The 138,997-nt window shown below is 41.7% G+C and overlaps 3 protein-coding genes and 1 long non-coding RNA gene across 6 annotated transcripts in view; 2 read left to right on the top strand and 2 right to left on the bottom strand.

The window, feature by feature from the left end:
• The window catches only part of CAP2 (cyclase associated actin cytoskeleton regulatory protein 2), a 91,701-nt gene extending 56,471 nt beyond the window's left edge, over nt 1–35,230 (top strand). For both annotated transcript variants that reach the window (XM_032764351.2, XM_032764352.2), the window contains exons 5-13: nt 6,136–6,279; nt 6,782–6,867; nt 8,525–8,630; nt 25,484–25,664; nt 26,669–26,844; nt 28,254–28,377; nt 28,604–28,686; nt 31,336–31,476; nt 33,401–35,230. In XM_032764351.2, coding sequence (XP_032620242.1) covers nt 6,136–6,279; nt 6,782–6,867; nt 8,525–8,630; nt 25,484–25,664; nt 26,669–26,844; nt 28,254–28,377; nt 28,604–28,686; nt 31,336–31,476; nt 33,401–33,484 — 1,125 coding nt within the window. In that variant the 3' untranslated portion in view covers nt 33,485–35,230. The remainder of the gene's footprint in view (nt 1–6,135; nt 6,280–6,781; nt 6,868–8,524; nt 8,631–25,483; nt 25,665–26,668; nt 26,845–28,253; nt 28,378–28,603; nt 28,687–31,335; nt 31,477–33,400) is intronic.
• An 8,181-nt stretch (nt 35,231–43,411) lies between these two features.
• Nucleotides 43,412–59,330, top strand: FAM8A1 (family with sequence similarity 8 member A1). Its single transcript, XM_075062847.1, is given in 7 exon segments — nt 43,412–43,741; nt 43,744–43,785; nt 43,788–43,826; nt 46,354–46,474; nt 55,808–55,931; nt 56,989–57,128; nt 57,663–59,330. Coding segments are annotated over 7 exon segments (900 nt in total). The 5' UTR covers nt 43,412–43,452; the 3' UTR covers nt 57,808–59,330.
• A 5,449-nt stretch (nt 59,331–64,779) lies between these two features.
• NUP153 (nucleoporin 153) lies at nt 64,780–132,740 on the bottom strand. Of its 2 annotated transcripts, none has more exons than XM_032764404.2 (22): nt 132,483–132,740; nt 111,684–111,900; nt 108,636–108,884; nt 106,574–106,713; nt 106,363–106,491; nt 104,024–104,140; nt 103,850–103,894; nt 103,704–103,757; nt 98,214–98,360; nt 92,235–92,287; nt 87,483–87,615; nt 85,320–85,460; nt 84,175–84,267; nt 83,836–83,923; nt 81,176–81,295; nt 80,161–80,784; nt 76,142–76,336; nt 74,768–75,613; nt 72,331–72,699; nt 69,601–69,891; nt 66,741–66,903; nt 64,780–66,155 (listed from the first exon to the last, which is right to left on the bottom strand). In XM_032764404.2, the coding sequence occupies exons 1-22, from the start codon at nt 132,579–132,581 to the stop codon at nt 66,071–66,073; spliced, it is 4,398 nt and encodes a 1,465-aa protein (XP_032620295.1). In that variant the 5' UTR covers nt 132,582–132,740; the 3' UTR covers nt 64,780–66,070. The 2 variants fall into 2 exon arrangements, with proteins under 2 accessions (XP_032620295.1, XP_032620296.1); XM_032764405.2 differs by having other exon boundaries at nt 111,684–111,897; nt 132,483–132,612.
• LOC142046223 (uncharacterized) lies at nt 110,654–111,600 on the bottom strand. The gene is made up of 2 exons (XR_012655117.1): nt 110,769–111,600; nt 110,654–110,727 (listed from the first exon to the last, which is right to left on the bottom strand). It is a non-coding gene; the product is annotated as an uncharacterized LOC142046223 (long non-coding RNA).
• Nucleotides 132,741–138,997: the final 6,257 nt, after the last annotated feature.

Here is a 138,997-nt window from a genome sequence, read left to right as displayed (position 1 = left end):
GCTACGGAAGAGCTACCCACAATGCAACGCTTCAGAAATCGACGTTAGCCTCGGACCATGGACGCACAACGTCGAATTACTGTGCCTAGTGTGGCCGCATGAAATCGAATTTATAATATCAGTTTTATAAAACCGATTTTAGCTAATTTGATATTATCCCGTAGTGTAGACGTGGCCTCAGGTTACAACTCATCAGATGCTAATCCAATCACTCTGTGTATCTCCAGCATTGTTTCGCAGCATGACCACTCTCTGCTCTCACTCGAAAGTCAGGTAACCTGGATACTGTAACTGGAATGTACTAACTCAAGCTAACTGTTGCTCCAAGCACAGGTATATAGACACACGCTAGCTCTGCTGGAGCTAGTGTGCTAAAAAAAATAACAGTGTCCCTTAGCAGCACGGGCAGTGGCTCAGACTTCCGCCTGAATACAATCACACCCAGCCCCACGGGTATATAGTTGGGTGGCTAGCCTGACCCGCCTCCTGTGCTACCACTGGCTACGAGGTTATTTTTAGTGTACTAGCTCAAGCAGAGCTAGCACGTGTCTGTTGATCCATGCTGGGGGACGCCCTCCCAGTTGCTGGGTAGATATACCCTAAGTATTGTCAACCCCAAGCATTTTTTTTTAAAAAATGAGTCAAGCCCCAAAACACTATGACATTGGCTTAAAGTTATGAGACTAAAAGTAATACATTGGCTTCTTTTTATTTGCCTTGTGGTTTACGATTCACATTTTCAAGCTTTGCTCCACAACTACTGCAGGGGAGGGAGGGGGCAGAGGTGGAAACTTACTTTTGTTTTTAAGTTAAAGCTAAAATTTTCAAATTTTCAAAGCAGGACTGAGTCCCTTGCCCCCAGGGTCGGCTCCTGGCACCAGCCCAGCAAGCAGCTGCTTGGGGCAGCCAACAGTGAGGGGCGGCACGTCCGGGTCTTCGGCAGCAATTCGGCAGCGGGTCCCTCGGTCCCTCTTGGAGCGAAGGACCAGCCGCCGAATTGCCACCGAAAACTGAAGCAGCAGCGGTAGAGCTGCAGATCATGATAACGGCTTTTTTTCCCTTTCTTTTTTTCTTTTTGCTGCTTAGGGCGGCAAAAACCCTGGAGTGGGCCCTGGCTGCCCGCAGTAATAATACTTATCTCTTATTTAGGGCTTTTTATCCTTGGCTCTCAAAGCATTTTACAAATGATGATAAGCATCATTAGCCCCATTTTACATATAGGGAACTGAGGCACAGAGAACTGAAATGACTTTCCAAAAGTCACACAATAAGTCAGTGGCAGAGCCTGGAAGAGAACTGAAGTTTCCTAACTAACAATCCTGTGCCCTATCTCCATAACCATGCTGCCTCGATATGCAAGGCCTTTCTGGAGCTACATGTTCTACTCCTGACATTCTCTTGGGTTGTTTGGATCTGGTCCATGAAGGTTCCTGATGAGCTAGAGACTGTAAACATTCCTTATACTCTAGGAACAAATTAGCACAACACAAAAGCAGGGCAAATACTTTTTTTTTTTTAATTTCATTTTTGCTAACCACTATTATACTCAGATTCCTGAGTGTTATATGAAAAAATAAAAATTGTAAATAAACAAAACCAAAACAAGAACTGTCCCAAACTTGATAATATTATGGTCACACAACCAGTTTTTAAGAGATCGCAGGGTCTTTTCAGACTTAATAACTCATAGTTGGGGAGTCAGAGATAAACAAGAATCCTTTCTGATCCAGTTAATACTGTAAATATCATATTTTTTCCCTTTGTGGAGGCAGGCCAGATATCACCAACTTTCCACATGCACTGGTCTTCCTCAATGTCACAGTAATAATGTTTGAGACTGACTCCTTTAAAATTTTTGAAACCCTGATCTTTCCCCTGTTGCTGGGAAAGCCTTTTGACCACGTGTTGACTTATGGTAACTTTGATGCATTTATTTTAAGTAGGGGGAATATTTTAAGAAGCTTAGGTCATGTGGAATGTCTTGAAACACATGTTAAGGCGGGGGGGAATAAACAAGCAAAGCTTACTGCTGTGTTATTTTTTTTTTTTACAGCCATCAGAAGTCATGAGATATTGTTACCCAATCAGAAGTCATGAGATATTTTAATGGCAAGGGAGGAAGAAGGTCATCCTGTAAAGGTTTTCCCCACTGATCTGGGGAACATTTGAACTCTCTGTTACAACTCTCTTCCAACACAGAAAAGAAGAATGTGTAGCTCTCAAGAGGCCATTTAGGAGCTTTCACCTTTTCCACTCATCCCACTTTTGGATACATCTTTTGCAAATGAAGCCACTTACAATCAGTCTTTCTTTGCTGACTGGAAAGTCTTTCTGATAATTAATCTTTCTGTTACACTACCTACTTATTTTAGGAATTGTATAGCATCCATCACTGTAGTACTTAAGCACTCTGATATACCAATTTCTTATTACAGAATGGACCTGCACCTTGACTGGGCAGGTAATTGTACAATAATGTGGCATGGTAATGCTGGTCCTCAAAGTATTCTGAAAAATGACTTTTCTCCAATAAACAGTTAAGTCAGTCAAACAGTTACACTCTTAGGAAAAGTGAAAAGAAATATCCGTCTCAGACAACTTTGTCTGTAAATACTAGTGCCAACTTCTCCCCCTGCATGCATCTGACGAAGTGAGTATTCACCCACGAAAGCTCATGCTCCAAAATGTCTGTTAGTCTATAAGGTGCCACAGGATTCTTTGCTGCTTTTACTTCTCCCTCCGGTTATATGTGAGGAAAAAGCGTGGGCGCTGAGGAATGGTGCTCTCTCAAGTCGGTCACATATCAGTGTGTGGCATGGGTAAGGTGACTGAACTTTCAAGATCAAAAACTGGGCCACTTTTGTGGCAACATATTTTAGGGTCACAAGATAGTTTATATTACAGACAAGATGCTGTTGATAGATTCTCACTGTGCAGCAACATGTGTATATTACTGAATGTGGTAAATTTTCCAACAATTTAATGTTCTTAATGAATTTATCTGATACACTGGACAAGTGTGATTAATATTCACACTGAATAAAAGAATAGCTTAAATGAAGTCCGTGCTCGTCCAGCTTTTCTCTTCATTCCAAACGCTGTTCATCGCACCGAGTACTCATTCTCTTGGACTGTTTGATGCTGGTAAACACAGAGCAAATTCTCCTTGGTATAGCAATACATCAAAACAAATATTTTGTAATTTTAAAAAACAAAATCAGACATAAAATACATTTTGATAGATAAAATGAAAACCCAGAGCATTCCAAATGTCCTAAAGAAGTTTCTGGAATATCATATGAAAAACTAACTGTCACAGTAACTCCAAGATGTATAGTCATTTTAGGAGTGGGGTCCTGTGACCCAAGAATCACTTAATGCCAGCTGATAAGGTTATGGGCATATCCTGATTCTAGTATGTACATTTTGGTTCACCAAAGAATGTCACTTGAGGTCTCAAGTTAAAGTCAGTGTCACACTGCTCATTATTATCATAGTCAAATGTATGAAGAAGTTATGTATATATACACTGAAAATACGTTTAAGTCTGTATCAAGATATTTGTCAACAGCAAAGGTGAAAAACAGGTTTTCCTCCAAACGAGAGGTAAGAAATATGTCTCTCTCTCTGTCAGGATGTAAATTAAGGATTGTAAACACATATGACGTCAAATATTAATGAAGAGATGTGATGCAAACATGGAAGGGGAACACAGGAAAAAAGACAACCTGTGGGAGGTTATACTGTCTGTGAGTAAAGACCATGAACTTCAGGGGTATATCTAGAAGACAAAGAAGATACCCCTGTGATGGGTTTGGCCACAGAGACCCCCCTTGGGACTGTCACTTGTTGCGCTGAAATTACCCTGAGTCTGTTTTCTCTGCCAGCTTGAGACTCCAGTACCCTGTCTTGTTGAGCCAGACACGCTAGCTGCTGCAACACAGACCCAGGTCTGGTCCATGACCCCAAAGCTGCAGACTTGAATCAAAAACTGCTCAGCAGGTTCTCTCTCCAGCACCCAGACACCCAGTTCCCAATGGGATCCAAACCCCAAATAAATCAGTTTTCCTCTGTATAAAGCTTATGCAGTTTATACAGAAATTGTCTGCTGTCTATAACACTGATAGAGAGAGATGCACAGCTGTTTGCTCCCCCAGGTATTAATCACTTACTCTGGATTTATTAATAAACCAAAGTGATTTTATTAAGTACAAAAAGTAGGATTTAAGTGGTTTCGAGTAATAACAGACAGAACAAAGTAAGTCACCAAGCAAAATAAAGCAAAACATGCAAGTCTAAACCTAATACATTAAGAAACTGATTACAGGTAATATCTCACCTGCAGAGATGTTCCAATAAGCTTCTTTCACAGACGAGACTCCTTCTGAGTCTGGGCCCAATCCTTTCCTCTGGCACAGTCTTTGTTAGTTCCAGCAGACATCTCAGGTGGTAAAAGCAGGGGCTCTCTCATGACTAGCAGCCCCCTTTGCCTTGCTCCACCCTCTTTTATAGCTTTGGCACAAGGCGGAGATCTTTTGTCTGTGCTTGATCCCCACTCCTCCTTCTAAATGGAAAAGTACAAGATTTAAGATGGATTTCGGTATCAGGTGACATGGTCTCATGTCCTGTGAGACCTCATTCTTCATTACCCACGGGCTGGCCCACACGTACACAGGAGGGCTTGCAGGTAAATAAACCCATTCACAGTTCATTGATTCTGAAGCACCCTTAATGGCTTCCACTTAATATGTTTACATCAGTAATACAAGTTTATATCTTATTCTCCTAACTCCAGACATAGAAATAATACATGCAAACAACTAGGATGAACACACTCGGTAGATTACAAGCTTTCTAATGATACCATACAAGAGACCTTTTGCATAAAGCATATTCCAGTTACATCATATTCAGATTCATAAGCATATTTCCATAAAACATATGGAGTGCAACATCATAACCCCTTCATCTTGTACCTAGGAAGTAAATGGATGTGTTTATATTCATGAAAATGGGATCTCAGCTAGCTTTGGTTGAAAATGCTGAAAAGCTTTAGACAGGAGGTTAATCTGTCTCTAGAAAGTATGTTATATTGTTTCATACGTAACCATGTTTCCAGTATCCTTACTCACTATCTCCTGAATATCTACTATATGATAACAAACTTATTCTTGTTTTCACTATAAATATATCTCAATGCACTGATGTTAAGCAAATGCTGGTCCTGAGCTGAATCTTATAAGCTGGTGTATGCTCATGTGTATGTTTTCTCTGTATGTGTTTTCCCAAGTGCGAGTGTTCTTTGTGTCCTGGTATTTCTCTGAGTGTTTAGTGCATACGAGGCTGGACAAAACAGAGAATGCTCAGAGAGAGCTTGGCCGCTGGTGTGTGCCAACCTGCTCAGAGGGAGTGAAGCCTACAGAGGCCTGGAAGTAATGCTTGTACTGCCAGAGGCCATTGGTTTCAGGGAGCTGATCCACAGTATGATGGAGTCTTGTCTGTGTCTGCTAAGGGCAGGTAGTGGTGAGGTGCCTCACAACCCTGGGTACCCTTGTGGAGCATCACAGGTCTCAGGAAGCACAGGTCCCTGTTTAACTATGTAGTGGAGTGGCCAAACTTACTGGCCCTGTGAGCCACATACAAAAATCTTCAGAAGTTCAAGAGCTGGAGCATACCTGGCAGGAGCTGGGGCTTGGGGCGTCAGCCTCATTCTTGCTGAAGCCCCGCCCTACAGGGGTGAAGCCCCAAGACCCCTCCCTTCCTGCTGGACAGAAGCCCCTACCCCACCACCCCACTGCAGGGCAGAGGTCCTGAGCTCCCTCCCAGTCTGGTAAGCAGAGAATGGGGGAGGATATGGGCTCGCAAGCCACAGTTTGGCCAGTCCTGCTATATAGGTTGCACATATCTCAGACACTGCCGGTGCTGGCTGTAATTTACGTTGCAATGCACATCAGTATTTAATGGGTGGATGTTTTGCTGTTGTAATTGGAGTAGGGCAAATGAAGTTGTGTGGTGAGCTTACAAGTGATACGAGACTTTGACCTTTATTCCTTCCCTAAATCGATGGCACTACGCAGAGAAGTACTGAGCACAGAGTGCTTCCAGTGGTAACAATAGTTTCATGTTTTACTGCAGAGTGAGATGGCCGTGCTACTCAAACCAATATCTGACAAGATCCAGGAAATCCAGACCTTCAGAGAGAGAAACCGAGGAAGTAAAATGTTCAACCACCTTTCAGCTGTCAGCGAAAGCATTCCTGCACTTGGGTGGATAACAGTGGTGAGTTACACACAGACTAGGGCATTTTTAGACACACTTCTTAATGGTACTCCATAAACAAATAATCAGATCAGAGCAGTCCCTAATATTATTTAACTCTGCATTCCCATCTCCTTATCTCTACACTCAGGCCTTGTCTACACTAGGGGAGTAAGTCGACCTAAGTTACGCTATTCCAGCTACGTGAATAATGTAGCTTAGGTCGACTTACCCCAGTATGTTCACTGCACTGTGTCGATGGGAGATGCTCACCAGTCGACTTCCCTTACTCTTCTTGGAGAGCTGGGGTACCAGAGTCGACTGAAGAGCGCTCTGTCATCGATTTAGCGGGTCTTCACTAAACTGTTCCCCTGCTGCATCGCTCGCAGCCCCGTTGATCTCCCCTGTAGTGAAGTCAAGCCCTTAGTCTAAAATACTGGTGGGCGGTTTTGACTAATGTTTTAAATCTTCTCTTCTTTTATTTTTTTCTTGCTATACTTGGGTGATGGTGCTGTTCTCTTAGTCTCCTAAACCAGGCCCTTATGTCAAGGAGATGAATGATGCTGCTACCTTTTATACTAACAGGGTGTTAAAGGACTACAAAAACAGGTATGTTGCCTGGTGTTAATGTCCACACTTTCTCTATTGATAGCGTAGAACTACCTTTACTGAGGTGCTAGAGAGTACTGTATTATTTGCAAAAACATCACAAGAAAGTGTTTTGAAAATTAAAAAGCATTCAACTCATGAACTTATTCCCCCTCACCCACACACACAGAGGCAACTACAGCACTACCCTGTCTGACTGATACACTGCTGCAGAGATGGAATTCCCTGACTGCTCATCTTGCTTTTCTGCTTGAAAAATTGCACTTTGGCTCGGTCACCTGGAGTCCGGCTCCATGCAGTTGAGACTTTACTGCCCCTTGATGCTGTGTTTCCAAAGGGACTTTCTTTGCACCATTGCATGGGGTCTTAAGGGTGTGGGCACAGGGAGGCATGTGGTTGCAGCAGCAGATACGGTGCAGTGATACTGGTGTTCTGTGGCCAGAGATAGGGAGAGGATTACTCCTTTTCCGAGCATCTTTGGAGAACCCTGGCACAAATCCTATTCTCTTGGCCTTTGCAGAGGGGTCAGTTTTTAGCCGTTAGTACCATATTTTTACTAAAATACAATACCTGCAAATTTGTCTTTTTTCCCCCTTAGCCATCATCTTCCATGACAAATTAGGCTGATTCAAAACCCATTTTTGTTCTTTTATAGAGCATACCTGATTTAAGTCCTTATATCAGGGCTGTTGATACACATTTTCATCCACACTGGTCAGTAGAAGTAAAGCAGCTCTCAAGTAATTTAATCTTTTACCCAAGTAAAAATTAATCTGCAGATCTGAATTTTTGTGAAAGTTCTTTTAATTATAGTTATGAATTGCTTGCTGGAGCCCCAAATTATCTACTCTGGGTAATTCTTTGCTGCATTTTAGAATGTACTTTTTGAAGGGGCATAAGCACCAGTTGGGAAAGTGCGCCTTTTTAAAAGGACTAACCTATGTGCATGATTTTTAAGGGTGATGTTTGTTTAGTATTTCACACCAAGATAGTTCTTAGTATTGGAGCTGGAAAAGTTATTTGAAAATCTTGGCTTATAAATATGAGTCTAACAGAAATTATAATGTGACACCATATTATCTAGCCTAAAGATACATATAACCTTTGCTTCCTGACCAGCCTTAATTTATGACTGCTCCTCCTTTTCTTTTGAGATTAATATTTTGGTTGTGTTTAAGAGTTTATAAGGTGCTGGTTAAAAAGTTCCAAGGGGAAAGGGTAGCAAAGCACATGCTGGGTTGAGAGGTGTAAAGGAGAGTGACAAGCTACCTTTGGACTCGGAAGCCAGGACATTTTACAAAATATGCTGATCTTTAATTTTCTAAAAATCAAAACACTGAGGGGAACCAGGTTTGAATTCCTGGCACAGGGCCCCATCTTGCTTTATTACTGCCCTGGTTCACTTTGAGCCTGGGCAGGAAGCATTCTGTCCTGGAGCCCTCTTGTTCCCTCATCTCTCCTCTGCAAGGCTCATCAGTCTGCTCGGCCTCACCATTTGCTGGGCTGCCTGTCTGTCAGCAATCTTCTGACTTAATGGTCTGTGGCCAGTGACAGATGCAGTATCTAGTCCGCTTTAAATACAGGGTAGCAAGTATCTATATTTAAACACTATAAATCATACATAGGAATATTTCCCTTTTTTTTTTTTCCCTTACAGCGACTTACGTCATGTTGATTGGGTGAAATCATACTTGAACATCTGGACTGAGCTTCAAGCTTACATCAAAGAGCATCATACCACAGGCCTCACCTGGAGTAAAACCGTGAGTGCTTCTCCCCTTTTCCTGTTCTAACAGTGAAACAACACGGGCTGATTCTGCTTTTACCAGATTCTGGCATTACTGCAGCAAGCCCAAACATTATCTCTGTGAGAGGAAAGGATAAACAAAACAAGACAAGACAAGATATTTCTGTATTTAAAATTCTCAAAATATTTTAAGAAGGGGATAAGACAATGTGACACAGGAAGAAGATTCAAAACAAAAACTGACAGTGCAAAGCAGTGAATGTTGTAGTAAAGTAGCTTTTTAGGTTATGTCTACGGTACAGACCTTACAGCGGCACAGCTGTACCATGCAGCTGTAAGGTCTCCTCTATAGCTGCTCTGAGCCGGCAGGAGAGGGCTTTCCTGCTAGCATAATTAAACCATCCCCAATGAGCAGTGGTAGCTATGTTGGCAAGAGAGCGTCTCCCACCAACATAGCATTATCTACATTGGCGCTTTTGTCGATGGAACTGATGTTGGTCAGGGGTGTGTTTTTTCACACCCCTAACTGACAAAAGTTTTGCTGACAAAAGTGCTGGTGTAGACAAAGCCTTAGTCTCCTAGTATGAAAGATCTAAAGTGGGTTGGGTGCATTGATAAAATAAAATGGAGACCTCAGCGGGCAGAGGTGGACATCCTAATCAAATAGTCATCAGACATGAACAAACTAGGCTCAATGCATGCTGGCTGCAGGACTTTTCTTTCTTTACTCTGCATTTGTGGGTAGTGCCATCTCGACCCTCATCTTTCCTTTCACTTTGCCAAAGCTTCATGACTGATGGGCCCCAGGGAAGTTAAGCCTCCCCAGAAATTTTATATCTTACAGAAATCAGAGACAAAATAGTACTGGCTGTATTGCTGCACAACTGAGCTTCTCCAGGGCAGAGCAGGCAACAGTCACAGCTCACTGTTCTTAGCCAGTATCAGAAGTGACATTCTTTTTGCTCTCTGCTGAGAACAGCTGAAACGTGTGAAAGATGGATGGAATGATGCTTCAGGACAATTGTGGCTTGGACATTTGGGGAGGTGGAGAAATTCTTTGGGCTCCTAGTTCTCAGCAGCAATGAGGGAGGAGTAGGAAAATTAGATTCTCCAGGTCCGGTGCGCCATTGCTGGGGGGGATAGAGAGCAGAAGAAAGATTAAGAAGGGGATAAAAATTAAGGAGAGATTGAAAGGTGAAAGAATGGGAGGGGAAGACAGAGAAGAGGGAGGTTTAATAATGAGAAAAAGAAATACAAGGGACACGTACCACATTATAGTATAGATAATTTTATTTTATTATGTTATACAAATATAAATAATTATTGAGCTCCATGCTGTGTGTATATATTGTGTGTACATATATACAATATAAGTACATTTTCATTGTGTTACAGCTATGATGTGATGTGATGAGAGGATCATCTGGCAATCTGTTGTCTATTCTTCTCTTAAATAAGGTTAAACTTTATTCTTAAAGGATTTGCTGTGTTTGACAGACATGCAAGGATTTTGATCCCCTGTCAATATAAAAATGTAAGAGTCTAAGATTCTTCTTGGGATTCTAAAGAATGTACTCACATACTTACTATCTAGTTAGAGGAATTCTTGATGTGAGTCAAAATGTCTTAGGCCCTGAAATATCATTAACAGTTTTTTGGTTTTGGAGTGTCCAAATTTTTTTTTAAAAAAGCACACACATACAATATTGTTCATAGTTTCTTTTGTGTAAGCAAATAAAGACAGTTTTAAACTTTGTAATTAAGTGGGAAGGGACAACTCACCAGAATGTTACAGTTCCAGGCCAAAACAGTTTTCCAATCCAAAGACATAGAGGAGCTAAAATAGTGTTTTATAATGGAAACTAGCTTTAACTTCAACTGTGAAGAGGATACCTCTCTCCCCCGCCCCCAATATATATGACACATATGTAGAGGTGAGATCCGTGTGGTAAACTGCATTTATTTCTAACCACTGATGCCTGCGTCCTAACCACTAAGCCACCTCTTCTGAGACTTATTCCAATATTACAAACCCATGGTTGCCAAATCACTACAGCCTAATAGTAGGAGTCAGGATAAAGGTCCTGATGCAACTATTATTGTAGTCAATGGGAGTCTTTCCACTGACTTTAATAGGAGTTACGTTGGCCCAGAGAAAGAAACACGTATTAGCATGCCAAGGATCACACTTGACATGTCTCTTTAGACACATACATTCACTGCACATGCTTTGCACTCAAGGGGTTTGCAACTTACTTCTGTTCAGGGAAAACAAGTGTGCCTAGTACATCATGTTACTTGTGCCCAGTGATAGCCTTTGCTCAGATTTGCACTGGACTACAATTTTGCACTCTTCCCTGAGCACCATGCAAGACCTTGCAGCATAGCAAGTGCAAATGCAAGTTCAAGTTCAAAGAAGAAACTAGCATTTGCTGAAATGTGTGTACTTTTTAGTCTGAACCAAAGTAAAATATTAAACTTTTTTGAGCTGTCTGAGAAATTAGCTGCTTTTTGTGGGGTTCTTTATTTAGCAAAGGCTTAAAATATTAAACTTCAGTTTCTTTCTCAGTGTTTAGTATAAAATTACGCTCTTGCTGCATCCTATTCTATTTTAATCCAGTCAGTGGGTGTGAGAAGAATTACCTGTTTTGAAATGATTATAAGACAGGGCTAAGGAACTCTATTACCCTGTTAGCAGAATGAGCATTAGAATAAGGGCCAATTTTATATCAGCTAATATATAAAAGAAATAATTTTATTTTACATAATGGAACTTTACAGGTATGGAACTAATATTATAAGACAAAGCTATCTCATTTGCATTTTGTCAAATAGGAGTCATTTTTAGCTTTGTGGGCACTTACAATCTTTCTCAGAATAGTAGCTATTGCAGGATACATTTGACTGGTTGTAAGACAGCATCTCAACCTCTCACCTAGGGTCTCTTTGTTTCCTTTGGTTTAATTGTCAATCAGAGTGCTGTACGCAAACAGACCGAGACCCACTATTTGTTCATATCAAATATAACTTCTCCACAGACAGTACTCAATCCATCACAGTTGGTTAAAGATGATTTACTTCATCCACAGTATTACACCTGTACCCCAATATAACGCTGTGTTGTAGGTGAAACTGTGTTATATCGAACTTGCTTTGGCCCCTTCCATTCCTTGTTCCCTGAGCGCCCTCTCCAGAGACCCCTGTCCCTAATAATCCCCAGGACCCCACCCCCTACCCAACCCCCTTGCTCCCTGACCCCTGACTGCTCCAACTCCCTATCCACACACCCCGCCCCCGACAGGCACTCCCTAGCAGCGGCGGGAAGTGGAGCAATGTGGCCCCAGCCCACTCCACTCTGCCAGCTCCCGGCTGTGGTGCTCCGCTTCCCGCTGCTGGTGAGTGCGAGGAGGTTGGGGAAAAGATGCTCCCCATACTCACCGACGACGGGAAGCAGAGCACTGCGGCTGGGAGCCCCAGGAAGCCACCATGTCGCTGTGGTGGCGGGGGGGTTGAGGAAAGGTCCTGCACTCACCTGTGGCGGGAAGCAGAGCGCGGCGGCTGGGAGCTGGCAGAGTACAGCGGGCTGGGGATGGGCTGCTCCGCTTCCGCCACTGCTGGTGAGTGTGAGGGGATCCCTTCCACCAAGCCCCCTCCCCCGAGCGACACGGCTGGGGCTGGGGTGAGGGAAGCAGAGCGGGCTGCTCCCAGCCCCCCACTAATGCTCTGGGCCACTCTGGGACTGCGGTGCCCCCAAAATTGCCCCCCCTCAGCTCCTGCCTCCTAGACCCTGGGGTGGAGGAGCCTCTGACCGCCCCTGAAACCCTCTGCCCCAGCCTGGCACCCTTAACACACTGCTCAGAGCAGCGTGTCAGAGCTGTATCGCGTTGTATGCGAACCTGTGTTATATCAGGTCACGTTATATCGGGGTAGAGGTGTATTAGTTTCACTCACTTGAAGTATGTCCTCATACCTGAAGTGGGTTATCCTGAAAGTATGGTTCAATTAAATGTCAGATGACCTGGGACTGAGATGTCAAATTCAAAACATATTTTCATATTGATATGATAGGTAATTCTTTTGACATACCATCAAGTGAACCTTACAAAGTCAGAAGTTTAATAAATTAGCATGTATCTTCTCTGTTTAGATATTTTCTACCAGACACCTGTAACAAATCCATGAGTTATTAAAATGGTAATTTGATTTTTCTTTTATTTTTTAAAGTCAGAATTAAACAGTCACATATCAATGTTTTTGGATAGTTTTCAGTGAATACCTGAGTATATACTCAGGCTTTCAAAATTGATACACCTAAGAGTTTCGGCCAGGCATAAAGTAACTGTATCATAAAGATACTGCATTTAAAAGGGAACTTTTGACCAATTTAGCACAGGTGTAACTCCAAGTGAAATCAGTGGAACTATTCACCAGGAAGCCACCCTGTCTGAGCAATGACACAGACTGCCTGCTTGCTTCTGCTCCAGACCTTACCTTGCTCTGGACCCTAGACTCCGATTCCTGACCCTGGTTTGTCCCCGTCTCCATTATTTACCTGCTGTCTGTAACTTGGTCCCTGATTCCTTGGTATCTCAACCCAGCTTGACTCAGACCCTGCTAGTTGCCTGGTGCCTGACCCGGACGTCTTGGTATCCTGACATGGCTTGACCCCAACCCTGCTACCCTTCTCCTGCCTGCAGTTTAATAACTGACCATGCACACAGGCTACCCACAGCCCAGCCCTGACAGTTTGCTCAGATCACCGTCACCTCCTGAGCCCATCCAACCCCTCCTCAGATGATGTAGCTCCCCGAAGGCCCGGGACCTGCAAGACCAAGTCACCAACCTGCAGGCGGAGAACCTCATACTACAGACCCGAGCAATGCAGCTCACTGCCAAAGTACAAACCTACACGAACAGCTGGCATGCTTACAGGTGAAGCAGCTACACTATGTGCCTGACAGATCACCCATCGCCTGAACCAACACCTGCGGTGCCACTGCCCAAACAGTTTGACAGGGATTGTTGGAAATTTCAGGGGTTCCTGAACCAAGGCAGGCTTCTCTTCCTGCTGTGCCCCCAATGTACCCCACAGACCAGACAAAAGTGGAGCTAATAGTCCTGTGAAGTATTCAATTGGGCTTCCCTCCTGTTGGAGCAGAGCAGGCCCATGGTCTCTGACTGGGACTCCTTCTTGCAAGCCTTCTCAACCATCTTGGCAGGGAGGGATAGCTCAGTGGTTTGAGCATTGGCCTGCTAAACCCAGGGTTGTGAGTTCAATCCTTGAGGGGGCCGTTTGGGGGTTAGCCCTGCTTTGAGCAGGGGGTTGGACTAGATGATCTTCTGAGGTCCCTTCCAACCCTAATAATGTATGATCTTTGATGACCCACATTGCGGTTGCTCTGCAGAGGCTGCCCTCTGGAAGCTTCCCCAGGAGCAAGGGCCAGCCACTACGTTGGCATTTCCATCAGTGTGCAGCAGATGTCCAATGGAATGATGCTGCCCAACTACATCAATTCCAGTGGCACTCAATGAGTATATAAAAGATGAGCAAGCCTGCCCCACCTGCCTACAGGCCTCTATTGAACTCACATCAACTCTCAGCTGTGTGAGTAACAGGAGGAAGTGAGGGGTGGCTGGATTCCACCATCTACACCAAAGCCTGTAGAACCCAGTCCTGAATCCATATAGGTCAACAAGGGTCACCAACACCTGACCTCAGGAGAAAACAGACAGCAGTGAAGCTCTGTTTTTACTGTGTGGCACCAGAACACCCCCTTGCCTCCTCTCCAGCTCAGGAAATGAGCCAGACCAGGCCCAGTAGTGGGGTACAGCCTGGGCACCACCACACCTCATGCTCTGGAACCACCCCCAACACTCAAGTAGAACCCAACCCAGAATTGGTGTGGGGGGAGTGGGGACTAGAACCTGGACCATGAGAATTCTAGGCTGCTAACAATTCAACATCATCATCGGAAGCTTAAGCCAGGTTTTCACTGGAGTGCCCTGTGAAGCTAGGCATTGCAGGAAATACTGCCTAACAGGGTCTGAGTGGCAGCCTCTCGTAGCCCACTGATTATCTCATGCTGGTATATAAACCAGGAAGCCATCATGAGGAATTGTCTGAGCAATGATATAGACTGCCTGCTTCCTTCTTCTCCAGACCTTACCTTGCTGTGGACCCTAGACTCTGGCTTCTGACCCTGGTTTGTCCCAGACTCTGCTCTTTGCCTGCTGGCTGTAACTTGGTGCCTGATCCTGACTCCCTGGTATCCTTACACAGTTTGACCCCAATTCATATCCTGACTGCAACTTGGTAATTGACCAGAGCATACAGGCCGCCCACCGCTCAGCCCCATTGACACCCATGGAATTAAATATAGAATTATCTTTTCATCATGATATGCAAGCATAAACTTCAATGAATGTTAACAGAACTGTGTTTGTGCAACTCAAAGAGGCTGTTCTTGCTAGTATGATCCAAAATAATTAAATCTGAAGTCATTTCTCTAAAGTAAAGTTTCTGGGATTCATTGAATTGATTGGAATGTGTGAAGTTTCAGAAATCACGTGAAAGGGTGGGAGTCATGATACCTGGTTCTACTACACACTTCCTATGTGACCTTAGGTTAGTCACTAAGTGTTGTGCCTCAATATACCTCTCTGTATAATGGGGATAATAATATTTACTTACCTAATAGGGCTCTGTAAAATTTAATTAATTAATGTTTGGACATTTTCAGATGTCAGAAGAGACTGTTGAAAATGATCAGCATAGCATTTCCCCCACACAACAACTGCTCTGTTTTGTGACAGTTGCAACCATGTTTCCTTGTTACCAATTTTTGAACTCTAGACGAAATCTACAGCTGTAGTAATAAAATGTTTCTTTCAGTTGTCACTAGGGAAATGCAAGAGACTACTGAACTATCTTTCTCTCCCTCCCCCTGCCCCACTTTCCCCCCCTCTTTTTTGAGAAAAGGACTGAACAGCTGTAGTATAAGCTATCAGGAATGTCTCATAAAAGTTTTAGTTTGCTGGAAGGGTTGAGTGTGTTGGGAGGGACCAGGGAAACACTTCTGCTCCTATTCAGCCAGGTTTACTTTATGACCTGAAAACAACTGGCAATAAGGTAAGTTTGCTGTAGCTAACTGTACCTCAGATCAGTGCTAACAAACAAATACTGCTTGAGGATTATTTACCAAAACATTCATCTCAAGTTACTTGTGCAGAGCTGGGATAAATTATTTTCTGTAGACCGTGGTCATTTGCGACAAAATTGGCCAGTTTTCAATCTGATGAAATCGTCTCAAAATAGTAGTGAATTTAGTGATAATGTTCTCTTTAAACACAATCTCAAGGAAACACTGAACATTTTCCCCGTTTTTAAATCAAACACAGATACCTAGGAGAAAATCTTCAATTTACCAACAGTTTCAAAATTGAGATTTATTTACAGTGGCCCAATTCTACTCCACTGAAGCCAATGAGAGTTTTATCCATGTCTGCAAGTCTTACCTCCTAACACATATTTTTCTAAAATATTAATAATGGAATACATAATATTTTAAATGTTCTTTAAAAAACTGAAATGTTGATTCAAACTTCCATAAGCATCTTCTGCGAGAACCAGAGATAGATCAAACAGTGGTAAGTACTGCAGCCCATAAATTAGCATGCCAGTCTGCCCGTATATTAGTCCCAATAAAATAATTTGGCATTTCATTCCCAGCTATGTAAACCTTCTCTAGACATTCTCTCACAGAATCTCCGCCATTTCTTTTAACACCTCAACATTTTCCCATAGAACTTTGTCTCGTGCCTACCATCTGCATGCTCAGATGAGGAGGCTGCAAAGGCTGATTTTTGCAACCAGCAACCTCATGCTATCTTTATAGTATATCTGTCATGCTATGTTTAGTTTGACCCCTTTATCAAGAATCCACATAGCCACGTCTGGGAGGAATTATAAGTCTTGCATTCTTATGTAGAGTACAGTTCGTATTTCTTTTCTGACCATCCACTCAAAAGAAGAGACATTGGAAAGGTATAAACACACACCTGATGCAATTCCATATTTCCAACAAGAACTTTAGAAAATAAACGATGCACCCACCATTGCCAGCGACATTCATCTTTCATAAAACAAGGGCTTAACATGATCAGGCTAAATTCCACCCCGAGTTATAGCAGTGCAACTCCACTCACCTCAACGGGACTGCACAAATATAAGTAAGGGCAGAGTCTGGACATAGTGTTTTAATTCTCTAGGTCTTGGTAAGAGAACATAGCTTGCCCTGCCCTTCCCCCCGGCCTCTGCCCTGCAGACACAAAAAAAAAAAAAAAAAATCTTTTCTGGGACACCCTTCTGCCTCATGTTGTATTTCCCTCTCACTCATTTTGCTGACCAGCTTGTATCACTTTAATGTTAGCCACTTCCATTTCACAGAACACGCTGTGCTCCGACACTGTTGCTGGTGCAGTGTCAAGCTGAAGATTGCTTGGCAGAGGTTCCTGCAGAAAGCTTCAGCTGTTACCTTTCCCTTGTAAGACAGAGTCTCAACACTGAGACACTAATGTTATAGAAACTGCCATGCTGGACATTCAATGTAAATATGCAGGGGCGGCTCCAGGCATCAGCACGCCAAGTGCGTGCTTGGGGTGGCAAGCCACGGGGGGCGCTCTGCCGGTCACCACGAGGGCAGCAGGCAGGCTGCCTTTGGTGGCTTGCCTGAAGAGGGTCTGCTAGTCCTGTGGCTTGCGGGAGGTCCGCCGAAGGCAACCTGCCTGCCATGCTTGGGGTGGCAAAATGCCTAGAGCCGCCCCTGCAAATATGGCAGAACACCACCCAGTGCTGAAATCAGTTTCCCCACTGGTGTAGATAGGGTCGGTTATATCCAACACACTTACTAAGAAAGTGTCCTTGCTCCCTGCTTCTAGCAGAGGTTGGCAACACTGTATACTAATTTGACCCTATCCACACCAGTGGCCGAACGTTATTCAGCCCTGGTTAAGGAGAACCCTGGGATGGCTTGTTTGACACCAACCATCAAGTGCAGCTTGAGCTGTGGTATAAACACAGCCATAGGTTCCGGAAGCAGGGGGATGGAATGGGAGGACTGAACATACATAGAGGGAAAAGGAGAGAAAGATGTCTACTAATCTATTCATTAGATTACAAAAAATTTCCACATTTTCTTACTTTTAAAAAAGAAGCAGCTTAAATAGGCCCATTAAACAAATTACTTAATGATAGTACATCACCATTCAGCTCCAGGGTGATTTAGAGAACCCAGACGTTGTAAAGCATCTCTGATTCCATGATTGAATGGTACCATTGCTCCGTGGCGACATAGGCCTATGTTAAATCCCGAACAGGTGATAAATGGCACAAATGCATAAAAGCAGCTTCAGAGCTGGAGAGCCAGACAGATAAATAATGCTGCCGAGAACCAGAAAAAGAGGATTTTTTTTTTTAATTCACAAAGACTGCAGCCCCTGCACATCAGCTGTTTCATCTTATAACTTCCAGATCATTGGGCAGCATGAATGCTTGCAGACAGGTGGCCTAACATTGTAGTTAATAGGGCCATAACATTAAGCCACTTTTACAGAAGAAACACCTTAACAAAAGATCTATGTTTCTGTGTCACAGTCCACCTGTTCCCAGAGACGGTTACATGATATTTTGAGCTCTACGATCCTCATCTTTGTGCCTGCATGTGTATGAAGAGAACAACACAGAGCAGTAATCATTTCAGGCATGTATCTAGGATTATAAAAAGAGGAGTGGGGTATCTTTTTATGAGGAGAAAGTGAACCTCCCCATTGGGAGTCCTATTCATCTGTTGCCTGGAAAAAGAAAGTGTTCAATGAATTTCAGGGGGTTATGCCCCCCAAAACCACTTGTCTCATCCTCAGGTAGATACTTGCACTATGAAATAGATATACAGGGATACATTTTATTTCTAACTTATGTCAGTTAGTTATATAGAATATAATTGTATGTATCATTTAGAAATGTCTAATTATACCCAATGTCTTTCCTCACTAAAGCAATCAGTAGACTACAAAATGAGATGTGTTCCCATTTAAATGTTCCGCAGCAATCTCACACAACACTGGAACCCTCATCCTCCCATCTTTCTTGTTATTACACATAAAACCCTGCAGTAGATCACCAAAAGCTTGAACAAAAAGAGAGGCATACCCATGTCTTTCTGTGTGTTTGTATAACACCTAGCACAGTAAGGCCTCACTCCTCATTGTGGCATCTGGATGATACCTAAGGACAGATACCTTTCTGTGACTCACTCAGTTTGAACTCAGTGAGTGACAGAAGTGAATCGTTTCTGCTTCAAGCCCTATAGAAACTTCCTAGGAACTTAACCTTGGGAAGTAGCAGCAAGAGTGACTGGGTAGGTTGTAATGCCTGTGCTGGGACATAAAAATAAAAAAATAAAAAAGATGAGACATGATTTCGCTCTAAAGAGGTCATAACTAACACCTGGAATTGCCTGTAGCAACACACAGGTAGTGCCAGGGCAGCACATGGAGCACTGATGGTATGTGCATACAGCATTCAACGTGACTCAAGAGATGGGCTGTTGCTTTGTGTTCTAGATGAAGCTATAGGTACTTTCCCCCAAGTAGAGAAAGTTCTCATAATCAAGACCCAGACTCCTACAGGCACTGGGCCAAATTCATCTTTCATGTCATTTCACTGAATCAAAGGAGCTGCCGCAGGAATAAATTTGGCCCTCTGTGCCTGATGCCATTGTACTTGGAATGGCCAGGTTATCTCAAGCACATTACTTGACTTAAATTACGCTCCAAGAGCTACCATATAGAAGCTACTCAGAATAAAGAGCTTTGGGTCCAAACACCCCTTCCCACTGATCTTCACATTTGATATCACCCCTCCAGCATGATGTGGGGGTATCAGCTTCTTCCATGCAACATTCTACTCCTTCACCTTCCTGGCCCATCCAGTGAGGGAAAAGAGGTAGGTCAGGAGGAACATGTCGTATCTCTGTGGAGCTAGCTTGGAGAAATAATACAACCACAGTCTGTATTACATTCGTACACCCCTTCCACAGCAGCATTCCCCTTTTACAGAGACTCCTGGGGCATGCACAAGCTGCTGGAGCTTTATAAGTATGACTCCACTGGAACACTGTCACTGAGGTACAGGGGGCTGCTGGGGAGCCAGAGTCAGTATGGAGGCACAGGGTCTCTGTGCAGATGACTCTGACCTACATGGGGTCAAACCCGGACCCCAATGGAAGGCTGCAGAGGAAACACCATGAAGATAATCCTGTGGAGTTTACTGTCCCCTACACAGCTATTTCCACTTAGAGCTAGATTCTAGCCTTTCCAATGTTCATAGGATCTTACTCAGACAGCTACAAAGAATTCCTTGTCCAGTTATATAAATCTTCAGTAAAGCAAGCTTTTAAACCACATTGAGATTGCTAGTACTGTATGATGAAACATATATGGATTTAAAGTTATTGATACATTCCCTTCTTCTCAGATGTCTTCCTATATTTGTATAAAATTGTCATTTTAGCTAGCTAGTGCTGAAGTCAGTCACTTCCCTAATATTTCTTACAAGGGGCACGTTTGCAAGTGATGACACCATTTCAACAAGAAGATCTTAATTACAAATGGAAAATGACCACCCAAAGATGCAAGTGGGAACAGACATCCCTGAGCATAACTTGAGTGGATGTATGTAAACCAGAGAACTGAGGAGAGCAGCTGTTACCAAGGAGAACAGCTGAAATGAAAATAGAAGACAGGGGCTTGCAGATAACAGCACTCGCTACTCAAATGGCTCTTAAATACCCTTTGTGTAAAGATCCATTGTTGTGGACATCTGCTCAAAGTTAATGTAAAGAGTTGTTTGCAAATAGCAAGCCTTTTAAGCACCTGCTGTACTAGAAAAGATGAATTTTTGTGAGCGTATAATGTGCTGTTTTTCCTATTCCCAGGGGCTCACGCATACACACACCATGCAATACAAAGCACAAATAAATGGGCTTTGTGAAGGGAACTCAGTGGAAATTGGACAGGAATGGAATTCACCCCAATTCAGGGACAGGTCACCCAACCGTAAAATACCCCTTACATAGCTACTACTCCAGCTTGTATGATGATTCCTGCACCACTGTCATCCCTATGCAGCCATTCCTAAGTACTAGAGCAATTTATGGATCCAGTGGACCCCCTAACCCAGCCCACTCCAAAACTGCCCTTCATACCAGCGTATTCGGAAGCAGCACAAAACCCATTGCCCTGGCAGGCTAGGGATGCAGAGACTTTCCTGCACATCCAGTCTGCTTGCTTGCTTCCTGTCCCCCTGCCAAGAGGTATCTCAGGGATTCCACAGCGTGAGGGCCTTTCATGGTGTGATGGTTCTCCGGGTACCCAGGACTGTGAGTCATCTCTCTTACCCCTGCCTCCAGCAAAAGGGAGTCTTCCTTCTGGTAACTAGGCTGGTGGTGTGAAGGAGGTGACACCCATCAGCCACTCAAGCACTCTCCTCTGGGCTATGCCAGCCCTGTCTTCACTTTGCAGGTTAACAATAGGTGCACCCCAAGCCCTGAGTCCCTTTAAATCATTCCCTTGTGACATCTAGCCCCAGACACTAGCTACTCACAGAAATTCCAGATTCTCAGCACCCAGAGGTACAGTGTACCCCAGTTTACAAGTTTTACCTTAAACCACCACTCCTGTAAACCACACAGCACTTGTGAACACTTACAAAAAACCAAAAGTAGGTTATTTAAGAAAGAATAAAGATTTAAGTAGAAGTTAACTAGAGAGAAAGGGATGGAAACAACTGGTTACAAACACAAAACAATTGTAAAACACAAACCTGGGTCTATGTTTACCAATAGTTACCTTTCCTATACAATAAAGTAGGCTTCCCCCAAAGTTCAGCTTGTTGCAGAGCTGACTGGTTTCCCAAGAACCGGGATCCAAACATTCATGAAAGCCCCCTTGTTAACGGGTTTCCTCAGTGAATGGGTCCACAGCGCCTTTCCCTACACTCTGTTATACTGAAACAATGTTTTGTTTTTATTCATAGCCAGGGTAATCTCCTGCCTGCTAAAATGTTCTTTTCCACCTCCAAGTGGTTTTGATTGTTGGCATTTGTCTTTGATGGTTTTCCATTGACTGTTCTGCAATGTGGCAATGGTAGACAAAAGAATCTTGCATTACCTCACCAGCTGACTAGGGAGGGGTGACAATGCCTGCTCGAATTGGTCATCACCAAGACTACTCTGGTGACTAATATTTGCTCCAAGTTGATAAAGCCTAATTTCAATATAAAATACATTATTCCTTAAATATTAGCCATATATATCTTGCAAAGATTATGAGTCTTGACAAGTTAGAAGCACAGTTGCCAACTTTCATGTAGTAAATAAGCACCCTGACTTTCACAATAAGCCAAAAATCAAGCTAATCCCATTTCAAAACAAGCCCAAAACAACCAATCCCTAAGAACCCCAATGCTCTGTGACTAGATCCCCCCAGAGTGCAGTGGGGGACTGTGGTGGGGCTGCTGTGCACCCCTCTCTCCCCCTTTTGCCCCAGTTTGCCAGGAGCCAATCAAAAAAATAGAAGCAACAAGCCACAACAAGCTACAAGCCAAAAAACTAGTCAACAAGCAACTCACAAGCCAATTAAGCCAAAAACAAGCCAAATTTCTGCGTCCCCGTCCCCCCCCACAGGTTTTGGCATGTCTAGTTATAAGCTTTCGGTAGATACCTTACATGTGGCTCTTTATGGCTAAATATCCGGTAAGATATGTACGTGGTGTAGTGAGATTGTCAGGTTTGGGTGAGATTTGTTTTAAAAGAACAGGAGACTCTTGGCCAAGGAGCCTCTGTGCTACACATGGGTCCTCCTCCATGGAATGAACTTCATGCAGCATGAATATTTACTTGATCTCAATTGGTCAACTCAATATTGCACAGGTTAAAAGAAAGAGACACACAGTAAGCACAGAAATAGACAGTTGACAACAGCAGCACCAGTGTTTGCAGTATGTTTCTGTATGCCTCCTAATTCTTTAAATTTGTCTGTGTTTTCTCTTGTCATTCTATCCCAGATGTGCTTATTGGTTGTGTTTGGTAACTTCATCTGAGTCCCTCATGCCTTGAGATGTGTACGTACACTGGAGCAAACTCAGTCCTGAGTTATAGCTCAGCAATCTTATTACTTTAGATTTGTTTTTAGATGTCTCAGTGGCCTAAATTATGACTGAAACTCATGACAAGTTAAAAAGTGGGACTAGGTTTTGAGAATCTCTTCCTATGCATAAATACAGGGTCAAATTCTGCTCTCACATACACCCATGTTATTCTGTTGATTTTTATAAGATTACTTGGCTGTAACTCTTCTTCTTTCTAGACCAGTGGTTTTTACCTGGGGTCCACAGACTGTTTAAGATTTCCAAAAGGATCTGCACCTCCATTTTTAGGGGCCCACAAATGAGAAAAGGTTGAAAACCACTGTTCTAGACACTTTCCTATTTGATGTCAGCAACTTTTATAGCCTTCTTTCAAAACCTATGATTGTACACCAGGCTGTTGTGCAGATTGATTTATCTGCGGTCTGCTGATATTCTATGTTGCTTGGCTGTAATTGAGAAGAGAATTTGACGCACAGGGAAAAAAGTTTGCAACAGAAGTTCAACTTAACTCTTGAACTTCCTTGATTTCTGTTACAAAATTGATTGTTATTTTCTTTTCTCCCCTTCCCAAGCCACCTAAATGTGCATAAAAGTAAGAAACAAGAGAAAAATGCAGCTTGTTTACCATTCAATCTTTGATGGCTAAGTGAGAGCTGCTATGAATTCTAGGAGAATAGTGGAAGTATAATGATTTTTGTAACCTCTATTGTTTATTTAGCCCACAGAGCAGGAGGAATACAAAACACTGGTGGTTTTACAGTGTTTAGAGTTCTGATCCTTTACTCACTACATGAGTCATAACTTGTATGCAACGATCTTACCCCAGACTGAAACGGTGGGAAAATACATTACAGAGGTACTGTTGGTTGAATATATTATTAGCATATTTTTGTCAGTTACTGCCATGCTTTTTACTTATAGATAGATTCATAGACTCTAGGACTGGAAGGGACCTCGAGAGGTCATCGAGTCCAGTCCCCTGCCTTCATGGCAGGACCAAATACTGTCCAGACCATCCCTGATAGACATTTATCTAACCTACTCTTAAATATCTCCAGAGATGGAGATTCCACAACCTCCCTAGGCAATTTATTCCAGTGTTTAACTACCCTGACAGTTAGGAACTTTTTCCTAGTGTCCAACCTAAATCTCCCTTGCTGCAGTTTAAGCCCAACTTCTGACACAATTGCCAGAATGCTTCCTTATTGTTATAGAGCCTGATCCAAAGCCTGCTGAACTCAAATGAAAGACTCCTATTGACTGCAATAGGCTTTTGACCAGGCCCATAATAGGATGTGACGCAATTGGGCAGCATGGGGGGAAAATGATCCCAAAACCACACAAAAAGTTCTCTTTTCTCTAAGGGAGAAATTTACCCATCTCACATAAGGCTCAAGTATCTGTGCTCTATGGGAGTGGAGTGGCTCTGGAGGTAAAATCCACCTTCCCATCTCAGGTTTTGTGAACCCAACCTAGCCTTCACCCTCTTGACTGCTATTCTAGTCTATGGGGTGGAATAATTCAGGGATTCTGCTTACATGTGAACCTGTGGCCTTTCCTGCAGCCTCATTCCATAGTCGCCTTCCCCATTGGATTGTGCTGGACCCACACAGATGCCAGGCACTCTTATGCATCCGTTCTCCTAGCAACCCGCCTGTGCAGCCCCCATGCAGGATATAATTGGGGCAGAGGGCCTCATGCTACTTCCAGGCTGGACTGCTGCTTCTAGGTGGTAGTTATGCCTGAAACAATGAGGTTTTCAGGTATAGACTCCAAATGTCTGATCTTCCATAATGGATCCTATCAAATATAGTCATTGTCCTCCTCCGCAGAGGTGCTGTCCAGATGAGGGATTCTTGGAATTAAAGTGACACTCAGTGAGTGGTTAGACAGAAAAAAGAATCACAATTCCTTTGATCCTTCCTGACTTTCCTGTGAGTCAGGCAAATTAGAAATCTAAGATCTGAATCTGATTTTTAAAATAAAAAACCGTTCTGTTTCTTTTCATAGCGCACTGGCATAGACATATAATTCAGACAGACCAATACTGTGTACTGCTGATTATACAAATCAATTGCTAGAAAGATTAGTTTATTCACACTATATCCATGTCCCTCATTACAGTATGTGTCTAACTTGTATTATGAATGTACCTGGAGCTATGGTGTTAGAAACACAGAAATTAAAAAAAATAAAAAAGCAGTCAAATCAGAATTCTGAAATATAGTACTGAATTTAACAGCCTGAGTCACCACAGTCTTACACCATGTTGCAAAGTATATGCAAAATCTGAATGGTAGCATTTTATACCCACTTTGCATGTGTATAGCTGGCTGGCCAAGTTCCACCCTGTTATTTATTGTGTTATCACTGGAAATTAAAGTGAAATGCTTTTTTATTTGTCTGGCCTATATTGAATGTGCATCATTTTGGGCTTTATTTTATCTGGATATTTGGGGAAAGAAGAAACCTTCTTCCTTACACTATGAATCTTTCTTAATATGCAAGTTCATTCATTGGTACCATCAATTTTTTCCAAGTCCACTGCTGGCTGAAGTCCAGCTCCCAGCAGCATTCAAGGATGAAAAGTAGTATGAGATTCCGTAATAGAGGGTTTTCTGAAAACCTGTATTAAACATATTTTCCATCTCTCTCACACATAGGGTCCAACTGCATCAACAGCATCTGTGTTGTCCACTCTAACAAGTGGGCAGTGCTTCCCACCTCCACCGCTGCCCCCAGGACCTCCTCCTGTCTTCAATACAGAAAGTGGAAAGGATGAAGCAACCACATCTCGCTCAGCCTTGTTTGCCCAGCTTAACCAGGGAGAAGCAATTACCAAAGGTTAGAGGGAAATAGTTCAGCTTGTCACTCTTCAGCCAACTGATAGTAGCTACTGCTAAACCTACTTAGCCAAATTCTCCCTTCAGTCACATCCATACAGCCCAAAGCCAGTATATTTTTAAGCTTGGAAGCCTAAATTTGGCATCTAAATTCATATTGAGGAACCCAAATAAATAGCCTGATTTTCAGAGATATTGAGCACTGGCCGCTCCCATTGCATAAGTAGGATCTCATAGGTGCTCAGCACCTTTGAAATTCAGGCCACTTATTTAGATCCCTCGGTGTGAACTTGGGCACCTTATTATAGACCCCCAAGTTTGACACTTTGGGTCCTGTTGACTTCACTGGCAGTGCCCAAATGTCACTGAGACCAGAATTTGTCCACTCTGCATTTTCACATCCAGTACACTGATTTGTACTGAGACATTGGTTTAGATAAGCAGGTACCGATTGCTATACCACTGTATAACGTTGTTGTAAGTATACCTAGATAAAGCTATTAAGCTTTTCTCAGGAAGACTGGACAGTCTTAATTAGTGTACACAGCTTTGAGTTGAAATATACTCAGTACAGTAAAGTTCAGTCTTTGGCCCTAGGTATTCTGAGGATGGGTGCATTACAATCAGATTAGATAGAGAATCTAATTTTCACAGACGAACCTATAAAATTAATGGAGTGGCAGCATGCACAGATCATGACAAATATAGTGAACCTTTAGATCTATGTACAGAGAGATGCCAATAGACATTGCTGAGCTTATCTGTGAAGACATAATGCCAGCCCATTCACAGTAAAAGAACTTTTAAATAAAAGTATGAAGCCAGACCATTCCTTTTTGGCTAAATACCTAAAGAAGCATAAAAGCATGTTGAACATTTGAATACAATTGTAATCAAACTAGCTATGGTATTCTCTTCTCTGTTTTAATATTAACCTCCCTAGGGGCCTAATGCTGTGAGAGAGACTGTTAGGCATATTAACACCTCTTTGTTTATTTTTTTTAGGGCTACGACATGTCTCAGATGACCAGAAGACTCATAAGAATCCCAATCTACGTGCTCAGGGTCCTCCAGTTCATTCTCCTACAAAAAGCCATACTCCAAGCCCCACTTCTCCCAAAAATTCTCCTCAGCAGATTCATTCTCCTTTGTTAGAACTAGAGGGAAAGAAATGGAGAGTGGTAAGTTCAGCTCACATCTCACATACACGTATACTTGTGCCTGGAATATCCCCAGAGGAATTGTACCTGCCTGAAGCACAATCTTTCCAGTGCTTCTCTGGGGGCACAGTGGCTCTGCACTGTCCCATCTAGCCACAGCTTAGTCCTTAATATTCTTGTGGGATTTATAGCTTGTTTCATTTGTTGGTGAGATTAGTATAATAATTTACCTGAACTGGAAAATACTGTTATAAGGTTCAGAACCAATACTTTAGTTCTTAGCTTAGTCAAAAAGTCCCTCAGCAGGAAACCCAGAGGGAGCTCCAATTGAGTAAGGTCCCATCGTGGAAGCCACTCTTACATATGAGAGATATAGTTGTTGTGACGCAATGGAAGTTCTCCTCATTTATTAGCCAGTGGAAGCACCAGTCTAGTTACTCATATCATCACAATATCATAGTATTTACAAATAGAGAGAAGGATTGTGCTCTATCTTCTTTCCCAGCCCATAGAATGAATAGATTAAACTAATCAAAGGTGGGCTTTTTGTTTGTTTGGGGGATGGGGTGGGGGGGAACGGGTGTTGCATATGCATGCAAAGAACTTATTAAATGGAAAGTTACGTTGTTTATAAGAGTGGGGAAAGACAAGACATGATTTAGTCAGTTGGTAGCTTCCATAGGCCCTTGTTTGCATGAGTCACAGTGTGCATGAGGGACAGCCATTGTTTACATGGGTTGTGCTATGCTAGTGATAGAGTACCTGGAATATTCTCGCCGAGACAGGAAAGTGCAGTAAAGGCAAAACATGGGAGATCCCTGTGTACATGCTAAGTAGACCAGCATTTTGCTATGAATTCTGTTTTACCATGCTGGGACAGGCAGTGTGTAGCTTACGTACCTCAAGTCTCCCATTGAAATCAATTGGAAGTCTTGAGCACAAAATGGTCCCTCAGTGTCTTACAGATAGAAGGGAAGGTCTTCATGTGCTACCCCTTGTTGGATACTGCCTTGCTCACACCTAACCCTAAAGAATTATATAATAGTATGCACCAACAACTTGTTCTATTCCTGAAGGAGCCTTCTTGTTCTAAAAATGAGTGGTAACCAAGCAACAACTTCACTGGAATAGTTTTAAATAATTGAGTATAAGAACCTAGTACCAAAATAAACATTTTTTGTCTTGGTCAGTGTTAAGATCTTCACAGCACAGACATTTCAGCTCTAAATCATGCATGCACAACACTGAATATGTGCCCTCATAAACCCAATCAGTTAGACTTATCACAGGCTGAGATAAGTGAGAATCTTTTTTTCCCCCCTTCTCTTTCTATGTGAAGATGCAGTGACTGGAATAAGTTGTGCTTAAAGTCGACCTTATTGCTGCCTTATTAAAGATAATGAAACCACTGTATGCCTTTTTTAAAACAGGAATACCAAGAGGATAAGAACGACCTTGTTATTACTGATACTGAACTCAAGCAAGTGGCTTACATTTTTAAATGCAACAAATCTACACTACAAATGAAAGGAAAAATAAATTCCATTACAATTGGTGAGTGAATAGTCTCACGTATGAGCTTTGGGGCAGTAAGTCCTGGAAAGATTGCACATGCAGTTAACTTTATGGACCTGAGTAGTCCTGTGTAAAGGTACTCACACATGTAAGTCATTGAAGGGTTGAAGCATTTTAGTTTTTAATGTGGTCATGTAATTTTTTTTTTTTTAAAAAGACATCTTTTTATTTTGCCTTCATTTGTTTGGGGTTTGTTTGTTTGTAGACAACTGCAGAAAGTTTGGCCTTGTGTTTGACAACGTCGTGGGTATCGTGGAAGTGATCAATTCCAGGGATATTCAGATTCAGGTAAACATCCAATTAGAAAAGAACCAACAACTTCAAAGTGGTATTCAGCTGCTTGAGATGATTGCAGCTTCCCTGGAGTATACAAAAAAATTCTATATTTCCAAAAGTTAGCTTTTAGATGCACTAAATTCTTCTAACTTGTCTAGAAAAAGATAGAAAGTTACTATTGTTTTTGCCTTTGAGTTTTGAAGTGCCACTGATTAAGGCTCCCTTTCAAGAACACCTTTCCTTAATGTTCTGGTGCCGTAGTTGAGATCAGCAGAGGTATTTTCTGATAGTCTGGGAACTGTCACTTCTGGGGAATGATGGTCAGGTTCTCTCAATGAATGGCCCCCAGCTTTGGACTCCATGCATCCTGGTCCATCAGTGATGGAGTTTGGCAAAGCTTCATGGCATAGTGCCACTCGTTTGCCTAATTGGTGCTAAAGTCAAGAAGGTGGTTGTGAGGCTCAGCTAATTTTCTCCATTTGCCCACTGAGGATGTTGGGGTAGATTTTCAAATGGCACCTAACTCTCAATTCCTTCAATTAAGAGCTAGGTGCTGCGCCCTTGAAAGTCTACCCTGTTAGCAACAGAATGGAATCGAAATGGCTTCTCCAGCTTCATTGGAGAAGGGCAGACAATGGCTTTTCTTTAAAATAACAATAAAAAATAAAACCCTTGAAACATTCGTCAGCTCATATCCTGCTGTTGGTCTCAAGGTTCACCTTCCTCACTGAAATCAGTGGGGTCTTCTATTTACATGTCGATGGGCTGATACAGCAGAGTGTGTGACATTAATAAAGAGGAATAGTGTACCATGCTTCAGAAATGTGGGTCAAAGCCATCACAGGGAGAGGAACAGCAAGATGTTTTGTATCTTTTAAATGTTAAACAAGTGGATGCCATTACTACTAGCTACGTGTCTACTTCTGAACATTAACCAGTAACTTTATAGGTAATTACTACATTTCCTTTTGTGGGAAAGAGGCAGTTGGGAGAGAGAAAAGGGCATGATTATTTAGGACACAGTGATCTCTTTTTCAATAAACAGAAGATTTTGATTGTTAGCACTAGATCTATTCACAAAAGCTGAAAAATCTATACATAATTAATAGGAATGCCACATCTTGTTAAAATTCAAGTAAGAGGGAAATATATTTGCTAAAATCAAAATGCCTTTGATGATTCAGGCTTCATGAATGTTGCATAAGATTTCAGTGTATTATAGCATGGCTGGTCTTGCACTTAAAGAAAAGTATGAGTCAGGCTGAATAACACCTGTTTCAAGCAGGCTGCTGTCTTCTTTTTAAGGGTTTGATCCTGCAAGGTGCTGAGCACCTGAATTCTGTCAGCACTTTGCAGGTTTGGTCATATGAATGATATGTTAATGTAACAGATCACTGGAATTCATAAGCAGATCTTGCCATAAAGAGCAATAGTAGTGCAATGCTCTTAGCCCTTCACCTCCACCAGTATAACTATTTACTGATTTTTTTTCCTGGTGGGTTAATATTTAATCAAATAAAATATCCCCAGTCATACCATATGATCCATATAGGAGCATACTTTCGCCTCAGTGGAGCTCCATTAAAATCAGCCTAGACACAGTGTTCCACTTGCACAGACTAGCCATAGAATCAAGGCCATGATCACTTAACACTCTGTGTTTATCAGCATGTTGTTCGGGAACTGAATCTGAAATGTATTAACATGAATGATGTGAGCAAACACTCCTTTTTATTTACATTTGAAGATTATATATCCCCCTGCTGCTGCTGTTTTATGACCCTAACTAACCTCTGTCCTTTTGATACCTTGGCGAGCATATATCCTGTGGCTCTAGTTACTGCTTGGGGAGGGGGGGGGGAGTGAGGCGGAGCAGAGAAGGGGATTCTTACTGACAAACAGTGACTCAGCTACTTTGTCCTGTGGAGTTGTTTACAACCCCACAGATGCAAAGAGGAGTTGGCTTGTTTCCTCTTCTCGCCTCAAATAAATCTTGCACTTGCTTTCAAACTGACTTAAAGAAATGTCTGTTTAATTTAAATTGTAATCAATTTCAATACACTTTTAGAACTGTACCATAGCTGGCAGGGGAAGAAAAAAATTCTTTCTTACTATGTGCTGCAATACCTCAGAGACCCTTCAGGCTGCAGAATGTTTTATGCAGAAACTTATAGAGCATCTCTCCAATGAAGGAATATTTGCAGTCAGTCACTTTGTATGTGTGTGGGGAAGGTGGGGGGGATCTGTTTCCCTATAAGTCCCACTGACTTACATGCAAGTTATGCACTAGTACTGGTGGGAGTGTGTGCGTGTGGATCCCATGATCTTATCCCCTTTGGTAAAGAATGCCAAGGGGTGGAGACTTTGTGTGTGTGTGAGAGAGAGAGAGAGAGGAGTAGAAACTTGTTGTTTAAAAGTTGATATTTTAGAACTTCTGGGCTAGAGAATAACATTTAATACAGTTAAACAGTAGCAGCCTTCCCACCATCTATTAATTGGTCAATGCTAGTCTGTTTAAATCCCCAAATGTAAATACAGCTGCCATACATCAGAGGTTGGTGGCCAAAGTTAGGATCAGAAGGTGGATGCGAGTTTTGTTATTAACTGTTACTTTCACTGTCACAGTGGCATTTGGTATTAGGTGCATTTATTGTTCTTCAGGTAATGGGGAGAGTGCCAACCATTTCGATTAACAAGACAGAAGGCTGCCACATATACCTCAGTGAAGATTCGTTAGACTGTGAGATTGTGAGTGCCAAGTCATCTGAAATGAACATTCTCATCCCCCTAAATGGAGATTATGTAAGTGGAATATTTTTAAAAAGACTCAATTTTTCTCCCTCTTTTAATCTGTGCAGTGATTAGCCTTTCATATTACTAGGCAAGTAGAAGTTATAAAGTGCCACAATTTCCCCCCCAGCAAGGTGTGATTGAAATCATAAAAATAAACCCTCTTTCATATACCAATAGTCTCAGCTACAGTCCATCAAAAAACACCTTTTCCTGGGGTGCAAGGAAATTTCGTACATTAAAAAAGCCTTTATCTCCTGCCATTGTGATGGAAAATAATTCAGCGTCTCCTATGTCAATTTAGTCTCTAGCCAGTGTGAAACAGATTTCTAACTATAATTTCCTGACACATATTATAAAAACATTAACTCAAAAGACAGGAAATGATAGTGTTAAGGTCAACATAATCACATATTAATTCTCAAATAATACAATGTATTTTTAAATACAAGCTTTTTGTACACGTATAGTATCTTGTACTACTTTCTGCGCATGCCAGATAGAGTCTAGGAAAGCTATTCATACAGAAGGTGCACATTACCTGAAGCAAGGGCTCTGACTCCTCTACTGAGGTTCTCATACTACACTTAGGACTGCAGTATCTCAGCACCTCCTATGGAGCTGTGCCTCATTCACTGCATGCAGTACAGCAGCAGGTTATCATATGGTTAGACTGTGTTGTAATACATACACACAAAGGGGCAGGGTTAAAGTTGTGTATGCAACTTTACTGAGGGCTTAACCAGGCTACCTTAACGTTATCTTAATATTTTTGTGCTCCAATTCGATTGGAGAGCTTTTTGTTAATTAAAAAAAAAAAAAGCTAGACACTATACCCTAAATGTTCAGCAGTGGCTAGTGGTCCTGGGTCCCCAACTTCAGACACCTTAAAAGGGCCTCATTTTCTGTAAATCAGGCCCCTTTAAACATGTCTCAAGCTGGGTACCCAAAATCACTAGTCATTTAAGAAAATGTAAATCTACTGAAATGCCTTTGCAGGGTATGAAGAAAGGAGCCCTCTCTTCCACATCTTAGGAGCATCACACAATTTTTACCATACAGGGTGTGCAGAACCTGAGGCCAGGGCTCCAACAGAGTCCCTGGGCACCTTCACAGGTGCACACTGAATGAGCTAAGGACTCCTGTGAAGTCCTGCATCATTGACTGTACATATTGTGTCTTTTGGAATGCTTCACTGTTAAAGTGGTAACGTGACAGTGTTTTTGTTACATGCACCTTTGTTCATCCACCTAAGACTGGTGAACAGTTATCTTGAGATCTGAGATTAAATCTGCCACTGAATTCTGGGGATTGACCATGGGTTTTGCTCTGTAGGATATGGATATCACTTTTCTCTTTAAAATTCCTGTTAGTCTTGTCACTACCTTACCAGGTTTAAGTCCTTCTTTTCTACATTCCCATCCAGTTAGCTTGGCTGCCTGCTAATGGAATCCATAGTCTTTTTTGAAAGAAGGTACACATCTACCTCGGTATAACGCTGTCCTCGGGAGCCAAAAAAGCTTACTGTGTTATAGGTGAAACCGCATTATATTGAACTTGCTTTGATCCACCAGAGTGCGCAGCCCTGCACCCCAGAGCACTGCTTCACCTCGTTATATCCAAATTTGTGTTATATCGGGTTGCGTTATATCAGGGTAGAGGTGTACATTGACGTAATTTGCCCAAATAATGAGGAAAGGAGACTGTTACAAACTAGCACATGAACAAAACTATGTGAATTATGGTAGTAATGAGCTTGTTTTCTGTGTGGCATTGAAACAGTTTCCTGCACGCAATGAAGAAGGCCTCTTTGTAATCCAGGCATGTCTGAGTTATAAATGCCTTGTCAATCATGCAGCACTAATAGTACTTCATCAGTTTTTATAAGATAGCCACTGTTTATCTAACACTCGTTGTTGCTCTTTCCATTTCCCAGAAAGAATTTCCTGTTCCTGAACAGTTCAAGACAGCATGGGATGGATCTAAGTTGGTCACTGAACCTGCAGAGATTGTAGGTTAACTTCCTAATGCCATACAGCACCTGCTGACCACAATCTCAGACCAAGGTCAGCCTAAATAAAACAGCAACATAAAGAACTAGAAGTAACAGTAGCTCATACTTCTGTAGTCGGTCTTCAAACAGCAGCTCTGTACACTAGAAACAATGACATGTCTGGCACGCTTTTATTAGGCATTCTGATATTTTTAAAGTTTCCACACAGTTTGCCGTCATTTACGGTTTTGATTCTACATGATGTCATGTGAACGTAATGGATTAAAAAAAAAAATCCATTCACATTATTGGCTATTACACTGCACACAATAAGCCAAAAATATTGCATGATATACTTTGTTACAATCATGTTTCAGTGCATTCCTTTTTACGTTTCTGCTAGTCAAAAATAATCTTAAAACAGTTAAGATGTTTATTTTACCTTTTAGACAATTCACGTATGATGTGGTGAACATGTACCCCGAGGAATTGTGTGATTCTTGTAGTTCTGTTCTAGTCAGCATGGGGGTTTTTAAGACGCAAAAGTACAATTTTCAGCAATACATTTTGCCAGTGGAATATAAAAACAGGATATTTTAATCAAACATTTTTCTAATATGTATATGTAGAGTATCCCTCATCTTTCAGTTTACACAGATCTGTTGTACCCCTTTTGGTTGTAAATTATTAATCTTAATATCTTCTAGAAAACATTACTTAATGTTCAGCATATCATCTGAAGGTTTTTCACTTCTCTAATTTCTCTTGTGTTCCTTTATTTGGGGCTGGGAGGGGAGGGGAATTTTTTTTCTTCACACAGTACCTCACAGCCTGCTCTGAAAACTGAGGGCAGGTCTACACTACAGCCAGGATCAATGCTCTGAGATCAATCCACTGGCGGTCGATTTAGCAGGTCTAATGAAGACCCACCAAATCAACAGCAGATCATTCTCCAGTTGACCCCTGTACTCTATCCCCAACAAGAAGAGTAAGGTAAGTCGATGGGACTGTTTCTTCCATCGACCCCCCCGTGGTGTAGACCCCGCGGTAACTCGACCAAAGTACATTGACTCCAGCTACGTGTAGCTGGAGTTGCATAATGTAGGTCGACTTTCCATGGTAGTGTAGACGTAGCTTGAGATAGTAGGTGCCCCAAATCATAAAACAACCCTAAGTGTCAGATGCCCTATACCTGGTTTCCTTGCTGATTTTGTTTCTCTAAAGTATTCTATTGTATAAGTGGTCTGTTGGGGATGTAGTCCCAGGAGTTTTTTTAGCCACTTGCAAGATTAGTATGCAAATCTTCAAATATGTCCATAAATAAAAGCCATAGATGTATTCCATCTGAATTCTGAACCCAAATTAAAGGGACTATTTCTTGTTTAAGACCCTTGATTCTACGTTACAGTTCTTATTTACATGCTTTTTTAACACTAAGGTAGAGCGTGCTATACATTTTACAATTTCAGCATGTAGTAGTCAAAATTCAGCATACATTTTTGATCACTTGTAATATTTTGTAAGAGTGAAATCATGGTTATATGCTTGCAAAGCTAGTTACAGGATATACATTGTGCCTACTGCACCTTTTCAGAGTACATAAATTCCTTCAGTTTTAAAGTATCTGATTGTACCACAACCAACAGTGCTCAAATAACAAGGTTTTATTATCTGATGTTTTATCTGTATGTATAATGTTGTGGCTTTAGTACATACCATTTTTGAACAGTAAACCTATTCTGAAATAAAAAAGGAGTCTGTACTTGGTTTAAATACAGTGAGTTCAAAGTGTCCTTCATTTAAGTGTTTTCATCCATTTTCCTAAATGCCATTTCAAAAGGTTTGAATGAGGAGAGGCAGCTCTGACTCCCTGCTGTTGACCAAGTGTCTCTTGTACATCATATCCAACCCTTCCCTCTCCCAGCTTGGATATAATGTATAGTGATAATGGGCAGACTTATAGTTTCAAAATTAAAGCCTCAGTAGCAACCACAGAACTTCAGAGGCCCTCGCTTTAAATAATTGCATTGTACAACTTCACTCGTTTTGGTGCACCTGTATGTGCTATAGGGTATGTCCTGGAAATGACCATGTTCAAGTTGGAGTCGCTGAAACTTTGTTACTAGTCTCAGCTCTGCCAATAACTCAATGTGGGCCCTTGGGCTTGTCCCTTTTGGGCTGATTGTCAGAGATGCACAGCATAGCATCATCCACTAGTTGTGCAATATATTTCACTTGGATGTAGAGCACATACCTAAAGAAAACAGGCGGCTGGTGTACATCATGACAGAACAGTTTATTAACATTAACAACACTAATCATTTCTGCCAAAGAACAATCACACAAAGAACATTCTAAACCTGAGCCACTGACTTCTCTTCTAATCCTGCATCTGATATTGATACTATGTATGTCATCACTCAGCAATATGATGCCAACCAAACCTTTGGACTGCTGAAGCAAAACATTTAAATATTGGAAATAATGCAGAGAACAGGCTCTTTTGAAGTTTAAAGCCTTTATTCTCAATGTTGTTATTGTCTGTATATTTTTGTTTGTTAATGGAAAGAGATGGGAGTTATGAGGTGGCCAAAATGGCAGCTTCTAGTTTCAGTGGGTGAAGAGTTGTAGCTTTTGGAGTGAAGAGTCAACCTTGTATCCAAGGTAATAAATACAGGACACAAGGCTGTATCTTCTAAGCACATCTCCACTTCTTTTCATCAGTGTAATTATAGATAAATGTGATTATCATCATTGTACTAAGAGAGACAATATCCAGACTCTGGAACCACAGGTTAAAATCCTTCTGGCATCAATTCCACCCTTTATCCTTCCAAGGTGTATAAATAGCACCATAAGTTGTTTACTGTGTACATCCTTTTTTATTATTATCATACCTTCCCTGAGGGCCTGTTTGCTTGGATGATAGAGATCCTATGACACTTTCCATGAAGTAGGGGGTTGCTTCATGGTTCTTAGCGAAAAGTGTCACTTCTCCCAGGGCCATCCCTAGCTATTCTGGGGCCCGGAGCAGCCCCCCCACAGGGTTTGTGTGTGGGGCCATAGGCCTCCACAGGTTGTGTGGGGCTGGGCCCAGGCCTCCGCTGGGGGGAGGCTGGCTTGGGGTGAACCACTCCCCAGCACTCACCAGTGGCGCAGCTGTGGCCGGGTCCCTGCACTTCCCACCACCAGTGAGTGTAGGCCCAGCCCTGCTGCAGTTCTCAGGGGCAGGAAGAGGCAGGGCTGAGGCGGAGCAGGGCAGGGGCTTTGGGGAAGGGGTGGAGTGGAGGCAGGGCTGGGGGTCATGGGGAAGAGGCAGGGCAGGGACTGGAGCAACACTCAGCTGTGCAGGGCACCAGGAAATTTGGTGCCCCAAGTTTCCTGGTGCCCTATGCAGCTGCATACTTTGTGCATGGGTAAGTACAGCCCTGCTTTCTCCACACTGTTGTGCCATTTGTTGGCTGGCTGGCCTCTGCCGTCCACTCCAGAGGTTACTGCATATCAGTGATACTGTAAGTATGTGGCCAAAAAGACACAGGCAATGTGTGTTGCCAAATCATGAAAATAATTACTGCATAATACAAAGTTTGCATATAATAGTGTTAGAATGATCAAGTTTGTAGAAAGCCACAAAATAAAGGTTTCATTGCTTGATACTGTGGGGCAACATTCCATATGAAGTTCATCACCCTTTGTTGACTCTTAGCCTTTGTCTCTACTGCCTTGCATTTTTGTGTAGTATTTGGGCCTAGAGAACCTGCTCTTGCCAAATTAAAAACATGAGTTTTGCCATGGAGTTTAATGGCATCAGGATCAGACCTTAAGTACTTTAAGGGATATGCAATTCTAGAAATAACCCCAACATTATATAATAGAATCTAGGCCAATTTTTGATACAGACTGATGACAGGGCATATCCCTGAAAGCAGAAACTCAGGTAGTAAATACAATAATGCCCTAATTGTTATCAAGAAATGGTGAACTGCCCCTTTGTTTCATATTATCTTAAAAAGGAAACTCTGTAAAAATCCTGATTTAATTAATCATAACTTGTCATTAAAAATATAGGAAAACAAAGCGATTGTAAGTATTGAGGTACTGACCCTATATATCCACCGGGTGGCAGAAAACTATTATGGTGCAAGCAATTCCAAGCTTTCTTGGCAATCAGACAATGTAGGAACTATACTATTTACACAGAATGCATGTATTAATTTAAAATTGCAGCTAATCCAGGAATTAGGAAAGTTTACACTCCAAAAACAAGGCAAAATTAACATAGTTAAAAACAAGAAAAGATTGATTCTGAAAACAATCATTTGAGTAAAGCCAGAGTTATAAAAGGATTTTTTTTTTTTTTTAAGAAATTGCCGGGTGGGTGGGAGTGGGGAGAGAGAACATCCAATTCTAGGTATCAGTGAATAATTCAGCTCATCCATTTTCAGCTAACCTTCTATAAATAACCATTTTTAAGAAGACATGCAACAGGAAATACCTAGTTGGCTTAGAACACTGATGTCTAGTGAGCAGGGTTATTAAAGAAGGTGACAGGGGAAATCATTTCCAGTTTGCATTTGAAATACAGAAATCTTTCCAGTGTGTTCAACCAAAGCATTCATGTTATTATTAATTGTAAGTGTGGTTAGGGTGCTTGGCTTTGTACAAGTCACATGCCCTGTAGACCTTGCATTCAGTATTTAATTTAGTGCCATTGTAATATATACATATCCCAGAAATACCTACACCTGAAACCCCAAATTCTACTCCCAAATATCAGTCGATATGAAGTCAACGGAGATCTCCAGCCTAAGAGCTAAATGGCCTACATGGGTGAAATGCTGGTACCATTGACTTCAATGGGGACAGGATTTCTCCCCCATATTCCTTGCACCTGCAGAGGATGGGGATGAATGGAAGATCCACATGGTGGTAGAAAGACTCTGTGACTATTACTCCAGCCTCTAATGCCCTCTGATTACTCAGCAGGGTGCGGGGAGAAGGTGTAGAGGATTCAGAGAGCAAGGGGTTCTCTGGTCTGGCCCAGGCTATCCACAAACAGCTACTATGTTCAGCCACTCAGCTCAATCCAAAGTTCTCTGCACCCACATAATAAAAGAGAGATATTGGAGTAGATAGTAGCATTTGTTATTTGGTCTATATAGTAATGATTAATAAGCTGATGTCTGTTAAGTATTTTGACCATATAAAACATAGAAGTCACAGATACCATTATTTATAGCAGAGCCAAACTAGCACTATGTACTCAGCCATCTTTCTACACAGACACTACCACTCCTTTCTACGTTGGAGTTCTTCCACTGACTAAAAAAATTAGTCTGTCATAAAAGGAAATGAAAGCATTTAAAATGTTTTTCTTACCTTGTCCTTAACTGCATTCAAGTGGTATTTTATGTGCCTCAAGTGCCATCCCAGATGAGTTACTACAGATCTCTAGGGAAAGAGTCCATTCTTGATGCCTCAGCTCCCCTATCTGTACAATGGGGATAATTATACTGCCCAGCCTCACAGGGATGTTGTGAGGAGAAATATATTAAAGAAGTGCTCAGATACTATAGTAATGAGGATCGTATAAGTATTTAAGATAGGTAGAACCTAGTGTGAGAGACTTCCACTCCTTAGCTATTGCTGCCCTGAGGAAGACAGAGACAGAGTTTTCCTCTAGGTCTCAGCTCTAGAGAAGAAAATAATAAGCTGTTAAAGGCCATCCCCTCCTATTTCTCTTCAAATGGCAGGTTGGGCTACCAGAGACCATTTCCTCCTTTTGATTTTCCTTCACAAGAGAGTATAGCTAACCCTTAGACAATGGATTTACTCTGTTATTTATGGATAAGGGGTTGGGTCCCAATCCTGCATATGTGTTTAACTTTAGTATCGTGAATAGTGATTTCAATCAGTATTCACAGTACTAAGCACCCAAGTTTGCAGGATTGGTGCCTGAGAATCCAAACACCAAGCTGAGCACTACAAAAGTGTTCCAGGGGAATAAAATTACTTCATATTAATAACTCACAACACTCAGAGTGCACCTGATTGCGTGCACCCCACACTGCAGGTGCTTTCACCAAGCTCCATTAACTTCGCAAGGAATTAGTGCAGTACTATTCTGAAAAGTGACTATGTAAAAATAGCACCTTCTTATACAACAGATCTGTTCTCTGTGTGTATTCACAATCCTGTTTGATCACTTACATAACAAGAGGATGTTTGTAGCTGCTTTTTCAATAAAATTTGTCAGCCCCAGAATCAACACAGCTGTGGGAAAGTGAGCTGGATTCTCTTTCATGTTGTGCCTCAAGAGCAGAATTACATACTAAATTCCAACCAGTTACTCCTGTGTAAAACCCCTGGGGACAATGGGATTGCACAGGTATCACTGAGGGCATACCTGAAGCCTGGGAGGTTGCACAGATGTAACTAGAGGTCTAATTTGGCCTTCAGAACTCTGTATACAAGTGGTAATGCCCAGGAAGGAAAGAACTAAGTTGGACTTCTGGAGGCTAGTTGAATTTGCAGGGCTGGAAGTTAGAAAACCTATTTAAAGCAAAATTTAAAAAAAGTACAGTTAATATAAAAATCAGTGAAAAATAATGAACAAGGAGCCCCATGATACCAGTTTTACAGTCCCTTTCCAGAATAGATCTCCATTTAAGGATTAATAATCCACTTCAGGATCTCTTTAAAAAAATCCCTGGGCTTGCCATAGTCATTCAGCAGCACAGCAGCTCTCTACTGTAAGAGTTCCTGATCTCACGGCCTTTCATCCAAAAGGTTACCTTACATGAATCACACAGTCCAGTTCTTGTCTTCTTTACCGCCTTTCTTATCTTTTCTCCTTTCCGTCTCTCAGTGATTAAAGTGCACTGGGTTAGAGGCCCAGAAATAAAATTTCTAAAACTCAAGCAGGGTGACATTTCAGCCCTGCCTGGGGAGGGCGGGGGAGGGAAAGAGGGGGAATATGCCCTGTTTTCCTCTCTTACCCATTTCCTGGGGCCACTCAATCAGAGCTGCTGCAGGAAACAAGCCATTTTCTGTCCCCTTCCTTTCAGGAGCCAAAGCCCTTCTCACTGGAGGGAGCACAAAAAACGCAGGGTAGCTCCACTCCCTCTTTCCCTCCTGTGAATCATGGGATGGTTCATGGACCTCCTCCCCACCCCGCAACAAATGGGTTTCAAATGGAAAGTGTATGGGAGTGAAGAGCCCCTAGAGCTGCCTCCCCCCAGCTTGGAAAGGGGAGAGGGGACCCCAGTGCAGCCCCTGAGCCTGGGAGAGACAGGCAAAGAACCCCAAGAGTAGGGTGACCAGACGACCAGAAAATATTAGACCCACACGAACACTTTTTCCAGACCACTTTATGCATTACCCTCTTCTCCTCTTATCTTTCCCCATTATGCCAAACTTTGCAGTATAAGAAGGTCTCAATTCATCTACCTAATCTGATCTTTACTTTTCATCTGGGCTATGTTAGAAAACATGCACTAGTGTGGATCTTCCAACTACAGATGTGCTTAAACTCATTTAGCTAATATGTCTGTCCTACTCAGTTAAATCAGTTTAAGCATGATTTAAATGTGTTTCAATCCATCTGTATTGGGGCTTGCAACAAAGTAACTAGATTGATTTTAAAATCAATATGGTTTAATCCCTGTGAGGTTTGTAGGTAATATAGACAGCTGCTTCTCCAATGTTGCTGAGCACCATAACTTGGGCAGCGTGAAGATGTGGTTTTTCTTTGATGTACTGCTGCCAGCTCTGTTGAAGGTGGCTCTTCAGAGGAAAGCCATCACTAGATACCAAGGTGACAAGTGCCTTGGAAACAACTAGGATATATAGAAAAATGGCAACGTTTAGCTACCTCTCATCCTCCTGCACCTTGATCCCTCTAGCTAATTCTGTGGCCTCTAGCTAATTTCAGTTTCGAAAATGCAACTGCAAACCTAATTCAGTTTTCAGAACAGAAAGTGATTTGAAAGTAGCCAGAGGCCACAAAAAAGCTGAAAGCAGATGGGCAATAGCAAGAACAGAGAAAATTCAATTTATCCAGCTACATCTGCTCAGAAATGTAGTGGTAGGGTGAAAGTACATTTTAATCATTTCAGTAGCTTTATTGGCATGACAAGGTAGCTGTTGGTAAGACTGATTCATCAGTGATGCCGACCAAATTCAGAGGTAAGTTTATGGAAAACTGAAGTGGTAACTTATGCCCTGCCCCCTTAGCACATCTGTTATACCATCTTAAACTCAGTTCTGAATTTCCACATGGTAATGGGGTTTGTACAAAAGACCCACTATCTTTTACACCCCATGTAACACCATTGACTTCAGTAGAATTGCATGAGTGTGATGGAGGACAGCACTGGGATGGAAATCCCTTAAATTATAGGAATAATGAAACAAAGTCATGCTTGCTTATCAACAGCGGAGCCCCAAATGTCTCTCATTGACTAAAGAAACTTATTAACTAAGGAATAAAGCTGAAGGCCTTTGTGAATGGAGGGTCTGTCTACACGTGTTTCAACAAGAGGTTAATGTTCTCACATTAAAAAAAAAATCTTTGTGCACATGGTCTCTGTGGCTTGCAATGCAGGAGGTCATTTGAGAAGATATTAAAGGAGCTTAAAGTGTGAAGTTGTCTCTCTCAGAAACTCTGAATACTAAGACTTCTGATAAAGAAATCAGTACTCAGCTACACAGATTTCTGTTGAGAAACCTTTCAGCAACACTCTCACCATCACATTTGCTGCACTCTGGGTTCTCACCAATATTAGTGGCATTATTTTGTTTTCTTAAATGATTTACAGTGGAAATTCCTGTGGTCATTTCCCCGCACCTTTAGCTGCTAGACTACTGATCCCAGACACAAAACTACCTTACACTGCAGTGAAATGTGTTAAGACTCACGTGAACGCTAACTGAGTGACCATAACCTAGAGGCAGAAAGAAGGAGGCACAAACAGTCTAAACCTAGTGGGGAGCAGACAAACACTTTTTACTGAAGGAGGATAGGTCCATCAATGGCTATGAGCCAAGATGGTCAGAGACAGAATCTTACGCTCTGAGCGTCCCTAACCTCTGACTGCCAGAAGCTGGGAGTGGACAGGATCAATCACTGGATTGTTGCCCTTTTCTGTTCATTGTCTCTAAAGCACCTGTCACTGGCCACTGTCAGAAGACAGGATACCGGGCTAGATGGACCATTGATCTGACCCACTATGGCCATTCTCGTGTACTCACTATGAGGAAGCACAAGAAGGGTATTTTTCTCAAATCAGCGGACATCATTAAAGAATTCTCAAAAAGCAATGAGGCCAAACTGGAAAAAGGAGAGAGAAAGCTGAGGGGACCATGTGCACCTCCCTCTGGACCACAAAGAGTCAGCAATGACAGAAAGATACAGGTGACAAAACCCACTGACACGCAGGTCCGACCCACCTCTGAGAGCAGTGGCGGGGGACTTTAGGGGCGTAGGAGGTGCGGGGAATCTCTCTTCTTTCTCTCACCAGATGGGGAGGGCAGGGAAGTCTCCTGGGGACTCTCCATGAATTGGGTAACGCATTTTGGGGGGGTTCCCTAGCCCCGCCCACCCCTGGTGACACTGAAAGGCTCAGAATTAGGGACCATCCTCCCAGCCCCAGCTGTGTCACCTGCTTTAGGGGTCTCCCCATTGCACTAAACCTGGGAGGACGGAAAGGGTGCGCGTGCCGTGCCGTGCCGTGCCGTGCCGTGCCGTGCCGTGCCGTGCCGTGCCATTCCCGGTTCTGCAAAGTCCCAGATTCCAGCCCCAGGAGCTCCTGCTTTATCCGCTCAGCCCTGGACGATACCATCTCACCGCGGTGGGGGGGGGAGGAGAGAGCTCTTCAGTTCACCACCCCCACGGCGGGTGGATTGGTGGAGCGGCTCCCCGCACCTGCGCAGTGAGGGAGGGCTGTCAGGGAGCGTGTGTGCGTCACAGGGGAGGTAGAGGAGGGGACGGGGCTATGGCGGAGGTCGCGGCAGCCCCGGGCGAGCCCGCGGCGGTGGCGGCCGAGGGCCCCGAGGCCAAGGCGCTGAGCGCGGGGGAGTACGCGCGGCGCGTGCACCAGTGGCTCTGGGACTCGTACTGCGGCTACTGGAGCTGGCAGAGCGGCCTCCCCGCGCTCCTGGCCGCCGCCGCCCGCCTACGGCAAGCCCGGGCCCGCCCGCCGCCAGCTGCCCCCGCCGCCCGCTACTACGCCCCCTCTACCTCCTGGCCGCCGCCCGCCGCGCCACCGCCCCGCGCGCCGCCCACCTGCCGGGAGCCGCCCGCCTGGCCGCGGTGCCCCGGCCCGGCCCGCCGCGAGCAGCGCCCCGAGGGAGAGCGGCCGGCCGGCAGGTGAGACCGAGGGGCGTGGCTGACGAGAGACCCGGGCCGAGGTGGAGGCTCAGGGGCAGCGGGGGAAGGAGCCTCCTGACTCGTGTTCTGGCTCGAGCGGGTGGCCCCGGCGGGATCTGGGAGCTGCCTGGCCGGGGCGTCCTGGGATTCATGTCTCTCCAGTGCTGTGAACGCGCAACGTGCTGCCCGCGCCGCCCATCCCATGCCTGGTCGCCAGGCTTGTCAGTGGTGGGGCTTTGCTGCTATGGATTGGGTGGGGGAGGTGGTATTTTCTATTGGCCTGACGGCTGTTGGGGAAAGAGACAAGCTACACCCAGCACTTCTTCGGCTCTGATATTTAGCATTTTATATTTTCGACGCGTAGCGTTGTGGTTGGCCTGGGAATGGGAGCATCTGTATTTCATTCCAGGCCCTGCCACTGGCTTATGGTGTGTAGGCAAACTTAATCTCTGTGCTTCAATTCCTTCATTTTACTACAGGGAACTATGACTGATGAGCTTTAGATGTTAAGTTTGCCATGCTTCTCAAACTCCTCAAAGGGCTTTCTTTGTAGAAGCACAAATATTATTGGGATTGTTTAGTGCCTCTGAACTTGGGTGCATGACAACCCCTTTAGCTGCCTAATGAAAGAAATGGTGGTGATCCAAATACTAAATACAATCCAAATTTTATTCTTGAATCAACAATTTTATCCTTGTCTTCAGAAATTAGCACACTAATCTGCTGTGCCAGGGGACAAAATGTGGAATGAGGGATACTTGGTACTTTGTGTTCTTCTGGCATCTGAAAGTGATTTTGAATATCAAGGATAATTGTGACCACAGTCAGAATTTCATAGAAGCAATAATTCTTATTAATGCAGCATAGACAGTTATCCTCAAAGAATAGCATATGCAGTATTATATTAGTAGCACCATCCATGGTAATAGATTTAAGAATTCGGCACTTTAACAAGTGTGTCATATTTAAGTCCTGACTTTCATGGTCTTAACACTTACCTTTCATCTTAACCAGTTGTTACTGCATTTAATATATTAGCGTGGCCATGAAAGAATAAAATCAGAGGTTCCATATCATCAACTTTCATATTAAACATGCTCATTTTAGAGAGTTCATTTGATTTCTATCTTCTGGTATTGCGTGCTCAACTTGGTGTGAGGAAGTTAAGCTGTGTTCTTCACATTCTTGTGTCATCTTTGGTTAAAGGTTGTACAATTAGAATTTGGCAACTATGACAATGCAAGAATGGGAATTGAATCTGTTTTGCTATTCTTTAGCATTAATGAGAGTGACTCTGTCTGTGAGATAAGCAGATGTAAAAGGAAGATGCACAGAAGCAAATATTAAGAAGGTGCCCTTCTTTCCTAACCATTCTTCTAACTGTATTTGCCATTTAAAAGCAAGAACACAAAGGCTGAGAGCTTTGTGCTGCTCTCAAGCAACTTGTTGAGGCTAGTATTCAGAGTGCCATTTGTGCAGCTTCTGTGGATGCCTTGTGAAGATGGCTTTTTAGGTAGGAGAGGTTATTGTGGTGAAGTTTTTTGTGGGGGAAGAAGTGGAATAGTAAAGAGTTCCTTCTCCCTTCCAAAATATACTTGTGTGAATTTTAACAAAAATGGTTATATTAAGTCAGGTGGATGAATATTTTAAATTGTAGTTGTTAGAATGTAAGTTTCATACAGGCGCGCCTGTAAGTGCTGCTGAGGAAATACAATGTGGAGAATCAGCCTAGCTACAATTCTTTTATATGACACCTATCTTTTTGGTTTTTTTTTTTTTTTTTTAAACTTTCTCTTATTACTATCACCAGCTGTCTATTTTTTAAACTTCAGGAGAAATAGACAATTTCTTGGTCTTTGGTTCTATTATTTTTTTTATTTTTATTTTTAAATTGATGCTAAAAGTGGTTAGGCATTTAGAATGCCTGATTTTCAGGAACCTGACTTGAGATATCTAAAAGGACCCTGCCTGATTTTCACAGGGCTGGTGCTCAGCTCTTTCTGAAGTCTTCTGCTAAGGTAGAATGAGTGAGTGGTGGGAAGGAGGCAGTTTTAATCCCAGATAAAAAATTAAACTGCAGGAAAACATTCTGTATCAAGTTCCTTGTAAATATAATAAACTGCAAAAATGGTACACTACAAAAAGTAAGCTCTTCAAGGGTGAGACCATGTCTAGTTACTTAGGTGTAATATGTGACTCAAAGGGGGGAGCAGGGAGGGGATGGGATGGGATGAGGAAGAGCAACAGCAAAAATATGTTAACTTGGTTTAGATACATGCTTAGTTAACTTGTCATCCAATTCCCATTGTATCAAAGTACATTTTAAGGAGGTAATTGAATAAAAAGAATATGGGCTTCCATGGGTCAGAATAAGGATTTTAAAATGTTCCCTGCAGTGGGACAATGTGGAATACGATTTTAATATTGCCTCTTATTCTGTATAGCGCAAACTAATGTATGTTCAAGTTTAAGTTATAAATTGCTTTAGCACAGTAAAATTTTGGGTAATTAACTGTTTTTGTTACAGGTCGGGAATACATTATCCCATCCTTGGCACATAGGTTTATAGCAGAGATGGTGGATTTCTTTATTCTTTTCTTTATAAAGGCAACCATTGTCTTAAGTATTATGCATCTCAGTGGAATAAAGTAAGTTAAACCATTTAAGGCATTATTATATAAAGCTTTTCACTCTTGTGATTAAAGAAAATATATATAATATATGTGTGTGTGTGCATTTTGGAGTAGCTAGGGTTGCACATGACAGAACCCTAACTGTTAAGAGGCTCCTTTCAAGCATACTTTGTCTTTTAAAAATAGATCTTTATTAAAATGATACATTATACAGGTGTGTGTATTATAAAAAGTTACTGTACATGCCTAGAAATGCTCTCAAATGTTTACTTTTTTTGGTTAAGCTTAGTAGTTGGCACTCACAATTTGTATAAAAATGAAATTTCTGAGTATGAGCAGTTGGGAAAACACTTTAAACTAGCTTGTGCTTTTAAAAGATGCTATTAGGGTTTTTCAAAAATCTCACGTGCCCTGTTTGGAAAAACTTTGAAAGCTGATATATTTGAGGGTTTTATCCTCCATCAGTTGTTCTACACAAATTACATGGTTGGTGTGGAATTTTTATTTATTTTAAAGAAAAGGGCTAAGTAGCATTTACTAAACAAAACACTTGTTTGCCATTCTTTAGTATGGGTAGGGGATATGATAAGTCAAATATGGAACCTGTCAACCTTGACTGTTCTTTTCTCCTTGTATAAAATGTAATTTTAAATGCTACTTGAGAACATTCATAGATTATAAAGTCGGAAGAGACCACTGGGATCATCTAGCATGACCTCCTGAATTAATTTGTGTTTGAACTAGAAAAATTAGAAAAAACATCAAATCTTGATTTAAAAATTGTCAGTGATGGAGAATCCACTGCGGCCCTTGGAAGTGCCAATGCTTATTACCTTTGCTGTTTAAAAACCTGTCCCTTGTGCCTTCTAGTCTGAATTGTCTAGCTTCAGATCTTGTTATACCTTTGCTAGATTGAAGAGCCCTCTATAGATTTTTTTTTTCTTCAGAGTAGCAGCCGTGTTAATCTATATCCGCAAAAAGAACAGGAGTACTTGTGGCACCTTAGAGACTAACAAATTTATCTCAGCATGAGCTTTTCATGTTCTCTGTATGTATAAATGTCTTCTGTCTGTGTGTTCCATTCTATGCATCCGAAGAAGTGAGCGGTAGCCCATGAAAGCTTATGCTGAAATAAATTTGTTAATCTTTAAGGTGCCACAAGTACTCCTGTTCTTTCTGTTGAATTTGTTTCCCATGCAGGCAGTTATAGACTGATCAAGTCACCCCTTAACCTTCTCTTGTTTAAGCTAAAAGATTGAGCTCCTTGAGCGTTTCACTATAAGGCATGTTTTCCAATCATTTAATCATTCTTGTGGTTCTTCTCTGAACCCTCTCCAATTTATCAACATCCTTCCTGAATTGTGGGTATCAGAACTGAAAATAGTATTCCAGTGGGTGTTGCACCAGTGCCAAATAGAGATAATGCATTCTCCCTAATCCTACTAGATATTCCTATGTCTATACATCCAAGGATTGCTTTAGCCCTTTTGGCCACAGCATCTCACCTGGATCTCATGTTCAGCTGATCATCCATCAAGATCCCCAAATACTGGTTCATAATAAAAAGGAGAAAAGGGATGACTCTGCCCTTCTTGTGGAAAGATCTACTTTCTTTTCCCTGACGGGCATCTGCGTGGACTTGCAGCATCACTGCAAAGGTACTGGCACTGGAAGATAGGTCCAAAGTTGGTGCCAGATGAGGAGTAGGCACTGAGATGAGTTTTTCCTGCCTAGTCACCAAGACTTTTAGAGCCTCAGTAGACATTGATGGTTTGATCTTCCGTGCCACTTCTGATTTAGCTGCTGCTAATAATGCTGGATAAGGGATTTGCTCCTGGTATAAGGCTGAAGACATTCCAGTTTTTGGACCTAAGGCCAGAATGGCAATATCTGTCTTGGGTCCTGTGTCAGAGGACCTTGGCACAGAGGCTAGTCTCGGTTCCCTCAATGGCCCCATCTGAATATCAGGCTGCAGCCATGGAAAAACCAGATGAGTCTTGAGCCTCAAGTGTCTCCCCCTTCTAGTGATGTTGAGAGGGAGTGAAAGTGTGGCAGGCTGTGCGAGACCCACTTGATAATCCAGACATGGAAGGTACTGGATGTGTAAAGTATGATCAGTCAGGAGGTGCACATCTTGAAGAGCTTGGGACTTGGTTACAGCGGAGAGTCAATTGTTCCCCAGGACAAGGGCAGTCAGTGTACTCAAAACTATCCTGTACTGTGCACTGACTCATTATATGAAAATAATCTAGAGTAAGGGAAGATCTAGCCTTAGGACAAGAAGGCAAGTACCATTTGCTGTCTGTAGCAGCAGAGAAGGAGCTGAGGTAGTTGAGGCTCCCCTCCCTTATACAGAGTTGGGTGATGAAGCTTCCTTCCTGTAAAATCTCTTGTGCACCCCTCAAAGGGTATTGCTTTTCAAGACAGCGCCTCAACTCAACACCTAGGGCACCAGATCCTGCAAGTGAGTATACAGAGGAAGGATCTACTCTAATAAAACTAAGAGGTAATCTAGAATAATGAAGGAGGCATAATGAACCTAGTGCAGTAGCCTATAAGTGGCCTGTTAAGAGGTCAAAGTGGTTCTGTTCCTTGGGGTATGGCTACACTTGGAAATGTGCAGCGCTGGGAGTTACAGCTGTGGTCGTACAGCTGTGTAGGAACAGCACTGCAGTGTGGCCACACTGACAGCTACCAGCGCTGCAGTGTGGCCACATTTGCATCATTTGCAGCGCTGTTGGGAGTGGTGCATTGTGGGCAGCTATCCCAGCGTTCAAGTGGCTGCAACGTGCATTTCAAAAGAGGGGGGTGGGGTGGAGTGTGACAGGGAGCGTCCGGGAGACAGAGAGAGCGGATTTTTGGAGCAGACACTGTGACAGCTCCCTGCCTTGCAAGTTCAAAAGGGTGGGGTGGGGTGGAGTGTGACAGGGAGCGTCGGGGAGACAGAGAGAGCGGATTTTTGGAGCAGACACTGTGAGCTCCCTGCCTTGCAAATTCTGGCCATTTCCCCCACCCCTCTCTCAATCACTCTTAAATGTAAAAAGGCTTCAGACCAGATAAGCAGCTTCTCCGACGGACTCTCTCCCCCCCGCCGTGCTGTTTGTCTCCTCAAGCAAACAGCTGTGAACATTCCAAAGCCTCGGCTCGGCTCGCTCGCTGGAGCAAAGAGCTGCTGTGTTTGGTAGCTCCGGGGAGTACCTTCCGGTTTGTTGTAGACAGGAATTCTGGGATACCTCTTAATACCCTGGAGGCCAGTAACAGCGCTGGTGAGTGTCCACACCTGATGAGCAGCGCTGCATCACCAGCACTGGATTCGCTACACCCGTAGCAGACCAGGAGTGCAGCCAGCTCTGCAGCCAGGGAGTTGCAGCGCTGGCTGAGCTTTGTAAGTGTGGACACGGAGTAAGTTGCAGCGCTGTAACCCCCTCACCAGCGCTGCAACTTGCAAGTGTAGCCAAGCCCTTAGTTGAAAAGAGGGAATCTGCAACAGATGACTGCTTTTTCTCAACTTCAAAGCCCTTTCTAACTCAGTTTGTTCCCCTATCTACTCCACAAATGATGCAGATTTTTAAGGCTGATTTGTCTGCTTTTGCAAACATCTCCATTCTTTCTATGCGTACCCTTATGCTTGGAACGCTGAATTAACCCATAAGATTACTGCTCTCTACAGATTCATTTCTGCCGTGATACTAAAAAGAGAGCCAACCAATGATGTCTGTGTGTGTAGCAGTTATGGGAAAGGTGAGTTAATTTGAAATAGAATAATTGGAATCAGAAGGCTGCAACATAGCTAACCTGTGTAACCACATGATCCAGTTTTTTACTCTTGTCCTCTTCTTGCCTCTTTGAAATTTTTCTCAAAGTAAACTGTTCAGGGCAGAGGCTTTCTAGCTACATATTTGCACAGCATGTAGCACAATAGGGTTTGATCTTGATTAGGAGCTGTAGGGACTACTGCTATCCTAATCATGGAAAAACTTTTTTCTACTCTGCAATCAGGGTATGGCTACAGTTGCAGCTATAGCGCTTTAAGTTAAAGTGGCCTTCGCAGAGCGCACTAGGGAAATCGCTCCAGTCTGTCCACACTGAGAGCTGAAAGTGCACTGGGGTGGCCACATTTGTAGGGCTTGCAGCTGCATTGGGAGCGGTGCATTATGGGCAGCTATCCCAGCATTCAAGGGGCAGCAACGTGCTTTTCAAAATGGGGTGGGGTGGAGTGTGACAAGGAGTACAGGGGAGGAGGGAGTGGGTTTTTGGGGTGCTGAGTGTCAGAATGCTATCTTGTAAGTTCAGATCCCCCCTAACTCCCCCACCTCTCTCTCACTCACTCAAAGCAAACAGTAGCTGATTTTTTTTTCTCTCGGTCCAAACGGAGCCCCCTGCTTCTATCTCACATACTCAAAGGCAAACATGACCTGTTTGGTTTTTTTCTCATACCAGATAAGCAGCCCATCTCAGAACCGGAGCTTTGAAAGGGCACTTCCATGTCCCAAGTTCACAACAAAGACAAGAGAGACCACTTCAGTTAAGAGGATTATGGCGCATTTCTGGAGGTCAATCAGTGTGTGATAACGTTACTCCTCATTTACACTGGCACTGCAGCATCTTACCCAACATGCAACAACTGTTAATCCTCTTGGGGAGGTGGAGGACCAAGACCGCTCTAGGCAAGGAGTCAGAGTGCTCTCCGTGCCTTGCCAGTGTGGACGGGGAGTAAGGTAGAGCGCTCTGGGAGGCTTTATTGCGCTATAAAGTGCAAATGTAGCCAAGCCCTCAGTCTGCATGGGAAGTTGGGATCAGTGTTGTTTGAACCACCTACTCTTGATGACCTAATTTAAGCTGTCTTTGGGGAAGAAATGCTTTTTTATAATGCCTTGTAATTTAAATTATTAGACTTTACAACACAGCTGTATATTAGATACATGTGACTGAAGTATGGAAGTTTGACAGTTAGGCATGTATGACTATTTCATTTAGGGGTGTGGCTTCTTTTAAATGGTTAAACCAGTGTAAATGTGCCCTATACTGGTATAGCTTAGGGCATGGCTACACTTGCAGATGTAGAGCGCTTTGAGTTAAACCAGCCATTGTAGAGTACAGTAGGGAAGGCCCTGCAGTCTGTCCACACTGACAGCTTCAGGTGCACTGGCGTGACCACATTTGCGGCACTTGCAGTAGTATTGGGAGCAGTGCATTATGGGCAGCTATCCCAGCATGCAAGTGACTGCAATATGCTTTTCAAATGGAGGGGAGGGTGGACTGTGTCAGGGAGTGTGTTGTGTGTACATGGGGGGAGAGAGTGGGGTTTTGAGGGGCTGAGAGCATGTCAGCATGCTTTCTTGTAAGTTCAGACAGCAGCAGACCCCTCTCCTCTCCCCCCTGCTTCTCTCTCTCTCTCTCTCAGCATTCCACAGTAATGGTGGTTTGTCTTGGAGCAGATAAGCAGCTGGCTGTCAGAAACGGAGCTTTCAAAGGGCACATCCACATTTCTGCTGCGATTCAAAACAAAGACAAGAGTGGCCACTTGACGTAAGGGGATTATGGGATGTTTCTGGAGGCCAATCAGAGTGCAGTAATGCAACACCTTGTTCACACTGGTGCTGCGGCGCTCCAGCAGAGGCGCAGCAAATGTTATTCTACTTGCCGGGGTCGAGTACCAGGAGCGCTCTAGCCACTGAGTCAGAACGCTCTACGTGCCTTGCCAGTGTGAACAGGTAGTGAGCTAGTGCGCCTAGGGCTCCTGTAATGCGCTGTAACTTGCAAGTGTAGTCAAGCCCTTATTCTCCTTCCTGTATGGGAATAGCTATATCAGTATATTGCATCTTTACATTGCTGTAACTGTGTCCCTGCTAGGAGTTGTACCACTTAACTATATGTTGCCGTAACTCTTCACTTAATGTCGTCCAGGTTAACGTTGTTTCGTTGCTAATCTATTAAAGAACGTGCTTGTTTAAAGTTGCGCAGTGCTCCCTTATAATGTTGTTTGGCAGCTGCTTGCTTTGTCTACTGCTTGCAGGAAGAGCAGCCTGTTGGAGCTAGCTGGTGGAGGCTTGGAACCAGAGTGGGCCGGCAGCCCCCATATCAGCTCCCCTAACATCCCTGTGTGGCAGCCGGCCAACGGGCTGTCAATTGCCAGGCAGTTTAGGTGTCCCTTCTCCCACTGTCGTGTGCTGCTTCTGCCCTCTGTGTTGGAGCTGTTCCCGGGAGCCTCCTGCTTGCTGAGCTGGGGGGAAGAGAGGTGCTGATGTCAGGGTGTCCCCCTGCTCCTTGTACCCTATCTCCACAGAGCAGGGGATGGACACAACAGGGCTTAGGACGGCGGTAGCTTGCTGGCAGCAGCTGCTGCCTCAACTTGCTGATCTACTTAAAAAGGCAGTGTCCTTAGTGTGGTCAGCATACTTAAAGGGGCAATGCATCTCTCTCTCTTGCGCGTGGCACTTTGGAAAGTGGAGGGAGTGGTGCGCTCCAGTGAGATAGCATGGCTTCTTCATCATGTTCAGTTTCCGCAGGGAATGTTTGCAGCCACAGTCATGCGTCTGTTATCTTCTTCCTCCATTCCTGCTCCCTTGTACAGTGTGAGGCTACATTAACAACGTGTTAACCCTTGAGGGCTCAGCTGAGTGCTAGTTCATCATTTAGCAGTAAGGCATTCCCTGGGAAATATCCCACCCTCTGACTGCACTACCTCAACCAAGCTTCCCAATCATCATTGCTGTGTATAGTACTAAATTGTTTGTTAAAAACTTATATTGTGTGTGTGTATGTATAGATAATATAGTCTTTTGTCTGGTGAAAAAAATTCCCTGGAATCTACCCCCACCCCCATGTACATTAATTCTTATGGGGAAATTGGATTCACTTAACATCATTTTGCTTTAAGTAGCATTTTTCAGGAACATAAGTACAATGTTAAGCGAGAAGTCACCGTAGTACTTATTTTTAAGGAAGAATAAAAATGATCCAGGAAACTACAGGCCTGTTAGTTTGACCTCAGTTGTATGCAAGTTTTCGGAACAGATTTTGAAAGAGAAAGTAGTTAAGGACAGAGGTGAAAAGGTAATTGAGATAAAATGCAGCATGGTTTTACAAAAGGTAGATCGTGCCAGACCAACCTGATTTTTCTTTGAAAAGATAACTGATCTTTTTAGACACAGGAAATGAAATAGATCTGATCTACCTAGTTTCAGTAAGGCATTTGATACATTTCCAGATGGGGAAAATTATTAAATTGGAGAAGATGGGAATTAATGAGAACTGAAAGATGGATAAAGAACTGGTTAAATGGAAGACTACAGGCAGTCATATTGAATAGTGAATTGTCAGACTGGAGGGAGATTATTAGTGAAATTCCTGAGGGATCGGTCTTGGAACCAATCTAATTTAACATTTGTATTAATGACTGACAAGAAGTGGGAGTGTGCTAATAAAATTTGTAGATGACAAAAAGATGAGAGCTATTTCAGTCCTCCTCCATATTGAGATTATCATACAAGAATCATAGAATATCAGGGTTGAAAGGGACCTCAGGAGATCATCTAGTCCAACCCCTGGGTTTAGCAGGCCAGTGCTCAAACCACTGAGCTAGATCTGGATAACTTTGAAAACTGGAGTAATGGAAATGGGATGAAATTTAGTAGTGCAAGGACATGCAGGAGAGACAAACAAAAGAATTTTTGCTATAAGCTGGGGACTTATCAGTGTGAAATGACAGAGGAGGAGAAAGACCTGGGTGCACTGATTGGTTACAGGATGACTGTGAACTGCCAATGTGAGGCAGCTGTGAAAAAGGCTGTTGCAGTCCTAGAATGCATTAGGTGAGGTATTTCGAGTAGAGGGGGGGAGGTGTTAGTACCATTATACAAGGCACTGATGAGACCTTATCTGGAATACTGTGTGCAATTCTGGTCTCCCAGATTCAAGAAAGATGAATTCAAACTGGAGAAGGTGCAGAAAAGGGCTGCTAGGATGTTGAGAGGAATGGAAAACCTACCTTATGCAAGGGCGACTCAGAGCTTGGCTTGTTTAGCATAACCAAACAAAAGCTGAGGGGAGATATGCTTGCTCTCTATAAATATATCAGAGGGATAAATACCAGGGAGGGAGAGAAGTTATTTAAGTTAGGTGCCAATGTTGACACAAGAACAAATGGGTATAAACTGGCCATCAACAAGTTTAGGCTTGAAATTAGACAAAGGTTTTTAACCATTGGAGTGAATTTCCAAAACAACTTCCCAAGGGGAGCAATGAAGGCATAAAACCTAGCTGGCATCAAGACTGAGCTTGATACGTTTATGGAGGGGATGATATGGTGAGACTGTTAACAATGGCATGTAGCCAAGCTGCGACTGCTAGTAGCAAATATCCTCAGTGGCTGGTGATGAGACATTAGCTGTGGAGTTACTACAAGGAATTCTTACCAAGGTGTCTGAGTCTTGCTGACATGCTCAGGGTCCAATTGACCACCATATTTGGGGTTGGGAAGGAATTTTCCCTTAGGTCAAATTGGCAGAGACCTTGGGTTTTTTTTGCCTTCCTCTGCAGCATGGGGCATTGGTCACTTGCAGCTTTAAACAAGAGTAAATGGTGGATTGTTTGTAACTTGAAGTCTTTAAATCATGATTTGAGGACTTCAGTAACCCAACCAGAGGTTAGGGGCCTATTCTGGGAGTGGATGGATGAGGTTCTGTGGCCTGCAACATGCAGGAGGTCAGACTAGATGATCATGATGGTCCCTTCTAGCCTTGAAGCCTGTGGCCTGGTCTGTCCTAGTTAGGTCCTATGTAGCCTTGCATTGACCTAGCTGTGGAATTGTCTTCACTTAAATTTGGCTCCCACCAATGTGCTTCTCTGTGTCGCTTTCCCCCAAGCGGCATTGTTATGGTCAATGTAATTAGGTCGATGCAGTGTCAGTGTAGACGCTGCATTGCTTGTTGACTGTTGCTAACCTCCAGGAGCCGCCCCACAGTGTCCCACCCTGACAATGTAGTCCATGCACTCCTGGTAAGAATGTGCACTGCTGATGCAAGGAGCCAAATGTGTGCACACGATTGCAGTGGCTGCATGTCCACGTAAATTAGGTCGACATAATTTGTAGTGTAGAATTGGGCTATGAGGCTGAGTCAGCAAGCTGCATCTGCACTAGGGATTATGCTGGCATAGCTACGTCTGTCAAGGGAGTGTGTTTTTCACATCTCTGATGGACATAGCTATGCCAATATAACCTTTCAGTGTAGGCCAGGCCTAGATTCCAAAGGGGTGGCTGCAGGTATGTCAATACCATAATGAAGGTCAAATGCAGTAGCCTTGTGGAATGGCTCACTTGTTAAAGTGAAGTCTTCTTTTGTACAGGGACATTTCCAAGTTTGCTATGCATTATATAATAGAAGAAATAGATGAAGACACATCCATGGAAGACTTGCAGAAAATGATGATAGTGGCCCTTATCTACAGGTTGTTAGTCTGCTTCTATGAGGTAACTAGTCATGAATATTAAATCCTAACTATCAACTGGATATCCAAGTCAAATGTTGTTCCATGACTATCAGAAGTATTTGAAAACTGATTCATTAACTTGTTAAGAAATCTAACACTAGTACACCAACTGGTGTCTGATCCATGAAGTTGTTGGAATTACTAAGATAGGATACTACTAGAAATTCATTTAACCATAAATTCCTTTATTAAATCCAAAGGCCAAATTATACAGTTGCTCTGAAAACCTAAATAACAATAAGCTATCAATACATCTATACAGCAGCAAACATAAGTTGATCAGTACATTTTCAAAAGGCCCATCCTAGGGACATCTCTCTCATCCTGACTGCCATCAGCTTGATCAGATAGGAATGACAACTACCCTTAGCAAATATGGGGTTTTTTTATACAGTATAACAAACAAGTGATGTCATTGCCCATTGCTTACTTCAGCTAAGAACCAATTTTTGGCTGTCTGGGACAGCTGTTGTCTTGGCTTTCCATCGACCTTGGCTAAAACCAGATAGGGCAGTCTGGGCCTTTTTCTTTGAATGTATCAATGTCAAAGCTGGTCTTTTATCTCTTTACAAGGGCCCATATTTTAAGATATATGAAATATAAATATAAATTCATCACAACCCTTTTGTCTGTAAGAACCAGGGTTTTTTTGGAGGGTTCTCTTAGCCATATTTCAAGAATAGCCTTCTCCCAAAACTTGTCTTGTTAGATGTTGCATTTTTTTAGCATTTGAACCAATTATTTTTCAAGATTTGGTTACATTTGATTTAGCTCTTTACACAGTTTACTAAACACACATGTAATTCTTATCCAAGATAAACTAACTTTAAACCTTTTAATTTTAAAACTATAAATGTAAACTTACTGCATGAGAATAAATGTAAATTAAATATTCAATGTATTAGGATTATTAAGACATATACTTCTGTGCCATTTGGATTGCTCTTATTTATAGATCAGACTGATTAAAATTACATATGTTTTGGGCAACCAACAGTGATGGATTGCAGAAATAAAATAGTTGATTTCTCTTGCAGATTATCTGTATTTGGGGAGCTGGTGGGGCAACCCCAGGGAAGTTTCTGCTTGGACTTCGAGTTGTGACGTGTGATACATCTGTACTTATTGCACCAAATCGTGTGTTAGTGATTCCATCCTCTAATGTTAGCATAACAACGTAAGTATTTTTCACGTAATTGTATCACTCGCAAATTAATAGGGTTGAAAGTACATGATTTGAAATAAGATTACTTTGTCAGCATTTTGCTAATTTGTTTTCTTATTAAAACTGTCATGTACAATGAGATCTCTCAGTGCATACTTTGTAGCAAGGGGTCTGTCTTTTAACACTAAAGAATTGAGGGGATCTATTTCTTCTGAAATATGGGTCTAATATAGGAGTGGGTGGGCAAGGTTCTGTAGTCTGCAATGTGCAGGAAGTCAGCCTAAAGGATCATGATGGTCCTTTCTGGCTTTAAAGTTTGTCTCTCTTTGGCACTGAGTCTTATCAGACAGAATCCTGCAGTGACCCAAGAATCATGTCCTGACTATTTAAACAGAAAGGCATATTTTAGCTTTGCATGTTAAAATACTTGATTTCTAAATCCACGTTTCACTTTATGCTGCATAAATTTGAGGTACTGGATCAGTGGCAAAACTTCTCTGGGCAGTAACTGAAAATTAAAACAAACTGATTTCCTTCTCATTCTAGGTCTACAATACGAGCCTTGATCAAGAATTTTTCTATTGCTTCCTTTTTTCCTGCATTCATTACGCTGCTATTTTTTCAGCATAACAGAACAGCCTATGACATTGTAGCAGGAACTATTGTGGTAAGAAGAAATGTAGTCAGATGATACCAAAAGAAGCCCAGATTACCAAACTTTTTTTGAACTCCTAAAAAACAAAGTAAAGACCATCAGTATTGGTTGCCCAAATTAACTGGAGACAGATTCAGATGTTAAACAATGAGTCATTCCAGTATGGTGCCAGTGATTATCTTGAAAGTATTGATTTTTCTTAAATGCCAAAGACATTTCAGAGAAATAGTACCTATTCAATTTGGAAGTACTAACATTAGATTGACAGGAAGGAAACTGGTTATATTTCTCCATAAGACAGTTTCTCTCCATCTCCAGAAAGGAGATACCTGGAAATATTGCCATCCTAAGAAGTATTAGTTCTACAACTTGATTATTTTATGGGAAAAATAAATTGGAGAATGCAGTTGTGGTCTACGTTGGTGTTTACGAAACACATTACAGAAACTATCCCTTAGAAAGGATTGCAGTGTTTCTTGGGGGGGATGGAGGCAAAAATAATGTGTTTCTATTAAACTGATGCATTGTGTGGTGGTTAGGTATTATCAACCCCTTAAAGGCTTAGTGAACGCCTTCACTTCAAGAATTGTATTCCTTTACCACTTTTTAAATGTATTATCTAAACATGTATTGTGGCAGGTTTTTTGCATGATTGTGTTAAGCATTAAGTCACTTACTATTTGTCTATCCTAATGAAGAAGTAAATTAGTTTCCTACTTCTTTGTGGGAAGAATAAATCACTGTGGTATTTGTGAAATAGGTTTGTGTAAATAACTTCTGAGCTATAAAATTAACAGTATACAGGGCCATCCAGAGGATTCAGGGGGCCTGAGGTCTTTGGCAGCGGGGGCCCCTGCCCCTGAATTGCCGCCGAAGACCCGGCACTTTGGTGGCGGGTCCCGGGGTGGAAGGACCCCTCGCCATGGGTCTTAGGGGCACTTTGGCGGCGGGTCCTGGGGCGGAAGGACCCCGCGCTGCCAAAGACCCAGAGTGGAGGAAGCTGTGGGGGCCTGGGCCCCACAAGAGTTTTCTGGGGCCCCCGGAGTGAGTGAAGGACCCCACTCCAGGGGCCCCCAAAAACTCTTGTGGGGGTCCCTGCAGGGCCCCGGGGCAAATTGCCCCACTTGCATCCCACCCCCCACGGTCGGCCCTGACAGTATAGATCATGGTAACAAAAGGTGAATATGGTTGCTTCTGTTTGTTGGGGAAGGAAAGGTTTTACTTCCCTCAAATTGTTGCATATAGACTATGTGAACTGATAGATGGAGTTTATATGCAGCATGTAGAAAATATCAGCCAGAACACAAATTATGGCTAACTTTATAGATAAGTTCAAAAATTGTTTTTCACTTTATATTTTAAAATTCTGCGTAATCACTGCTATATGCAGAATAACTTGGATACCTACTGATGAGTAAAGAAAACTAATATTTTGCATGATTACATAACTTTGATCACTTATATTTATTCTTCATGTAATATTGACTGTGAAAGAGCTTCTGAAGAACAGTGCCAACTCTTTGTTAAAACCTGATTAAATGTGTCAAGTTTTTTTTAAATGAATTGGAATTCCACGTTACTGTCTGTAGTTGGCTTAGGACTAAATACTGACAAGTGGTTGCAGCAGTTACTCTTGACTGTCATCTACTTTGTGCAAGGGGGTGTTGTGGGAGGGTATTCTAAAATGTGCAGTTTAAACCTAGAACAAGCATTTCTACTGATAGTTCCTAAATTATTTCACTTTCCCAATAATTTAGCATTTTAGCAAGTGGTGTATCATTAGGGCTAAGTATTGAAGTGTTCCTGAGGGAGTATTCTGATCTAAGGAAGCATGAAGCTAAACTGATTTTCACTACAATGGTGTTTAATCTGTTTTTTTGGTTACTACTTGCAAAAGGTTGAATGTCTGCTTTAGAGAGATGTACCATTTGCATGATTAGATGTCCCCCCCCCCACTCTCTCTCTCTCTCCCCGTCCCTCCTCTCCCATTTCCCCCCACCCCTGGCAGGAGTGAGCTCACTGCTTCTTGTAAACTTGTTTTCCACTTACACATGGTGATTTTAAAGTATTGCCTACTAACTGCAGATCAGATTAGAAGCTAACTTCTTAAACTGCAAAATAAAATTTGAACCTCAGCTAATACTCGTTCCTAGAGCTAATGAAGTGGATAAACACTGTGTTCAGCCGCAGTATAAAGACCACCATATTTTGCTTTCCTTTCTGGCTTCACTGTGTGGTAGGGCAGCAGGTTTCACCAACACAGGGTGTGTGGTGTGCCTCCCTCCCCTTCCCTTCATAAGGAGTTCCTGTTCTGCACATGCTGCAAGTACAGACATTTAGATACAATACTAGCGTGAATAGGTTAGACAACAAAGGTGAGCCTATACCACAAACTCAAATAGCTGAGGTAGTCATACTAGTAAATTAAATGGTTTTGGGAGAATGACAAGTTTGCATACAGTAACAGTGAATATGAACTACTGCTAGATAGAGATGATGGACTAAGTTTGCTTAGGCCATTGCTTTTCAGTACAGATATGGCAGGGGAGGGCAAAGTATGGTCTGCGGGCAGGATCCGGTGTGTCAGGGCTTTCAGTCTGGCCCTTGGGATTGCCAGCGCCATGGGGCAGCAGGGCTAAGGCAGCCTCCTTGTCTGCCCTGGCCCTGTGCGACTCCCAGAAGCAGCCAGCACCAGGTCCCTGTAGGGCAGAAGGCTCTGTGCACTGTGGGCACCGCCCCCTGCAGCTCCCATTGGCTGGGAACAGGGAACTGCAGCCAATGAGAGCTTTGGGGGAGGTACCCACAGGTCTGAGCCCTCTACCCCCCTATGTTGAGCCCCCTCTGCACCCCAACCCCTTGCCCTGAGCCCCTTCCTGCACACCCCAACCCCTCCTGCCCCAGCTCTATGTTCATGGCCCTGCATACAATTTCCCCACTCAGATGTGGCTCTCAGGCCAAAGAGTTTGCCCATCCCTGAGATATGGGGTGGCTATTTGACTTGACAGCCAGGCTTCTGCCTGTATCTAATCAGGACGCTGACCAAACCTTTTTCAGCTGGCGACCCAGCTTCCAAACCTCAACCCATCAAAAGAGCAGCTCTCCTCCTGCCCCCCAAATTATGATGGCACTGTACAAATAGTCCAATGATCCCTGTCCAAAGAAATTACAATCTAAGACGACAAGATTTAAAATAATAGGTTTATCTTACACTATAGTCATTGCAAACAAATGGTGATAGGCTTGCTATTTTAGGGGAAAAATCATTAGCATTAAAAGGTGTATTTTGCACATGCTTTTCCTTCAAAAATGAATTTTACCTTAACTACACTGTTTAAATCATTCCACGGGCTAGGTAGAATATAACTTCCCATTTAATCTTTATTCACTAAAGCTGTAATGTCTAACACCCCAAACTCTTGGGGGAATGTCTAATGGGTGTGGATCAAGTTTAATTGTACCAGCGTAAAATTGTTCTAATGATGTATGGTCTTCTCCCTAAGATGTGCATTTTTGAACTCTTAAGATTAGTTATAACCTTTAAAACTAACACCCAAATCAAGATTTCTGAAAGGCTCATAGCATTCTAAACAGGAATCTAGTTTCCTCTATATAAATGAATTCATTCTGTGTGTCACAGAAGGGTGCATGTTACCTTATCAGTTGCCTATAGATAGTATGGTGCAACAGACTGCAAAGTAGAGAGGCTGTGCTAGAGTAAAACTTCAAAATAGATTGTAGAATCAAGAGAAAGAAACTTGACCTCTCATGTTAAGGCTCTGCTCTTAAGTGCTCAAGATGTCAATCATATGACCAGATTTATGGTGAATTGCTGCAGTTAATGGTGTACTTTCTCTTGTTTATATATTTAATCTTATCTCAAATAGAAGTTTGTTTTTACAAAGTACTTGAATTCAGCTGTCACTGCCTCTGGCTTCAGTCTGTTTCTCACACTCAAATGGGTGCTTGCAGGTGCCACTTTGTTTAGAATTGATCAGAGCACTCAGTTGTCTGATACATCAAAGACAATTTATACCATTCAGTTCCTCAATAAAAATCTAAGCCCTGAAGTGTCCTTTTATTTGAAGAGTGACATTACCACAAACATTTGAGTTTTGAAATTAATTCCTTCATCATAGCTGCAGTTTGTTAGCAAGTACATGTTTGGCTTCCCTGCTCTGCCTTTCATAAAAAAGTCCATTCACAGCTGTTTGCCTATTTAGAACATCAGCTTTAAGAATTCACTTTTGAAGTGCCTTTAGACTTTTGCCTGTCAATTAAATGTGCCCAAGTTCTGCTCTGGTTATCACAAAACTGGATAGCTCAGCTGTGCTTGTGGAAAATGAATGGAAATAGCACAACTGACAACCCTCAGTGAACTGTAGGCTGGTCTGTATAAAATACAAATACCTTTTTGTATTCCTGCTTCAGCTAAAGCATTAGGTATGAAAGATGCAAGATAAAAACAGTGATAGGGAAAAAGGACAAGCTAATCATGGACTGAAGTCTCTCTCCACTTTTGGAGAAGTGTTGAGTGGGAAGCTGCAGTTGAATGCTGAGGAGTGATTAAAATCAGCCTCCATATTACCATTCAGAGTTCTGTGAACGAGACTACCTAAAGGTAGTAGGTTGAAAAGTTCTCTTTGCAATAAGCAGGTCCTGTTTCAGTCTTTACGCATATTTCAGAAGAAATTACCTATTAGGGAGTGTATGCTTTGCTTTATAACAAGGTTAACTCAGTCATGATGCAGAATCCTTGCAGCAATGGGCTGAGCTGCAGCTCTGAAAGTCGGTAGTATTGTAACTGGAGTCTTGCCACCTGTTGACATTTTCTTCCTGTAGAGCATCAGTAGCTCTTCACTGCAAGTATGGCTTGGCTAAGATAAAAGGGATGTTTATTTTAAAAGTTTAGCTAACACTTAGGCATACTCTAGGAACCACTACAATTTCCTTCCTGTACAGAGGCCATTTTCTGCCCACAGTGAGAGAGAATGAAAATAATTCCTTAGTATTACACTATAACTTTGAGGGCTTGTCTTTACTGATGTTAACTCAACCTACACCTTGTATTGCCTTAACCCAACTCCTGTCCATACCTGTCTCTAGTTTGAATGAGGTGCTTTAAACCTGAGTTAGCCCACCCATCATCTGCTGTGAACTGAAGCTCAAAAAAGCCCCTCAAACAGATGCACTTATACCAGCAAAACAGTGCTTTTGCTAGTATAATCTGTTTCTCTCATGGGAGGCCAGGGATGTGGGAAACACCCCAGCAGCTGGTATTAGTTATTCCAGCAAAAGTGCACCTTTGCTGGAAAACTCCACAGTAGGAGTGCTTTGCCAGTGTGGTATGCTGATAGCTATTCCAGCAAAGCCTTCCAACTGTAGACCCGGCTTTAATAAAGTAGTGGGACCTTGCTGCTAATCCAATCACTTTGTGCATCCTCAGTGTTGTTTTGTAGTTTGGCCAAAGTCGCTTGAGGTTAGCTTATGTGTGGCAATAGCTCAAGTGTAGCCGGTGTAAACTAACTGCACTGAAAGCAGCTGAACCCTTGAAATAGGTAATTACTGCTTTCAAAGGTGTGCAGTACAGTAGTAGTGCAGTAGGTGATCTGCCCCTTCCAAGTTTCCAACTGTTCCCATCACCTGTACAGCTCCACCAAGGGGAGCCCTACTGGAAATAGACCAGTGTCTTCTTTTTTTTTTTTTTTAAGTCTTCTGATGTTGCTTAGTGCAACAGAGCTACGTGAGACTACTCCAGCCCTATACCTTGTCTCCACTAGGCTTTTACAGCAAGCTAAGATAGCTAGACATCTCTGTCAAAAAAACCAACCACCTATTTTGGAAGTGAAGAGAAACTTGAGGTTCCAGCACCATCAAACGTCTGAAAAGAAGCAGCTAAGAGTATGACTAAGTTCCCTGTTTTCAGAGATGACTAGCACATTTAACTACAAAGCTGTTTTCAGTTTTAAAAATATAATTTGATAAGTGATTAAGGCCACAAATATCTTAGCTATCAAAACACCTAACTTTTAAAAATTATTACAAGCTTGTGCTTTAGTAATTCTAATAGGCTAGAACATTATGTAAAATGTTTAATGCTTTGAGGAAAGTTAAGTGAGGAGTCATCCTTGGAGTAGGCTTTGGATTTGTCTACACCAGGAAAGTTTGAAGTGTTAACTACATGTAGCTCCTGAGCCCATGTAACATAACTTAACACAGTAGAATGGATACCTGGGTTCCAGCAAATCCATGTTTCTGAAAGTCCAGTTGGATTAACCTCTAAATGGATGTGTGGCAGATGCTGCTGCATACCATGCAACCTCTAAACCACCCTCAGCCTGACAGACCAGTAACAATCTGAGGAAGCTTGTTTCCTCAGGGAAATGGATGCTCTTGTCAAGGTACACACAGTTCCAGGAATGCCTCCTTACTTATGTAATGCAACCACTGGAGTTTGTCACACCAGTCTGTTTCTGGACCATAAACAATTAGCACTCCCTGGGGTGAATATTGGCAGCAGAGGTGGGTGTCTGACCATTCCCCCAGTGAGCTCTGAGATCAGCTTGTCTTACACCAACTCACTGCAGGTACTGCTACAACACTTACTGCTGCCTCAGAAGTTCTAATCAATACACTGGAAGCCACCAGAATAGATCACCTGGTAGAGGGATTTTAGAATTTCCCTAAAATTATTCTACATTCAGAGGCTTTCTAACATCTTCACTAGAGTCTCATGGACCCCCATCTCTTCCTATTTGCAATCACTTAGGAGCCCCAGGACAATTACACTTGCTTTCATGGAATACTAGGAAAATATTTAACAGCTGGAAACCATGATAAGGAGCCAGGTCACCAGCAAGTGCTTTGCAGTTTGAGACACTCTAGGCCTCAGTCCCATATGCTACAGCTCTCTGAATGCCTTGGCTTTTTTTGTTGGTTTTCAGTGCTGTTGAATTCCAAGCAGCAGCACTTTTAATTAAATCAAGTAAAATACAAGTACAAGCAAATATAATGGTTATGTGCATTTATTTTGATTTTTAAAAGTATGTAAATGTATATGCAAGTTAGGTGCAGCCCTCAGGCTCCAAGTAAGTAGCCAGTTACAGCCCCTCAGGGTTGAGAAGTTTGGACATCCCCTCGTTTAGAGGAGCCATTAAATCACAGAGCACACCATTTATACCAATCTCAGTATTTCTGTTGAAAGCAGAAATGTTGCAGGGAGGTCTGACCTCTATTCTGATGGACACAATGCTTAATCTTACAGATAGGTTTCATTGCAAGTTAAAACTACAACAAACAATATTTCATAATTTTTATTGATGGCATTTATCCCATGGTTTAACATGTTAATTATACTGTAATAAACATGGCTTTAATATTAAACTTTTTCCTTATTATCCAAAGTCACCACAGTCCATTTCTGTAAATATAAAAATATATACTTAATACTTTGTACAATACTGGTTTTTGGTCCAAACAAAAATGGATCAGAAAAGCCAATAAACTCACTTTAAGAATTCCCAATTTTATTTAAAGATTTTCCAAATGGATTTAGGCAACTTTGAATAATGGGATTTACATAATAAAATCTGAGACAATACTAAACAAAAATTGCCATAACACAAAATTAAAATTTCAAGTTCACAGATTTGTTATGCCAAAAGAGAGAAACAAAATTGTATTTACACTTTTTCATAATAAAATAACAAAAAGGCGAGACAGGTGATAAAGAGCTGTAAGAATGAAAATATAGAAATAGCATATAATTATTAAATGGAGAACTACAGATCTAACAAGTCCTTAGCAGGGACCATCCTTTAATCAGTTTTCCTCTATCAGAAAATTTTAGTGCACAATACACCCAACTCACTCACTTCACACATACACCAGCACAAACTCAGCATAGAAATCATTCATTATCAACATTCTCTACTCTATACAGAATCCTTTCACTGATATAATTACAATTTTGAGGCGTCAGTAAACGCAAATGAGCGCACATAGTGGTGCAGATGAAGAGGTATTATACAAAGCTATTTGCTGTGCAGGCTATATTCATGTCTATAGCCAGACCATGCCAAGTCTGAATAAAGAAATTGCTGGATTCTAAAATATAGTTTTGCTTGAGAACCTTCCTGTTGCCAACTCTACCTCTTACCAAAGAAAACTAAATGGGGAAAAAGAGCAGAGTTTTGAATGTCTTTAGGCAGATCTGACTTCAGCTAAACCCAGCATGAGGTACAATCCAATAAGTGCAGGGCACCAGCTGTTGTGAAAGTTGCTGTCTAACAACCACAGACAATTATTTTCTACGTCTAACTGCAGTCTTTATCTTCCGCCCAGAAACTGAAGATCCAGAAGCAGAGAAAATATTTTTCCCGTTAGACCTGTCAAAAAGAATTCACAAGTAGTCAAAAATCTAGCATGCTGCCACTGCAAATCTCAGGAGTTTTCTGGAATAATTTAAAATAACCATCTGCAATAATCTGTATTCTGACAGCAATTAGCCAGGCCCAAACTTCATAAAATCCGACACAAGAAAAGGATTCCAGAAACAAAATAAGCATCCACGTTTGCTGTATTACAGTACAGAACACACAGAACAAGATGAATAAGTAGCTGGCTTTAAAGCAGAAGCAAAGTCTGCAAACATGAAAGGTGGCCTAATTTTCATGCATAAAAAGTGATTCTGTGCCTCACTTCAGACACTTTAAAAAGAACCTGATCTTCAGAGGACAGATGCTCAACATCTGAAAACCAGACCCCTTTATGTCAGATTTGGCACCCAAAACCACTAGTCAGTCACTTATTTATACGGAGGTCATTGTTCACAGATGTTCATGTGAACACCTAAATAATCATGTAAATGAAGACTGATTTGGGAGGTAGAAGCTGCACATACTCAACACTATGAATTAGGATCCTTATTCCTCCCACCACCACCCTTTTTAGTCACTTAAAGATATTCTTACCCCATTGTAAATGCTGGAGTCGGGTTAAATGGAAATCCTGAAGAGCTAGAAGGCTGGGTTGGTGGCGCTGGTGCACCCGGATTTCCACCAAAAGTAAATACTCCTGGGCTATTACTTGTGAAGCTGAAATTAGTATCACTACGTCCGAACTGGAATACAGCACCTAAAAAAAGGCGAAGTCTACGTTTAACGCCTCTAATGCAAAAAAATCACATTTCTTCCCCTTTGCCATTCTACCATATAAGTTTGTGTCACAACAAGACTACATGCTTCCTTTAAGCAGTGATACCAAAGTAGCTATTGCTGTACCTAACCTAAAATCTACACTAAAAATGTTAACTCAATTAAGTGGGGCAACTTCATGGAGGACTGGGACTTTCAAGCCAACAGCTACTTCAGCATTGCTGATTCAGATAGAAGGTGTGAATGCAGCAGCTTTTAATATGTGCAGCACATTTATTAAGTCATTTAGGGTAAGTGACAGTCAATTCCTCTTTATTCAGGATATTTGTGCATTTCAAACTATGTGCCTTTAGAAGTAAGAATAATTAATTATAAAAGCAGGGCATGTGGCATATTTTTGAACAGTCTGAACATTTTTAGGAAGCCTTTCAAAAAGGAAATTGAAGAGCTATACTTAAAATATATTTGTAATCACAGGTGATGCTGCCCACAGATTGGATTTATGCATAATACTTGAAGTGGTTTACAATTTATCTGGTCATTCATAAGTCAATACATACTGTAAAGTTTTCTGAACCAAGAACTATATTCAAGTATTGTTTATTATCAAACAAACAACAGAATGGTTCAAACAGATGAGTTTCAGCATATTCACATAGGCTTTCAGTGAGAGGACTCAGTTACAGACAGGCTCCAAAAGACAATTCTTCTAGGTAAGGCAAGGCAAGGCAAGGCACCTCACTTTTATTAACCAAGTATTTCTTTGCAACTTACATTTTTCAATACTGAAGTCACAACTACTGTGATTTCAACTTGAAGGGACACTCCCATAGCTTAAGCCTAAATTTTGGTGCTGTTAAAAAAGTGTTACTGAACCTAAGGCCTGGTCTACGAGAGAGGGGGTGGGGGGGAGGCAGGAATGTAGACAAGTCCTCAGTTAGAAATCACAGGTAAGATTTTTTTTGAAAGTGGGTCCCTAAAGTCAGTCTCTCAAACCTATAGGAGAGCTTCTAAAAATTAGGCTACTTAGTTAGGTGCCTAAGTATAAATTAAAATGTTCATTTTCATTCTTCTTGTATTTTTTTTTATTTTGAAGAGTAAAAGTTAAAAAAAACAACATGAGATGAGACTGCAAAACCATTAAAACTGGGAGGCAGACTCAAGGGTAGGTGTACTGCCTGAAACAAAAGGTAGGCAATTTTTTTAAATTGCTGAAGGTATTTTAGATTTCAAGGTAATCATTAAACCCCAGACTGAGATAAGGACCACACCCACTGCAGAACTGGGGCCTGACTATTTCAATCTGAACACTTTATTTGGATTTGAACATTCCCTTGCAGTGTTTACAACCCAGCCCATTACAGGACAAACAAAATCCACTAAAAAATGAAACTGACTACTGTACTTTTACTGTCCAAACTGACTGAAATGCAAAAAATAAACAGATTTAAGAATGAGTCATAAAATTTAAAGGTATTATCGTTAATATAGGTAAGGAAATGTGGGTTTTCTTTTAAATACATTTAAACTTGACAGTGCCCTTTTAAAACTGTTGTTTCCCTATTTTCTGTTACAGTAGTAATCTTACAACTATAAGCCTACCTGTAAATAAAATCTTCCTTTACAGTTGAATGTTGTGGTTTTGATATTTAAGCAGACAGTTTATACTGTGCTAACAAGTTTACAAATTCACCACCCTGATGGCTAAACAACATTCAATATGTTTGTATAACACCTAATGCAATGGAACCCTCACTTAGTTTGCAGTTAGGCACTACCACAATATAAACATTACATGTTTTGTGCAGACCAGGGAATCAGAAAGAGACCGATCTCTAAATGCCACCAGATCAAAGGAGGGCTGACTAAGTCTTTCAAACTAATGGAAATAAAGTGTTGATATTGTGCTATGGCTAACTGATTACTGACCTGTATTATTTCTTATTTTCCTAGATTATACTTATAATTTCTATAGAATTACTGCATATGCCCCAGTTAATGAATAAAGCTCCCACAAAGACAAGGAAGCTGGGAAATTTTCCCATTTAATAACAAATATGCATTCTGTTCTGAGAAACTACTACTTAAGCTACCATCATCAAAACAATAATAAATAATAAACTACGGTGACAGAAGAGGATCCTCACACGCGCAGGGCCCTGTCCAGGCTTAAGACTATATTCATCTTCAAGTCACATTGCCTTCAACCTCATGGTGTGAGTTTCATATATTTCATACTGAGTTTTTCTAAGATTTCTTAATTTTAACACTAACATTCTTGAAAGAGAACAAACACACAAACCACTGATGTGCTTGCAACCTTAATTTCACCCTTATGAATTTTGTGGGGAAGTTTCTGATGAAAGTGGGGGGTAACATCTGACCTCTAGGAATGAGGCAAATTACTGAATAATTCTGTTAATGGGCATTACAAGTTACAGTAATCAGATTCTATTTCCTATCTGTAATAAAGTGTTTAATACGAACTATGTTTGAGAGAGGAGATTGTTTTATTATTTTTTAATGTATTCCTTAAAAGTTGTAATGTTTTACCAAAAGCTGGCAAGAAATCCCACACAGCCTTACTACTTACTGAACATTTACGGAGAATTCTTCCTAGAAACAATCTACATCTTGAGACCAAAATAGATGTCAGCTCTGAAGGGCTTGCACTCACCGGAATTAGGTGTTGTACCGGAGCCAAAGCCAGGCTGTTGGCTTGCCTGCTGTCCAAACACAGGAGGCTGACTACTGCTTGACACAGACCCAAAGGCTGGAGGTGCAGGCTGAGAGCCAGCTGAAAACAATGACGTTGATGATAATGATCCAAAAGTTGGAGCATTTGGCTGGCTGGCACCTTGACTTTGACCAAATGTTGGCATCTGGCTGGCACCAAATGCTGGTGTCTGGCTGGGACCAGCAGCAGGTGCTGAAGACCCAGAGCCAAACACAAATGAAGAGGAAGAACCTAGAAAAGCAAGGAAGCAGACCAGAAACTTAAGTATTGCGTTCTGTTTTTTTGCAAGGACAAAAACTAACTCGAGAAGGCTTTCAGTTTTAAAGCATCATCTTTTAGGATTAACAACCAAATACTACATTTAAGCTCAAAAGAAATCTGAAGTGGCTGAAATAACCACCCCTACAACAACTGGAATACATGAAACAAAGTAGCAATTCAAGCACCCAAAAAAGTGCAATTGGTACCATTATATTAAACATGAAAATTAATGTGGAAAACAGCACATTTCCTCTGCATGAAGGGTTACTCTCGGTTTTTTAAAAAGAGAATTTTACTCTTGGCCTAAATACCTGTAAACTGCATTTCATACTTAACATGAAATGGTCACTATATGAAGTAAATTGTTCAACACAAATACTACAATTATCTGATCTAATAGCAGATACACACTAATGGTGAATTTTTCATATAGTAGTTAAGAGTTGTTTGTGTCACATCAAGCCAATAACAAAGAGAGCAGTTTGCAAACTTTTATTTACATATATTCAGTTTTAGTAACTTTTCTGTCAGACATTTAAAGTATGGTTCTACTCCTGTCTAGAAGTGGCAGGATGAGGGTGCCCATGTTTATTGTCTTAACTATTCCATGTCAAATGTGCTCAATAAGGTTTGGGGTTTTTCCAATAACTGTGAGCCCACAAATTCAACCCTAGATTTGAGTTAAGCTGGGTTCCTTCCTGCTTGCAGTCACAGCTAACTCACCAGTAATGTAAGTCCTGCAGGCCAAATTAGGCCCCCAATGACAATCTCACTTTCTTCAAATTGTGCATAAGATTAGAATTCAGTAAAACAATTCTACTGATGATGCACAGGAGAAATAGAACCCTACCTAGCTCCCTCTCCTAGCTGCCTTTGCTCTGCTGTGCTAACAGAAATAAAATGCAGTAGAGAAACATATAACTGACGTCCAGTAATATCTGAACGCACAGGGAACACATCTGCCAAGTAGAAAATGTCACTGTTTCAATGACTTTTCATTTTGTCTAACGACATTCCAGGCAGCACTTACACAACTGAGAAAAAGAGCATGGTCTACTGCACTATAACAGAATGAAGGAAAACAGATTTAACTGCATGTAAAATTTTAGATTTCTGCATTAGAAATAATAGTAAATTCTTATGTCATTTCTGTCTCAGATTCAGTGCAATTTATTCAAAGTGACATGCTGGTTTGCTGACAAAGAAGCTGTAATTCAGAGTTAGGATATTATTTGTTCTTAAAAATGTGCAATTCTTCATATGGCAATTCCAGGTCCACAGTCTGAACTGCTGCTTCTGGCACAAAGAGTTCCTGAACGTAACTTCTGGGGTTATGAGGGTTGGAGACAACCAAATTTAAATTCTGCTTCTTAATAGAAAGAACAACAAAATAAATTTTACTTAAATCACTGGATGGTTTGAGCCTTGCACTGTCTCTCTGAGTTTAAGTTAAACTCATGCCAAATTAGATGACACATTTTAGGATTTTAGACTCTGATCTTTAATTTGTTTGAATCAGTGGGAGATAAACAGGATCAGTGTTCTTAACCCACTAACTTGGAAGAAACAAATCTGATCTTAAATGAACCAGCAAATGCATGAGTGTTGTGCTTAAATGCTGCACTACTGAAGAAGGCTGCATTAAGGTAAAGAAATCAAGACTTCTATGCTTAAAAATACTAATGACATTTGAGGATTTCCACATGTGGAAGGTTGAGTGGGAAGCTAAAAAATGAACCATTTTCACTGAGAAACCTGAGTGCTGTCAAGTTGATTTGAGCTGCAGAAGGGCGAATTGAGAACCAAGGGCTCAGCAATAGAACCATGACAGCAACAATATTGTGGCAACAAATGGATCCAGACCAGCCCCATCTAGTGAGAGCTTTAACTTTTCCAAGAGGATTTTTTTTTAGATCTCTTTACATTTTAAAAGATTGGGAAGTTAGGCTGGATTTTCAAAAACTGGTTCTGGTACAGCAATGTTCCATAACTTCAATCAAATTTCTCTACGGTTTCCATAGTGGAAGCAGAACTCTAGTTATATGAACTGGAAACCAAATAGGGAGGTTATGTGATGTATAAAACAATGCCTGTGACACTTTGCTCTTAAATTGTTTCTCATACTTATGCCTTTTTCCAATAGGAACGCCTTATGACTTTTCTTAAAATGTTCTGTGACAAAGTCCTTGAGATGTGCTGATGAAAAAAGTACTACGAGCTAGGCATTTTTTTTCATAACAAGATAGCCTCACTAATGGCTGTTTGAGTCCTTTGTCGTACAAAGAATAATGAATAGCCCTGTACACAGCCCATGTATTCTCCGCAGTAAAATGCTGATGGAAATAAAATTGTGTTGGTCCTATGTCTACCCACAACAGTGAAATTACCAGCACTAAATTGTATATATACCTGTAGAACTTGATGTGGTTGTGGCCCCAAAGTTGAAACCAGGGGTTGCAGTATTGTTACTGCCTGTTCCTGAACCAAAGAGAAATGAACCAACAGCTGCACCTGTGCTGGAGGATGTGGTTGCTGGTTTGTTTTCTTGAGAGAACCCAAATGACTGCGGGGCATTGGATTCGGAAGCATTGCCAAATGCAGAACTGCTCACAGTGTTGCTGGCCTGTCCAAACAAAAAGGCAGCGGCAACTGGCGGAGGATTTGAGGCAGAGGAGGAGCTGCCAAACACAATAGTGCTGTTAGCTGAAGTGCTTGGTATGGCTGTGCTGGAGGAACCGGAGCTCAAGAAACCAAAGGCTGGCTTTGCTGCCCCTTGATCTGAAAAGAAGGAAAGCAATTATGAACTACTTTAGAAATGGCAAATGAGGCTCTGAAGGCACAACCAAGGCGAAAAGCATAAATTGGGCTCTTTCCCAGGAAAAACACAATCCCGGGTGGGGGGGTTGTTAAGAAGACGACTACAAGGCAGAGGAAAGGCACTTCCGTCTTGGCTCTACTTGCGGCTGGCAAGAGTAGGGGTGTTCACTAAGGAAATATGTACTAGCATTACATATGTACAAGTACTTCAGGGTTTTTGTTTGCTTTTGTGCCATCAGTAGTGGAAATGCTTGGTAGTAAATTATTCCAAGAAACATTAGAACAAATAATTTCCTGGCTATGCTAAATGGATCCTACTTCGGGGGGAGAAGGGACAGACTGATTTCGAGATATTTCTTCTCCAGCCCACTGTGAATCTAAGGACCTTATCCTAAGTCAGGCAAAACTCAACCACTAAAGTGAGTACTTTGCCTGTGTAAAGGCTGCAAGGTCAGACCCTAGTTGCACTTTCACAAAAATTCAAGGGTGCCCTGTTTATCCCTAATGGGGGTTAAAGTTTACTAATTAACCCCTGTGCTATCTGGAAAATAATTTAAAATTGTCTAGTAAAAGTGCATATACAAATATGCATATTTAAGTGCCTTCCAGATTTCCTACAAAAGCAAAGATGACTAACTTCTTCAGTCTGATTTCTTCATCAACCATTTTGTTTTAAGACATTAAACTAAGTTTACTCACATTTTGGAATTAAGGCAAAGCTTTAAGCCAGTGGTTCTCAAACTTGTGTACTGGTGACCCCTTTCACATAGCAAGCCTCTGAGTGCAACCCCCTTATAAATTAAGAAACACTTTTTTTATATATTTAACATTATTATAAATGCTCGAGGCAAAGCGGGGGTTGGGGTGCAGGTTGACAGCTCACGACTCCCCAATGTAATAACCTCATGACCCTCTGAGGGGTCCCGAACCCCTGCATTAAGCTTTCTCTAAGTCTGTTGCTGTGTCCATTTCTCAGTCTTAACTCTCTGGCATCTTGTTTTCATTTCTCAGTCTCCATTTTTCTATTACTTAGGCCTCTGTTTCCTCTCCCCTTTTCTTTGGGGATGGAGATGGAGCCACTTTGAGGAATTAAGTCCCCCTTTCGCCATAAAGGACTGTCACAAATCTTTTTGCTTAGAACTAACAAGAGTCCTTGATGACACTGACTCTGGGATTAAAATAGCACTGTTAATATTTGTGTCACGGTATTTCATCTCAGAACTCTGGGCCCTCATTCTCTTGTTTGTCTAGCAACATCACGCAGTTTTAGGATTTCGAACAACATAACACTGTGAAGAGACTAATTAAAGCACTATTTTTAGTCAGTTACTGACAAAACTCTTTGCTAATCCTCTAGAGAAAAAAAGTCGGTTTTAAAACATGACAGGTAGTTGGGCACAACTGGAACTTAACAGCCAGAAAGTCCTCTATGCAGCGACATCACTAAAAAGCTCATTTTCACCTGCAAAGGTGGAGATATTACCAATATATGCAGGACAATATACTAGTACCAGATTTTGTACCAGTATAATTATTTCAGTTAGGACTGTGATTTATTTTATCTTTTTTTAAGGATATAGGTATACTGGTATAATTTCTTGTGTGGACACAGTTATAGCAGTATAGCATATTCTCCATCCCATACTGGAATAAGCTGCACAGGTATAAGGCACCTTTACACCGGGATAACTGCGCCCACACTGTACTGCTGGTATGGAAAGCGAGAGGTACAACTTTTGTATTTAGGCAGGGCCTACTAGAAAATGGTTCTTATGTGCAGTAAATATTTTGTCAAAGTTTCAGTCCGTGGTGTTCAACTCCACTGAAGTCCATAGAGAAATTGTTACAATTCTGTTATCCTCTAAGACCCAAAATTGTAAATTCATCTTCATGTAGTAAATAAAAGCTTTTCTAAAGACCTAACACGGACAAATCACTCAAATATATTTGTTTTCTTGGCAGTGACTTAATTTTGTTACTTCATGGATTTGACCAGACAACTAAAGTTTAAGGCAAGAGTTTCTTTTACCTGCAGTGTTGGTTTGTGCCCCAAATGTAAAAGTTGGCTTTGTTTGCTCTGTTTCCTTCTCTTCCGGTTTTGTTAAGTTGAAACTGAATGGGGGTTTTGCTGTGCTCTCTTCTTTGGTCTGCTCAGACTTCCCAAATGAAAAGATGGGTTGCGCCTTTGGCTCCTCATTGTCAACTGTCTTCCTGAACACTAATGAAGTAGCAGAGGTAACAGCGTCCTGTTTCTCCTCTGTCCTTCCCAAGACAAACTGTGAGGCAGATGCAGGCTCCAAGCTGCCAAAAGTGAAGCCTCCCTTGGCTGAAGGAGTTTCATCTTTTTTCTCCTCTGACTTTTTAAATAAAAAGGGAGTTGCTGCAACTTCCTTTTCTGCCACCGTTCCAAAACTGAATCCACTCACTCCTGTTTTATTCTCCGATGTAGCTATGGAAGCAGTAGAACTTGTGCCAAAACTCAAACCCCCTAAAACAGGTTCCTCTTTCTTTTCCTGCTGTCCAAGACTGGGTGTCCCAAACTGAAATGCTGAAGTAGATGGATTGCTTGTACCAGAGGGAAGTCCAAAGTTAAAACTGTTATTCTTACTGTCTTTTTTACTCTCCTCTGATTTAGAGTCTGAGGAAGAGACTCCAAATTTGAAGTCCTCTGAAGTTTTAAAGAAACTGAAGCCCCCAGTCATGTTTGTTACAGATCCCGACTCTGATGTAATACCAAACTTCAAACCCCCTTGTTCTCCAAATTTGAAACTTTCTGTGCTTCCTAATGTCTGAGATGACTCAGAGGATGATGACTGAATACCAAATTTAAATGATGGTGCAGCAGCATCTGAGGACACAGCAGCAGTTCCAAAACCTGTAGAAAGAAATAACAGACTACATTTGTAATACAGACACATGCACTTAAGTCCTGCTCTGCAACCACACTGATATTCTGGTCCTGATCCTCTCTTGAGCCAATTATATCCAAAACTCTTTTACTAGAAATGCCTTTCGTTTACAGATTGTCAGTTACTTTAGCATACAGACCCTCTCAAATGAGTGGCACTCTATCTGCAACTAGGATCAAAGAACTGTACTTACGACTCACTCTGAACCGAAGTTTGAAGTGTATATAAAAAGTTAACAGATTTGGTGATACAGAATACTTTACGAACAAGAACATTATATCCCTCCCAACAAGAGATGTTTTCCCCCATACATACACACAAAGACAATGCTGAGCCCTAACAAATCATTTGTGAAAGTTTTTTTTTTCTTTTTTCTTTTCTGATATATCACACACACACTTTGGCAAAATGCGGCAGTTCACACAAATCTTCCACTACAACAGATAGAAAACAATGGAAAGAGTGCAATTATTATTTCCATCATGAAGCATTACCTTTGAGCTCAGGTTTGGTGCCTGGTTTTGCATTCTCACAAGCTATGCACTTTGTGGCCTCTGCTTTGTTTTGTACCAAGCATGTTTCACAGTCCCAGCTTCCCTCAGGTTTCTTGAATTTGTCTAATCCCAGAAATCCTCCAGAAGGAGCAGAGAAAGAGGATGTGCTGCTACTAGTCACAGGCACTGAACCCCCTAGGAAACAAAGGGAAGTGTTCAAAGTCTATTTAAATTATAAAATAAATAAATATGACCATTTTATGAAGCTCAAGTTTCAGCCACACTTTCAAGATGTATAAACTGATCAAGCACAAGCGGCAGAAACAAAACCTGCAGATTATCTTAAATATAATTCAGTATCTCTGAAGAATCTTGAAGAGCTTTACAAACTTAAAAGTAATATACAGACTACACAGAGGGATTACTGGAAGCACCCTAAAATGCAGCCAATGCTAGAGCTAATGCAGTTCATAGGCTATAGCAACATACCTCAGCTATTTAAGATATAAAGCGAAAGAGACTGTATCAAACTGAAATTGTAGGAGAAATTTAGGTGGACAGAAGGTAATTACCAGAGTTGGAATTAATGCTGTCCCAACTTCTAAAATGCCATGAGGTAAGGAGTTATTTACCAGGCAGACTCATCAGCAAATTCCAACCAGATCTCTTCCTCCTTTCCCTCTGCCTCGCAAGCCTGAACAGAGGACTAAACACTCCTGCAGCAGCAGTGGCTCCTCCCCTCTTCCTCCTTCCTCTTTGCTGGTTGCTAAAGCTACTCCCACCCGCCAAAACTGTAAAAGGCTAGAGGAGAAGAGGAAAGGCTGGTGATAAGGCAGAAAGAAGAGACTTGTTTAAAACCACATACCCCTGTCAGTGATAAAAGAGCTAGATCTCATGAGCTCCAGACTCCCAATGCTATGCTCATTCACCCAAACCAACTGGCTTCAACAGCAACAGAGGCTTCTTTGAAAAGACATGGAAGGCACCATATTATCTGAACACTAGCTTGCTCTCATTTGTAGCTGGCTCCTTCTGCCTGCCCTGCAACCTAGACCCATTGTCATCCCCCAACAGTGTGTGTCAGTGGGTGCTGCTTCCGTAGCAGGCAGTCCGACTTCCATAACAAATACTCAGATTGAAGCACAAATCCAAATCCAGCAGGTATATAAAGGGTCCTCTGAACACCAGTTTAATCCCAGCAAATTTATCCTGATGAACTGGGTCTTCGAAGCAGCCAGATTGAAGAACTGCCTGCCTACCTTCTACTCTTCTTCTCAAATTAACTCTCCTTTGATTTCAACTGTGGAAGACAGGGATGATATTCACTCTCATCTCACAACTTATCTTATAGAATGATTGGATATTCTTTGCCCTTTCCCCACCCCCCTCTAACTCTCATCCTTGATGGATCTAGAGACCATGCAGTTCTCTTCATCATGGGGGATCACACTGAAATCTTGTATTTCCAAAACGCTTCTCAGCAATAGCCCAAAGCCTCACAAGCCACATCTAAAGGGCCAGCTCACACAAGCAAGTCCCTGAAGTAACAAGGTGTTCACTATGGTGCTGAAAGTCCACAAAAGCAACAACCTCTGGAATTTACTATATAGATTTGGAAGAAATTCCACTCTAACTGTGCACAGTGGTTGTCAGAATTTTTTAGGAAGGCTTTAAAAAGGCGAAAGCACATGACATATTACTAGAATTACTCATCCTTAAAGTCCATCACGGGTCCTTTAGGAAGGGTTTTCCATCATTTCCCACCAACCTAGAATCTAGATTTTTTTTACAGCTCACCGAAAATCTACAAACTAAGCCTTGGCCAATAGTCAGTTTGGAGTCTTGGCTTAGTGGTCTGCAGACCCACCCCACTTCCAAACCTTTAATGGGATTCCCTTTTTCTAGCTCTCTCTAGGAGTGGCCTTTCTGGTGGCCATTACTTAGACCAGGAGGGTGGGTGGGCTAGCTAGCTGCTCTCTCTGTGGATGCCTATTCCTGCAAAAGGTGCCCCAACTTGGAGATGTTCCTAGTTTTATGCCTAAAGATAGATGGCCTTATTTCAGTGCATCTCCCTTCATTCTGTTCCTGCCCAGCTTTACTGAAAGTAGCCACGTGGCAATCAAATGCATAACATAACATATATATATTAAAAATTTTATACATATAAATACACTACAAACAAAAATCAGATGCAGTCAGGCTCAAAACATATTTATAAAGAGCTCAAAGCTTCTGCAAGGAAGAGTGGTTCTCTTCAACTGTTGTAAAAATGAAAGTATGTGCAGGTAGATCTCAGACTCAGAGGCCAGAAGGAGCCATCATGATCATTTAGTTTGGACTGTACATCACAGGCCACAGAACCTCACCCACTCACTCCTGTAATAGGACCTGGCTGTGTTACTGAAGTCCTCAAATCATGATTTAAAGACTTCACGTTATGGAGAATCCACCATTTACACTAGTTCAGACCCGCAAGTAACCTGTACCCCACACTGCAGAGGAATGCAAAACCCCCAGGGTCTCTGCCAATCTGTCCTGGGGAAAAGTTCATTCCTGGCCCCAAATATGGCAATCAGACCCTGACAGGTGGGCAACATGCACCAGACACACGCAGGAAAGAATTCTCTGTAGTAACTCAGAGCCCTACCTACCGTCCCATCTCTGGCTACTGGAGATATTTGCTAATAGTAGTCGCGAATGGGCCATATACCATTATAGGAAACCTCATCGTACCATCACCTCCATAAACTCATTAAAGATAGTCTTGAAACAAGTTGGGTTTTATGCCCCCATTACTCCCCTTGGAAGGCTGTTAAACAACTTCATTCCTCCGATGGTTTGAAACCTTTGTCTAATTTCAGGTATAAACTTGATGGCCACTTTATATCCATTTGTTCTTATGCCAACATTGGCCCTTAAATAACTCCTCCCCTTCCCTGGTGTTTTATCCCTTTGATGTATTTATGGAGAGCAATCATCTCCCTTCAGGCTTTGTTCTGTTAGGCTAAATGAGCCAAGCCTCTTAAGTCTCCTCTTGTAAGTTAGGTTCTCCATTTCTCTGATCATGCTAGTAGCCCGGCTCTGCTTTTGTTACAGTCTGAATTCATCTTTCTTAAACATGAATTGCACACAATATTCCAGAGGAGGTTTCACAAGTGCCTTGTACAATGGTAATAACACTTCCCTGTCTCTACTGGAAATACCTCACCAGATGCACCCTAGGATTGCATCAGCCTTTTTCATGGCCACATAGTCATCCAGTGATTGACCAATGCACCTAGGTCTTTTCCAACTGATATGTCCCCAGCTTACAGCACAAATTCTTGTTATTTCTCAGTCATAGCAAAATAGTTATGTGCTTATATTAAGGAAGAATACATAGCTGAAGCTCTCCCTTGCCCTCCAGAAGTCAAGAGACTGACAGCCACTTAAGCATAAAAGGAATGTGGACACGCTGCCATGATATAAACCAGAAGTCCATTCCTACCTTCATTCTCTGATAAGTACACATTGGTACATCTGTAAACATGTTTTTGAAGAGTTTTTGGAACCACAGTTCAAGACAGTGTGGTTTCCTTCTCCTCTCTATAATGCAATACTACAAAAGCCATAGGATAATGAGTCATTTGTCTTGCAAAAGGAGTTTAAGTGATCAACTTGTGCTGGAAGATGGGCTACAGCTTAGGGAAGAGTAACCCTTTGGGGCAGAACTACCTCATTCCAGGCAATGAGGAGAAGCAGATGCTAGTTCCAAAGCAGTGGCCCACGAGCAGAAATTTGGAATAAATGGTAACCAGAAAACAGAATCAGATATTTAGTCACACAAGTCATAAAACAGATGTGTCAAAGAGCTTATACATTAATCTTAATCCCTCAGTTTTAAAACCAGAGTATTCACTATTCTATACTTTACGCTTCAAATTAAACAGAATGCTTTTTAAAGACAAGGGCTTTTTAAAAAAATATTTAAGTTAATTTGCAAGCATGGAGAGCTAAAATACAAAAAAAAATAATTGTACCTGGTCTCTCACACTGACAAGCTACACATTTACTGTCTTCCGCCTTATTTGACACAAGGCACACTGTACAGTCCCAAGAACCCTTCGGTTTTTTGAATTTGTCTCCAAACCCCAAAGTGACTGTAGTTTCAGTGCAGCTAGGAGAGGAAGTCACTGTTATTGTATTTTCTGTGACCACTGGCAATGTCAGAGCAGGCTTTACTCCAGTTCCAGGCTTTGGTGTCTCACAGGCCACACATTTTGTAGCTTCAGGTTTATTCTGGACTAGACATGTATCACAATCCCATGTTCCTGCTGCTAATTTAAATTTGTCTCCGAAGCCCAGTGTTCCTGTTGCAGGAGCAGTTGATTTAACAGTGCTGCTTAGAGTCAACGTTCCAGTCTGTTTAGCAGGATCTGCTGTCGGCACTTTAGCAGCTTGACAGGTTATGCACTTGTTGTCTGTTGCCTTGTTTTGTAAGAGACATGTGTCACAGCGCCAATATGATGAAGCTTGTTTAGAGGTCTCTTTAAATCCCAATGAACCTGCAGAAAAATTACTTATTGCAGGCCGTGTATAAACTTCTGTGCTTATTGAAACAGGCTGTGTGGCTGTAGGGGGGTGTGTCTTCAGAGAAGTAAAGTCTAGAAAAATATAAACACAAAATCAGGTACATTTACATTAGCTCCTTTGAGGAACTCTTTTTAGCCTTCATTCATCTTACCACACAACAGGATATATATACAGGGGTTCTGGGGATGGGGGAGGTCTCCAGTATCGTAAAAAACACAAGTGGTAACGCCACTGTAAAAAAGCTTCACACCATCCACCCGTTTTTTCCCCCATTGTTAATGTTGGGAGTCCTGGACCACAGTGGACTACCATTCAGTATTTCAACACTGAGCTTGTTTTCAATTTGTCAGCAAAATTTAATCTTAGATGAATGATTTAATTAAAGTTCCTCTATAACTGCAACACTGTATACTAGCCCAAGTTTTACTGTAAGTTCTTTTTAAACGGAACTCATTATCTCACCAGGGCTTTTTAGAAGATCCAGTACACTCCCTTCTTTCAAGACTTTTGCAGGCTTGAAGGCGCCATCGTATTCTTCCTTTTCTTTCTTCTTATTGCTGGTGCTATTTACAGCAGTGGTACCTTTAAAAAGAAAGTTTACTACTTACATGGAGAAACACGCTCAAACCAAACCAAAAGGTTATTTCCTTCTTCCATCCCTCCCAAAAATACAAACTCTTCAAAAAAGTCTTCCTACTTTCCAAGATTTGATTTTTAAAATTTTATGTTCACACAGGATAGAAACTTAGTGTATTATTACAAGAACCATACAAGTCCAATCAACTTTTTATGTATAATTACAAGGTTACTTTCTAATTTCAAGAAACATTTACATAACCTCCCACTTTCAACTTAGTTGACAAGCATAATAGAATTAATGCGGACTCTTACAAAGAAAGGCTGGATGTAGAGCTGGTTGGGAATTTTCCATAAAAAAACATTTTTTTAAAAACACAGAAAATGCAGTTTGTGTAAAACTGAAATTTTTCATAGAAAAAAATTGATTTTGCTGGGCTTTTTTAATTTCTATTTTCCCCAACAGGAAAATATTTCACTTTGGGTCAGTTCATGCCAAATAACAATATTTCAGTTTGTTGAAATGAACCAAAACATTTGGTTTATATAGTCAGTTCAAGATTAAACTGCATCTTCCTATCCTGCCACTTAGCCCCATGAGAGCTGTAGTTCGGATTTATCATGCCTCCATTCTTTCCTATGCATTAGGCTCCCTTTTCAATGATGCTGATGAAACAATCTCTCCTGTGACTGGGCCATATGATGCATCATGGGAGTCACATGACTATTAATGTATCATGGGATATGTAGGATGGTTAGAGAGCCCAGTCCCTAAGGGAGAATGAAGGCATGAGGCACCTGTACTACAAATCCAATGAGACAATGCAGCACCAGGAGGAGATGCAACTTAACATTGAACTCAACTGAAACAAAAGGTTTCAATTTGGAAATATCAACACATTTTGTTCTGATCAAAAATGCTCATATGTAAACACATTTTGCCACTTCTGAATAAATTTTTCAGAACTTTTTGTTTCGCAAATTTTTTTTTTTTGGTATTTTAACTTTTTGTTCCACTTGAGGCCGAAAAGAAATGTAGAAATATCAGAATTTCCTGCAGAACTGAAATTCTGATTTTCATTTTACTGTAGTTATATGTTGTAGTATTAACATCTACTGTTGCAATTTCCCCCAAGACGATTTTCTTTATTCCTTGCTATTATTGAAAACAAACTATTAGGGCCTTCAATTAAGAGAGGGAATGGGAAAGAGGAAGTCTCAAAGGGAGAGAAAAGAGTTGCTTTCAAGTTACCAACATTTTATACTTAGAGAATGATCTGCCTGTCACACTGCTATTACTGTGCCTGTTTATGGATAGAAGACTTCAGTCTCGTGGACTATAAATATAGCATTTGTATGATTGCTCTGACACAAAGTACATTGTAAACTACTTTTTAATCCACTCACTTTTTAATATGTCAGATCAATTTTTTATTACTTTTTGTACTGCCAGACTGGGGCCATATGTGCCAAAGTTCTGGTAAGACAATTTCTATAGCTAAATTATAAATATCCCGAGATAGGATTTCATGATTAAAATGGTGAGACAACCTGAACTGTGGTGGCACAAATATGCAGTTTTAATAAATGACATGTAGAAAGAGTTCCTAAAAAAATCTGGGAAGTTACTCCAGTTTTGATGGAATACAGCTATTAAGATTCAGAAGGGAAGGGAATAAGTTAATAACAGGACTTTCATGTGCAGTAACTACAGCACAGCAAGTGTTTTGAAATTCCTTAGTGTGTAAGATGTGGATCTGACGTATCATTTTAAACAAACAATCTGAAACAGTCAATTTAGAAAAAAATTAGTCAAATATACTTTCAGGGCCCTTGAGTCTCCTGGACAGTTTTTGTAGTTTAAAAATCAGATCTTCCTTTTTTTTTTTTCTCCAATTCTAACATTTGCTGTGTGAAAAACAAGCACTAACAGGAAACTGAATATTAAAAAAAAATGCTATCAAATGCAGAAAGTTAAACTAAAAGATTTTTTTTCTCTATAACCTTTCACTACAGTAATCTTAGGTGCTGCTTGTAACAATGGTATATAAAGTATTCCAATAGTAGTGTGGTTTAAATTTACAGTGTCCCCATAACTTATGCACAAATTAAAGTATGCTTTACACGATAGCATTTCAGTGGCATTTTCATATAACACACTATGCCAGAAGAAACCCTGGCTATGTAAATAAAAAACATCCCTTGCAACAGGGAAGAGAGAAGTATTTAGGGTTGCGGTTGGGAACTGTTACTGCTTTCAGAAGGAACAAGTCAGAGAAATAAAATTTCAAGTCTCAAGGTAAACCAAACACGCTAATGATTATAACTTAGGCATTGTGACTGGAACACAAAAAGGATAAAATAGCAGCCTATAGGAGGCAAGATGGAAGGTGACACACTAGTTCCAATATCTGGTGGAAAATGATCCCATCTGAGAGCATGCAAATGGTGGGGTTAGACGGTTCAGCTGGGATATGCCCCCAAGACAGATCTAGTGCTAGAAAAAATAAAACATTTCAGGTCTGAAATGCTGGAGTTTTAGTTACCTGGGCTAATCAGAAGTGGCACTGGAGTATCACTGGATCCAGAAGCTTGTGTTGATTTCACAACAGGAACACTAAACGTAAACCCAATCTGATAAAGAAAATAAATAAATAAATCTTTTCAATGCCAAAAGGAAGAAATCTTAATCCAGTCTAAGACATAAATACAAATTCAGATTTCAATTCTCTGGTATACAATTTATTTGGCATCCAGCTGAATATCGAAACCTATGTTCCTTTTTCCATTATTTGCCACTAATGCCACTTTACTGTTTTGAAATGTTCTGGTAAGCCTACAGCAAAAGCTTCAGGAACAGTTGAGTTTCTACATGCATTACTTACAGACAGTGGAGGTAGCACTTCTGCCTCAGTAGATTTTACAATTGGAGATGAAAATCTGAACACAGGACTGCTAGCATTACTTGCTGGTTGCATCTAAATTTTCAAAATTAAAAAAATTAAGACTATGTAAAAAGAAAATATGTTGAAAGAAAAAACACTAGCTATTTAAGGCTATAAAAATATAAGGAGTTCTGCAATGAACTTGGGAAAGCTAGTTTTGACATTTATAATTCCCAGACAAGAACTATGATGAAATGCATTTAAGGTTCAGAGTACATATCAGTAGTTGTTGGTAAATACATTACAGTCATGTTTTAATTATTCTAAAACCATATGATATAAACTCAGAAAATTCAGAGTTGAGGTTACACTGAAAATATATTCAAATATGTTAAGGTACAAAAATGCAGCCAAGGCACCTAAATAACCTTAAATTCAACTCAACATTTACCAGGCCCCTCCATAAATAAATGGGCATCTGATTCTTTTTTTAAAAAAACTGTACACAAATATTAAAATGTGTCTAGACATTCTTAATGTTTATTTTTATTGCAGTTATATACATGAATTACTGTGATGACATTTCTTTCCTACTGATGCTTCCAATACCATTTATGGCACTTCTAAACTGTTGAATAAATCTTGGCATATTATAACCATAACAGGCTTTCCAGAGCACTTCCAGGAGCCATACATCAGTATTATCCAATAATTAATCTGACAACTTTGTGAAACTACATCAAAATCTTTCTGGAATCTCATTACACATCAGAATATAATGGCCCTCATTTACTCAACTGGCCATAAGATAATACCACTTAGCCTACCCCTTAATACCACTAAGAACAGTGGTTCTCAAACTTTTGTACTCGTGACCCTTTTCACTAGCAAGCCTCAGAGAGTGACCCTCCCTTATAAATTAAAAACACTTTTAAATATATTTAACATCATTATAAATGCTGGAGGGGAAGTGGAGTTTGGGGTGGAGGCTGGAAGCTCGCGACCCCCGATGCAATAATCTTTTGACCACCCCCAGTTCGAGAACCCCTGACTAAGAACATATCTGATACGCAACACAGAAAACGAACAAGACAAACCAATTCTAATCCTGTAAAGTTTTAAGTACATACAATGTAAAAAATTACCTTGTTAATCACCGGTTGTGTATTAGTGATTGGTGATGACGACACAGTAGCAGTACTGGCGAGGGAGCCAAAGCTGAAGTTAGGCAGTGATGTAGTATTAATTGGTAAGGGTATTTTGGGTAGTACTGGTGCCTCCACCTCCTAAAATTGTATATTTATTTAGTTATTTTTCTATTCTACATTAGAAATTACATTTCCCCCTCTAATATGTATACAAAACAAAAAGCAGCAAAGTCGAATTTAAAATAAAATGATAAAAATATATCCAATCCCCTGTCTTAGTCTACTAGAACATTTTTAACCTTTGGTAGGCACTTTCCACGAGTATGCTATGATCATCATGTGTACAGTAGGTAGAACAGGGAAGACTGTCTCAAAGTTGCTAATTCAACCATTGCCCATAGGATGTGCCATAAAAATAATGTAGAATGAAAGATAGTCTGAGTTGTTCCTCTCCATTTAAAACTTGTTTTTGTTGTTAACATCATTTAACTTTAATAACTAAAATTCTAGAGAAAGGATAGTTTTGCTAGTTGATCTTCCCTATTCTTTAATTCAGATGTGGGATTTCAATACATGCTGAGATATGCAAGAAATCCTCTAGCAAAGCTAAGGAAGACCAGTCTTGAAGTTTCTGACATTTCTAAGGTAAAAAACAGAGAAAGCAAGTTTTGTTCTTTTTTTAAAAAGAAAAAAAAAATCTTTCAGACCTTCTTTATACATCACAGATACACAAAATAGTATAAGCCCTATTTTAGGAACACAGGAATTGTCACACTGGATCAGACCAGTGGTCAATCCGGTCTAGTATCCTGTCTGACTTCATGGTATGTCATATAGTTTAAGATGAGGTGCAAGACAATTATGGAACAAACACAGAAGCTACTGAAGCATAAAGACATTTCTTTTAAGGTATTCAGCTGCTGAAATTAAACTGGGTATTATAAAGATTCAACTAGTTTAATGACAACTCATTAGTGGCACCTGGATCTATGCAGAAACAATTAAGTTGGATAAATTAAGACCTAACTTTCTCCTTGTGTTTATTCCCAAAGGAATTTGGGTTCCCAACTTCTGTATTGGTTCATTTCAACATATTTAATGAAAATTAGGCCCATCATATCTTTATACTAAGTTCTCTTATTTGTGCTACAGAAATAGCCTCCATGATCTCCAATATCCAGCTGGATTTTCCCTCTACATCAGTTCAGTCAAAAGATTAGTCTAACGATTGATAACTCTATATTTAAGACAAAAGAGGCAGTTATAGTTTATCGTATGCTTTGGACTATACATAGTTGAGACACTAAACACAGACATAATTCTGTGGACATGTACTACTATTTATGTGTTTTATTAAAATGATTTTTTTGATAAAAATAAAGACGGAGTGGCTGATTTATGCACCTGGGAAGCATTAGTCAATGTCACTCACAGATCTCTAACATACTTAATATTTTTGCATGCACATATAGTGTTATCTTCAACTTTATTCCATTTCAACTTTTTGATTTGTTCTATATGGTTAAGTCATATAAGATAGAATTATGAATTTAAGTAATACCCTTATTTGCTTACTGCCACTTATTTAATATTTCAATCCTTTAAAATAAACCGTACGTTACCCTGATATATTTACTCAGTGTTTCTTGTACAGATTCATTCAGCTGCTAGTGCGAAACCCTACAATACAATTGAAAGAACCCCTAAAGTAATATGGCCAAAGTTTCCAAATGCAGCCTCTCGCTTTGAGCGCCCAACTTCAGAAATCTAGGGTCTGATTTACAGAAGTGATAAGCAGCTACAGCCTGTATTGACTTCAGCTGGAGATGTAAGTGGCTCAGCACTTCTGAAAAATCAGGGTCAGTGTCTCAAGTTGAGCACCAAAATTGAGGCATACAAAATCAGCGGCTCTTTGAAGACTTGGGCCTATATATCCAACAGAATTATCTATTATTATTTATTATTTGTATTATCTTAGCACCCAGAAGCTTCAATCATTGCCTAACACAATGGGGTCTGGGCTATGTACAAACATGACTGGCTTGTAACTATTACTTTTTTGTGTAGTCTCTTAGGAGCCAAATATTTCAGTTTCACTGCATCCATGCTTTGAAAAATTACATTGTGATGGAGCAATTTGGCTGAAGTATTTTCTCTTACCTGTTTTTCTTGTCCTGGTTGAGATACATAGTGTACTCCTCTTTCCTTTCTCATCTTGCCACCTCCACCACCTCCCACTCCAGAATATAATCCATTGGATGCAGGTGTACTGAATTTGGGGTATGTGAAATTGCTGTCACAGAAATAAACAGTATATCATTAGAGCGCACTCTTATTACTTAATTGTTTTAAGCTCTTATGCCCTCTGTCTGGGCTGGAACAGAAACATTCCTACCAACAGTCTGGAAAAAGCAAAGTTCTTGTCCAAGTTGTCTTGTGTTGGTCAAATAGACATCCCAAGCAATAAAAATATTGCTAAACAGAAAAAGCTACGATCAAAATAAAGTGTCAATCAATCAAAAATCAATCAGTCAGAAACAGTCCCAACTCCACAAAGTGTGATGTCTGAGCCAGCAGAGAAGAAGATGGAAAAATTAAGTTAACTAGTAAAATGTGTTATTCTCCCACATCCTTTATTGCTAGTCTGGACAGTGGACATTTCAAATGAAATACCCACCACCAAATGAGAGACCAGATAGGATGGGTATCGTGAGAGGGAGAACAAATCAGACTACATGTAAACACTGACACATCAAGATTTCAGCGCAGAGAAAATATAAAAAGGATGTCAAGGTACCTGTCTACCACTGTTATGGAATGAACCTTGACAGAAGACAGAGACTCCAGTTTCTGCAGCATGACAGTGAGAGACAGAAGCCTTAGAAGCTACTGCATCTTTCGTATGGCCCTCAACAGAACAAAGAGGTTTTCTGACGTGTTAACATTCCAGAATTTTTTTCAGATATACATACATCAAAGGGATAACATCAAAGTGTAATGGAATTTTCTCTTTTTCATTCCAAAAGCCTGGACAGAACAAAGGGGAAAGATATCCTAACCCAAGTGGAAAAACTACCCGAGGAAATTAAGGAAAAAGGAACAAGATCGAACATTACACCTTGCCCAGATGAAGAAAGACACAGAAGTGCCCAAAGCAAAGAAGAAATTCTATATTGAAGCTCTTCTTCTGGCCAAACAGGTGACTACTAAAAATGTAGACTTAAGCACACACAAAGGCTTTTAAGCCCCAAATCAAGTCCCTGTGAGGATGAGGGCAGAGCCCGAGTTTAACTTTGTCAGGTGCTCCAGAATAATCTCTCCAACTCTGATGGGAACCTATGGAAGAGCACTCTGTTGCCTCTTAAAGCCTAACTAGTGCTTGGATGCTCAACCTTTAACTATCCAAACTTAAAGAGCAGCAAGAATTTTAGAAATTTCATATCTTACTCAATTTAACTACTCCTGCACCAGAGCCCGACTCAGACTCTTATGCAAAATACGTAACCTTTTCTGCATACACCTGTTTGTCACTTACGGAGGAAGTCACTCCTCTATCATTAAAGGAAAGATTCTGACTTACAAGTTCTTACCCAGATTTCACATATGAAAAACTTCTGCAAAAATCCTAAGAGACTTCCCTCGTTTCTTATCAAGAGCCATCCAAGAACTAAACAGACCCACAGATTAGAGTGCAGACTCTCTTGATTAATTAATGTAACTGGATTGACTCTCTTGCAAAAAAAAAAAAAAACTATCAAAAAGGGTGTGATTTCCCTTCTGCAGGAGAGTGGAAATCCACAGAGGTTAGGCTTCGTATAAGTTCATTATCTTCACGCAGAGGATATCTTGTGAGAAAAATTCTATTTCCGCTACAGAATAATCCATTTTGAGGGGGAAATGCTAAACTGAAATTGATACTGACCCTATGAAAGTTGAAAGACTTACAAAAATCATAGAGGAAAACTCAGGTAATCATTTCCAAGGACCACAGAATTGCTCCAAGAGGGTGAGGGCTAGGGATGAAGCAGCAATTTGTCCTGTATGTTACACACAGCAAAGCATCTGATAAGGCCATGCTGCCTTCCACAAAGAGCATTAGATGCAACTAAGAAAATGGTACTGGGTCACACTCAAAAGAACTTCCCTCAGAGAGAAACTACCTTACTGTAGTAACCATCTGCGTACAATAGAACTGATACACCAATTGGTTGCTAGGTTAATATACTCTTCAATATCATGAGACAAAACTGAAGGTGAGACAGGGTAGGACAGGTGGAACCACAGAGGCTAGTGCACTAGGGCGGTTACTTCTGCCATGTCACAGGAAGTGGTAGGTCAACTCAGAGCACCTTAAACCAAGGTTTCACATTCCAAACTATTAGAAAAAAGTGAGGCTGCTACCATACAGAGTGCCCAGATGAACAAAGAAAAACATCTTTACTGCAAAATGCCTTACTTCTACAACATCTAATCCTGACAGAATTGCTAAAGGAGCTAAGGTAATATCAGAAATCTAGTTTAGCTAGCTGGAAAACTGACAACACTTCCTGGAGAAGGGAAATTACAATGTCTCACCAGCCAAACAGCCCCCTCCACAAGAATCATATCAGGGTTGGAAGGGATCTCAGGAGGTCATCTAGTCCAACCCCCTGCTCAGGCAGGATCAATTCCCAACTAAATCATCCCAGCCAGAGCTTTGTCAAGCCTGACCTTAAAAATCTCTAAGAAAGGAGATTCCACCACTTCCCAAGGTAACCCATTCCAGTGCTTCATCACTCTCCTAGTGAAAACGTTTTTCCTAATAGCCAACCTAAACCTCCCCCATGAGGCAACTTGAGACCATTACTCCTTGTTCTGTCATCTGCTACCACTGAGAACAGTCTAGATCCATCCTCTTTGGAACTCCCTTTCAGGGAGTTGAAAGCAGCTATCAAATCCTCCCTCATTCTTCTCTTTTGCAGACTAAAACAATCCCAGTTCCCTCACCTTCTCCACATAAGTCATGTGCTCCAGCCCCCTAATCATTTTTGTTGCTCTCCGCTGGACTCTTTCCAATTTTTCTACAACCTTCTTGTAGCGTGGCGTCTAAAACTGGACACAGCACTCCAGATAAGGCCTTACCAACATCAAATAGAGGGGAATGATCACGTCCCTCGATCTGCTGGCAATGCCCCTACTTATACAGCCCAAAATGCCGTTAGCCTTCTTGGTAACAAGAGAACACTGTTGACTCATAACCATCTTCTCGTCCACTGTAACCCCTAGGTCCTTTTCTGCAGAATTGCTGCCTAGCCATTCAGTCCCTAGTCTGTATCAGGCCATGGGATTCTTCTGTCCTAAATGCAGGACTCTGCACTTGTCCTTGTTGAACCTCATCAGGTTTCTTTTGGCCCAATCCTTTAATTTGCCTAGGTCCCTCTGTATCCTATCCTATCCCTACCCTCCAGCATATCTACCACTCCTCCCAGTTTAGTGTCATCTGCAAACTTGCTGAGAGTGCAGTCCACGTCATCCTCCAGATCATTAAGGATTTGAGACCACTATAGAAGTAAAAATATTGTTTTCCTTCCATAGCATCCACCACATGAAGTTTTACACAGAAAATGGAGAGAATGACTCTTAAATTTCTATACTGACCTTTTAACTAGAAATATTATTACACTTGACAGTTTACCAGAACATTATAGAATCCAAATCTTTTGTAGTTGAGTATTTGTGGAAAAGATGACACTCGAACATAAAGTATAGTGTGTAATTCCTTCAACATAAGTGTCATGTAAATACACTGCAAAGAAAACTGTAGTATAGCATTTTCGTTTAAATTATAGAGCCACACCTGTGTTGAGGCATTAAAAAAGATGTAGCAGTTACGCAACAGAGAGCCTGGCGATCGATGTCAGACTGAACGAATGTTGCACACAGCTGTCACTGGCTGAAAGGAAAGGAATTGTCTATTCATACTGCAATATTTGGCAAGAAAAGGGAAGCCCTTGATGGTAGTAATTGCTGGTCAAGACAAGGATTGTTGGACGAAATTTTGTTTTGTGCTTAGCTGTTAGAGTAAGCGGACTGTTGACAGAACACTTGTGTACTTAGTAAAAACTGTTTCAGTTAATACCAGTGGTGCAGTACATTTCTTATTTTAAAAACCCACGTAGGCCAGAATAGCACTCACATTAGTGCTTTTCATCTGTAATCCAGTATCAGAAAAATTTCCGCCTACCTTTCCTTATAATGTTCTGATAATGCACGTTAAAATTCACAGTGCAAAATTCTTCCATTTAGAGTGGACTAGATTGATGAACTTAAACACATGGCCTTTCTTCCTTGTGTCAGGATCTTGAAACTCGACCATCTCGATGGTCACTGCCTCCCCTAGGTTCAGCATCCACTTTTGCTTCCCCTACTAATCTCTCCGCGTTTGTGAGCAGCAGGTCAAGAAGAGCTCTGCCCCTAGTTGGTTCCTCCAGCACTTGCACCAGGAAATTGTCCCCTACACTTTTCAAAGACTTTCTGGATTGTCTTGTGACATTTCAAGAACTTTGTTTATTTCCTGTCTTCATTTGCTGGTAGGAAGACACGTACTGGCTAATAAATGGTTGTCTGTAAATCATATTACTCTCATGTATCCTTCTTTCATTTAATATAATTACTGCTATCGTTATTAATGTATCTATCATCATTCCCCTCTTTTCTACGAAGCGTATATTAAGAGACTTCAGACATTTCATATGCCATTTCTGAGAAACAATCCGTAAGTGTCCTAGTTTCACATTCTGTTGTGTGATCAAGAAATATTTCTTACTTCCTTTACAAAAAGGGTAAGCCCAGAGATTCCAATGGAGAAAGCAAAAAGCCACCACACTCCTCTCACATAAATAATATAGATTAAATCTAGGAGGTTTGACATACCTTTCAGTTGGCTCTACTTGCTGTTCTGCAGTCAAATTCTTCTCCCTCACTCCCTGCAAATAAAGGGAAATGACTTCAGGTTTCTCTGAATTTGCTACTATTTCAAGCACAAAGCAAGACTATAGTTATGCCAATTCTTACAAAATTTCTTCTGCTTCTTTTATTAGTTAATCTAACTAGAAAAATCTTACTGCATCTACTTAGACTTCAGAGTTAAATCAATATAATAGGCACACTCAAATTAAGCTTTGCAGCTCCAATGGGTGTCCTCAATTTTATCACTATTACTGATTAAAATTGTGGGAGATGAAATTCTTTTTATATTAACCAAATTTCACTAGCATGGCCTGCATGCATATATTATAAACTTTTTGGACCAAAATCTGGTCTGATTTACAAGTCCATGCAATCCCACTGAGGTAATATTTATTGAAATTAAGTAGTATATCATACAATACTAGCCAGGTTTTTATATTAAAAAGCACATGCCATTTTAACAATCCCATCATTCATAGAAACAAACATCTATTGACATCAGATTCATATCATAATCTTCTATCAGGACAAAACACAAACTCTGCAACCTAAATGATTTATGAATTCATAGATATTAAGACCAGAAATTACCATTATGATTATCCATTCTGACACTGCATAACACAAGTCCTATAATTTCACTCATTAATTCCTACATCAAGCCCATAACTTCAATTTGAGATAAAGCATATATTCAGATAGACATTCAATCTTGATTTTAAGACTTCAAGTGATGGAAAATCCACCACATACCTTGGTAATTTGTTCCAACAGTTAATTATCCTATTTAAAATGTATGCCTTATTTCTAGTCTAGTTTATTTTTCCAGACACTGGACTTGGTCATGCTTCTGTATACTAGACTAAGGACCCTTTAATCAGAATTTTTTTTTGCCCTGTGTAGGTACTCAGACTGTGATCTTAATCTTCTCTTGGATAAACTAAATAGATTGAGCGCCTTACATCTTCCTTTGCAAGGTAGTTTTCTGCATCTCTAATCATTCATCTGAACCGTCTTTTCCGAATCCCAATTTTTCAACATCCTTTTTGAAGCACTGAGACCAGAACTGGATGCTGGGCTCCATTAATGGTCTCATTAACACTATATGTAGACATACTGCCACCTCTCTACTCTTACTCAATATTCCTCTTCTTATATATCCAAGGATCATGTTAGCCCTCTTAGCACAGCATCTATCATGACCCTCTAAACTGTTTTCAGAGTCACTGCTTTCTAGGATGTAGTCCCTCACTGTGAGACACACACTTTTTGTTCCTAAATGTATCTTACATTTGGCAATATTAAAATACAGGTTGTTCAAATGAGTCCAGCTTACTAAGCAATCCAGAAGGCTCCTTAGAACTGACTATTTATTTATTTATTTATTTATTTATTACTCCACCAATTTTTGCATCATCTGCAAAAGTAGCCAGCAATGATCTTATATTTTCCTCCAGATCACTGAAGATAATCAATAGCACTGGGCCAAGAACAGATTCCTGAGGTGCCCCACTAGATAACAATTCCTCACTTACAATTACTTTGCAAGATCTATTAGCCAGTTCTTGATGCATTTAATATGTGCCACACTATGTCATTTGCACAGAACTTTATATTCAAAACAAAGTTTACAGTGTGGGGAAACATTAGAACAGATACATGGATAACTGTGAAACACAGCTCATCTCTCTCCCCTTTAATATAACAGGAAGTCTCAGCTAGTCACTAAAATACACATAATATTCCATACAAAACTCCATGTTAAGATAACATTAAGGTTAAAGAGGTAGACCGTCAAAAATTAGAAAATTCAAAATTAAGCCTGCACATATAATCTTATCATAATGCATACCCGCAAGAGGTAGAGCTAAGCTTAAGCCATTTTTTCTGAGTTGCTATTGGAACAAAATATCTTTCGTCTCTTGCTGACTAAAAAGGCAACCCTAACAGATCACAACCACTAGGTTTCTCTCTTTAGTTCCTTTTTATAACTACTTATTTTCTTCTATTAAACACTTTTACTCCCTGCTCTAAAGTGCAATGAGTTTCTTTTCTAGGTTCTCACTTGGATCAACATGTAACCATCATTAGTTACAAGGGGCAGTTAAGGTCAACAACATAAAACAGATCCTCTTGCTCCCCGGGCCCTTCCAGACATGATACTTAAATCCAAACTGAAATGTTAAACACAAAAATGCTAAACTGAGGCACCCCCCTCCCCATATGGAAGCTGTGGTGTGTTATTTACTAGCAGACATTTCCCATTTAGAGTTCAAAATTCACTGAATATTTTTATTTGATTCTTACAACTTTTGAGTCTAATGAAAATCATGATAAAATATTCATGCTATCTACATAACAGTTCAAAATTTCAGTTTAAGTGTTATATTGTAAAACTGAAAACCCTCACGTTCTGCCCTCTACCATCAATACAGGTCAAAGTTAGGACTGCTTAGGTTCCTTACCTGGCATGTTCCCTATACTTTAGTACACTTGGATTTCTTTTAAAGTGTAACCTTAATTTTGAATTTCCTGGGTTTGTAATGTTTGGTTGGGGGATTCTGACTACATCCCTGTAATGTTTTTTATCCTAAAGTTACAGATACCCATCTCTCAACTTTAATTCCATCTTAATACTTATTTGTCTTGAAATTTCCTTGGTTTCTAAGTAATTAAAAAAATTATACACGAACACTAAACAAGAAAACCCAAAAGAGAATGCTGCCACCCAATATCTCAAATGATTTGTAAGATATGTAGTATCACCCTTAAAAGTTAAAAGAAAAAAAGGTTTAAGGGCATGTAGAACTGATAAATGAAATTGTTTTTAATTGTTCACTTTATTAATGTAAGTTCTGTTCACCATTCACTACACTTGCCTGCATTGTAACTTCTGTTCACTGTTTGCCATATTGTAATTCAAACCCCATTTTAAAACGCTCACTCCGTTTTGTAAAAGCTTCCTCCAACCTTCATTTTTGCAAACCCTGCTGTAATCTTATTAGTTAGTTTAGATGTGTGAATGAGGCATGTATGGATGATAAAATCAACCTCCAGCCCCAGCCTGTCCTGATGAGGTGAAGTTCAACTACCAACGGCTGAAGACCTAGACAACAGTGAAACAAAGTAAAAAGCATCCACCCTAAAAAGAAAAGGACAAAAGAACAACAGAAGGAAGATCAAAGCCAGGTTCAAGGCTGAAAGTCACGCCTGCAATTGACGGGTGATCAATCCAAACCCAAAGGCAGCGTGACACAGCAAGACCTATAGACTTTGAATCCAAACTAAAAGCCTGTAAAAAAGAAGGGTGAGATAAGAGACTTTGGGTAACATTCTGCTGCCAACATGGAGCCAGCCACCTGCTGATTAATTTAACAACAGCAGAATGAAGCAACTCCCATGAACTAACATAGGGAAAAATCCCTATAAAGCTGGACTCTGAAGACTGAGGACTTTGAGTCTATGGTTCTGCTGCCAGCCTCCAGGAGCATCAGGTGCACCTGACCCGGACTCGGCTCCACTCTTGTGTACAGAGTACCTGGCCAGTATTCTGTCACAAGCAACTTTAGGCTGGTAACTATAATATCTACACAGAACTTGTATGAATGATTGTGTGAATGGATATATATAGATAGATATATATATATAATCATAGGAATAAGTAACCAAACAACATTGTTTGCTGTTATCTTTTATTTTATTATGGTATTTACAATAAATGTGACAAATGTCTTGTCCCCTTTAAGATCCTGCTAGTTTTTATTGGTATAACAGGCAGATTTTCAATGGTATAACAAACAGCATCCCAACTATAGTGGCCAGCTAAGCTGGGTTTACAGCTGATTTGCATTACCAAAGTAGTGCAAGTCAGTCAAAGTGCAGTGATGATCCTGGCCTCTGATTTGTAAAACTGGCACTCTGTAAAAAAAAAAAAAAAAAAAAAAAAAAAAAAAAAAAGGGGGGGCAGGGTGAGCCCAGTCCCTGAGTCCCACAGTATGTCTACACTGCAATAAAAGATCCACCACACCGAATCTCAGAACTTGGGTCAACCAACTGAGGCTTGCAAGGCTCAGACAGCAGGGCTAAAAATAACAGCATAGATGTTCAGGCTCAGGCTGGAGCCTGGCCTCTGAGACTTTCCTGCTTTGCAGGGTTTCAGAGCCCAGGCTCCAGTCTGAACCTGAACATCTACACTTCTAGTTTTAGCCCCACAGCCTGAGCCCCACGAACCCAAGTTAGCTGACTGTGGCTCTGCAACTTAGTGTCATTGTTTTTTTATTGCAGTGTAGACATGCCCCCAATGTGTCTGCACTGTAACAGCTCACCGTATGTTCCTGTCTCAGCTCCCACCGCAGTACTGCCTTGATTCAAAATGGGGAGTACCAGGAGCAGTGCCACGGGCAGCGTTTCAGGCCTTAATGCCCAAGTTACGGCCACGGAACCTCTAAAAGTAGTGACAGTTAAGGGCCAAGTCATCTACCAACAAGAACTGTTGACACAGAAGTCCAGTCTTCTCATGCCACTGACTCATTATAACCAACAGAACTGCTTCAAGCAAATGAACTGTAGCACTGTCACAAACTTGAGCAGTGACATAACTCTGAAGCCTCTATATTCATAACAATTAAATGTAATCATTTATTCAGCTTCATTACAACCTAATTTCTTCAAATATAACCATTGCACAAAAGATTTCAATTGATTTTAAGTACTGCACATAGGAGTTTGAAGTGTCTCATTTTTTTATTAAGAACACTCAAGAAACAAAAAGACTTGACCGATTGATTACGTCTATCATTTAAGAAAGTTAACTCAAACTTATTAACCGATTTACTTGTAAGTCCTCAGAAAATTTGTTCTGTAAAAAGAGCAAGTCCTGCAAGTTTAGGGAGGGTATGCTGTTTTTTTTTTTTTAATAACCAAAAGGTTAAATCCCTGCTTTTAAGGACAAAAGGGAACTCAGACTTAACTACTGAGCCATAACCAACTCCGCCATAATAGACTATTACAAATGTCTGTGGCTGGGAAATAATATGTTCGTGTGCTGCCTAAAATCCACTCAAGCTTTACTCAGAAGAGCCCAAGGGAGAATACTTGTTCTGAGTTTTAAAAACCATGCTTTCTACAGAAACGTAAGTGGCACCCTCTTTCCTCCAAGCCTATGCGACTCAGTTGTTCAGCCGTTTTACAACCCATAAACTTCACTTAACTTTCAAAAATATCCATAGGTTGGTTCCTCCCACTTATGCCAGGGCTACTTAATCCTCCTCCATAGACTATATCTGGCAAAACAGATAGCAGCACAGGCAGTGGGGTTCCCTCACTCTTCTGGTTCAATCATCTCAAAAGCTATCCTCCTAACTTTCCAGTCCCCAGTATTTGCATAATAGAAAAGAACAAAGTACAATTTTTGTCCAGGAACTACGGTATATTAGAACAAACTGCAAAAGTTTATATGTTTTGTAAGTTACCTATAAAATTTTAGAGTAACACAAACTGAAATGCCCTGCAGGATCTCACAAATTAGATCACTGGGAGACCATAGTTTAACTGAAAGGTAGTTTATACCCAGCTTAAGTGTGTTTATTTAGCATGACAGTAATCCAAGTTTTGCTAGATAATTATTTCAGCAGATGTTTTTTGTAAGACTGTCAGAGAACTGATCATAACTAGTTCTCAAAATTTACTGCATTTCTCTGCTATCCTTTCAGTCCAAATATAGTCCAAGCTAACAGCATATCCTTACACTGAGGATGACCAACCAATCACATACTGGTGCATGAATACAATAAATATTGACACAAATTCAAATATTCCTCCTACAAGGATTCCTACTGTCTTAAGCATTATCCTCAGCATTCTATAAATTGTCTTGACAAGTAAGAACACCTCAATAGAAGAACAATTTATAGCTCTTCCAAGGGTAAGAGAAAGCATACTTACTTTGTGCTTTACATCTACTCTCTGTCTAATCTTGCCTGACTCAGCAGCTGGAGTCAGAGATGGTTTAAAATACTGTAACCGGCTCATTGACTGAGAAATTGTCTTCGGTGTCACTAATTTCTGGACTGGAGGGTGCTGGGATTCCACCTTTAAAAGAAGCAGCAATCAATACAGTTAGTTTGGAGGCTTTGGGATCATTTATATTTACTTAAAAACCTGAATAAAACTAGCTAACTACCTCTACGCAATCACTGCGCTCAGTGAGGTGCTTTTGTGTGCGATACAGGTATTCAATGCGCATGGGGAAATTAGGAAGAAAGTCAAGCAAGGTATCCAACGGTGTCTTGAATCTAACACCAGGATTCCTCAGCTAATTTTAGTAACATTTTAGGAACATTACTTCACTGAAATCAGAGTATTATCTTGTTTTACACATATAACGAAATTTGTGCTCATAGTTGAAGACAGGAAATAGATTTCTATGTCAAAGTGCTAATGGCTAATCAGTCAACCCTCTGGATTTGATTACTCCAACAAATCTCATCCTAAAAAAAATACAACAGCATTAGTCAACTAAGCCCTCGAACCATGCAGGCACTTTGAAAATTTTACCCCACATTTTATTTTACTAACCCATTTTAAAGAGACAATGTCAATTCAAATTTTATCCAAAATTTTGCATTTTGCATAAAGCAAGCTTCTACAGAAAAATCAAAAAGATGAACACAAAAAGAATCTTAAATTTATTTCTTTTTAAAAAACATTCCAATGTTAAGAGCTGTTTTAAACAAATATCACATGCACTATATTTGCAACTTACACATTGGTACACAACATATCTAAAAATTAAACTGACTTCACTGGTTTTCATTGTCCTAAAGAAATGTTTGAATATGTAAATAGTGAAAATTAATTTGAATTTTATTATCTGCTTCACTTGCAGTAATCTAGTTTTGCCAAACTTCAGTAGAGAAAATAATTTACAATATTATTTTTAAACTAACAATATCCCTATAACTCAGGATGGAGCCAAATTTTATTTCCCTAGTGTAATTTCAAGGATTATTTCATGAAAAGGATCTTTCTAGAAGCTCATTACAATAATGTTTCTCGTCTCCTTCAGAAACCTTCCATGTGTTTAAGTTCATCAATCTAGTCCACTCTAAATGGAAGAATTTTGCACTGTGAATTTTAACGTGCATTATCAGAACATTATAAGGAAAGGTAGGCGGAAATTTTTCTGATACTGGATTACAGATGAAAAGCACTAATGTGAGTGCTATTCTGGCCTACGTGGGTTTTTAAAATAAGAAATGTACTGCACCACTGGTATTAACTGAAACAGTTTTTACTAAGTACACAAGTGTTCTGTCAACAGTCCGCTTACTCTAACAGCTAAGCACAAAACAAAATTTCGTCCAACAATCCTTGTCTTGACCAGCAATTACTACCATCAAGGGCTTCCCTTTTCTTGCCAAATATTGCAGTATGAATAGACAATTCCTTTCCTTTCAGCCAGTGACAGCTGTGTGCAACATTCGTTCAGTCTGACATCGATCGCCAGGCTCTCTGTTGCGTAACTGCTACATCTTTTTTAATGCCTCAACACAGGTGTGGCTCTATAATTTAAACGAAAATGCTATACTACAGTTTTCTTTGCAGTGTATTTACATGACACTTATGTTGAAGGAATTACACACTATACTTTATGTTCGAGTGTCATCTTTTCCACAAATACTCAACTACAAAAGATTTGGATTCTATAATGTTCTGGTAAACTGTCAAGTGTAATAATATTTCTAGTTAAAAGGTCAGTATAGAAATTTAAGAGTCATTCTCTCCATTTTCTGTGTAAAACTTCATGTGGTGGATGCTATGGAAGGAAAACAATATTTTTACTTCTATAGTGGTCTCAGATCCTTAATGATCTGGAGGATGGCGTGGACTGCCTTCTCAGAGTCTGCAGATGACACTAGCACTGGAGGGAGTGGTGGATATGTGGAAGGTAGGGATAGGATACAGAGGGACGGAGACAAATTAGAGGTGGCAAAAGAAAACCTGATGAGTTTAACACAGGACAAGTGCAGAGTCCTGCATTTGGGATGGAAGACTTCCATGGCCTGACACAGACTAGGGACTGAATTGGACTAGCAGCAATTCTGCGCAAAGACCTAGGGTTAACAGTGGACGAGAGTGATATGCGTCAACGTGTTCTTTATCAGAGGCTAAACAGCATTTTGGTGTGTATAAGTAGCAGGCATGCAGCCAGATCGAGGGAGTGATCATTCCCTCATTTGACGTTGGTAAGGCCTTCTCTGGAGTCCTGTGTCCAGTTTTGGGGCCCACACTAACAGAACATGTGGAAAAATTGGAGAGAGTCCACGGGAGAGCAACAAAAAGATTAGGGGGCTGGAGCACATGATTTATGAGAGAGGGTGAGGGAACTGGTTGTTTAGTCTGCATAAGAGAGAATGGGAGGGTGGGAGGGATTTGATAGCTGCTATTCAACACCTGAAAGGGGGTTCCAAAGGAGGATGGATCTGCCTGTTCTCAGTGGTAGAGATGACAGAACAAGGAGTAATGGTCTCAAGTTGCAGTGGGGAGGTTTTAGGCTCTGGATTTTAGAAAACGTTTTCCCACTAGGGGTGTGAAGCATGGAATGGGTTTACCTACGGGCGATGGTGGAATCTCTCTTACAGGTTTTCAAGTCACTTGACAAAGCCCTGGTTGGCTGATTTAGTTGGGAACTGGTCTACTTTGAGCAGGGGTTGGACTAGATGACCTCCTGAGGTCCCATCCAACTTGATGATTCTATGATCCTAAATGTATCCACTATTAGACGTATCTGAAAAACTTGAAAAATCTATTAGTTATTTTTCACTATTAACACCCTGAAGGCATCGGACTTTACCATACTATTATTCTCATTAGGGCGTCTTTAACAACAGCTGACCTTATTCTTATGTCGGAAAACATTGGTTTAAATTATAAGTGACAGAAAATTATTTAAACATTCTTCCCTTCTCACATACCATCATTTTCCAAGCAGAAGGCATTAAGTACACATGTAACAAGTTTTATTTCGTTAGTTTTAAAACAAACTGCAAAGTCATTTTAGCCAACATTATAATTTTATTATTTTTTCCCATTCTGGTTATTCTTCCCGCACAAGACTTTCCTCAAACTCTTGTCTAACCACCCTTGCTTGTCAACAAGCTGGGGTAAGAGTAAGCTCCAGGTTAGAGTTCCAAGAGTTCTCTTAGGCCACGTCTACACTACACTATATATCGAATTAGCTAAATCGGATCTTCATAAAACTGATATTATAAATTTGATTTACACGCGGCCACATTAGAACAGTACATTCGCGTTGTGCGTCCATGGTCCGAGTGCTAGCGTCGATTTCTGAAGCTTGCATTGTGGGTAGCTAATTCCGTACTATCCATAGTTCTGCAGTCTCCCAGCCCTTGGAATTATTTTAATAATAAAAAAATCTTGCTGGTTGAAGCTTTGTGGGTGGTTCTGGGTAATGTCGTCAGTCATCTTCCTCTGGAAACAACAGGCTGACAATCCTTTCGTGCCGTTTTCCCTGGATTGCTCCTGGCAGACGCCATAGCCGGCAACATGATCCGTCAGCTTGTTTTTTTTCCGGCACGTATGTGTACTGGATGCCAGGACAGAGCATACTCCAGCGCTACACAGCAGCATCTTGCTTTTGTGGATAGAGTGGTACAGTTGTTCTGTAGGTCTACTGGCCGGGTAACTGGCAATTGAGATGACAGTTATCTCTCCCTTCTGTACTGTCCCTGTTATCATGGGTGCCTGCTGAGATCGGCGGGGCGCAAAAGCAAAATGGGATGACTGAGTCATCTGCTAGAATAAGGGCAAATGTACTAGAGACCAGTGTATCAAGCACAGCTGCTCCTGTCAGTATTCACAGGAGGTGTCCTGCAACACCCATCGTTGCTTCCTCCTCCCCACCTTCCTGGACTACCGTTGGCAGTGTTCCCCGCCTCCCCCCGTTTGTGTCATGAAGTTATAAGCAATGCAGGAATAAGACAGAGACTGTTAGTGAGATAAAATGGGGGAGCAGCTCCGGGGCTATGACAGTCCGGCAGACAATAAGCGGTGCGGGGAGAGGAGCCCAGCATGCTGCTGCTCTGACAGATCAGGCGTACAGAAATCTATCTTCTTTACACAGGAAAGGGAGGGGCTGATTGAAGCTCGCCCCCAGTGCTATGAGGAAGCGGGTTACCAGCCGGTTCATGTACCATAATATGGGAATAATGGAGTCATTCCCATTTTTACCAGGCGCCCCGGCCAGCCTCCCTAAGGGCCAGCAGGAGCCTCACGGCTGAATGGCGACAATGGATATCAGTCATATTCCCGTTCCCCCGGGGAGGTGAGCGGAGCGATTACTGCTCTCCTGCTGCAGCATCACGTCTACCGCAGCAATTCATAATAGAGGCTGACAATAAAAGAAGTCAAGAAATCGATTCTTTCCTTTTCTTTCAGCTGGGGGAGGGGAAGAACTGGAGAGCTTTCCCTGACCACGCCAGACACTTGTTTGAACCTACAGACACTGGAGCTCAGCCGAGAATGCAAAACTTTTCGAGGATGGCTGTGGACTGTGGCGATAGCTGGAGTCCTCTGTACCCCCTTCCTCCCTTCCATGAGCGTCCATTTGGATTCTTTCGCTTTCCATTACCTTGTACATGCAACCACTGTGTAGCTGGAGATTTTGTCAAACGCTTTGGAATTTATCTTCGTAACGGAGCTTGATACAACAGATTTGTCTCCCATAAAGCGATCAGACCAGTCTCTCCCGTACGGTCATGCTGGAGCTCTTTTTGGGATTTGGGACTACGTCGCAACCCGTGCTGATCAGAGCTCCGATGTGGGGCAAAGAAATGTATTCAAAGTTTGCGTGGGCGTTTCCTGTTTACCTGCCCGCTGCATCCGAGTTCAGATGCTGTCCAGAGTGGTCAGTGGTGCACTGTGGGATACCGCCCGGCGGCCAATAACGTCGATTTCCGTCCACACTAACCTTAATCCGATATGTTTATATCGATTTTAGCGCTACTCCTCTCGTCTGGGAGGAGTACAGAAATCGATATAAAGTGCTCTTTACATCGATATAAAGAGCGTTGTAGTGTGGATGGGTACAGCGTTAAATTGATTTAACGCTGTTTAAATCGATTTAAACGTGTAGTGTAGACCAGGCCGCAGTAACAGATTTCAAGAAAGAGCAACACGAAAATAACCTACCCCAGAAGCGGAGTGGGTAACCATTCCAGCCCTCCCAGCTACAGTGTGGACAAGACAACATTTTAGTCATTAATAACCCAAACAAAATATAATGTTAATGTTACGTGAGTTAATATCCTATTGTTTATATCCACTATAGGTTTGCAGAAACTTCACAGTACTTAAAAGAAATAAATATTTTAATTCAATTGATAAACTACCTGGGTATCAGCGAATCTTTACCTGTTTTCTCTTTAAATGGAAGCGAGTAATATCCAGCATGTTCCTGTCCACAGGCTGTAAGGAAAAAAGCAACACATTGGAGGAAAAATTCTTGACAATGACGTTGGCATGCAACAAAAGAGAAGACAGTTTAGAGACCAACTTACAGAAGACAGTGGAGAAGCAACAGAAGATGGAATCCTTTTAGCATCCTGTTGAATAAATATTACAGTAAGTTAAACTATATTAAGAAAGTTTTCACCAATATGGTGCAGGTAAGTTTAGAATGTGTTACATGCTCTTGCATTAAAACACAATAGAGTAAAATGAGAGCCATTTACTGCTAAAGGACTTGACATCTTCTCCAGAGACTGCAAGATGCGCCGCGCTGTGGAACTTGTCACTCCATAGGATTGCACATTTGCTTGCTTAGCTTTCATTTGTCTTCTGACTGGTGTCTGAAAAGTTAGCATGATAAATGTTAAAATGCTGGACTTCAACAGTCATATATTTGTTTGTTTTGGGACAACAATGGGTTGGATCCCAATATTTTAGAAGAGATGTGGGCAATGAGCTCAATGAGGACCTATTGAAGAAAATGGGAGCCTACTGGTTTCACAACAAGAGTTGGATTATCCTCTCATGTGCCTGAAACAAGGGCGTGGGACAAAGTGATGTCTTAAATCACTTCAATTCCTAGCCTTTGAATCAAAATGTAAAACGCTGAAAAAGAAGAAAATAATGGGCCTGCTATCTTTTTTGAAGGAGGGCAGGAAAGAAAATTTAAGTAAAAGGCTCATATTGCAAGTCACTTCTGAAGAATGTACTTTGAGTAAGCAAGAGAAGTCTGATTTATATGACAGTATAGTGAATCATCTTAATCAGTTTACATCATGATCAGGAATTCCAATTTTTAGTTTCTTTTTTTAATTATTTTCAGAGTTTTGCTACTACAGTGCCTTGTAACTTCTTTATAAAGAAGAGAAACCTTTATATTTACAACAATACATATCAAATAAAACTATAAAGAGAAGCAACAAAGGTCAAAAGGAAGAATACTTGGAAAACTTTCTTGAATACTAATTTATAGTTGGTATCCTATGTTCCACCTGTGTAAGCACAGACAAATGCTGTGTATCACAATGTTGCTATGTGCAGGCAGGAAGCAAAGCATAGAAGGTACAAGCAGCTAGTAATACTGGCTGTAACCCACAGCAAATAGCATGGGCAGGATATGAATTTAGTCCCACTTTCAAAGGAAGCTTGCCATTTTAGTTCCCCTTCCCCAGGCCCAAGTATCTTTATTTTTTAAAACTGATTTTTGAAAAATTTCAATAATTTTTTTTGGCTGTTTATTGCATTTATTGTATTAGATATGGTCTTAGTCTATAAAACATTCTTTGTCCTTAAGAGCTGTATCTTTGTAAAGTGCCATGTACATCCATTCGGATTATGTAAATGTTTAAATGGATTGTGTTACTGTGTCTATCTTGACACTGCATTTAGGATTGTATCCTAATCTCTGCTGAGTAGAAGAATAAAGGTCAGCAAAATTACTTTGTTTGTAAATAGTATGCCACAGGACTCTTTGCTACTTTAAATATGAAAATTTTCAAATAGGCACAAATATCTGTTCCTGCTGTAGTTAAGGTTACCTGATGTTTTAGACGCACACACACTATATACACATACATACTATATGTATAGTTAAGTATATGTAAGTTATATATAAATTGTTAAGCAACTTGAAAGCAATCACTACTGGTTTTGCTATAATGCAACTTTTCCAATTTCAAGATACATGATAAGGTATAACTTTGTTATAATACAGCTTGCCCCTGTCTCTCAGACAACAAACAGCACTGTACTATTTGTAAGTTTCACTGATCGCTTCTACAACATTCCTAAAGCCAGACTGCTATTACACAAACAAGGTAGTCTGACTGACCTTTTACTTTTCTACTCAGCAGCGATTAGGATGCATGGAATTCACCACGGAAACCTGTATTCAGTGTTTCACTTATTCTGGTTTACATCCACGAAGAACAAGAGAAGCACAGGTCTTCATGAGAGCCAAGGACTTAGTACCACTTCTCCAGTGAGACAAGGTGGGTGAAGTAACATTTCTTATTTGACCAACTTTTGTTGGTGAAAGACAATTTTCAATCTTGACTTTGAGTTTTCACCAACAGAATTTGGTCTGCTAAGAGATATTACCTCACTCACCTTATGACTCTCATAAGGATCTCATCCAGGATTCCAGATCCTGGAATCAACATGGCTACAACACTCCTTTTAGTGGCTGTTTGTTGAAATATAAAAACTGCGCAAGAGTGTATATGCACACTGGAGAAGCAACAGTTGCTCTACAACAGTTTTTGAACTCAAAATCAGTTTAATAAGCAACTATTCATCACCAGTAGTCCCACAGGTTAATAAGCTCATAAAATTTACTTTTAAAACTGGAAGCTTTCCTGGTTAAAGACTTCTACATTTGACAGTTTCCTCCTCCATTACTAAATGTCAGTGATCTCTCTATAATAGTATAGTCTCTACTACTGAAGTATTTGATAATAAAGTAAGCTTTTGATCTATCTTATGTGCACATTTTCAAAGACAAAATTTTCATTTTACATTTCAACTGCTCTTCCCTGCCCATATCACCAATAGTATCTCTTACCTGATAAGGAGTAATTCGTATTTTAGATTGCCTTGCTGCTGCAGCTGCACCACCATAAGTGGTTTTTCCAGGGTAAAATGGAGAATCCCCAAGCTGGCTTGTCTTAAGGACAGAAGCATTACCAAGTGACTGCAGAGAGACATATTAACAGGTAGTTAGCAAAATGGACACAAAACTAATGTGATTAGAACTTATATTGTGCAGTACTCACAGGGGATAAGGCTCCAAAAGCAGATAAGTTGAATGCAGGTTTTTTAGAGCTGGTAGCAGAATGTTGTGTGAGAGAATGAGATCGTTCAGTCTCTGTGGACCAGAGAGGTGGTACGGATGTATTTTTTGAAACTGCGATATCTGACAAAAGGACACATTGTGTGTGTGTGTAAATCATATTATAAATTGTAAGCTAGTTAATATACACAGAAAATTGGATATCAAACAGCATTAAAGAGACACATAATAAAATCCCCAATATTTAATCCTGCATTATTCTACCCCTGGGTTTCAGAGTTCTCTCAACAGACTAATATTGTTTATTATGGCAATATAATCTGCATCAAAAAGTAGGAGCACCAACATCATTCCTAAACCCAGGCCCTGTTCACAAAAGTGCATACACAACTAGCCCTTATAATGGGAATTCAAGGAACTAAACAGAACTGAACAATACTTATGGATTTACTACAAAACAGTATTTCTTCTTTCTGATGAAGACAGGAGGAGACTATAAACACATGGGGATTGGTAATCAGGTACTAAGTCCTTCACACATAGGTTAATGGTTCAAGACTAGCCCAGGTCAGAAATGACTCATTCATAAGTCTGGTAACTTTTTAGTTATCCATCTGAAATGAGATAATGCTCCTGTTCCCGTTACTACCAAATAGTCCATAGAAACCACCAGCATTCTTACTGGCAAATTCAGGTAGGCCAAGAATTGCAATAGCATGGAAACAACTATCCTCACCCCTAAGAATTGCTCTCCCCCTTTCTGGAGGAGCTATGTTAGATGCACAGTATGTGGAGACCTGTAACATGGCTGCCTGTGCTGTCCAGCACTTACTCTGAAAATAAAGAACCTCAGTCTTCAAAGGTGTCAGTCCAAAACTTAAAATTTTTACTTTAAAATGTTGAAAATGTTGTTCCTTAGTGAATGTCGTATTCATGAAATGTGACAGACTTGTCAGTATTGAAACTGAAGTCCTCTGTCCAAAAACAGATACACCTCTACCCCGATATAACGCAGTTGTGGGGAGCCAGAAATCCCTACCGTGTTATAGGTGAAACACCGTTATATGGGGTAGCAGTGGCACGGCTGCAGAGATGATTTAAAGAGCCCAGGGCTCCGGACGCAGGGAGCCCCAGGCCCTTTAAATCGCTGGCCGAGACCCGCAGCCGCAGCCCCGGGGTAGCGGCAGCAGGGCTCCAGGGGCGATTTAAAGAGCTCCAGGCTCCAGCCACTGCAGGGAGCCCAGGCCCTTTAAATCGCCGGCTGAGTCCCGCTGCCGCAACCCCAGGGTAGCAGTGTCAGGGCTCCACGGTGATTTAAAAGGCCCGGAGCTCCCCGCAGCTGCCGGAGCCCTGGAGCCTTTAAAGTGCTGCCCGAACCCCGCTGCTGCAGCCCCGGGGTAGCGGTAGCAGGGCTCCAGCAGTGATTTAAAGGGCCCTGGGCTCCCCGCAGCAGACAGAGCTCCAGACCCTTTAAAGCACCACCGAAGCCCCACTGCTACTGCGCTATATGTGAACCCATTATATCGAGTCATGTTATAGCAGAGTAGAGGTGTAAACCACAGGCAGTGCAAGTCTCCTCACATGACCCTGACCATATTGCCTCAACTTTAACCTGCAGAACACTCCAGCCCATTTTTAGGGCTGAATTACACTGGTGATTTTGATGTGAACATCTATTTACGATTAAATATATTGAGACCTCCACCCCATTTCATGAGTACAATGAGCTGTCAGTCACTACTACCTCAACTCAAATCTGAGTATAACCTAGTTGAAAGGCTCGTGTTCCATCACCAATTCCTGAGACACCCTAGCCTCATAACAGCATTTTTCAGAACACTCATCTAAAAATTACAAAGTAATGTAATATTTCAGATACTTAAAGTTAAATTCTTAAATACCAGAAGATATACATCTAAGTAATTGGCACTAACAAATTCTGTATTTACTGAGATGACAGATGGCATACAAACACTCAATTTATTCATGCTGTGAAACACAATCATCATATAAGGCAGATATGACCGTAATAAAATGAAAGTTACCTTTATCAGATGCTCTAGAGGAGAAGCCACTAGTAGTTGAGATGTTATCATCATCATGCTGAGAGGTAGAATCTTTGATTTCTTTTACAAGGGAGAGTCCAGAACTGCCAATTGCAAATGCAGAGGATGTGGAGGGCTCACAATGTGGTGACGGAGAATCCAACATGGTGCAATTCAAATGACTCCGATGAAGAGAGGGTCTTGTTAATACATCTGAGAAGTTTAATGCAGATCTACTTGTGGACGGTTCTAAAGAGGAATTAAAAAACACAATTAGCATTCTATTAGGCAAGATGAACGTACAAGCACACAGAAATCAAGAGCCGTTTTCCATCAACAGTCGTTCTACTGTCATGTATCAAGTACAAAAATAAAGATAAGCCAAATTTAACTTCTTCCTCATCCATACAGGGTTTCACTTAACTGTCCGATGACAGCAGCAGCACTATATGCAAATACTTAAATTCCTGCGACATTAAACAACATTTTAAAGTACAAAGAAGTTAGGAAATTCAGTGTCAAGGTTTCCTTAGCAGCCCTAATTTTGTCCCGTATGTCCATTTACTCTCAAATAGGGTCTTTCATCACACAAAATATATGAATATTTACAAAATGCATGTATGAAGAAAATGATGAGATTCAGACAGACAAGTCGCCTAAATAATATAAACTCTATTAGATAAAAAGTATTAATAGTCACTTGATTATATGTAATAAAGGTACTTTTTTTGGTATCTTCTCTAAATGTTATTGTACTGGCTCCCCCTACAGATGAAAAATGTTGGGTCCCTGCCATCAGTTATTGCTGGGATTTTAGCATACAGAGGATACAAACCTCTTGGTTTGTGTGAAAATCATGTCACCCTATAGTAACCAGATGAGCAATATCTGAAATAAATCAAAAGGTCTGAAGTTCTAACTATTGGTGGATTAGGTCTTATAGTTCTTGTGTGAAGGAGACTGCTATTACAATATATTTTATCTAAAAGGAGCCCGAGGCCTTCCTCAGAAGTTCTAGGAAAGCAAATGCTATTGATATCAACATCTATGGATTAGCTCAGTGTCCAGAATCATGGCAGATTTTTATGACAACATCTGGAGAGGAATTATATATACCAGGCTAAAGGTTCAGCTTGGGAGAGGGCATCTGTGCTTCAGGTCAATGGTTCCTGAAAGCTGATTATATGGAGTTTGTTTTTTCTGCTCTCAAGTCATTAAGATTTATCTGTGGCATTCCCCATTCACATCATAACTGGTCAAAGGTTCTGGACAGTAGTGTAATTCCTAATCCTTTGGAGTTGTTTGATTAAATCTGCTGTGTGGTTGCCTTGCTGAGAAGTTCTGTAAGTACTTCTCCATTGAAGGCAGTATGTGTTCCTCAGTCCTGAAGACATCTCCTATTCCTTTATGAAAACTAGCTCTCTAGTCAAGGACTGAGAGTGCTGTAAATTTTCTTAGGGTATGGCTACACTTGCAGCTGTACAGCACTGGGAGTTGAACCTGTCTTCGTACAGCTGAATAGGTAAAGCGCTGCAATCTGGCCATACTGACAGCTACCAGCGCAGTCGTGGCCACATTTGCAGCATCTGCAGCAGCATTGGGAGTGGTGCATTATGGGCAGCTACCTCAGCGTTCAAGTGGCTGCAATGTGCTTTTCAAAAGAGGGGGGTAGGGTGGAGTGTGACAGGGAGCATGGGGGATTTTTGGAGCCGACACTCTGTCAGCAGCTGCCTTGCAAGTTCTGACCCATTCACTGAAAGCAAATAGCCCTCTTTGTTTTTTCCCCTCACAGACCAGATAAGCAGCCTCTCCAAAACGGATCCCCCCACCTCCCTCCCGCATGCCATGCTGCTTCTCTCCTCAACCCCCTTCCTTCCCCTCTCTTCAAGCAAACACTAGCTGTGGATGTTCCAAAGGGAGCTCATTCACAGCAAACAGTAGTTGTGTTTGGTTTTTTGATAAGCAGCTCCGGGAGCCCCAAGTTCACAACAAAACAAACAGAGGCATCATAACAAAACAAAGAGTGTTATCTTTACTTAAAAGCATTATGGGAAGCTTCCAGAGGTCAGTTACAGCATAGTAAGATTATTCCCTGTTTACATTGGCACCCCCGCACTGCAGCAGTAGCAGCACTATTCTCTTTATTCCTCTCGTGGAGGTGGAGTAAAACCAGTGCTGTAGCTAGGGAGATGCAGTGCTGTATGTGCCTTGCCAGTGTGGACGGGGAGTGAGTTACAGCGCTGTAAAGCCACCACCAGCGCTGTAACTCAAGTGTAGCCAAGGCCTTATTTGCCCTTAAAGTCTTCTTCAGATGGTGTTGCTAGCAGAGGCAACTAACTTTCTCCAATTTGACAGTCATCTAAGGATAGATGCACACAAATGACCTCCTTACCTAGGCTAGCAGTTTTGGTGATCACCACCACACCAAACATTTTTAATATAAGCTCACAGATGGGAGTATCTGGATAGTCCTGCACTGCAAACCTGAGAAACTACTGACATATCCTGCCAACCTTGTCATGTTTATAGTTATCTTACTTTTAAAGTAATTAAGAACTAACCTGAATTTATCACCTCTATTCCTGACCAAAGGAGCCTGATTAAAAAGGTCAGGACTCCGAGGAAGGTATCCTCCACTCATTCTAGGACTGCTCATCAGTATCACAGTTCCCAAAACAATAAACATAACCAATGTTTCTATCATAATGGGATAAGAGTTTTTCTTCTAGAGATCTTTTGTTTATAAACAATCCAGCTTACTTTTGACTAAAAATCATGACCATTTAACAGCTATTTAATGGATTACATGAATCTCATTGACATATAATTCCCTATAGAACACTCTTCAGAGAACACAGGAAGACAATGTTTCAAATGACATGTCTGCACTTAAAATTGAAAAAAGTTATTAAAACATTTGTATCAGATTTTGTAAAATCGCTTTTCTTTCTAATTTCCCTTAAGTTACAATTAATTCAGAAATGTAAATCTATGAATAAAGATTATTCAACTAACTGGCCACAGTTTTGATTGCAATCTCCCACATACCTTCTAAATTAATTCTTGTTGACTCAGGAGTGACCCTCCCATCAAACACTGGGGTATCATCATCTGCATAACCGTGATGGTAGTTTACTGGAGTTTCCTGCTGGCTTGTAGGTTCGCTTGCATCTACACATTCATCTTCATTTTTATTGAAGTACCTTTGCAACCATCCTGGTACAATATTCTTCACTGATTCTGTAACTCTGCTAATGATTCCCTGCTTGAAAAAGAAAGTGCTTATATTTAACCACAAGCATGAACTCAAAAATATATTCTGACATGCAACATTACACACAGACATTAAAGACAGACGTTAGGCAAGAACTGCTGACAAAATGAAAACAGACAAGAATTTCAAATCCTTAAAGAAAGTATTATATTCCTTGAGGACAAATATGAAGACTAGTCGTTGGACAATGTATTTATTTCCCTGTATCAGAGTTCTCAATCTCTCTGGTGCCCTTCTCTTGCCTAATTCTCAAAACTCTGATTGAACTTCAGGAGCCAGGTCACTAAGCTACATTCTTCCTCCAGTGTAAGAAGACCTTCTTCCTACCCCTTCTCTTAGTGCTTGTCTACACATGCAGTTGCTCCTGATTAAGTCCATATGTGGATATTCTTTTTCTAGAATAAATGTGTCCCTATGTGGAGTTAATCAGGAACAACCATATGCAAGAAACCTTTAATCAACATCTACAGTGACAGCAAGTTATTTCCAACAACCATGAGCCTCAAGATTTTTGCTCATGGCATTTTAAACATTGACTTCTTGTATCAATAGCTATAAAATACTATGATTTGAACAGATACCTGCATCCTCTGATGAACCATTAATATGAGTGAGTAATCAATGCTGATTTATCATTGTTATATTAGTGTTATTGAAAAAGAGTCATCAATTGGTCATTAATTTTGGAGGGCTGAAGACATTGTGCTCTTGAATAAGCTGATGTTGAAAAGTACCTGGAAGAAAGCTGGCTACATTTCAATAGTATCTATGGCATCAAGCATGTGTCTATGTGGCACTGTCAAAATAATTAGTGTTCTGCTCTTCTACCTTGGTTAAGTTTCACTCAATAACACATTTAATAAATGAATGTTATAATTGAGTGGGGAGGGGAGTTTAAATATTGACTTTTCAAAAGGAATCACAAGCAGAAATAAGAAGTATATAAAACAATTAAATGTGCAAACTGTTTGTGTCACAATTTCATTCCCCAACTTTATTTTAAAATAACCCTCTGGTCCTTTAATTTACTTTCTGCATTTGAGACCTTGTCTACACTTGTGGTGGTGTGCAGGGTACATTTAACCACAGACTACAGTAAAAGGCAGGCTGCATCCACACTCACTACAGCAAAAGCCTGTGGTGGCAGGAAGCAAAGGGAAAGCCTCTGGCAAGGGAGAGCTGTTGGAACGTTTCCCCACTGCTTTCCCCCTTCTGGAACCTTCCCTCACCACTGGAGTCTTTCACTGTGGTAGGGAAAGGCTCCGGCAGCATGGAGGCAGTGGGACGCTACACTGCTAAAGTAGCAGTGTAGATCTGGGAAGCACTTCTTGGGCACATAGAGAGGCATGTAGGGTATATACCCTAGGGCCATGGTTCTCAACCTGAGGTCCGGGGCCCCCTGGGGGGCCATGAGCAGGTTTCAGGAGGTCCGTGAAGCCTGACTTGAGTTAGACTTGCTAGGATCCAGGGCAGCAAGCCAAACAAAGCCCCATCATGCAGGACTGCAGCCCAGGACAATGAGCCCTGCCACATGGGGGTGAAGACTAAGCAACTTAGCTTTGCATGGCCCCCGGCAATTGCCCTGCTTGCTACCCCCTAGCACCGGTCCTGGCTTTTATATGCAGAAAAAACATTGTTGTGGCACAGCTAGACTGTGAAGGTTTTATGGCATGTTGGGGGGAGGGGGGCCTCAGAAAAGAAAAAGGTTGAGAACCCCTGCCCTAGCGTTAGGCACGTAGGTCACTCTACTCATCTAAGCTGTGCCTCACCATCTACATTGCTATTTATACCTGTGCTAGCAGAGTGTGCAGTGTCAGCGAACGCAGACATACCATGAAACTACTTTATGCATGTGACAGTTCCACCTATTTGCATTGGCCTTTCACACAGCAATAAGAAAGAAAAAAAAATTAAAAGAAGGAAGTGTGTTCGTAAAACCACAACAAATGGTAAGGGAACACAGAGCAGGTGTGTTACATGAAACTACATTAAATTATTTTCTTTAAAAAAAACCTGATTAGATTTCAAGCCAAAACCATTAAAGAACATCAGCTGCAAAACTGCAATTTGCCTTAATGAACCGAGAAGCTAAAAGACTATGCATGAAGTTCAGATCGTACCTTCAAATAGTCAAATAACGTAAATAACAAGTGGAAATTAGCCATCAACAAGCATCTTTATCAGGCTGTAAATGTCCACGTCCAGCCAAGTTCAAGATTTTCTTTTTTCTTGTCAGTTTACTCTAATTTCTTAGAATGCATGAATCTCATAATGAAACTGCATATTGCTATGCCTAAGTAACAACGTGATCTTGAAATATTACTCCTGAGGGAATTCTGCACCACGGTGCAAGCACAGAATTAATGTCTCCCACAGATTCCCCTCTCCCCCACAGATTAATTGATTCTGATGGTGAGGTAAAGGGAAGTTGCAATTACACCTTTCGCTCACCAGGGGCGGATGTGGCATTAGAAGAGAGACAGCTGGCCCACGGGTGGGAGAAGCCAGCTGTGCAGAGGCTACCTTCTTCACAGAGCCCTGCACACAGGGCCTTTAAGGATGCAGTGGATGGAAGGGGAGGGGAATGAAGTAGCACACAAAGGGCTGCTGGCGGGTGGTGTCACACAGATGGGGGTTTAGAAGGGCTAGTGGGGGGCAGCAGCTACTGGGGTGACAACACTGAGCCAGGGGTTGAATGGGGTGGGGATGCAGGGCCACACAGGGATAGAGGGACTGGGGATGACTGAGTGGGGGTGCAGGGATACATGGGTACAGGGGCAGCTACGCCTGGCTGAATAGGGAGTAGGGGTGCAGGGACACATGGGGACATGTGACAGTATGTCTGGCTGAATGGGATGCTGGGACACATGGGGATGGGGTAGATGTGTCTGGCTGAATGGGAGAGGCTAGGGGTCAGCCAGGTTCTGCATGGAGGAGGCTCCCTAACTCTCTAACAATCCTTCCCTCCCTCCTCCCCAAAAAACTGTTCCATACTTCTCACAGCTACACCCAACAACCTGCCAGGTTCACTCCCAGGCTCCTCTTGAGCAATTATTTCCCTGATCATCAGATTTCCGTTACCATGACTTCCACAAGCCTTTGGCCTGCTTTTGAGAGGTGTGGGAAATACGTTTCGGTATTGTAGTTTTAATGAATTATCACTCCAAGTTCTGTATTAACATGCCTAGTAAGGAATTTATTTGTTAAAAAACATTTCCTGAATCTTTTTTGTTGTCTGTATTGCTACAGATGTACTTGCAGACACATATTTTGAAATAAATAACCAAAATAATTGAAACTGGCAAGATTGTTATTTTGATAAATAAAATAGGCAGAATTTTAAAATATTGTGCACAGAATTTTTAATTTTCGATGAAGAATTTCCCCAGGAGTAAAATATGACAGAACAGTATATTTGTTTTATTTTTATTTATTTTAAATGAAGGATCGGTAAATTACTGATTTAATATCCATATTTTGCTCCAAACAACGTTACTGGCATGCCATCAATTACATAATCCTTTGGAATGTTTGCTTCATTTAGGGCAATTGGAATACTTCCAAAATTTTGTTTCTAAAATCCCGAATGAAGGATTGTCTCTCAATACCAGCTTGTTTTTCTTTCATTATCTAAACTGAGACCTGGAAATGCATTAAAAAATATCCAGCTAGTTTACTAGATCCAAACATCTCAGAGAAGATACTGCAATGTTCTGCATAAAAGTGGAAAATGTGAGACTACAGGCTGTATGCAAGCCTTAGTACTGATCAATGACAGGCACAACATATTACTATCAGAGCACATGCTAGGTATAACACCTTGAGATAGCCATCAATTACAACACTGGAAAGAAAAAAAGAAATACATAAATTTAAAATACTAATATGCATTTTAACCACTATTATGGGCACTACACTAAAATGTAAGGAAAAATCGAGAGGAATCCCTGGCAACCCTAAGAAGAGAGACTGGGGATTTAGCTAACTCTTTATCTGCAGCAAGACTACTAGATTTACATAGTGTCGAATACATCTACAATTGAACAAAAACAAAAGTTAGAACTGTAATAACGGAAAGCCAGCTCAGAATTGATGGTACTGATTCTCTTCATATAAAGAAAAATTGTTTCAGACTAAAATTAGAACTTTTATTTAAAAACAGGCATGGCAGCAGAATGGCAAAGTAGAGTACAACACTCCTGACAAATACTTGGACATGTCCTGAATAGAAAATCATCCAGAAATACCTTTTCCAATCCATCTCATATTGATTATGTGCTTATATGGACCCTTCACCATATTATCCGAACACTTATTTAAAAACAGGAGTAACAACCCCCTCCCCTTTCTTCCTTCCCAGTCTGTGTAAAAAAAAAAAAAAGGCAGATCAATTAACTTTTTTAATGTTTGCTTGTGAGTTCAGTGGAAGAGCTGTAAAAGTTCTGTCCCACATTTACAAACGTCCATCTATTGGTCAACGATTTTATTCTTCCAGTGGCATGCAGCTATCATGCAAGGTCATCACAGAAAAGGCAATCTCTCAGGGAGAGGAGAAACAGCACCACTCCCATGAAGAGCTTTAAAATTTAGGACAGATAACTTCTCTATTCAATGGGGAGCCAGTGCAGAGAATGGACCACTGAAGTGATCTGTTTGTGACAATTAGCGTTGCTAAGCACCCCAAGATAAAACAGAATCATAACTTAACACCTTTGGCCAAAATACTTAGCAAATGAATGACAATTGGAATTGAAAGTCCTCAATTAGATGTCTGAACAACTAGCACAGTCATACTTAATTAAGAAAGGTGAAATTGGGGCTACATTACTGTGCAGAGTAATATTTCAAATACATTAAGCATGAAAATAAAAATGTGAGACACTAGTAAGGACAAGTCTGTTGTGTTTTTATTTTTTTTTAACCTATGAAGGACTCATCCACACGAGGCACACTCGTATATGATGAAGTCATAAACTATCCTACAGTAACCTTCTACAAAATTGTTTAAGTGTGATTACATAACCTAAATATATATATGGGGGGGTTGCTTTGTTTAATATATATATATATATATGGACAGAAACACCTTGTTTAGACTAGGAAAACTAGGCCCCACAATTTATCAGTGGAACTACTCTAACACATGTAGTAACAATGATATAAACTGTAGTGTGGACAGGACTTATGCATTTTTACTAATGTATCATCTGATCCAGGCCTGCACAAAGGGGCCGCACATGGCCCGTGTGGGCTCACTGTGCAGCCCGCGGGGGGCGAGTAGGTGGGCTCACTGTGCGGCCCATGGAGGGGTGAGTAGGCAAGGGGCAGGTGAGGGAGCGGGGCTGAAGAAGCGGGCGAGCAGTGGCGGGGGGTAAGGAGGCGAGGTGGTGGGGGCTGAGGAGACAAGCGAGCGGGCAGTGGCGGGGGCTGAGTAGGCGAGCCAGAGGGGTGGGGGCTGAGGAGCCGAGTGGGCAGGCAGTGGTGGGGAGTGAGTAGGTGAGCCGAGGGGTGGGAGGCTGATCTGGTCTGGCTCCCATCCTGTCTCCAAGGCTTGCAGCTGTCTGAAGGTACTGCCTTCCATGCCTTCCTCATTCACACCTCATCCACCTTCCTCAGTCATACCTCATCCATTCAACAGGGCAATTGATTACAAAGTTGGGGGAAGATCTTATTCTACTTCTAGCAAAAAGACATTTTCCTTTTACCTTAATTATACTACCTTAGGGGCCCACTATAACATATCACTAAGGTTCAATACTGCTGTTTCGGTGGGGCAGCGCTGGGGAAAGAGGGTTTGTTTCCGCGGGGCGGGCGGTGCTCAGTGGGGAGCGGGGGAGTTCGGGAGGGCCAGGGGGTGCGGGGGTTCAGCCCTCAGCTGTTTTCTTTGGAGTAATATGGCCCTCACCGCTTTACGAGTTGTGCAGGCCTGATCTAACCCTTGGAATGGAGAAAGAAAGGTTACTTATAGTAACTGGAGTACAAGATGTGTAGTCCCATGGGGTAGTCACTGTGGGTGTGAATGCACTCTGTACACTGGGGACCAGAAACTCTTCAACAGCAGTGTCCATTGGTCTGCACTTGTGCCTCCTTGTGCTTTCAATAGAGGGCATAAAGGGCAGCACAGATCAACTGCCTCTCCACCTCTGATTCTAACACGGATCCCAGAAGGACGTGAGCAAGGGAAGGCAGTCTTCAATATTCACAGGGACCACACATCTCAAAGAACTCTAGTTACTAGAAGTTGAGCAACCTTCCTTTCTTCAAGTGCTAGTCCCTATGGATATTCACTGTGGGTGACTCCAAGCACTGCTCATTAAGGAAGAGGGCACAAGGAAGTTTGTTATATCACAAAGTGCAGGATTGCTGTGCTAAAGAAAGCATTTCACAGCCAAAGTTTGGACCAGAGCATAGTGCCTGGTGAAGATGAATACAGAACCCCAAGTAGCTGTTCTGCATATCTCTGAGAGCAGGATTCCCTGTCATGGGGATACTGAGAGCACATGGGACTCTCATAGAATGGGCCCTTACAGTTTGAGGAGGATGGACTTTCATATGATCATAGCACAGAACGATGCAGGAGGAAATCCACTTAGAGACTATTTGGGAAGAGATAGCCTTTTCCTTCACCCTTTCAGCAACAGTGACAAACAAACCTTGGGGTCTTCCAAAAAGGTGCCATTCTATGCAGGTAGAAGGCTAGAGCCCTACACAAATCCAAGGAAGAGTCATGTCCCCTGCACGCACAGTTTTTGGAAGGCAAACAGTCTAAGTAAGGTGAAACTCAGAAGGTATTTTAAGTATGAACTTTGGATGTAGTCACAAAAAAAAACTAGTTCTAGTGAAAAATTGTAGAAGGCAGGTTTGCTATAAGGAACTCAAGCTCCCCAACTCTTTTAGCAGAGGTAATTGGCATCAAGAAAGCGACATTCAAGGAAGGTGCAGGAAGGAACAGAAAGCCAGGATTCAAACAGTCATCTCACGAGAGCAGAGAGGGTGAGGCTCAGATCCTAGGCAGGGACTGGTTTTGCAATTGGAGAGAATGTCCTTATGATATCCTTCAGGAACTTTGCAGTAGTAGGATGAGTAAAGACTGAGGAGCCTTCTGCCACTGGATGAGAAGAGCTAAGAGCTGCCACATGTACCCACTGGGACCTGACAGACAAGCCACATGTCTTTAGCAAGAAAAGATATTCCAGGGCAAGAGGAATGCCCGACCCCTCTGATGAGTAGCCATTTGACATGTCCAGGACCTATTTGTCCACTGTAATAGTGTGCCACATCAGAAGGAAATAGACCACATAGCCTCTGAAGGGGCCAGCAGCAGACATTGTGGAGACTGGCTGTCAACCCTCAGGTTCTGCGACACAAGAAGCAGCTGAGACTGTAAACTTGAGGATTGTGATGCAGGATACCCTCACATTTGAAGCCTCTGCCATTTCTTTGGGGGTTCATACATCCTCTGTTGGAAGAAGATGATGGCTGATGTCAAGGCAGAAAGGAGACCTGGAGTTAGAGTGACCAGATCACCACACTAAAATATCAGGACACACTGGGGTGCCATCAGCCCTGCCCACAGTCCACCCCTGCTCCTCACAATCTCCGTCCCCACTCTGCCCCAGGTCCCGCCCCCTCACATGCCCTTCCTCATCCCCTGGCCTGCCGCTGGCTTGCTGCCTCCCTCCTCAGTCCCCCACCCACCGCTAACCTCCATTCCCACTGCTCACCTCTTCACTCCCTCACTCATCACTCACCCTGGCAGCACTAACTTCTCCTCTGCTGTGTGGGTGCTCGCCCACCCCCCATCTCTTCCTGCCCCTGCACCGACCTCATCCCACCACCATTCCACCCCCTTCCAAGTCCCTGCCCCTACCCTGCCTCTTCTCCCGCTCCTTCCCCACCACGCCACATCCCCACTCCTCCCCCCTCCCTCCTGAAAAGCGCTATGTATCGCCAAATGCCTGTTAGGCGGCAGGAAGCACTGGAAGGGGGGAGGAGCAGGGGCGCGGTGCACTGGGGGGAGGAGGAAAGAAGGAGGCGAGCAGAGGGGAGCTTGGCTGCAATTTTTCCCCATGGGTGCTCCAGCCCCAGAGAACCCACGGGGTCCGCACCTCCCTCTTCCTCACCTCCTTAGCTGAATATCGGGACAAAAGGTACATTAACCAGCTACCTTGACAAATTCTTTACCCTCCAACCCAAAACCTCCCAATCCATCACTTGCTGCTATTGCCTCCATAAAAATCTGTGTCATTTTCCCCCATGCCCTCAACTTCCATATATAAACCTTAACTAGGACCCTGAATTTTTAAGGTCGTAAAAACTCATTATATACTTTCACAGTGAAGCAATGTATGCTTATTTTAATGTGTCTTGCTGAGGTCATAATTAAACCTTTGCATTTCTTTGTGATTTGGAGAAACTGGATGTTTGCTTTCTGGGTAGTTACATATGGGAAGCGAAAGTCTATTGTGGAAGTGAAGAATCTATCGCTTTGTTTACAAAAGAATTTCCTATTAATGTTATTAAATGTTCAGCTGAACCCATGTTAGCATCAGTGGGAGCTTAAGGATAGACAAGGCTCTGGTGGCTTTAATTAACATAGCAGTAAAGCCAATTGAAGCCACTAGAGCCTTGTCTACTAGGGAACTCCAACTGTGCCAATACCAGTTGGCATCAGCAGGAATTTCTTTGTTAGAGTCTTTGAAGGCTTGGGACTGGGGAGACTAAAGCAATAAATTACATGAACTCAAGCTGCTCTGAGTGTTAGCGTGGCCTAACTGGTGATTTCCTGGATATTTTGTGACTGCATTAAAAGGAAATGCACTTTAGTAAGCTTATGCTCAAATAAATCTGTTAGTCTTTAAGATGCCACCGGACTCCTTGTTTTTGTGGATACAAACTAACACGGCTAAACAGATACTTTAGCAATATTCTCTAAAACAATTAAGAGTGTGAGTGTGTGTGTGTGTGTGTCAACGAGGATTAAAACTTAGTTCAACATTATCTTTCCATGCAAGAAAGAAAAAAAGTTGCTATAATATGGCTTAACCACAATCATGTTTAAATGTGGTTAATTTTGTAGGCAGGTCCCAAATACTTGTTTTTTTTCCTACACTCTGTTTAGAATGCACATCAACAATATTAGCAAAGAGTGGGTTCCAGCACCGTTACGCACACATAACATAAAGGACTGCTATGCCCACCCAAGACTTATGATTTTTATTCTTTCATTACCACTGTTGCAGCAATACCAGCTGGAAGCATTAATATAAACCAACCAACCTTTTAAACACTGACTATGTCATCTAACTGTCCAGAACTTCCTAAGTGTCTTCACCATTGTAGCCTGGTCTACACTAGGAAAATTACTCATTGTTTACAAGTGGTGTCAGCAGTTGGGTTGGTTTTGTTTACTCTCTAGCCATATGATTTAATAGGATTTGTATATGACAAATACTCTTCAAGAATCAATGCTATTCTGTCTTTACCTCCCTTCCTTTTTACAAACTGAGCTGATATACCAGGGGTCGGCAACCTACGGAATGCGTGCCAAAGGTGGCACACGAGCTGATTTTGCCTGGCACGCAGCTGCCGGCTGGGCTCCTGGCCGCCAGCCCCACTCAGCGTCTTGCCGGCCTGGGGTTTCGTTCACTCATCTGGCAGGAGGCTGAGTGGGGCCGGCGGCTGGGACCCCAGACGAGCGGCAGGCACGCCCCTCAGTTCCCCCCCCATCATGCTTGGGTTCCGCGGCTCTTGGGAGTGAAAGCCACCAGGGCGCAGGGCCCTGAGCCTGCTGTGAGAGGGGCGGTGGCAGCGGCTCACACTCCCAGGAGCTGCAGAGCCTACGCACGGTGACAAGGGAGCCAGGGGGTGCACGGGGACTGCTGCCCGCATGCACCGGGCCGCAGCCCAGGCAGACATGCTCCCCACCTCCCCCCTCACTGCGCTCAGGTTCTGCAGCTCCCGGAAGTGTGAGCCGCCGCAGCTGCCCCTCCCGCAGCTGCCCCCCTCCCACTGCCTCCGCACTCCACATGGAGTCTTGCCTCCACATGCAGTCAGCATCTGACTGGCATGGTAAGGGGAGTAGGGGGAGGATTGGATGGGTCAGGAGTTCTAGGGGTCCTGTCAGGGGGCAGAGAGTGGTTGGTGGGAGTCTCGGGGGTCTGTCTGGGGGCGGGGGTGTGGATAACGGTTGGGGCAGTCAGGGGACAGGTAGAGGGCAGGGTCCTGGGGGGGACAGTTAGGTGGGGGAAGTCTCAGGAGGGGGCAGTCAGGGGACAAGGAGCAGGGGGCGTTGGGGGTTCTGACGGAAGCAGTCGGGGTGGGAACTGGGAGGGAGTGGATGGGGGTGGGGCTAGGGCAGGGCTCTCCCCTTTTTTGATTGTTGAAATATGGTAACCCTAGGGGAGGAGGGAGCAGGGGGGTGCATGAGGGTTGGCGCCAGCATACATCCACTGCAACCTGCAGGAGCCCCCTAGGGGGCAACGGACTGCAGCCTGAGCAGGAGGGGCGGGGGGGCACAGCTGCTCCCTGCTAGCAGCAGCGGCACCGCCTTTGCAGGCGGCTGACCCCCTGCACCACACCGGCTCCTCCATGGCTGGGGCTCGCGGCTGCCGCAACAGTGGCTCTCTGGCTCTCCGGTGCCTCCGGAAGGTGGCTCCTCCCTGCCAAGCTGCTGCAGCAGCCCAAGCCCAGCAAAGCCAGTGAGTGGACTCGGGGCGGGGAGGGCTCACGGGGGGGGCTGTGCATCCTCCAGGGAAGTTCAGGGACAGGAAGGGGGGAACCTGGTCTGGGGAGCAGCCTCTGGGCACAGCTGGCCCCTGGAGTCTATAAAGGCTCATTGGATTTGCCCCTCAATGTACTGATGTGGGGGGGAGGGGAGGCAAGGTGGAAGTTTTGCCTAGGGCACAAAATATCCTTGCATCAGCCCTGCCCCAGGGGGTGCACCCCAAGTTAAGAACCACTGCACTAAATTGATAAGATCTACATTTTAATTTAATTTTAAATGAAGCTGCTTAAACATTTTTAAAAACTTGTTTACTTTACATATAACAATAGTTTATAGACTTATAGAGCGAGATGTTCTAAAAATGTTCAAATGTATTACCGGCATGTGAAACCTTAAATTAGAATGAATACATGAAGACTCAGCACACCACTTCTGAAAGGCTGCCGACCCCTGTGATATACGATGGGGCTATTGTGAATCAAACACTGAACGTGCCAATCCTATTGTTCATCTCATCTTATTCAAAGGAGTCCTCCCTATTAGTGAAGACATAATTTTTGAATTAGGCACAAACTCTGTAGCACTTCACTGTAGACACTACCTACACCAATGGGAAGGATTCTCCCATCAGCACAAGAATTGTTCCATCAACCTAGCACTGTCTATACCGGCGATTAGGTCAGCATAGCTACATCTCTCAGGGATGTGTATTTTCACACCAGAGCTATACTCATGTAAAATCCTAATGTAGACTAGACTTAAGTTTGATACTTTGCATGTATAGAGCCCTTATTTAGAAGCAGCACCTTGTTAAGTTTGAGTGATGAAATGGGAAATATTAAAGTAAGGTAAGTAATTTAAAAATCACCTTTATTATGCTCAGTGGCCATCTATGATTTTTAGCATGGTTCAACAAAGCCCTATCAACTTTTAAGCATCATACAGAGGCTTTGTCTACAACGTAAGAGTTAGAACCCAAAATTCACTTCTGGGTAGCAACAGTGGAAGTTGTAATTACTTTAGTCAGGGCTCAAGAGATTTTAAATCGAACTTTTGTATAATCCTGCTGTGTGTTCTCTGACCAGTTTGATAAAGACAAGGATTGCCACTTGGACAGTTTGCTTAAGGGAGATTGTACGTATCCACTGAAGCACACAACAAGTTCCTCTGAAGACTGATGGAACATCAGGGACAAGAGAAACCTATGATTGCAAAAATGGCAGATTCTGAGGTTTCATCATGGTTGTCTACAATTCCTGATTCATTCTGTAGTGTTTTGTATATTCTAATCTTCTGTTAAAAACATAAAGAACTGTTCTACGTTATAAAAATTGCACGGGTATAACTAAACAGATTTAAAATTGATCTAGTTACACCAGAATAAATCCCTAATATAGATACACTTGAATCAGTTTAAACTTTGTTTACATCAGTTTAGCTTAAATTGACTTAAGCTAAACAGATGTAAGACTGAAAACTGTTTAAGTGAATCTATACTAGGGGTTTGAATATATGGGTGTAGCTTGTCTACTGTAGACCAGCACCAATATGTTCCTAACCTATATGGAAGATGTCTGCAGCCAAATAGCAGCAAAGATGGTAAAAACAGCTTTCCTGTTCTGTTAATTCCAATGAGGTGTGAATATCAAAACCAAACTGGAACTATTTAAATACAAACACAATCAGTCACAAGCATTTTGTGTCTCTCAAAAACACAAGAAACAGCAATTTAATATTATATATTAAGGCAATGTTACAGTTATAAAATGGAAATCAAAAATATATATTGAATGTGGGCAAATTAATGTCACTAATGTTAATACCCATTTCACTATGTGTGTGTATTTATATCTGTAATTTTAAGATTTCATTAGCAGCTTTTTTATTTTAATTAACATGAGGTAAGCACACTGAAAGCAATAAGTAGCATCATTTACTGTGAAGATTCAGAACACTGCTCCTTTATTGCCTAAATTTTCCAACACAGATGGTAGTCATGTCACTTAAAGCACTACTGGAAGGCAATCAGGACTTGCCTACATTAGAAAAGTTGCACCAGTTTAATTAAGGCTATTAAAAACTGATCTCATTAATACAGTGCATCATTAATACAGGTATACTTAAACCTGTTTGACCCTTAATAAGCAAATTAAGTTAAAATACTTTAAAGTGAGGGTTAAATCAGTTTAAGTACAGCTATATTAGAGATCTGCACTAATTTAATTCACTTGATTTAAATGTTTTAAGACAATGTAGACCAGCCTCCAACTGCAAAGCATAGCTGCAGTAAAAACAAACAAACAGGAATGGAATATGTTAATTTATATATATATATGCTATCCTTTGTATAAAGAATCTTAATGTAAACATGACAGCCTCCAACAAATAATTTGCATAAGCAAAACTGAAGAGAGATTCACTAAAGAACCCAACAGCTTGCAAATAATTTGTACAGAGCATGGAGCTAATATTTGTCTCAAAGGAACCACAAATTTTATGTGGGGGAAAAGTTCAAATTGTGCTTTATCCAAATATTTTGAAGTGTGTATTCATAAAAAATAGCCTAAAGTATTCTATAACTCTTACTGCTACCAACCCATCAGTACACTTGGAGAACTGAGATGAGCCAACCATTATATTTTTAAGAATATGAAAAATATCTTTCTGTGCTTTTAAACACTAGAGTAACTTGTTATTTTAAAGTTGAAGAACTGAGATAACAAAACAGCCTATCTCCTTTTCAAACTGCATGTAAAAATATTGACTTTTTTATTTAAGGGTGGAAGGAGAAGCTAATATCTTTTACACACACCAGAATTCAACCACTATTTTAAATCAGCTTACAGACTCAGTGGTCTCCATGACTTAGGGGACTGATAATGGGATACAGAGCCTTTCACTCCCAGGTCACTAGTTCAAGTCCAGTCCAGATTGACAGCAAACAATTCACTGCTTGGCGGACTCCAGGGTTTACTTCAACTAATTAATCTGTGTTAAAACTACAACTCTCTACACTAGGATTTTAACACATATTAGCTAACGCTTGTTAAAAATGCAAGCCACAGTATACCAAGTTTACCACAAATATTTTAATTATAGCTATGCCAATTAACAGCAGCACTGTAAGTAGGAGAAATATGGAAATGAGAGGTGAAGTTTAGAGAATACTGAAGTGTTAGGCCCTCTCTACATGGGAAAGTTGCACTGGTTCAACTTAGGGATTGCCTACACAAATTTTATCAATTATAATTATACTGGTATAGTTAAACAGATATAGTAAAATTGATATAACTCCCCGTGTGAACATTTACTCCAGAATAAAAACTTATGTCACTTAGAAAGAGGCTTTAAGTTAAATAAAGCTGGGAACACACACTTTTCCCAGAATAAAAATATCCACACCTGGAGTTATACTGGTTTAAATTCACAGCTCAGTAGCTATGAGTATAACTTTCCAACACAGACCATCCTTTAAATAATTTTTAAATCAATTAATTAAACCAGCTTTCATTTTAGTGTAAGAGTCGCATATTTCAGTTTATCTTAAACCTGTTCCCAACAGTCTTAAACTGAACCAGAAAGGACTGCTCTAAAACCAAAATAAGAGCATCCACGCAGGGGTTTCTACTTGTTTTTAAAAAATGGTTTAAATTTCCATTTTAGATTAAATCGGTACAACTTTGTGTGCACAAGCCTTCAATAAGTGTTTTCACAATGGGATAAAGAAGAAATGGCAGATATTTGAAGTGTCATAAAGAAATAAACCACTCAATCTGGTGAATGCCCAGACAACAGGACGGACTGAGATATATCTGACAGCAATGCATGAAAGTTGTCCAAATTTTTCATCGCTATTCTTGAAAAGAATCAGATGAGAGACTAAATATAGAAAGAGTGGACAAACTGAGGAATAATTCTAAAGTTCTGTTTTAATGAGTCAAAATTAAAAAATTTAGTTTCTGCAAAGTGGCATTTTGGAATACCCAGTACAATTATTACTTCTATAGCACCAGTGACCACAGGGGTGTATAATACAACATGCAAAGTATTAGAAACCAGGGATTCTCAAGATTTCATAGCAGATCATGTATTAACAGAAAGATTATACAGTAACTCCTCACTTAACGTTGTAGTTAAGTTCCTGAAAAATGCAACTTTAAGCAAAATGATGTTAAGTGAATCCAATTTCCCCATAAGAATTAATGTAAATGAGGGGGTTAGGTGCCAAGGAATTTTTTTTAAACAGACAAAAGACTATATTATATATACACACACAGTGTAAGTTTTAAACAAACAAGTTAATACTGGTACACAGCGATGATGATTGGGAAGCTTGGTTGAGGTGGAGGAGTCAGAGGGTGGGATATTTTCCAGGGAATGCCTTACGGCTAAATGATGAACTAGCAATTGGCTGAGCCCTCAAGGGTTAACTCTCACAGTTTACAAGGCAGCAGGAATGGAGAGAGAGGAGAGAGCATTACAGACAGAAAGACACACTGTGTGTGTGAGAAAAAGATGAGCATTTCACCTTTAAGTACACTGCCTTGTTAATCAGATCAGCTTGCTGAGACCTCAACTGCTGCTGCCAGCAAGCTCCCTCTGTCCTGAACCCTGTCGTGTGTCCCCCCTGCTGTATAGAAGATAGGGTAAGTGGGGTGCAGGAGCAAGGGGGAGGGGGACACCCTGACATTAGCCCCCTCTTCCTCCACTCCCCCCCCACAGCAAACAAGAGTATCGGGGAACAGCTCCAAGGCAGAGGGCAGGAGCAGCACATGGCAGTGTGGGGAGGGACAGCTGCAATTGCTACCCTGCTGGGCAGCTGCTGCACAGGAAACTTAGGAGAAGAGGGACCTGATAGGGGGGCTGCCGGTCCACCCTGGTTCCAAGTCCCCACCAGCTAGCTGCAACGGGCTGCTCTTCCTGCAAGCAGTGGACAAAGCAGACATCTGCCAAACAACATTAGAAAGGGAACACTGCATAAACTTTAAAACAAGCATGTTCTCTAACTGATCAGCAACAAAACAACGTTAACTGGGATGACTTTAAGTGAGGAGTTACTGTACTGGAGACCACTTTTTCTCCTGTGTCAGGACTGTGCAGAATACCTCCCTTTCAAAATTTGCAAGTTGCACAATATTTATGCATTAATACAATATCAGAAAAATATTATAAACAATTCAATCATTTTTAGCTGTCTTTCATGTGACACAGCAGCTGGAAAAATAGAAGAGCCTGCACCACATGATCTGTCAGTTTTCCGTAAGTCAGACATGGTCCATGGACCACTTTTAGAAACAGTAATATAGACAAAATAATTTAGGCATGTTCTTACTCTGAGAGAATCTCATGCTCTAAATTGATGGATAAACTACGTAAGATACAAAAGCCGGATGTAAACATTACTTCTCTCCTTCAAAAAGGACTTTTCTCCATTACAAACTTTATTCTTCCATTGGGAATGAAAGAACCTAAGCCTTGAGACAGAACTGAAGTATATACCAATAAGGACTGTCACGAACCGACAGTCTTGTCTACATTTGTGCTGGTACTACATGCTAATACAAGGTCCCTGGGAAATACACACTAATAAACAGTGTTATAAATTGTTTCACAAAACTATGCTAAGCTACATTTAAAGTGAGTTGAAATAGACGAAAATTGGTAAAAATGCCTGTACCCACTCTACATGGGCATTTCCAGCTTTACTGGCACAACTGCTAGACCAGGGGTAGGCAACCTATGGCACGCGTGCCAAAGGCGGCACGCAAGCTGATTTTCACTGGCACTCACACTGCCTGGGTCCTGGCCATTGGTCCAGGGAGATCTGCATTTTAATTTAATTTTAAATGAAGCTTCTTAAACATTTTAAAAACCTTATTTACTTTACATACAATAGTTTAGTTATATATTATAGACTTACAGAAACGTTCAAATGTATTACTGGCATGTCAAACCTTAAATTAGAGTGAATAAATGAAGACTCAGCACACCACTTCTGAAAGGTTGCCGACCCCAGTGCTAGACTAAATGTGAGACAACTGCTAAAAATTCTCAGTGTAGATAGGCCCCTGCAGAGTAGGTGTAATTTTTTATGCTGATGGGAGAAATTGTATTAATACCTGCTAACAAGAATCATAGTTACACTGTTCTTGATAACATGGTTGCCACTTATGTACAGATGGTACCAGAGATAAAGCATGAGCTGAAATGACCTATAACCCAATTATTGAAAGAAAAGACAAACTTTTAAAACCAGTTTCTTACACCAGCCTACTACTGAGACAGACATACAAAATACTCCAATGAACATTATTATTCTTAAACGAAAAAATATCTGTCTCATTTACAGAACATCACCAAATTATACTGTTGATTGCAAAATTCTAAAAGTTATGCCTAATCATGAGACATTTTTCTTCCTAGGATGATTCAGCAACAGACAATCAGATGTTCCTCACAGAACAGGGCAGGTAGTTCAGATATATGACAATTTTTTATTTCTTTTGGCTCTTGTATTTCATGTCACTCAGAAGCAAAACAACTAACAGTTTAGAATCAGGGATTGTTTGCGTGCACACGAAAAAAAATAATGATTTAAAAGCATTGGTACATGCAGAATTAGGTCTGAAAGAGCAACTGCTCTATACACGCAGACCCAAGCATCAAGCCTCACTGACTTCAGTGGGGTTCTACAAGCTCAAAGCAACTTGCATGACCAGGACTTGGGAGGGGGTTGCAATACGATAGCTCAGGGTGGGCAAACTATCCGGCCCTCCAGATGTTTTAATCTGGCCCTCGGGCTCCTGCTGGGGAGCGGGGTCCAGGGCTTGCCCTGCTCCGCACGGCTCCTGAAAGCAGCACCATGTCCCCCCTCTGGCTCCTATACATAGGATCAGACAGGGAGCTCCACATGGTGTCCCCACAGCTCCCATTGGCTGGGAACTGTGGCCAATAGGAGCTACAGGGGCGGTGCCCATGGATGGGGCCAGAGGGGGAACATGTCGCTGCTTCTGAGAGCTGCTTGACATAAGTGACACCTGGAACCTATACCCTGGACCCGCTCCCATGCTCCAACTCCCTGCCCCAGCCCTGCTGCCCCTCCTGCCATCCAAACTCCTCGGTCCCAGCCCAGAGTACCCTCCTACACTCCCAACCCCTCACCCCCAGCCCCACCCCAGAGCCTGCACCCCCAGTTGGAGCCTTCACCCCCTCCTGCACCCCAACCCCCAATTTCATGAGCATTCATGGCCCACCATACACCTTCCATACCCAGATGTGGCCCTCAGGCCAAAAAAATAAATAAAAATAAATAATAATAATAATAATCAATGTAGTTGCACTAGTGCAAACCCCTTGTGAAGACATACTACACTGGTGCAGCTTACCCAGGTTTCAAACACAGGTAAGCCAGTGCAAGTCACTTTTTACACCAGTGTATAAAAAGGTAGACAAATCCTTGAAACTACAGATGACATATCCCCAAGATTAAAATCACTAGTCTGAAGCTTAAAGTGAACATACAGGTTGGTGGCAGGCTTTAAAAAGCCTGGCCAGTAAAAATTGATTTACCGAAGGGGAAAAACAAAGAATTGTGCTTTTAGGCTTTATAATTTCTCCCTGGAAAACTGAGTTTTAAAGCATTACGATAAAGAAAACATTTTTCTTATTACACCATGTTACATCTGTAAATTTGACCAGTACATTCAAGTATCTATTCTTAGGGTCTGATCCTCCAAATATTCCCAAACACATGCTTACTTCAGCACTTATCCAAATGAACCCATTGGGAATATACAAAGACAACACAACTGGTCCATTTAGACTAGAGGATTAGGTCCATAATTACTATCTAAAGCTTTCCATACATCTCCTTCAAAGTCACTCCTCAACTAGCAGTGATCAACACATTCATTACTTGCTACTTCAATACTTCTTTAGCTTTTACACAAATGTTTCAATACTACACTTAGAGATGAAGAAACTCATTTTTACTGTTTAGATGTCATTAAACTACTATCTCGTAGAGCAGTGGTTCTCAAACTTTTGTACTGGTGACTCCTTTCATATAGCAAGCTGCAGAGTGCAACCCCCCCCCACATATAATTAAAAACACTTTTTTATATATTTTAACACCATTATAAATGCTGGAGATGAAGTGGAGTTTGGGGTGAGGGGTCACGAACTGTCAGCCTCCATGTAATAACCTCGTGACCCCCAGTTTGAGAACTCTGTCCTAGAGCTTCAGGAACAGATGCAGAACAGTGTTATGCAATTGTATATGTATACTTAAGGCTGCAGAAAAATTACAATTCCTTTCTATTATTCTGAGAAGCAGTATATTATGAGATTTATATTGGATAGTCCTTCACTTTATATACAAACAGAACATAACTGAATTTGTATTAACCTAGTTCAACGATTTACATAAACACATTCCCAAATGTATGCATACATATATACCCACACAGATGAGACCTGTATAGTACATAGGTATCCGAGCACCCTAAAACTCCTAGAAACACACACACTAATAATGAAGGATCTATCTGCCTGTCCACTAGCCATCCCACCTAGTTTCTGGATTTTTAATCTATAAATGCCCAGCATTGTCAAGTGCTGTAATATATAAACAAGTTATTTTGTTGTTTATCCACCACTTCAGCAAGATTTAAAAAACAAAACAGGTTTTTTTAGTATTGTTATTACTTATACTGTATTAGCACCCAAAATGTGCTAGCAACAGATATACACAGAATGAAGTACCAGAAACATTTATGTGAGCAGTTAAACAGTATGAACTATTTGCCTACTGCAATTATCACAAGGACAACTAACTGCATCGTGGTTTGTAACATGTTTTGAAACTTGTACATAAAAATTAAAAATTTGGCTAGTTTGATCTTGTTGCCTGTCTCTCTCGCGGTCAGACAACGAACTTTGCTGTCTGGGTTAAAGTCCCTGACATCTTAAAGACATTCAAATCTCAAAATTCACTGTATGCTAACTAAACACCTATTTAAGATCATGTCATTCTAGAGGTTTATCCTGATTGTGTATAACGTTTGCACAAAAGTGAACCCAAATCATTCCTGCTGATACATAATTATTTTTTGGCAATCTAAGTTGGGAAGCAACCAGTAAGTTGGTTAGTATAGGAAAAGAAGATTATATCAAGAGTGGAGCTAAACCACCCCAAAGGCCCAGAGATATTACATGATGGGCAGAGTCAAAGTTTACATCCTGGGAAAATCTGCACCCTACACCAACTCGTCTGTGTGACAGGAAACGCTCTCCAGATTTTTCCTTCCAATGCTTTTCTTTCCCCCGTTCCCGCCCCATCAAAGCTGTTTGAAGCAAACTGAGACGGGGTTAATTCACACATGGCACCAACTGCTAAACATGTTTCCTCTTCCCTCCAGTGACCCCTCCCAGCTTCACCGAAAAAAAGGCAGGAAATCCCTAACTCCCGCCCTCCCCCTCCGCTCCCACAGGGAAATCCCAAACCCCTCCCCGCTGCCCGAGAGAAAACCCCCACACATGCATACCAGCCCCAACGCATGGGAAAGCCTCCCCACACGCACCGCCAGCCCCGCAGGAGACGCCCCCGCCCCAGTTTCCCTTGTCCCCCCACCCCGGGCCGTGGCTCCTCACGCGCCCCGAGCGCCCTCTCACAGCTCGGGCGGCCTGATGCCCCACCACCCCCGGGCTCCACGTGGGTCCCCAGCCTGCGGGGCCTGGATAGGCCAGGGAGCCTCCGCCCGGCCCGCCGGCTCCCAGTCCCCGCGGGCCCCCGTGAGTCAGAGCCCCCGGCCTGGCAGAGCGGCGCGGCCCATCCCCGGCCTCTCACCTGCTTGTTTCTCGGGTAGGGCTTCGAGGCGCCCAGGTGGTACCGCCGGGTCCGGATCTTCCCCCCTCCACTGCCACCGCCTCCCCCGCCCGAGGCCATGCTGGGATCCGGCCCCCCGGCGCAGAGCGGGCCCGGCCCCCGCTGGCTCCCCCTTCCCCCCGCGGCCTGGCCGCGCCGCGCGCTCCCTCCTCCCCTCTGTGCTGTCACTGTCACTATGGAGATGCCCCCGCCACGCGCCGCAAGGCCTGTCTCGCGGACTCCGGGGCCTCACGCGCTTGCTGCTAGCTGCCGGCTCCGTCCCGCCCGCGCCGCGGCCCACCCCGTGCACCCCTCCCCCCTGTCCGACCAACCACACAGCGCCCGCCCGGGCAGGTTGCGTCACTAACTCGCGCACAACGGGAAGCGTCATCCTCCTGCGTCTTACCCAGGAGCCAGTGCTCCCCCCCAAACGCTCATGGGAAGTGTAGTTTCGGGAAGTGGCAGGGGCTGTAAGCGCTGGCGGTGGGGGAAGGGGAGGTAGAGAGCGAGCCAGGTTCTCGCCAGGGGTGTTGTTTTCCCAAGCTCCAATCGGAAAAAGTCCGCACAGACAAATACGCAGAACCCCACCATCCTGAGATTTTTTTAAGGCTATCGCATGCTTCATTTAGCGTTTTTGGAGGCTTCAGGTTGGCAATGCTGCTGTGTAAGTTCAGGTTATGCAAGCCCATACGCTGGTGAATGATTTCCACGCTGCAGCGATCAAAAAGATTTGAATCAATATAATCAGAAAATGTGGTAAAGAAAAGGAACATTTGCCACTGGGTCCATAACTGCTTTGGTCCATAAACCAACTACTGTGAGCCGGATTGTGGTTGGCTGTTACGAAAGCCCACAGAGCAAGGGGAGGGACAGAGTTGTTGGGGTGCAGGGTAAAGCAATGAGCATGGACAAGCACATGATGTGCCAATGGAGATAAGTCCTTTATAGATGATTTGTAAGTGACACGCAAGAGTCAGAACAATTTCTAGGTAAAGTTAGACCAACAGCATGTCTAGCAAAAATTTAGTCACTACAGTTACATAAGTGTTAATGCAAACAAACACACTAGAAAGGGCCAAACCTTAGCTGCTTGAAACAAGCCGATGAAGTGATGCTGATTTGTAGATAATGACCTGGCCCATTATATTTATAAATCTATGTCAAGTATGCAGTAAAATATAAAAATGCCCTTCCAGATAGGTTTAGAGAGAAGATGTTCCCCCACAAATTGCCTTCATTGATCCCTGGAAAAGAAACAGTCATTCATTTGTTACATGCCTATTTATTCTTCCTCATTATGAAGAGCAGTTCACAAATATGGGATGGACTTCTTTACAAAATGGCCTGAATCTTAGTAAGGAACAAAAAGGGTCACTCAGTCACTGAAGTTTTACTGAACTAATTCTTCACCAGATTTAGGGTTCTAGGTGATTGGCACACAGATAAAGGGAAAATATTTGAATCAAGAATATTTCAACAGGTTTATGAGATTCTAGGAATCTACGACTCACACCACAATTGTTTGGGAAGGTGGAATGGGTCAAAAAAGGTTGAGCAGGCTACCTTTTCAGAACAGCATCAAACAGACTGTAACCAGCATTTCTCATTATTTTGATGGCCTATAAACAGCAGCCATTTATAGGGAAGAGTTGTTCATTGTTTGTTAGCAGACTCCACAGAAACAGTGGAAATACTACAGGAGTTTGCCTGTGGCATGCACCAAGCATCCCCATTCTGAGTTCCCATCACAGCCCCAGACTGTCATGCACAAGTATAAAAACAAGTTGACAAAAACTTTGTGCTACACCAACATTTTCTAACTTGGACACTAACATTAGGGACTTAGGCACCTCCCCATCCCTTTTGTAGAGCAGTGGTCTCTCCCTTCTCCCACTACATATCATCTCCTTTCCTGCATCAAGTCCTTCTTCCCAATTGCCCTTCTCCTTCCTAAATTATTCAGTCTCTGTGCTCCTCCCCCATCCATCTGGCTCCAACCTACCCCCAAGTCTTTAACCTTCCAAAATCCACTCACCCCCAACCACTTATAGGGTCTCATTCACTATTTGCAGGACACCAATAGACTTCTGAACAAGGAGTAGAAATTTTGGTGAGACTTTTTCACTAGCCTCCATGGAGGAACTGACCATCTGTTTCTTCTTCAGACAGGATGGTGGGCCACAGGTGTCTGTGCTCTACTTCTAGATCCAGAGATCCTGTTTTTTCTTCCTCCAGCTTGGGGTGGGAGATTGCAGAAGCCTGTAACTCTTTTACATCAGTAAATCCCAGTTTGAGCATAATCAGACCAGTCCTTGATCCCAGCTTGCAGATTCGATGGTAAGGCCAAATCCAAGATACCAAGGGGGAAGTGACAGAAGCTACTAGTTAAATACTTTGTATAACTGCTTTATAAACCTAAATGAGAACTGGGACTGTTTCAGCCCCAGGATGGACACTCAACAGCAGGGATCAGCAATCTGCTTGAGATAAAATCTTACATCCACTACTTAGATTCAGAATTCTTGAGGGACAGCTGCACAGGTGGTTGGAGAAACTACAAAGTTATGTTATAGCATATCTCCTTAATCAAGCCCTTAATGGGTGCTAGTATAAGTTAATAAATAATAAAATAAAATAATTTGGGGGGCAAGGATTGTCTCTGACAATGTGTTTATACAGTGCCTAGCACTGCTCTTGGGAAGAAAAGAAAGGGTGGTTGGGGTCACTGCAAGAGAATGGGAGAGAGGGTCAAATGGCCCAATGGGCACCGCCCTCTAGAAGCTTGTGGTGTAGGTGCCTTGATATTAACTATGTGCATCTGCGGAAGCTGCAACCTTTATGAAGGTACTGTTCGCTCCCCTCCTCCTGCCTCCACCCAACTCTGCCCACTACCCAGTCCCAAAGCTCCCTCTTCCCACCATATTCTCAGTTCCAGGGCAGGGGACTCTACGTAGTTTATTAGGGGCGATGGGTTCATGGGATCTTGAAGTGGCACTTCCCTATCCTGGAGCCGAGTGCTAAACAATGGGGGGTGAGACAGGGGAAAGATACATTCTAGAGAAGCCCCAACCCAAAACAGCCTTAGCCTCATTCTCACAGCAGCCCCAGCCCCTCTCTCCAACCCAAGAGGCACAGGACAGTTTTACAGCCAGTTTGTGACTCACGGAATGGAAAAGGTGGAGTAGCAGCACTCAAGGCCTGGAGAGCCTGAGTAAACAATTAATCATCTCATATCCCCAGAGCCAAGGCCTCCTGACCCAGGGAATGAGCATAGCTGACTAGGTAACAGGGAGAGGACCACCACCACGACCCAGCCTCTGGCAGGGCTGCAATGGGGGAGATGGAACCACAGAACCAATGGTCCCTCTGGGGCCAGGATACTCCCTTCTCTGGCAGTGGATGGAATGTGGAGTCCTGTAAGGTAAAGGGCTGAGTCTGAGAGAGGCAAAATATTCTTCAGACCTTAGACCAGGTTGACTACGTCAGGGGTTCCCAAACTTTTTTCCCTGATGCCCACCTGTACAGCTGCAATAGGCACTGTGGCCCACTATTAACACTTCAAGGAAAATTATTAATTTTAATGATTACTTACATATACATGTCACAGTAAATAAATGTATATTTCCTTTTAATTTTAACATAAACGATTGTATGCTCTAGCAATATGCACTCAAAGAAATGCTTGCAAATCTTTGAAACCCAACAGTTATAGTAAAACTACACGTTAAAAAAATGTTGAGAGCAAAGTGTGGTGTTCAAACAGGGAAAACTCAATTTGGTATAAAACTGGAAATAAGCAAAACAATTTTTTTAAACAATCCATTTAAAACCAAACATTGTGTTATTTGTTGATTTTAAAATAAAATAGTTGTCCAACTTTGAACACTATATTTTCAAATTTTTTAAGTGTAAAAATCTGAATTTTTGTGCTTTGTAGGTAAAGACCCAACCCTACGCTCTGCTAATTATAAAACAATCAAATATTGTAAATAAAAATATAAAATTACTTACAGATCAGGAGTCTTCTTAATGGGATAGAAGTGCCTGCTTCTCCTTGTACAGTTTTTCCAGTTGGGGACACATGTTAGTGAGGCTCAACCAAATCTCATCTTCAATTTTCAGCCCCTTGCTGACTCCAGCCCTTGAGTTCAGCCCTGTATGCCTTCCCTGCACAGACTGTCAGGCAGGGCAACTGGATGGGGCTGGGTGTTCTGGAGCTGCGCTGAGGGGCCAGGGTTGGGAGAGGAATGAAAAGATGAAGTTTTTTTGGGGGGGGGGGGGAGCGCAACGCCCCTACAAGCCTCCCCCAATCTCAGCCCCGACTTGATTGGGGAATGCAGTTTTGCCAGTGGATCATCCGGGATTGTGTTGTAGCCCACAGCCCACAATTTGGGAAGCCCTGGACCATGTGACTCACACTGGGGGCATTGGCCTCAAATTAGAATCTTGCATGGGCAGGTGGACTGCAGGGCACAATTGTACCAGGGTTTAGTAATGACACATGGCTACTGTATCTGGGGCTTACAAACCTCACAGAGGTTGGACCCCAAATTAGGCAGCTTACATGCCAGAGGTGTAGGGGGTCACTGCTACCAATGTACACAATTCAAGCCACACACTCTAGAGCTCAACACGACAGGCAAATTATACCAATAAAGTGAGTTCTGTTTCCAGAGCTGCAAAGGTCTCAAAGTCCTTACCAAACCTTCTCCATCAAGCTTCAAGGGGCCTACACATACACCACTCCCCACCCCACCCCACCCCACCCCCTCAGTTCCCCTTGAGTCCATCAATTACTCTCCCTTCTCCTCGCCACACACATCCATCAACTCTCCCTCCAGACCACCAGTTCCTCCTTCAGTCCCCTCTTCATGGGGTTCCCAAACTGTAGGTCTGGATGCAAAGCTGGTCACTTCACACTATGGACTGACTGGGCAAGCTCTTCACGGGAACTCTTAATAGCAGGGAGGAAAGTACCTGGTGATTGCACTCTATGTTGCTGCACCCCCTGCCATACAGGAGGCTCTTTGCATTATGGGTCATGTTCCACTCTCACAGCGTAACAGGTCTATGAGAGAATTTATGCTACAAGATGCCTATCTGCCTAGCAGAGGCAGGGCTGGGAGAGCATCCAGCAGCAGGTAAGAGATAAAGCAACAGAAGTAGAAATTTCTGGTCAGCACTCAGAAAAGCCAATAGTGGCATAGGGCACAGAGTAGTTGAGGGGAAAGATAGAGACAGCACTGATGGGTGGACTGTGCAATCATTGTGTTACTGTTGCATTCTTCACCAGCCTGTTCTCCTCATCTGCTACTATTGGTCTGTACAGAAACAGCACAATGAGTGAAGTCCACAAACTCCCACCAGTCAGCCCCTTAAAGGAGGGAAACCTATTTGAACCCCTTCTGGTTATGCAATTGGCCCATTGCTTGCCATTTAGGCAGCCCTCTCAGATTTTGCTCAGGTCACTTTATTTTTAACAAATTATCAGAAAACTAAAGATTCAGAGCTTCAATTTGATACAAACCAAATCATAACACTAAATTTAAGCCTCCTGCACCTCAGAACCAAATTCACCATTGGCTATAGTACAAGGGATTAACTATCAATGATTAGGTGTTGGCATTATTAATAAGAAAATCATTGATTCAACAGCTAAACAAGCTAGAATGACGACCTTCCCACCAACCTAAAACAACCATGTCATATTGCTGGTGCCAGATCAGATGTGAAAGTGAGGTCCTGATTACCTATGATAATTAAAAGACTATGGCATCTTCCATAGCCTTACTACTGGCAAAAAAATCAGTAATGACAGTAGTTTCTGTTCACATGGCTCCTTCAGAACTTTATTCTTCAGTATCAGGCTCAAACTACACACACAGTGAAGGGATCCCTGTATCTGCAACATACTTCATTGTCCTTAAGGATTAAAGTCCTATATATAGGTAGTTAAGTCTTTCAGCTGGACTCCTCTGATTCAGAGTCCAACTGAAAGAAATGGAGGAACATACACATCTTCTTCCAGCTCCCCCCCAACACACAGGGTGTGAATATGAGAACATTTAAGTCCAGATGGAGTCTTTGTATAACCTTTTACTAAAATGTAATGTACACCCCTCCTGTTGCATGTTACACCTGAACTTGGCACAGAGTTTGAATGTAAAGAACCCTAACTAAAATTAACAGAAATCTGAGTTGGTACACCTTACTTGCATGACAAAGGGCAAGAAAAGAAATGCAGCGAGGAAAGCAAGGTACAGAAGAATGAGTTCTCACAGTAGGATTATAAGGATACATGACATGATATATATATTGGGCTCTCTGTACATAAGTAAATGTCAGATGACAAGGATATTTTCAAAGGTTCCTTGAACCTTTGGACACTATGCAAATAGAAGTGGACTGCTGATAGACATATTAAATAGGAGGACAGAAGTGCCAGATGCCAACTGCCCCATCTGCACATCACTGCAGAAGTTAAGGATGCCTCTAAC

Source organism: Chelonoidis abingdonii, chromosome 2, assembly GCF_003597395.2.
Source record: "Chelonoidis abingdonii isolate Lonesome George chromosome 2, CheloAbing_2.0, whole genome shotgun sequence".
NCBI lineage: Eukaryota > Metazoa > Chordata > Testudines > Testudinidae > Chelonoidis > Chelonoidis abingdonii.
This window is presented reverse-complemented; position numbering and strand designations above follow the sequence as displayed.

Excerpts from the sequence above, each read along its gene's own strand:
- NUP153 (XM_032764404.2), bottom strand. The coding sequence starts at position 132,581 with ATGGCCTCGGGCGGGGGAGGCGGTGGCAGTGGAGGGGGGAAGATCCGG. Across the intron at positions 103,895-104,023 it reads AGATGTCAAGTCCTTTAGCA|GATGCTAAAAGGATTCCATC; the intron begins GTAAATGGCTCT and ends TTTATTCAACAG. Across the intron at positions 83,924-84,174 it reads AAGTGCTACCTCCACTGTCT|ATTGGGTTTACGTTTAGTGT; the intron begins GTAAGTAATGCA and ends TTTCTTTATCAG.